The sequence below is a fragment of the Moschus berezovskii genome, chromosome 19, assembly GCF_049115385.1.
Source record: "Moschus berezovskii isolate FMDL1 chromosome 19, NW_MosBer_1.0, whole genome shotgun sequence".
In the NCBI taxonomy this organism is placed as follows: Eukaryota; Metazoa; Chordata; class Mammalia; order Artiodactyla; family Moschidae; genus Moschus; species Moschus berezovskii.
In genome coordinates, this window is record NC_142478.1 from 33,116,005 (window position 1) to 33,225,554 (window position 109,550).

The 109,550-nt window shown below is 37.5% G+C and overlaps 2 protein-coding genes and 1 long non-coding RNA gene across 9 annotated transcripts; 1 reads left to right on the top strand and 2 right to left on the bottom strand.

Annotated features, from left to right (window-relative positions):
* Window positions 1-1,807: 1,807 nt before the first annotated feature.
* PLK4 (polo like kinase 4) lies at window positions 1,808-19,623 on the bottom strand. Of its 3 annotated transcripts, none has more exons than XM_055404318.2 (16): window positions 19,363-19,623; window positions 18,611-18,706; window positions 17,767-17,862; window positions 17,571-17,685; window positions 14,206-15,229; window positions 13,382-13,482; window positions 11,114-11,250; window positions 10,245-10,349; window positions 9,791-9,893; window positions 8,099-8,248; window positions 7,218-7,351; window positions 7,030-7,121; window positions 6,741-6,885; window positions 5,866-6,000; window positions 4,525-4,631; window positions 1,808-3,348 (listed from the first exon to the last, which is right to left on the bottom strand). In XM_055404318.2, exons 1-16 carry the CDS (start codon window positions 19,390-19,392, stop codon window positions 3,246-3,248), a joined length of 2,673 nt encoding a protein of 890 aa, XP_055260293.2. In that variant the 5' UTR covers window positions 19,393-19,623; the 3' UTR covers window positions 1,808-3,245. The 3 variants fall into 3 exon arrangements, with proteins under 3 accessions (XP_055260293.2, XP_055260292.2, XP_055260294.2); XM_055404317.2 differs by having other exon boundaries at window positions 6,741-6,888; window positions 19,363-19,621; XM_055404319.2 differs by lacking the exon at window positions 19,363-19,623 and having other exon boundaries at window positions 6,741-6,888; window positions 17,767-17,858; window positions 18,611-18,691.
* A 54-nt stretch (window positions 19,624-19,677) lies between these two features.
* On the top strand, window positions 19,678-45,538 carry LOC148774852 (uncharacterized). Of its 4 annotated transcripts, none has more exons than XR_016035317.1 (3): window positions 19,680-19,806; window positions 38,252-38,283; window positions 45,403-45,536. It is a non-coding gene; the product is annotated as an uncharacterized LOC148774852 (long non-coding RNA). The 4 variants fall into 4 exon arrangements; XR_016035319.1 differs by lacking the exon at window positions 38,252-38,283 and adding an exon at window positions 20,917-21,102 and having other exon boundaries at window positions 19,699-19,806; window positions 45,403-45,537; XR_016035320.1 differs by lacking the exons at window positions 38,252-38,283; window positions 45,403-45,536 and adding exons at window positions 20,917-21,102; window positions 21,649-23,053 and having other exon boundaries at window positions 19,714-19,806.
* A 1,146-nt stretch (window positions 45,539-46,684) lies between these two features.
* Window positions 46,685-107,593, bottom strand: HSPA4L (heat shock protein family A (Hsp70) member 4 like). 2 transcript variants are annotated; one of them, XM_055404321.2, is made up of 20 exons: window positions 107,448-107,593; window positions 106,390-106,587; window positions 89,400-89,457; window positions 87,423-87,563; window positions 84,636-84,758; window positions 81,561-81,660; window positions 81,094-81,227; window positions 79,134-79,378; window positions 78,917-78,993; window positions 78,120-78,271; window positions 77,545-77,651; window positions 72,330-72,463; window positions 70,303-70,502; window positions 66,122-66,220; window positions 64,335-64,472; window positions 61,812-61,937; window positions 61,408-61,515; window positions 53,707-53,826; window positions 50,618-50,779; window positions 46,685-46,873 (listed from the first exon to the last, which is right to left on the bottom strand). In XM_055404321.2, the coding sequence occupies exons 2-20, from the start codon at window positions 106,494-106,496 to the stop codon at window positions 46,685-46,687; spliced, it is 2,520 nt and encodes an 839-aa protein (XP_055260296.1). In that variant the 5' UTR covers window positions 106,497-106,587; window positions 107,448-107,593. The 2 variants fall into 2 exon arrangements, with proteins under 2 accessions (XP_055260296.1, XP_055260297.1); XM_055404322.2 differs by lacking the exon at window positions 107,448-107,593 and having other exon boundaries at window positions 106,390-106,711.
* Window positions 107,594-109,550: the final 1,957 nt, after the last annotated feature.

Here is a 109,550-nt window from a genome sequence, read left to right on the forward strand (position 1 = left end):
TGTTCCTAGCCACAGCGCCAGAATCTGTGTCCCTCCTAGAGGGTCTGAGCTAATATCCTCTAATAAATACTCTATAGGTTAGATTATGTTTTAGTTTGTAACTAAAACCCCTGGCTGATATAGGAGGTAAGAGTAGATGTTTGAAGATGTGAAGGAAGCTGTTGTCATAGGAAAGATGAGTGATGCTGGTGACTTCAATTAGGGAACTGACAGTGGAATTGGGAATTAAAAGCATGTTGAATGCAGTTTAGAGGTAGAGTTAGCAGGATTAATTGGTGACTAGATTAAAGGTAAAATAAGGTGTTAAGGCCAAAGCCTTTGACCGTGTGGATCACTGCGGATGCTGTGTGGATCACTGTGGATGCTGTGTGGATCACTGCGGATGCTGATTGCAGCCATGAAATTAAAAGACGCTTACTCCTTGGAAGGAAAGTTATGACCAGCCTAGATAGCATATTAAAAAGCAGAGACATTACTTTGCCAACAAAGGTCCATCTAGTCAAGGTTATGGTTTTTCCCGTGGTCATGTATGGATGTGAGAGTTGGACTGTGAAGAAAGCTGATCGCCGAAGAATTGATGCTTTTGAACTGTGGTGCTGGAGAAGACTCTTGAGAGTCCCTTGGACTGCAAGGAGATCCAACCAGTCCATTCTAAAGGAGATCAATCTGATGCTACAGCTGAAACTCCAATACTTTGGCCACCTCATGCGACGAGTTGACTCACTGGGAAAGACTCTGATGCTGGGAGGGATTGGGGGTAGGAGGAGATGGGGACGACAGAGAATGAGATGGCTGGATGGCATCACCGACTCTATGGACATGAGATTGAGTGAACTCCGGGAGTTGGTGATGGACAGGGAGGCCTGCGTGGTGTGGTTCATGGGGTCGCAAAGAGTCGGACACAACTAAGCGACTGAACTGAACTGAAGGTGTTAAGAATGAGTGCCAGGATTTTGAAATGAAAAACTAGTGATGCAGATGCCATTTACTGGAATAATTACTGAGGAGAAGCAGGGAAAGTGTGCAGTTGACCAAATGTTCTGATAGATAACAAAAGCATGCCAGATAGACATGCCCATAAACAGATAAAAACAGAATGTATTATAAAATGAGCTGAAAGAAATTATGAAGTGAAGGAAAGGAAAAAAAATGACAAAATTGTATTTTGAAAAACTGAGAAATGGGAACATTTCCCAATGAACTAGGAAAATAAGATAATAAGGTATGAAAATATTGCTGGCAGAGCTCAGGAAATAAGAAACTTAAAAAAATAATTTCAGACATGAACAAATTAGAAGGAACACAAGAGTAATAAGATGCCATAGATAATTTTATAATGGAAATTAAAGATGGAGGAAAATTAAAATACTAAAGAGATAATATGCATACAAAAAGGAAATTCAACCTGAAAGAAGGGAGTAAAGGAAAAGAAAAGCAAACAAGTAGAAACACAGAATAAGCTGGAAAATAAAAGTTTTTAAAAAGTCGGAAAATAAATACAATAGAACTGTAATGACAGTGAAAATAAATCAGAAATGATAATGTAAACAAAGTAGACTACAGAGCTTATTACATTGGATGGAAAAAATTTAGCTATATAGTATATAAAAGAGAAATGCCTGAAACATAAAGACACATTAAGAATGAAAGAGATAATTAAAAAAATACTTAAATTCAGTCAAAAAAATATATTTGAGTCTTTAGCTTCAAAATTAAGCTAAGAACTCCTTTATTTCTAAGAGGAAATTCTTACATTTAATCATATTTTTATCCCTAAGAGAATGGTTTATATAATTTTCTTCCCCAAAGTTGGATTGCCAATGTATTAAAATGTTAATTCCAGATTGCTTTTTCATTTATACTCTAATCAACAACACCTGAGAACACCTTCCTCACAGTAGCACTATGACTTTTTTTTTAACCAATCTCTTTGATAAAAGGAAATTATTTTTGTTTTAGTCTTTTATTTCTCCAACTTCAGATGTGGTGAGTATGTTCTGATTCATTTTATGGATTTTCTCCTTTGTGAACTATCTGTTCATATCTTTTGTCCTTTTTATTGGGTTGTCTTTTTCTTAACTGTGCAATTTATGCCACAAATTATCTTCTCATCGCTTTAGACAGAAACCCCCAAATCAGTGTTGAATAACTGTGACAACAGGTATCCAATGGAATGGCTCCAATGTTCTCTGATTATAAAAATCAGCAGGAAAAAAAACACTGTGTAACAGTCTATTATATTTAAGTACTTTCATTTTATTCCTGTTTCACCTTGAGTATTTCATTAAGAATGGCTGTCCCATCATCGAATATTCTTTTTCCTCATGTCGCTCAGTCATATCTCTTTGTGACTCCATGGACAGTAGCCCGCCAGACTCCTCTGTCCATTGGGATTCTCCAGGCAAGAATACTGGAGTGGGTTGCCATACCCTTCTCCAGGGGATCTTCCCAACCTAGGGATCGAACCTAGGGATTGAACCCAGGTCTCACAGATTGCAGGCAGATTCTCTACTGTCCAAGCCACTATTCCTCATTTTAACTGCACTGTTGAATTCTTCATTGTTAAAATGTTTATCATTAAACATTTATACAGATATTTTCACATAAAGGTAGAGAAACAATGTACTTACCATTTAAAAAGTTAATTTTTAAAATTCAGTTGCCTCCTCTTAAACAGGCAATAAGTTTACTATTTTAAATTAAGTAAATAAATCAATAACTTAGCACTATTTATTATTTTTTAATAAAATGCATTTGCAGAAATGTTTCATTACAAACTAGTGCTACAAAAATAAATATAAAACAAATATACATGTTTACATATGTTACTTTAACATACATTATTTACATGTTCAAAATTCAGAAACTCCAGTATGTTTTGTCCATGATTCTTAACATGTCTAAAGTAGGGAAAACAATAAAAAAGCACAAATATACCACACACCATCTATATTTTTGCTTCAAAAGACTGTTCAATACAAACATATAAACACAGTAATTTCAAGGGTATATGTTCTAAGAGCAAAGTTAGGTGTCCTATTTTAGTCTATGATCACTACATTTTGTGACTCAAGTTCCATTCTGCTTTGTTCTCTCATTGGAAGACAGACATCCTTTATGGTACAGATTAAAATTCTCTTTCACAGAAAGGCTTTCTGAAGAAGTTTTTTAAAATAAAAATGTCACTTTACTTGAAAGCCAACAAAAAAGTTATTTATTAAACATATATCTAAAAGGAGCTTTAATCAATGAAAACTAGGAGTTGGATTAGAAAACATCAAAAGGATGGAAGAAAGACACTGTAATTTCTGTTTGATGTATTCTGGTAATTTTTCATCTTCTCCATACCTAAGTGGAGCAGAAGAGAAAAAGATAAAATCATAATCACTTGGTTTGTATGAATACCAAAAGGCACAGTATCTTTTTCAGTAATTCTTCAATGGCAAGAGGCAGTGCAGAAAGATTATACAAAATTATTTATTAAGACACTAAAACATACTCAATTTGTGTCCTTTTAAAATAGATCAATTTCTAAACATATTTAAATAATAAAATAGATCAAAAAACTTGAACAGATTTTACACAAGCTGAAAATCTAGATTCCTCATTAAGTGGAAGACCCTAAAGAAAATATAAGCTAAACACATTATAATAACATTTCCATTAAATATCAAAATTTTCCAAACTACCATATCAAGTAAAAATCTGAACTTTTATCTTTGAACATGGGTTCTACCCATTTTATACCTGTATCTTTTCACTTTCTAGAACATTTGGAAGATGTTTTAATAAGACCCGTCAACCTGTGAATTCTTTAAATGATGGTACTGCATATATACATACAAAAGCAGTTGGTAGAAACCCACAAACTATGTTTGTCCCAAGTATTTCCTCCACAATAAGCACTTTTCATAAAGTAGCGTGTTTTTACTGGCATCCTTGGCACCGTACCTCTTTTTAGTAAGTTATGGTTTGAACTGTGGAAACCAAACCACTGTTTTTTGTTGTTGTTGACAGATTTTTTTTGTTAGCATAAGTATTGTATTAGCCTGGCATATACCCTCATTCAGAATGAATATATACACTAAAAAAATTCTTTTAATCATTAATCACTTTACATTAGATCAGGGGATACAGCCTTTCATTTGGGAAAAATAGTCTGGTTATCTATTAAAATAAAGATTCCTTGTTTCTGTGTTCTTTTATATAAACTAAGTATTAATATATTACTTAGAACTTAGAAGTCCATTACTTTTGAAAAGGGTCAACTTAGACTAAAGGAACAGTAGGCTAAACCAATCTAACTAACTGGTGTGGATAATACATACCAGCTACCTTGCATTCCTGTAGATAATCATAAAATATGTATTAAAAAGACTATGAGCTGCTTTGAATATATAACAGTTTAAATAATAAGATAAACTTTGTCAATATGAAAAGAGTAACTTAAGTCATTTATTTCAACATATAGAGAAAAAAAATTATAGCAAAGGGCTGAAGCTCAACCAGTATATTAAAACTTACCTAGTTGTTTGACCATCTGGTGATGTATAACTAATAGAAGACACTCCTGCCTGCACGACCAACTGGGACCCATCATTAAACTGAACCCACACAGCTCCACTAGTTAACTAGAAAAATAGTAAGTATGCAAAATTACTATACAGTAGATCATAAATTCTTAAAAGGCACTCGTGTTTAACAGGTTTTTCACATAGTTAAAAAATAACAACAAAAACCACCCTTTAGGTAACTACAAATGTGGGGCTGTGATGGCAGCAACATTTGAGAATATCCATATTTTTTTAGGTGATTCCTTTAATAGATAGGACATCAGAAATTAAATTTATTCTACATAAATCCTGTTTTCCATTAATTTCTACTAGGATGTCTGAACAAGTGTTTTTCCTTTCTCGTAGTATTTCTAGCTAAGAACAGATTTAGAAAATTACCAAACAACACTTCCTTAGATTACAGTTTTCATCCATTCTTTGTTCTTAGGTCACAAGAATTTTTGTTCTGCCTGAGAACGTTACATCTTTGCTTTTGAAACTTGTTCCTTTAGTCACTAATACTTCCAATGTGCCTGCCACTCCAAACAGAGTACAGAAATCCAACACTTGGGTTTACATCCAGATTCTGTCAACTAACTAGTAGGAATGTGCAAGTCAACCTATCTGTCATAAGCCATAATTTTACTGTCTATGAAAGGAGGAGATGGCATCAACTTTACTAGGTTTTATTTTGGGAAATAATGTGACAATGTATGTGAAAAACATGGTACCACATAGGAGGCACTCGACAAATGGTGCGTTCCCTTCCCTTCATTTCCTACCTCCATAAAGGACTAAGCTGTATTTTACTTCACTGGTAAGTAAAAATTCCATGTGCTATACTCAAAAGTCTCCAAAATTCAAGTTTTCAGATAATATACATATATAGGTTTATACCTAAATAAATTCTTTAAGTTTGCAATTCAGTGTAGACCCAACCTTAAAATGCAAAAAGTATTTTCTGCCAAATCAAAGTTACTCTACTAATATAGATTACAAATACTTTCTAAAACTTAAAATGCCTGAACATTCTCAAGTCCTAACGTTTACCCACTATCATGACCTCTACTTTAAAGACAAATGGCAAAAACAGGTCACCTAGGCCCTAGCAAGCAATTTGCTATCAACTAGTATCTAGTTTTCCAAGTGTATACATATAAAAAAAATCTGAAAATTATTAATGACATACCCAATGCAAAAAAGGTGTAAAAACTTTCTTGCAAAGAGAAATCTTTATATTTTTTGGTCATTGTCAATCACCGTGGAAACCAAATTACTACATAGAAAATTCACTTGCCTAAAAGCGTCTCACCTGTGTAGCCCAACCCACATTTTTCACAAAAACAGACTTCAAAAGTTGTGCTGATTTAGGGAGACAATCTTTAAGACTTCTAGGAGAGCTGTTTGTTTCAGAAGCTGCACCCGTAAGTCCTTTATTTGTAACCACCTACAAACAGTAAAAGAAAGGAAGATATCATTCCTCAGCATTCCAATAAGTCAACTTTAGCAAAAGTTGATAATGACCAAATTTTCATTATCTTAACTTATAAAAAAGGTAAAAAAATATAATCACATTATAGAAAATAAATGCACAGGACAGGAAAAAAACATATTTTCATTTTGGTAGACTTCTTTTATTCATTTCCCCAAAGATATAATTTTTCATAGCTACAATTATAGATGTTTGTGAATACACACACACACACAGATCTATTTCTTTAATCTTGTATTTTACTACATTGCTATATCATCTTCATTGGCATGATAGTTCATTTGGTAAAAATGTAAGTTTATTTAACCATGACCGTATCATGGATATTAAGGAAGTTAATGATATTTTACTAGCAAAAATAAAACTATGTATATGTTAGTATATTTGGTGTTTTCCCTGAGGAGTCAGGTTAGGCCTTGCTGAGGTAATGCTTAAACTGAGAGCTGGAGGAGGAGAAAGAAAGCCAGTAAAGGGTTCAGGAAAAGAATTCCAGGTCAAGTGAATAGCATGTGAAAAGGCCCTGAGAGTTTGATATAATTAAGCCCAGAGAGTGCTGGGGTAAAGTAGTTCAGGATGAGGCTGGAAAAGTAGCTAGGTGATAGTAAGCCCACAGTCAGGTTGTTTTAATTTTATATCAAGGACATTAGGCAATCATTGAAGAGTTTAACATACATAAGGGACATATATTTACTTACAGGAGGATTAAATACTGGTGCCTGTTTTGGAGAAGCAGCACTATTTACGACCGTTCTATTCAGAAATGGTGTCTCTCTCACTGGGTAGTTTGGATCCACAGGAGGAGGGGGTGTTAAGGCCTTAGGTGAACTAGTACTACTAGGTCTTCTGAAGGAGAAAAACACGTCAAATACATTCCCTTAAAGCTCTCAATTTACAGAAAACAGAAGAATGCTCATAATGTAAACACTAAACCTAAAAAAATATTTACACATTTTAGTCATATTTAATAAATTTTCAAACATTTACCTTCCTACGATTATGGGGAAAAAGGAAGCACTTCCACTTTTCTTTTCCTCTTCTGCAATTATGGATTCCAGTGCTAAACAAATACGGTGGCCCTGTTTTAAAAGAGTGCTTTCTGTCATTACTTCACCTATGTCATTTGTAATGTTATTAACCGGTTAAGAAAAAACCTACTAAAAGTAGGTACATACCTCATTAGCATGGTTCATATACATTTGTACCTCCTCTTTTAAGCTATTAACTTCACTTTCACCTTTTAAGGTGTAAGATCTGCCAGTCTTTTCGATCACCTGAATTAAATCTTCTGTTTTGTGTATCTTTGCTCCTTAAAAAATAAGCAGAAAATGCTTTATCATTTCTATAAATATTCATTATATGTATATGAATATATGTATATATATATGAATATATGATATTATATTCATTATCATACTCCAGTATACAATAGCTCCTAGATCAAGGTATCATTTACATTTACTCATAGGCCATTAATAAAATGAGGCTCTCAAAGTAGTATTCCAATAAATATTTGCCATTTTTCTTTTCTGCATACATCTGGCTTAAGTTTGATACTTTTATATTTTTCAAAAACCACTACTCATACAAATATGTAAGTGAAGGACAGCTATAATTATGTGTACTGTGTGAGTAAATATTCTACATAAAGGAGGAAACTTTACAGATTAAAAAGTAAACATCTTTATAGATTTAGGAAATAAGATTCTCTGGTTCAACCTTATCCTTTTGCAATATTTATTATTTTAAAACTCTGGTATATGTCCATTTAAGTTCTAATAAGTAGAATATCAATCAGAATGTTGTTAAATACACACACACACACTCACTCACTCACTCGCTGTGCTAGGGAATTCCCTGGTTCTCTAGTGGTTAGGATTTTGAGCTTTCCTTCCTGTGGCCTGGGTTTAGTTCCTGTTCTGGGAACCGAGATCCCACAAATGCATGATGTGGGCCAAAAAAAAAAAAACAACTGTGCTGAATTAAAAAAACAAACCCACAATTACAAAGTTACAAGCTAAAGGGGAAAAACTAACCATTTCTAAATGGCACTTACCATCATAAAACCAAACCTCAAAATCAGCACCAGGGGAATTCTCCATCAAAACACATTTAGCATATCTTGTAAAATAAGTAATTTTGGGAGACTTAGATCTTACAAGCTGTACAAATCTGGAAGCATATTGATATTTTCGCCAGTACTTTTCTAGGCAGACAAAAGAAAGAAGTTACTTAATCTCAGGGAATGAAAATATTGACATAAATTCAATAACAGTCTTAATATTTATTTCTACTCTTTCTCAAAAATTTATGTCAAAAGTTAATAATTCCATTACCCATGGTTAATAATCCTATTACCAAAATAATATTTTAGAGATGGAAGTCTACTATTTTAATGAAAACTAAAGACACTAAAATAAAATTCCCAAGATGTATGTAACAAAATCTGATGGATTAGTATCATGACTATTAAAAACAAAACTCTCTTTGAATCACTGACTCCTTATTAAAAGTAAGATAATGACTCTAGAAAGTTTTTTATTTTTTTTTCTAGGAAAGTTTTAATAAATGAAATACAAAGAGTTCTATCTAAGATATCAGAACCAAATGACTTTGAGAAAAAGAAATGTAGCACTTTTTATATTAGTAAAGTACAGCATGTTAAATTTTTGCAGTTCCCTGTAACCGTGGTCATTTATGGGCTTCCCTGGTGGCTCATGGAGAAGGCAATGGCACCCCACTCCAGTACTCTTGCCTGGAAAATCCCATGGATGGAGGAGCCTGGTGGGCTGCAGTCCATGGGGATGCTAAGAGTCGGATACAACTGAGCGACTTCACTTTCACTTTTCGTGCATTGGAGAAGAAAATGGCAACCCACTCCAGTGTTCTTGCCTGGAGAATCCCAGGGATGGGGGAGCCTGGTGGGCTGCCGTCTATGAGGTCGCAGAGTCGGACACGACTAAAGCGACTTAGAAGCTGCAGCAGCAGCTGCTGGTGGCTCAGACAGTAAAGAATCTGCCTGCAATGTGGAAGACCTGGGTTCAATTCCTGGATCAGGAAGATCCCCTGGAGTAGGGCATGGCAACCCACTCCAGTGGCTCTTGCCTGGAGAATCCCCATGGACAGAGGAGCCTAGCAGGCTATAGTTCATGGGGTCACACAAAGTTGGACATGACCGAAGTGACTAAGCAGCAGTGGTCATTTATAGTATTTAATAATCTTGCCTACCTGCTTTAATTCTAATATGGTTAGGTGAGATAGGTTCTCTCATTTGCTTTTAAGTCACCTTAGGGAAATCTTACTACTCAGTGCTTAACTTTCTAATTCATAATATCCAGAAACTGAACTGGGAGTCAAATTTGGTTAACCACAATTACAAGGGATCATTATGTAGCACACAAAGATTTCAAAAGTCAAAAACCAGATACTTCATGTTGAATTTTTAACACTATTCTAGACAAATTGTAACTAAACAAATGTACAAAGTATATTTGTGGACACATGACTAATATTCCAGAGTTAGTTTTTCCTTAAATAAGATAAAATTCCATTTTAACACAGAACACGCCTGAACACTGAATTAGTAAGGTACAGCACATCTCACCAGATACAAAGTTATAAGAACATAACTTGTAGCCCAAATGAAGTCAGGATATTTACAATTTATGATATCCACATGTACAGAGTTTATGTCTGTGGATTTATCTAAATTCATCATCTAAATTTATTCCCTGGTAAATTTACATACCTGGTAAATTATCAAAACTGTACCTACTGATATTATCAGTAGGTGAGGGTGGTCTATCAGCAAGAGGAAAACCTCTTCCATCATTTGGATAATAAACAGTGATCTGTCAAAAAATTTTAAGAATTCTAATTATATGCCATTAAGTTAATTATATTTTGTCACTAAAATTATAAAAAGAGCTTACATGAATATTAAATTTTATCTTTATTGAAAACACTACTCTCTAAAAGTAATTTTTTCACTGTTTAATCTTAAGCCTAAAGTTTAGATTTTGTTACTAGTTATAATTATTTTTTAAGCCACACTATTTTAGTATGCTATTTTAGTTTTTGAATTCCAAATATACTATCATATCAGGAAAAGTAATTTAAAAAATTGTTTTGTAATAGAATGAATGGAATGGTAAATACTTAAGTGATGAAGCTGCAAGATAATAAAAGTGAATCCACATTACCATACTCCCATCACTAGATATCTGAAGAACTTCTTTCACATATTCTTGAGATGCATAATCCTTCAGAAGCTCCACACATACCTCCTCTGAATCAAGTATGCTCACCTAAAAAGAAAAAACAAAACAAAAACTAAAATCAATAACAATTATTTATCAGAACATTCTGACATATATATTAGTGAAGAGCAAAGTACTTAACCATGGCAGAAACAAAAATTAACATAAAAATAAAATAGCTGCTTCAGTGCAACAGTCTAGACCACAGGTGTATTTGAGCACAACTGCGAAACATAAGGAGTAAAGGTGAGATGGTATAATGAGGTGTGAAATAACCAGTGAGCAGAAAGGAAGCAGAAGGTAGGGTGGAGAATTTAAGGACTTTGGAAAGAATAGCACTCTAATTAAAGGCAAGACTGGGTGAAATGGAAAACAAAGGACCAACAGGATGAATAGGGAATTAAAAAATAAAAATCACTATTCCAAATCCTCTACTTATTTTTTATATTCCTGTTAAAACATCAATAGTTTGAGATGTTAAAAAGTTATATTTTCTAGTTTATCTTTTTGAGACTGGATTAATTTTAGTGATTAGGATTGTGAATAATATTTAACACAGCATTTAGCCAGTATTACTTCTAAATGTTTTTCATTATCAATAATTTAAAGTTCATATCAGTTCACCATTCTTAAAACAATAGCTATTTTTCCATAAACATATAAACATGCAATCTCTTTTCTCTTATGTGAGTTTATCAAGTACATATAAAAAATACAGGGAATTATAGGGAACTGAAAAGATACCATGTTTGATACTAGAAACCATATACTCAAGGAAATCATACAGTGATTTAGAAAAATAACAGACATACCACGGCCTTTTTGGTTTTCTGTCGGATTGGTTTCAACCTATAAGCAGTCAGAGGAGATGTAATGCTTCGTAATGTACGCTTCTGATAGACCAACGGTGGCTCCACACCCCTAGTCTTGCTTTGTTCAGAAGAAGGATCTAAGCCAAAAATAGATTCTTATTGAATTATTTCAGGTTTAGTGTGATATGCAGTCATATATTTCATGGTATTCAAATGTTTTACAGAACATGCATTATCAGAAGCATTGGGGCTCCTTTTGGCTCCTGTTTCAGCCTAGGCATTTCCTGATGTGTCCTGCAAATCTGGACGGCCCTGGAAATCTCTGTTTGGGCTAATACTGTTGTGCTCAGTAGTTTCTCTTAAATGAGCAACAATATACATCAAATAAAGCAACTTAGTGAATAATTAAAGTCAAGTCTACACAAAACAATGTCATGCTGGTTACAACAGCATACTTTTTTATAAAGAACAAAAGAAATCTAGTTAAAAAAAAAACTCATAATTTTTCAGTTTAAGATATGGCATAAAGGACTTCCTGGCAGTCCAGCCATTAGGAATTGGTGCTTTCACAGCTGAGGGCCCGGGCTCAACCCCTGGGCCCTCAACTAAGATCCCACAAGCCATGCAGTGTGGCCACGAAGAGAGAAAAAGATATGGCATAATAAAATAGTGACTTTAAAAAAAAGATAGTGACTTTAAAAGGATATTTTAAGCTAGCCTGCAAAGGAATACCTTTAAGTCTAAGACTAAGAAAGAAAAGATACCAATATGAAATTAATTTTTCAATCAAAGCAAAAACTAGTTACCTACTAAATGGGTCACCTACTAATACTAAACAAGCAACTGCCAATGCTGCAATAAATACAGATTTGAGAGGAGTTCCCAAATAATCATTCTACATAACATGTAAGCTAAGGACTATTTCATTTTTACTTACAAAATATGCAACTAAAGCCAAAACACACTAAAATATACAAAATAGCTTTAATATCATTAACAATATTACAAATGTTATTTGTAGCTACATTTCTAAAAGAGCTCTTGTTGAACTTATTTAAATTTTATATATCAACATTTCTAGAGTTCACATGGAGACATTCTTTTTTAAAAAGCCCTTAAAATGATTAGAGTATATAAAACTTTGTAAGGCAATTTTTCTAATGCTAAATCTAAAAATCTGTATCTCGGTTTTCCCCTTAAGTGACTTTTACATGCTTCCCCTCCTCACTACCATTATAATAGGAAATATATCAAATAATATACTTTAAAATTGCAGCAGCACTACTAGAGTATTATAAACAAGGTTACCCCAGACACGTCCATGTTACCAAATAAGAAGTATCTATAAACACAGTAGAAGGTTAAGTACAAGATTTAAGCACAGGGCAGTTTTATAGTTTAAAACACATAAGGTTGAATTATCAGCTTTAACAAGTACACATGAGAAGATTAATTATCTTTTGGGCTCTTGAAAATAATACACACACAAAAAAATAGACTTGTGGTGACAAAACAACTCTACTTAAATTACACCCATATATTATGTACTTTGTCTGAAGTAATATGATAACTTAGTAAAAAATTATCTTCTCCTCTCCATATGTTTCTTCCATATGTTTCTTTCTTATTCTCACTTTTTCCCATAATTATTTTCCAACCCACTTCTGTGAATCTAGCATGTTCATTAAAGAGAAATGTTTAACTTTTCAAACTCTGGGTCTATAAATGAAATGATGTAACGACAGCTGTTTAACAGTGTTTAGGTTTTAGTAGCTGTGTAGTGTATGCGAGGTCCCACTGGTATACTATGATATCCATACCCCCTTATACTTAAAAGTAAAATCAACCATCTTTTGATTATTTTATAGGCACTGATATAGGTATTTATTACAGAGAGACTGTGAGAGCAGAGGGGTTTAGAGATTAAAGTCTCTGAGCCAGACTGTGTGGGTTGGACTCATGCCTCTTCTATTTAGGACAGTGTGGCTTGGCAAATTAAGCTTTGTGCACTATAACTTCCTCATTTGTAAGACAGGACTAATAATAGTGTCTTCCTCGTATAGTTTTTGTGAGAATTTAAAAAGTTAATATGTTAAGCATTAAGGACAGTGGTTGATAAATACTCAAAATGTATTGTTATTACTATTATTATAACTAGGTTTATTCAAAATGCCATTATTTCCTTAAGAAAATCCAAAGAGAAAACTGCAATGCTTGCTAAGTGGCCAAATTATTAATATTTTATTAAATAGTCCATTAAAAACTCACCATTTATTTGCAGATTCCCAAACCACTGTTGCACCATTTCAGTCTGAGGTGTCTGGTCAGTAAATGGAAAGGGAGTTTTTCCTGGACAAAGATGATTGGAGCTAAAGAAAGAAAAAAAATTTTTCCATAAACTAATAAAAAATGATCTGATAATAACTTTGTAAGATAAAAATACTTTAAAAAGAGATTTCTCTTGATACGAACACCTAAAAACTTTTAGATTAATAGTAGAACCCAATATTTACATAACTGTCTCTACGAAGCTAAATTCCCCTGCCAAAATGCCCATGGCACTGTGACACTATTTCTATATGGCTACTATCCTTTTGTAATTTAAGAATAAAAATTAGAGGGAAAAAAAACAAACATTAGTCACTAAAAACCTAGTCTTCACGTGAGAAGCAGGTAACAGTATGATTACTCATCACTTAAGCTCAGCTACTCTATTTGTGTGTGTGTGTGTTTATGTATGGTTACTGTTAAGAGTACTTTAGGGATCACACATGTTTAAAATATGATATACTGCACTGGAGACCTGCTTCATGTAAAATTAAACATGACACTAAAAATTCCAAAGTATTGAACACATACTACAGATACATCCATGAGCACATACACTCATTTTAATTCTTAACCACAATTCAAAATTATCACTCTGATTTTTCTCCCTATTAAAATATAGAAATCATAGTTAAGAAGTGCCCCAGGAATATCTGATAGGGTTAGAAAAAAGGTACCCCCAACCTTAGTTACAAGCAGCTTCATGTTTGTGATAATACAATGCTTATCTAAAAGTAAAATGCTTTTGATAGAATTATTCTTACAGTGCTTGATTGTTATCAGGTCCTTCAAAAGATCCAGAACTATTGGATGTCTTTTCCTTAAAGAAGTGAAAAATATTAGCATCACTGTTTGTGGGTGAGTATCTTTCATTTTCCTCCACTCCTGATCGTTTGGATTTTGAAAGCATTTCTGCTGAGTAACATCGTTCCATTGTGTATGTTTTCACTCGAGACTGACTATGAGAAGTCTCAGATCTATCAGAGGAATGGGCTCTACGAAGGTATCGAGAATGTGGTCTTTCTTCTGCCTCTTGGATTACTCTTCCCCTTCCACTATTACTGGTTTCTTGTTCTTGATTGCCCCATGGAGTATAAAAGCTGCTTCCATCTCCTGAAGAAGAAAAATCACTTGGATTTTTATTCTTTGGAAATATAGTCATTTTATTTGGGAGTGGCTGTTCAATCAAAAGTCGTCTTCTGTCAAATAAACTACCACTTATACTGGTACTGGAAGAAGCTGTAATTGCTGTAGAAATTGTGGCATGTCCACTATCAATCGAGTCTTCTACAGTTCCTAAATCCTTACTTTTTTTTGAAGAATTTCGGGACATAAAAGGATGATCTAATACTGAAGACAGACTTAGACGATCTGCTGGATTTCTACGAAGTAACTGATGGATAAGGTCCTTGGCTTCTCTTGACAAAAAAGTTGGCATTTCATAATCTGCCAACACTACTTTATTTAATGTGTTCTTGACTGTGTCAGTGTCAAAAGGCGGTCTCCCAATAAGTAATGTATAAAACATACAGCCCAAGGACCAAATATCAGATTCAAGTCCATGTGCACTTCGAGTTGCAATTTCTGGAGAAATGTAATTAGGAGTTCCACATAATGTATAGTGCTTTTCATGTGGCATTTTCAACTGAGTTGCCAGCCCAAAATCAGCAATCTTGATGTTCATATTACGTGTAAGTAAGAGGTTAGAAAGTGTGAGGTCCCGGTGTAATATACCATGCGAATGGAGATATAACATTCCTGTGATGATTTGGTGCATGAAGTGTCGAGCTGTTAGAATGCAAAAAAAAAAAAGTTACAACTTAAAAAATCTGATGATTCAGTATTTCAGTTCAGTTCAGTAACCCAAGTACATAAGCTAATATTACAATTAGTGAACTGGTTTTTGGCTTAGTTTCACCAACCAAAATACCACTCTGATAATTTTCTAATATTCTTTAATATTTCCCTTTAAGACATCTAGGCACTCCTTTTAATCTTTGTCCTTTACAACGGATGAGTTTTCTAATACAGTTAAGGGATGCTTACTTTTATTAAGAACTGAGAGTGACTAGAGTTAACTAGGGTACCAGAAGTCCATAGAAATTAAGAAAAAAATATTTATAATTAAAAAATTCATAAATACACTCAAATTGTAAAAAAGAGAAAAGCAACCTAAAGTTCTTTGATGTCCCCATGTTCTGTGTGTATACTCAGTCATGTCTGACTCTGCGACCTCATGAGCCCACCAGGCTCTTCTGTCCATGGGATTTCCGAGGCAAAAACTGGAATGGGTTGCCATGTCCTTGTCTAGGAGATCTTCCTGACCCAGGGATTGAACCCGCATCACCTGCATCTCCTGGATTAGCAAGTGAATTCTTTACCACTTCACCACCTGGGAATTGGCCAACTATACTTTCTCTTCTGTGAATAGTTTTCTTATATCCCTCCATCCATTTTCCTATTCAATTGTCTTTTTCTTTTACGGCATGCCTTATTTTTCTTCTTTGGTTGCGCTGGGTCTTTGCTGCAGTGTTGGGCTTTCTCTAGTTGCAGCGAGCGGGGGCTACTCTTCATTGCATGGTGCATGGGCTTCTCACTGTGTGTGCAGAGCACAGGCTCTAGGCGCATGAGTTTCAGTAGTTGTGGCACATGTGGCTCAGTAGGTTCGGCTGGCTGGTTCTAGAGCACGAGCTTAGTCTCTCTGTGGCATGTGGAATCTTCTGGGTCAGGGATTGAACCTATGTCCCCTGCATTGGCAGGGGGATGCTTAACTACTGTACCACCAGGGAAGTCCAGGCATGCCTTATATTTTAAATATTAATTGTCCAGCCATTTATTTTATAAATATTTTCTTCTTATCTTTAACTTTGAAATTTGTTGACAGTATATTTTGTCATATACATTCTTGGTTTTAAATAAATTGGTAATTCGTTTCCTTCCTATTTTTTGTAAGTTATGTCTTATATAAGAAGACCCTACTATTACACAGTATTATGATAAAATACAGTATTCATCATCAATATGTATATAAATTTATTTTCAATTTGTATAATGTTCTTACTTTCAGTCTAAGGATATAAACATTTCCATGAATCTTAATATGTGTGACCAAATTGTTTTCTAAATGGGTTAAATATAGAATCAAATGGACAAAAAGCCTGTCAACAACCATCTTTCTTAGATTTCAATCTAGCCTGCAATCTCAGTTAGCAGGGTAGGATAATTTGAAAACAATCATTTCTGGAACTTCCCTGGTGGTCCAGTGGGGAAGACTCCAAGCTCCCAAATCAGGGGGCCCGGGGTTCAATCCCTGCTTGGGCAACTAGATCCTGCATGCATGCCACAACTGAATCTGCAAGCCTCAGTGAAGATTCTGGGAGCTGCAACTAAGATGCAGCACAGCCTAAATAGACAGAAAACAATTATTTGTGTGATGATACATGGACCTTACTTGATCCTGATCTGAAATATAAAAATGTTACTTCTAAGAAACTGTGGAAGCTGAAACTGACAATGTGTTTGATAGTAAAGAATTATTAGGTGTGATAGTGACTTTGTGCTTATGTCTTTTTAAGTCTGTCTCATTTAGAGATAAAAAGATGTCTATGATTTGCTTCAAAACACTCTGGGGCACTGGGGGAATAAAAAGAGTAAGATGAAACTATTTGACCATGAGTTGATAGTTTTGAAAGATGATTGTAAGTTCACAGGGGCTCATTATATTACTCTCTCAGTCTAAATGTTTCACATTTTCTACAGCAAATGGTTCAGCAGGTACTTGTGTTTGACTTAGAAACTACAGTCATCAATAGCATTTCTTCTAAAAACCTTTTTCTAGATGTCAAAGGATACACATTAAACTGTGACCAATGATTTAAAATGTTGTTTTAAAAGAAGGATAGTAAATTTCTCCTTCTACTTTATTTCTATAACACCTAAATTATTCACATGAACTAACAGCTGTTTCAAGTTTGGTGGGGGGGGAACACTCTCCTTTTGTAGCCTAAAGTAATAGTTGAAACAGTTTTACTAAATATTTCAAAATAGTACATTCTTCAAAACTACAAAAAGTAAAACTCGTATCTACCAAAAAAAATTTTTTAAAGGAAAAAAAAGAAGTATGGCCTACCTTCATTTTCTGAGAATGGTTTTCTTCTATTTTTTAAATACCTGTTCATTTCTCCATTATGGCACATTTCTAATACTAGGTACACATAATTGTTATCTTCAAAATAGTTATACAGCTGAAATGTAAAAGGGTGTAATAAATTATAATAGAAAAAAATTCAATGTCCTTGGCCACTTTTATAAAATGTGTATCTTACCTCCAAGATAGAAGGATGTTTCAATTGGCAATGTATTTTCACCTCATTTTGGACTCTCTGTACCATTCCAGCTTTGTACATGGCTTTCTTATCTATCTAAAAGAACATGAGTTTTAAACATTCATGATAAACTTTCAAATGTGAATTTGTCATATATTGACAAATGAATTCATTTCAAATGAATTTTACATTTGAAAAAGTAAAATATACTTTGAAATATTCTTTAGTCCTTTTATCTACTTTTTAGATCAATTTATTCTGTTGTCTGTTTCCCCCATGCACCCAGCAGAGTGCTTGGCAGAATGAACATTCAATAAGTTTCTCAAATGCATTCCAATATACTCTATCAACTTAAAGAATTTATAGCTCAATTATCATATCTATGATAACAACAACACAAATTTAGCAAAGTTTTAAAAGAAAACTTCCCTTCCCTTTTCCTACTGGTTTAGGTGTATCTTAATCTGCTTATGTTACTCCTGTTAGACTGACTCCTAACAATCAAGAATAGTATTTTAGCTTGTTACAGTGCAAAACAGAATTATGCACAAAGGTATTCTTCTTCTTATAAATAAATTATTGTTTCTTCTTTGATTTCTACCAATTACTCCAAGTATGCATAATTAGAACAGATACCAGATCTAATGAACATTAGTAAAGATAAAGCATTTATTTAAGATATCCTTAAATTCAGCTGTTGGAATTACCGTCTTTTGCTTAAGCAATGGGTTTTTTTACACCATAAAGAAAAGGCTGGCAGGTAAGGAGTTTCTAACATCTCAAGTAGCAAACCTCTCTAGTTATTTGCAAAGTAGAAGTGAGAAACTGATTAATATATTCTTACCATTTTGATTGCAACTTCCAAACCAGTGTGAATGGACTCAGCTCTATAAACACCAGCAAATGATCCTTTACCAAGCAGATTTCCAACTCTAAAATCCTTAAAAGTTAAAATTAAAGAATATGTGTGATGATTTACAAAAGTAGAAAGGAAGAGAAATAGGAAGGGGCTGGAAAGAGGATAAAAAGGATCAAAAGGAGAATTTGCATTTAAAATTCAAGCAGGTATTACACCTCGATACTGCTGGTGTCTGGGGTAGACAGCATGTTGACGCCTTGTGTGTCTGTGAGCTTCCAGGCTGGTTTCTAAATACAGCACCCTAATGATCTGGTTCCTTAGCCTCAGCAACCTCCTCCTTCCTCCCATCTCAGGCCAATCCCTGAGAGCTACGGGCTGGAACGGAATCCCGCCGCAGCTCCCGCCGGAGGTAACCGCCATCCCCTTGGAGAAGTGGGGAGACACCCTAGCCCTGCTCTAGCGCGGCAGCTCCGGCGGGATCGCTGCCCAGGGGAAGCGGTGTCTACGGACAGAAGGGCGGGGCCGCAAGGGACTCACCTGTCCCACCGCCGCCGCATCTCCGAGGGGCGGGCCGCTCCGCCCCCAAACAGCCGGGCCCGGGTGGTTGGGACCCTCCCCAGGCACTTCGGAGCCCGCCCTGCAGCTGTTAGCTTCGTCTTATCCCCTTCCTGCCAGGGTCTCGAGACCCGGCACTCCGACTCCCGCCCACCCTCCTGGGGACTGCCGAGTCTTTTCACCTCGATCTTTTCTCCGATGCAGGTCGCCATATTTCCAGGCCGCGGCCGGTGCTCCCCGGATCCGCTCCCTTCACGCAGTTCCTTCGAGGCAGCACTCCAAGCAGCCAGCGGGTCTTGGCGCCCATCAGGCTCGGCTCTCTAGGCCGCCGCTCTTGGCGACGACAGCACAGCCACCGAAAGGTCTACCGGGCACCTTCCGAGGCCTGGGCGGCGCCTCCGCGCTCCCATTTTGAAAAACTCCCGCCGGTGGCTGTCCTCAAAGGTTGGCGGTGACGTAAGGAGGCGGGTCGCCCCGAAGGGGCGGAGCCGGGCCGCGCATGCGTGGTAGGCGCCTCAGCCTGCCCGCCCCTGCACGAGGACCGGAAGTGTTTCGGCGTCCTGCAGCTAGGCCGGAAGTGTTGGCAGTTCGGCTTTTGGGAGACCAGCTCCAGAAGGATAAAAAAGGTAACTTCGAATATGGTCATTTACTCACTTCAGGGTGTGAAAAGGTCCTGCTTCCAATTCTGTAAAGGACTTAAAACAATTTTTAGATTCCAAATACTTAAAGCTGACGGAACATCTTGTTCATTGTTTTCCGACTCTTAAAACTCATTATCTAACTTAAGCAGCCCTTTACAGCTCAGTACTTAGTCCACTGTCTCTTAACTGAAATGAGTGGACGCGGTACTTCAAGAACATGAACTCCTTTATTTGTTTTGGTAAATTTCTATTAATTACAATGCTATTTGTGTAATAACTCCTGTTTGAGAGATCTTACACACGTGTGATAATGTATTTCGACTTAAATGCAAAACATATGAGTTACTAGTTTTACTTGAGGCAAAATGAGGTTAATAGGCGGGAATACAGCATTTCAGATAGCTCTGAGAAAATTACTACAGAGGCAGGAGGAGAAGGTTGGTATATATATATGTGATTTTGGTGAAGAGGGAGTACAGTGCAGTCAAGCACGTATTTTTTGCATAATGTTTCTGCTAGTCTCCTGCTACCTCGACAAGTATTTTAAGTCATGTGCTGCTGCAGCTGCTGATTTTCAACACTCGTGAAAGGAGTTTAGGGTGGAGGGCGGAAGTGAGGCACTCTGCTCTGTAAAAAGCTGGCAGAACAGGTCTTCAAATAGATATTTTCAGGAGCCGATTTTATGAGCCCAATTCTTATACCTCCTCATATCTAGAAAAATACTAGACTCCTCATGGTGAAAACTGTTTCTCCTGACTAGCAAAAAGCTTCTTTACAGTCTGAGCCACAGGGGAAGCCCCAAGAAGGAAATGGAAACCCACTCCAATATTCTTGCTTGGAGAATCCCATGGACAGAGGAGCCTGGTGGGCTACAGCCCATGCATGGCGTAGCCAAGACTCTGACACGACTGAAAGTGCCTTAGCATGCATGCATAATCATGCAAAATCCACCCTTCGCCTTAGAATTCTCTTTTGGTGTTGTATGCATTCTGTGGGTTTGAAAAAATGTATAATGACATATATCCATCATTATAGTACTTTCACTGCTCTAAAAATCCTCTGTACTCCTCCTGTTCACCTCTCTCCCACCCCCAGTGCTACCTGCTAAGTCGCTTCAGTCGTGTCAGACTCTGCGTTCCACTGGACTGCAGCTGGCCAAGTTCCTCTGACCATGGCATTCTCCAGGCAATAATACTGGAGTGGATTACTGTCCCCTCCTCCAGGGAATCTTCCCAACCCAGGGATCGAATCCATGTCTCTTAACGTCTCCTGCATTGGCAAGTGAGTTCTTTACCTATAGCGCCTGGGAAGCCCCACTGATCTTTTTGCTCTCTCCGTAGTTTTGAATTTTCCAAAATGTTGAATAGTTGGAATCATATGGAATGTAGCCATTAAAAGATTAGCTTTTAATTTAGGAAATATGCATTTAAGTTTCTTCCATACCTTTTCATGGTGTGTTAGCTCACTAGTTTCAGTGCTAAATAAGCCCACTGGGGCTTCTCTCATGGCTCAGCAGAAAAGAATCCGCCTGTGATGTGGGAGAGACAGAAGCGTGGTTTGATCCCTGGGTCTGAAAGAGTCCATCTAGAAGGAAATGGCAACCCACTCCAGTATTCTTCCATGGAAATCCCATGGACAGAGGAGCCTGGTGGGCTACAGTCCATGGGTCACAAAAAGAGTTGAACGTGACTTAGTGACTCAACAACAATAATGTTACATTGTCTGGGTATATTACAGTTTATTTATCCAGTTACCTTTGAAGGACATTTTAGTTGCTTCCCAGTTTTGGCAGTTATGTGTGAAACTGCTGTAAATGTCCTCTTGCAGAATTTTCTAGCTACACATTTTCAACTCCTTTCAGTAAACACCAAGGAAAGCAATTTCTGGAGCATATGGTAAGAATATGTTTTAATTTTCTAAGAAACTTCCAAACTGTCTTCCAAAGTGGTTGTACCACTTTTCATTCCCACCAGCAATGAATTAGGGTTCCTGTTGTCCCACATCCTCACCAGCATTTGACCTATTATCATTGTTCTGGATTGTGGCCGTTGTAATAGCTGTGTAGTTGTATCTTGTTTTCATTTGCATTTCCCTGATGCTGTATTTTGTAGGCATCTTTTCATATGGTTATTTGGTGTCTGTCTGTATATCTTTGGTGAGGTATCAGTTGAACTCAGACTTATTTTTTTAATTGGGTTGTTTGTTTTCTTATTGTTGAGTTTTAAGAGTTCTTTGTATTTTTTAAAATTCTTTATTTAATTTGCTTGGCTGCCCTGGGTCTTCATTGCTGTGTGTGTGCTTTCTCTAGTTGTGGCAAGTGGGAGCCTCTCTGGGTTGCAGTCCTCAAGTTTTCCTTGCAGTGGCTTCTTTTGTTGCAGAGCACAGGCTCTCAGCTCATGGGCTTCAGTAGTTGCAGCTCTCGGGCTCTAGAGTTTGGGCTCGATAGTTGTGGTGCGTGGGCTTAGTTGCCCCACAGCTTGTGGGATCTTCCTGGACCAGGGATCGAACCCACGTCCCCTGTAACAGCAGGCAGATTCTCATCCACTGTGTTACTAGGGAAGTCCCAAGAGTTCTTTGTATTTTGGATAACAGTCTTTTAGCAGTGTTGGGTTTGCAGTGTCTTCCCAGTCTATGGCTTATCTTACCATTCTTGATGATGTCTGTCTTTTTTTAAAAAAATAATTTTATTTATTTTTCGCTGTGTTGGGTCTTTGTTGAGGAATCAATCCTGGGTGTTCATTGGAAGGACTGATGCTAAAGCTGAAACTCCAATACTTTGGCCACCTCATGCGATGAGTTGACTCACTGGAAAAGACTCTGATGCTGGGAAGGATTGCGGGCAGGAGGAGAAGGGGACGACAGAGAATGAGATGGCTGGATGGCATCACCAACTCGATGGACATGAGTTTGCATGAACTCCGGAAGTTGGTGATGGACAGGGAGGCCTGGCGTGCTGTGATTCATGGGGTTGCAAAGAGTCGGACTGAGCGACTGAACTGAACTGGGTCTTTGTTGCTGCGAGTGGGGCTTCTCTCTAGTTTCAGTGCTCAGGTTTCTCGCTGCAGTGCCTTCTCTTGTGGCTGAATAAGGGCTCTAGGGGGCGCAGGCTTCGGTAGATGAGTCACATGGGCTCAACAGTGCTGGACTCTATAAAGGGTCAATAATTGTGGCACATGGGCTTAGTTGTTCCTTGCCAGGGATCTTCCTGGACCAGGAATCGAACCCATGTCTCCTGCATTGCCAGGCAGATTCTTTACCACTGAGCCACTAGGGAAACATGATGATGTTTTTTGAAGAGCAAGTTTTTCATTTCTTAAGTCCAGCTTCGGAGAAGGCAATGGCAAGCCACTCTAGTACTCTTGCCTGGAAAATCCCATGGACGGAGAAGCTTGGTAGGCTGCAGTCCATGGGGTCACTACGAGTCAGACATGACTGAGCGACTTCACTTTCACACATTGGAGAAGGAAATGGCAACCCACTCCAGTGTTCCTGCCTGGAGAATCCCAGGGACGGGCGAGCCTGGTGGGCTGCCGTCTATGGGGTCACGCAGAGTCGGACATGACTGAAGTGACCTAGCAGCAGCAGCAGCAAGTCCAGCTTATCAATTATTTTTTTCATGGATTGTGGCGTGGTGTCGTATTTAAAAAGTCATTGTGATTCCCAAGATAATCTTAAGTTTTTTCCTGTATTATCTTCTAGGAGTTTTATAGTTTTATTCTTAGGTTTATAATCCATTTTGAGTTAGTTTTTGCATGTGGACATCACAGAGACATGACTGAGCATGCGCAGGGACACACAGACACACAGACACACACACACCACATCACCCCCCCCCCCCGACACCCACCACCACCACCACCCCACCCCCCCTTTGCTTCATCCTATTGCCTTTGTTATCCTAATTATTGGCTGTATCTTTGGGTCTGTTTCCGTGCTCTCTGTTTTTTGTCATTGATCTACTTGTCTGTTTTTTAATGAATACCCCACTATTTCTAGATTGCTGTAGATTTATAGTAACCCTTAACTGTCGAGTAGTATTGGTCCTCCAACTTTGTTCTCCTTCAGTATTCCATTGACTATTCTGGATCTTTTGTCTCTGGTATACAGTTTGCTGCTGCTGCTAAGTCACTTCAGTCGTGTCTGACTGTGTGTGACCCCATAGACGGAAGCCCACCAGGCTCCCCCGTCCCTGGGATTCTCCAGGCAAGAACACTGGAGTGGGTTGCCATTTCCTTCTCCAATATGTGGAAGTGAAAAGTGAAAGTGAAGTCGCTCAGTCATGTCTGACTTGTAGCGACCCCATAGACTGTAGCCTACCAGGCTCCTCCATCCATGGGATTTTCTAGGCAAGAGTACTGGAGTGGCTTGCCATTGCCTTCTCTGGGTATACAGTTTAGAATCAGCTTATTGATAACCATAAAATAACTTGCTGGGATTTTGATTGGGATTGCACTGAATCTGTAGATCAAAGTTAGGAAAAAACTGACATCTTTTCAATATTGAGTCTTTCTATCTGTCATCATGGAATATCTCTCCATTTATCTAGTTCTTTGATTTCTTTCATGAGAGATTTGTTGTATTTGTCGTATGAATCTTGTACATATTTGTTAGATTTATACCTAAGTATTTCATTTTGGGGGTTGCTGCTGTAAATCACATTGTATTTTTTGTTTCAAATTGCACTTGTTCGTTGCTGGTATATCAGTTGACTTTGTGTATTAACCATGTATCCTGCAACCTTGCTATAATCACTTCCTAGTTTCAGGAACCTTTTTGTTGTTGTTGATTTGCTTGGTTTCCTAAATAGGTGATAGTATCATTTGCAAACAAAGACAGTTTTATGTCTTCTTTCCAAACTTGTACACCTTTTATTTCATTGTCTTGTTTTATAGTATTGTTAGTACTTCAAGCATGATGTTGAAAAGTCATGATGAGAGGAGATCATGGCATCTGGTCCCATCACTTCATGGGAAATAGATGGGGAAACAATGGAAACAGTGAGAGACTTTATTTTTTTGGGCTCCAAAATCACTGCAGATGCTGATTGCAGCCAGGAAATTAAAAGACGCTTACTCCTTGGAAGGAAAGTTATGACCAACCTTGATAGCATATTAAAAAGCAGAGACATTACTTTGCCAACAAAGGTCCGTCTAGTCAAGGCTATGGTTTTTCTCGTGGTCATGTATGGATGTGAGAGTTGGACTGTGAAGAAGGCTGAGCGCCAAAGAATTGATGCTTTTGAACTGTGGTGCTGGAGAAGACTCTTGAGAGTCCCTTGTACTGCAAGGAGATCCAACCAGTCCATTCTAAAGGAGATCAATCCTGGGTGTTCATTGGAAGGACTGATGCTGAAGCTGAAACTCCAATACTTTGGCCACCTCATGCGACGAGTTGACTTACTGGAGAAGACTCTGATGCTGGGAGGGATTAGGGGTGGGAGGAGACGGGACGACAGAGAATGAGATGGCTGGATGGCATCACCAACTCGATGGACGTGAGTTTGTGTGAACTCCGGGAATTGGTGATGGACAGGGAGGCCTGGCGTGCTGTGATTCATGGAGTTGCAAAGAATTGGACACGACTGAGCGACTGGACTGAACTGAACTGAACTGATTTACATATAATGATAATCTTACCTCTTCACTTCCAATTTGGATACTTTTTATTTCTTATTTTAGTTGCTGTGGCAAGGACTGTGTTAAATAGAACTGATGGGAATGGATATCCTTGTCTTGCTCTAGAATTTAGCAGGAAGGATTTCAGTTTTTCACCATTGAGTGTTATGCTGGCTGTGGGTTTGTCATTAATGATTTTTATTATGTTGAGATATGTTCCCACTGTACCCACTCTGGTAGGAATTTTTTTATCATGACTGGATGTTGAATTTTGTTAAGTGCTTTTTCTGCATCTGTTGAGGTGACTGGTTTTTGTCTTTTGATGTAGTATATCACACCGATGGATTTGCATGTATTGAACCACTTTGTGACTCTGGGATGAATCTTACTTGGTCATGGTGTGTAATCTTTTTTATGTGTATGTGTTGTTGGATTCAGTTTGCTAATATTTTGTTGTGAATTTTTGCATCTATATTCATCAAAGATACTGGCCTGTAATTTTCATTTTTGGTAGTGCCTTTGTCTGGTGTTAACTTCCCTGATGACTCATATGATAAAGTGTCTGCCTGCAATGTGGAGGACTTGAGTTTGATCCCTGGGTTGGGTAGATCCCCTGGAGAAGGAAGTGGCTACCCACTCCAGTATTCTTGCCTGGGAAATCCCTTGGACAGAGATCCTGGTGGGCTGCATTTCATGGGGTCACAAAGAGTTGGGTGCTGCTGAGTGACTAACATTTCCACTTTGTCTGGTGTTGGTATTAGGGTGATGGTAACTTTGTAGAATGACTTTGGGAGTCTTCCCTCCTTTTCTTTCTTTTGGAAGAGTTTGAGAAAGACTGGTATAAGTTCCTCTTTGATTGGTAGAATTGCCCAGTGAAGCCATCTGGTCCTGGACTTTTGTTTGCAGAAAGTTCTTTCTTTGTTATTTCAGTTGAGTTTGGCTCTCTCCTTAACTGATTTCTCCCTGCTGTCTGTGTTCATTTCTAAGAGAATGGTGTTTGCTGTCTCCAGCTGTGATAGTGGATTAATCTGTTTCTCCTTGCTGTTCTGTCAGTTTTTGTCTCACACAGTTTATGCTCTATTGTTACATTGTAGACATGTTATAAATTGTTACTTCTCAGAGTATTCACCCCTTTATTGTTATGTAATGTGTTATTTTTCCCTTTATCCTATAACTTCCCTTACTTTAAAGTCTGCTTTGTTGGAGATTAATATAACCTCTCCTGCTTTTTTTTGACTAGTGTTAGCCAGACTTCTCGTTTAATGGTCTTTACACCTTGGTTTTTCAAGGCAGACAGATGAAAGGGAGGAATACATAAGTGTAAATTAGTTTTTCATTGGGCAAGACCAAAACTGAGCAGAGCTGAGAATCAGTGGGAAATAACAGCTCAAAACATGTTTTCTTGGAGAGAAGGTTGGTAAGATGGCTGTAACTGAGAGGCAGAAGATGCTGGAATATTTATTTATCAGCCGTTAAGTATAGGATTACCATGGAATTATGAGAAATCCAAGATAAAATCTATCACTAAAAATATCCTTTGGTGGAGAAAGGTCTGTAATTATAAGTCCAAGAGTAATAAATGTCAGAGAAGTACTAGCAGAGTGTTATCAAAATTGAAGAGGTACTATTCTGTGCGCAAAAAGGATTTTGAGGAGGGGAGTCTTTGAGTTTTGTAGGCTAGATGGTTAGGATAGATACTCAGTGATGATGAGGGTATTAATTAAATATACTTATAGTATGTTGGAGAATATAAGCTCCATGAGAGCTGCTGCTGCTGCCAAGTCACTTCAGTCGTGTCTGACTCTGTGTGACCCCATAGACGGAAGCCCACCAGGCTCCCCCACCCCTGGGATTCTCCAGGCAAGAACACTGGAGTGGGTTGCCATTTCCTTCTCCACCATGAGAGCAGGAACTATGTTTTCTCCCTTGTGTTCTCAGCAAAGAGAGTCTGCTATAAAGACTTTTCATGATTATTTAATAAATGTGTGAATATTTATTTGAAGCTTGATGTTCTTTATTCTCAAGTGAAGTAGAGGGCCAGGTAAGTTTTAAGAGCCTGGGGAATGAATTGAGACCTGGACTAGGATCCTGTCTCTATCAGTACTCTGGTGGACTAAACCTTTTCTCATGCATCAAGTGTTGGTACTACCATCACCCTCAGGGGGTAAGTTAGAAAAATTCATGAACTAGTGCGTATAAAAAATTTAGCCTTCTGGTACAGAGTAGCTACTCCATAGTGTTCTCATATAGGAGGCTAGGCCGTCCTATATGAAAGGGGAGTGAGGCATTCGGTTGGGGTTTTGAGGAGTAAGGTCAAGCATGGAAATGGTGACTGAAGAAACTGACCAAAGACAAGTGCAGGGATTGGTGAGTGTGAAGAGCCCAACTTTGACTGGAAATCTTACATTTATAAGTGGTCATTCTTGGAATGAGAGAAACAGTAGAAGGTTATTTGAGTAGCGTAGACAATGTGTGGTGGATAAATGCCATCTCAAGATTGATGAAAAAGGATTGCTAATTTGAGAAAAGAAGAGATTTGATTGAATAACATTATTTCATAGTTCTGAAATATTTTATAGTTAACCTTAGCCAGAACATAGAAAAGAGATACATTTTTCCAGTGCTAGCGATTGACATTGAATTCTATTTGTTTGGAGAAAATGAATGGAATAAATGATAACTAGTATAGAGAAGAGCTTTAAAATAGCCAAAACCTGGTGGGCTACAGTCAGTCCATGGGGCCACAAAGAGTCAGACACGACTGAGCGCACATTAAAGAGAAGAGCTTGGAAATAGCAAAACTACGCAAACTAACGTAGAAAGTGACAATCAAAAACTGTAAAAATTAGAACAGAGGTGTGTTGAGGGTGATCAAGCATTTCAGAAACAGTGGTAGAAGAGGTGATGAATTAAGTTAGAAATGTTAGAGATGAGGTACTGGATAGAAGATGTTATAATTTTCAGGATAAAGAAGCTTTAAGGCTTGCGTTTTTGAAGAATCATCAATGTAGATGTTGGATTTGTAGAGGATGATAGTAGGAAGACGTGTTGAAAGATTTTTAGTGTATTAATAAGTAGGAGTTGTTTTCAAGAGGTAGATAGACTGAATTGGCCGACTGTAGCATGTGAACCCGGAGAAGGCAATGGCAAGCCACTCCAGTACTCTTGCCTAGAAAATCCCATGGATGGAGGAGCCTGGTGGGCTGCAGTCCGTGGGGTCGCTAATCAGTGGGGTCGCTAAGGGTGGGACACGACTGAGCAACTTCACTTTCACTTTTCACTTTCACATATTGGAGAAGGAAATGGCAACCCACTCCAGTGTTCTTGCCTGGAGAATCCCAGGGACAGGGGAGCCTGGTGGGCTTCTGTCTATGGGGTCACACAGAGTTGGACACAACTGAAGTGACTTAGCAGCAGCAGCAGCATGTTACATTTTTCTCAGTCCACTTACTTTTGGTCTGAGTCTTTGTATTTTAAGTGGGGTTTCTTGTAGTAAGTTTAGATAGTTTCATTCTGACAACCACTTACCTTTGAATTGGTGCATTTAGATCATTGAGCTGCAAAGTAATTATCGATATATTTGGATTAATATTTACCATATTTGATACTGCTTTCTGTTTGTTGTCTTTGTTCATCCATTTTTCTTCCACTCTTTTGCCTTTTAATTAACCATTTTATTCTATTTTCTCTCCTTTTTTAGTATATCAGTTAAACTTTTTTAAAAAAACATTTTTTAGTGGTTTTCAGTAGAGTTTGCAGTATGCATTGACACTAATCTAAGTACACTTTCAAGTACCACTACACCATTTTGCTGTAGACTGAATATTTGTGTCCCTCCAAATTCATATGTTGAAATGTTATGGTATTTGGAGGTGGCAGTTTTGTGTGAGGATTATGCAATGAAGGTGGAGACCTTCTGAATGGGACTAGTTCCCTTGTACAAGAGAACCTACAGTGCTTCCGTGCCTCTTCCACCATGTGGAGGCAGAGTGAGAAGACAGCTGGCTCTGAACCAGGAAGCGGTTTTTCACCAGCCACCAAATCTTCTGAATAACGTCTTTTAACATTTTTTGCAAGGCATTTTTTCCCAAACTTATTTTGAATAATTTCAAATTTACAAAAAAGTTACAAAAATAATAGAGAAAGTTCTCTACCAGTGACCCCACTGTGTGTCCCCAGGTGTGCTGTGTATCCTTCAGGACCTGTGAATAATAAACCTTGTTGGTTTTGTTTTGTTTTTTTCTCAGAGTTTCATGATGTTTACTGCTGAAGTCATCTTGCAATCATAAGAGCCACAAGGGCTGGTTCAACCACAACAGTGGTTCTGAAAAGGGAGGTGTCCTTGTGTGGGACTCACTCACTTCTAGCCCGTAGAAGAACTCTGTTGATATGCTGATGTTGGTGCAAGACACACACTTTTTCCTTTTCCTTTTTGCGTTGTTTGTTTTAACTGCACTGGATCGGCATTGCTGCACATGTGCGTTCTCTGTGGTGAGCGGGGCTGCTTTCTTGTTACGGTGCATGGGCTTCTCATTGGCAGATGGATTCTTTTTAAAAAAAAATCTTAACATGTATTACTGAAGTATAGACTTACAGAGTTTAAGGTGCATACAAGGTGATTCAGTTATACATATATGGTTATTACAAGATATTGATTATAGTTCCCTGTGCTATACAGTAGACCTTTGTTGCTTGCTGCATATCCGTAAGCATTCTTATTCGTACTAAGTCAAACAAGTGGAATCAAAATGTCATAAATTTTTTAGGCAAAAGTTCATAAGTTTTCTAAAATATATATATATTATTTATACTATTTATACATATGTATGCAAAAGCTTTTCTATTATGCTTGATAAAGACTTGAGAAAGAATATAAAAAAATAGAAATTGGAAAACAAATGAAATGGGAGCACTGAATATGAAATAGAAACAGTGAAACAATAGATAAAAGTAAAATATCATATAGTCCAGTTGTTTTTAAACACTGCTTCTCATTACAAATATATCTGAAGCTTTGGAGAAAAAAAAGCAATACCTGGGCATTTGTATTTTTCAAAAAAATTCAAGATTATTCTGATAAGATCTGGAGTTTAAAAAGTGATTACAGATTTTTCTGTTGAATATAGTTTTGGTGACATAGAATTATATTATTTTTCTGTTGACCCATCATGTAACAGTGGTATTAAGTCAGTAATAGTTACATAATCACAATAGTAAAAGATGTTTTATCGGTTTTCACAGTCAACAGCCAAACAAAAAATAAAGATAATTGCAAGCCATAATGAGAACATGATTAACCTAACAATATAAAATAATTGCATACAATTTGGGGGGTCTAGCCAAGTGATGTGGTAAGTGGCAGTGAATATATATGCACATGTTTTTGAAATATTTATGTTCATCCTAAATATTCCCTCTCTTACTCTCTCTGTTTTTAACCTCACAAGGGTTGGGTTCTCAGGATAAACGCTCACAGTTGAAATAAAAGTCCTCAAGTGACTCACATATGTGTGTCTGTCCATGGTGGGTATGAAGTGTGCATGGTTTTTCAATCAGGACTGTGGTGTAATTTATGAAACCTTTTTATTTGTGGTCTGTGACTTAGTAGCTACTTTTATTCTATAGCAAATGATGAATGAGGACAGGCAAAATGAGTTTTCGTGGCTGCTTGATTAAGGATGTGAATAGGCTGTCTTGGGCAGCTGGAATCATTTGTGTCCACACAACAGGCCACCAGGTGCTTCCTTGGTGGCTCCAGTGGTAAAGAATCTGCCAGCAGTGTAGGAGACATGGATTCCATCCCTAGGTCAGGAAGACCCCCTGGAGGAAGAAATGGCAACCCACTCTGGTATTCTTGCCTGGAGAATCTCATGGACAGAGAAGCCTGGTTGGCTACGGTCCGTGGGGTCACAAAGAGTCGGATACAACTGAAGTGACTTCACTTGCATGCACACACACATGCCACAGGCCATAAGGCCTGAGTGCCAAATTACCCTTACATGACGTTATTTGCCTCTGCTCAGGATACGTTTGATTCTTGTGGAGTGTTTGCTGTAGAAGACTAACATGGATAAACTAACTTACTCTACTGCTTATAGTAAAATATTCCAGTTGACTTTATGATATAAGAAAAGTTTTCATTTGGTGAATTAATCAGTTAACAGCTACAAGTAGTGTCTTTGTTGACAAGGATACAGAGAGCTCAGACAGTTTCAGTGGGAAAGAATGCTGTCGTTGATTAGTTACGTATATGCGTAGGTGTGTGGAGTATGTAGCATATGTGCTAAGTCTTACATAGCACCCTTATATAGCTCTTGTTATATTCTAAGTGCTTTGTTCAGTTGCTCAGATGTGTCTGACCCTTTGCGACCCCGTGGACTGCAGCGAGGCTTTCCTGTCCTTCACCATCTCTTGGAGTTTGCTCAAATTCATGTCCATTAAGTTGGTGATGCCGCCAACCATCTCATCCTCTGTCATCCCCTTCTCCTCCCACCTTCAATCTTTCCCAGCATCAGGGTCTTTTCCAACGAGTCATTTCTTTGAATCAGGTGGCCAGAGTTACTGGAGTTTCAGCATCAGTCCTTCCGATGAATATTCAGGGTTGATTTCCTTTAGGATTGACTGGTTTGATCTCCTTGCAGCCCAAGGGACTCACAAAAGTCTTCTCCAATGCCACAGTTCAAAAACAATTCTTCGGCTTTCAGCCTTCCTTATAGTACAATGCTCACATCCATACATGACTACTGGAAAAACTATAGCCTTGACTAGATGGGCCTTTGTCAGCAAAGTAATGTCTCTGCTTTTGACTACACTGTTTAGGTTTGTCATAGCTTTTCACCCGAGGAGCAAGTGTCTTTTAATTTCATGGCTGCGGTCACTGTCTGCAGTGATTTTGGAGCCCCAAAATATAAAGTCTGTCACTGTTTCCGTTGTTTCCCCAACTATTTGCCATGAAGTGATGGGACTGGATGCCATGATCTTCGTTTTTTGATGTTGAGTTTTAAGCCAGCTTTTTCACTATCCTCTTTCACCCTCATCAAGAGACCTTTGAGTTCCTCTTTACTTTCTGCCATAAGGGTGGTATCATCTGTGTATCTGAGGTTATTAATATTTCTCTCGGCAATCTTGATTACAGCTTCAGCCTGACATTTCGCATGATGTACTCTGCATGTAAATTAAATAAGCAGGGTGACAATATACAGCCTTGATGTACTCCTTTCTCAGTTTTGCACCAGTCCATGGTTCCATGTCTGGTTCTATTGCTTCTTAACCCTCATACAGATTTCTCAGGAGGCAGGTAACGTGGTCTGATATTCCCATTTCTTTAAGAATTTTCCAGTTTGTTGTGATCCCTACAGTCAAATGCATTAGCATAGTCAATGAAGCAGATGTTTTTTTCTGGAATTCCCTTGCTTTTTCTTGTGATCCAGTGGATGTTGATATTTTGATCTCTGCTTCCTTTGACTTTTTAAAATACAGTTTGTAACTCTGGAATTTCTCAGTTATTGTGTTGTTGAAGCTTAGCTTGAAAGATTTTGAGCATTATGTTGCTAGTATGTCAAATTAGTACAGTTGTGCAGTAGCTTGCACATATTTTGGCATTGCCCGTCACTGGGACTGACTTTTCCAGTCCAGTGGCTGTCGCTCATTTCCCCAAATTTGCTGGCATATTGAGTGCAGCACTTTAACAGCATCATCATTTAGGATTTGAAATAACTCACCTCCGCTAGCTTTGTTCATAGTAATGCTTTGTAAGGTCCACTTAACTTCACGCTCCAGGTGTCTGTAGGTGATTGGTTACACCATTGTGGTTATCCTGGTCATTAAGATCTATTTTGTATAGTTCTTCTGTGTATTCTTGCCTCCTCTTCTTAATAATCTCTTCTGTTTCTGTTAGGTCCATACCATCTCTGTCCTTTATTGAGTCCTGTCTTTGCATCAGATGTTCCTTTGGTATCTCTAATCTTCTCCTCTGTTTCTTTGCATTGTTCACTTGAGAATGCTTTCTTATCTCCTTGCTATTCTTTGCAACTCTGCATTCAAATGGGTATATCCTTCCTTTTCTCCTGCCTTTAGCCATCCTTCTTTTCTCAGGTATTTGTAAGGCCTCCTCAGACAACCATTTTGCCCTTTTGCATTTCTTTTTCTTGGGAATGACTTTGGTCACCACCTCCTGTAGAATGTTACAAACTTCTGTCCATAGTTCTTCAAACAGTCTATCAGATGTAGTTCCTTAAATCTATTTGTCACTTGCACTGTATAATCATAAGGGATTTGATTTAGGTCATACCTGAATGGCCTAGTGGTTTTCCCTACTTTTTTCAGTTTGTTCCTGAATTTTGCAATACAGAGCTGATGATCTGAGCCACAGTCAGCTCCTAGTCTTGTTTTTGCCGACTGTATTGAGCTTCTCCATCTTTGGCTACAAGGGGTATAATCAGTCTGATTTTATTATTGGCCATCTGGTGATTTTCCTGTGTAGAGTTGTCTCTTTGTTGTTGAAATAGGGTGTTGCTATGACCAGTGTGTTCTCTTGGCAAAACTGTTAGTCTTTGCCCTGCTTCATTTTGTACTCCAAGGCCAAACTTGCCTGTTACTCCAGTATGTCTTGACTTCTTGCATTCCAATTCCCCTGTGATGAAAAGGGCATCTTTTTTTGGTGTTAGTTCTAGGAGGTCTTGTAGGTTTTCATGGAACTTCATCTTCTTTGGCATTAGTGGTTGAGGCATAGACTAGGATTACTGTGATACTGAACGGTTTGCCTTGGAAACAGATGATTGTGTCGTTTTTGAGATTGCACCCATTTACTGCATTTTGAACTCTTTTGTTGACTATGAGGGCTACTTCATTTCTTCTAACACATTCTTGCCCACAGTAGATATATGATGGTCATCTAAATTAAATTTGCCCGTTCCTGTCCATTTTAGTTCACTGATTCCTAAAATGTCAGTGTTCTCTCTTGCCATCTCCTTTTTGACCGCTTCCAATTTACCGTGATTCGTTGACCTAACGTTCCGGGTTCCTGTGCAATACTGTTCTTACAGCATTGGACTTTACTTTCACCACCAGACACATGCGCAACTGGGCATCGTTTCCAGTTTGGCTCAGCCTATTCATGAACTATTTCTCTGCTCTTCTCCAGTAGGATGTTGAACACCTACTGACCTGGGGGGGTTCATCTTTCAGTCTCATATCTTTTTGCCTTTTCATACTGTTCATGACGTTCTCAAGGCAAGAAAACTGAAGTGGTTTGGCTGGACCCTTCTCCAGTGGACCACATTTTTCAGAACTCTCCACCATGACCCCTCTGTCTTGGGTGGCCCTACCTGGCATGGCTCATAGTTTCATTGAGTTTCACAAGTCCATGATCCATATGATCATTTTGGTTAGTTTTCTGTGATTGTGGTTTTCATTCTTTCTGCCCTCTGATGGATGAGGATAAGAGGCTTGTGGAAGCTTCCTGATGGGAGAGGGTGGCTGTGGGGAAAATTGGGTCTTGCTCTGGTGGGCAAGGCCATGCTCAGTAAATCTTTAACCCAACTTTCTGGTGATGGATGGGGCTGTACTCCCTTCCTGTAGTAAGGCATAGAGAGGTCAAGTAACTTTATCCAGTTCACATAATTAGTAAGTGGCCAAGGCAAGATTTGAATCTAGGGAGTCTACCTTCAGAGTTTAGATTCTGAACCACTGTGTCAGACTGCCTTTCTGTGTATTTATTATCCCATTTTGATCAAGAGAGTACCTGGATAAGCCTAGTTAGTAAAGGCCTCAGATTCTTTTCCTGGTCTAGGATGCAAGAAGTGGTCTTCACTGTGATGCTTACTAAACATGTTATTAAGGTGTCTATCACCCTTCTTTCTCTTCAGGCTAGTAAAAATTTAGGTTCTTGACTTTGCAAAATGAGATGACTTTTTCAAACAGAAGGGTAGGCCCCAGGGTGAATAGGTGCTCATTTTGATGACAGTTTACCTGAAGGCGACAGGGAAAGTTTAAGACAGTGGTATAGTGTAAAGCATTCCAAGCTCATTATTTGCTCTAAGTTACGTGACACTTTTTTCTTTCAAGCGATCATTAAGTGTCAGGGTTTCCTCGGTGGCTCAGCCAGTAAAGAATCTGCCTGCAATGTAGGAGATCTGGGTTAGATTCCTGGGTAGGGAAAATACCCTGGAAAAGGAAATGGCAAGCTATTCTTGCCTGGGAAATCCCACGAATAGAGGAGCCTGGTGGGCTATAGATCATGGGGTTGCAAAGAGTAGGTTATAACTGAGCAACTAACACTATTAAGTACTAAGTGCTTAACTGCATTATTTCATCACAACAGTCCTAGCAGGTAGGGGTTTATCTGCTTTACACAAATGAAGAAACTAAGACTAAGGGAGATTAAGTAAATTTTTTGTTTAACTCCAAAGTCTATTTCAGTGGTATCAGAAATTTTCAACTTCTTTTTTGTTGCTGCTGAATACTAAAAGTTTAATGAAAATCCCAAAAAGCAAAGCAGTGGTAGTGAGTTCCCAAAAGTTATCCTGTCAGGTTCATAACTGTCCTTTCCCAAAGCCATCCCTGACTCTTAATTCTTCACAGATCACATTTGGGAAACCACTGAACATCAACTGCACTTTTTCAGCTTAAAAATACCTGACTTGGTGTGGTTGACTGGTTGATGTCTCCTTTTATAGGAAGATTCCTAACCTGGGGACATTCCCTAGCCGCTTAAAGACAGACTCCCTTTTTAATTCAAGATACAGAAAGAAGTACACCTTCCTTGTCTGCAGGGTTTTCAGACTTCTTCAGCACCAGGTGGTTTCCCAAATTTCATTTGAATTTGTATGTAATACACTATTATTTTGAAAGTGTTTGTTATTCCCTCATAGGCAATCAGTGTTAACTTTGAAAGGGGTCCTTTCCCTACCTTCCTACTTCTGTACACTATTATGTGTGTGTGTGTGTGTGTGTGTATATATAGATTTTTTTTTCTTGTTAAATGGGATTATATGTACTGCAACTTGTATTTTTAACTCCCAGTGTATGAAAATTATTACTCAAGATAGCTACATATGAATTAAACTTACAATTTTACATACTATGGACATACCAAAAGCCTGAAATTTTCATATGAGAACTTGTCACATTGGCTACTGGAAGCCTAAGGCCTTTATTTTTGGTTACCCTCACCCACTTGTTTCTCCCTAGAGGATTCTGAGTGAGGCTTTTGAATATTCTTGGGGCTTAGCTAGCTGTTTGCAACACAAAACTGATGACCCCAGGATTGGGGGCGCTGACCTACCTTCTGTGGTCCAAAGTGCAGGATACCTTCCTTTCAGGCACTTTCCAGTGTTCCCTCCACTGGAGGGACCCACTGTCCCCTCCATACGTGTTTTTTTCTTTTTAAAAATTTTTATTTAACCTACTTAAATATATATTTATATATAAATTAGATTCTACATGCGACGAGTTGACTCACTGGAAAAGACTGTGATGCTGGGAAAGGTTGGGGGTGGGAGGAGAAGGGGACGACGGAGAATGAGATGGCTGGATGGCATCACCGACTCTGTGGACATGAATTTGAGTGTACTCCGGGGGTTGGTGATGGACAGGGAGGCCTGGCGTGCTGTGATTCATGGGGTCGCAGAGAGTCGGACATGACTGAGCGACTGAACTGAACTGAACATAGAATGTGGTTTTTTTTCTCTGACTTACTGACTTGCTTTACTTAGCATAATGCCGAGTCCATGTTATAAATTTGTGTAAGTTTTTTTCTTCTTTTTTATGCCTGGATAATATTATATATGCAAACCACATTTTCTTTAATTATCCATCAGTGGACACTTAGGTTGTTTCCATATCTTGACTATTTTTAAACAAACAGTACTGCAATGAATGATGATGTGCAGTTGCTCATTCGTGTCTAACTCTTTGTGACCCCATGAACTGCAGCACACCAGGCTTCCCTGTCCTTCACTATCTCCCAGAGCTTGCTCAAACTCAGTGATGCCATCCAACCATCTCATCCTCTGTCATCCCCTTCTCCTGCCTTCAACCTCTCTCAGCAGCAGGGTCTTTTCCAGTGAGTTGGCTCTTCGCATCAGGTGGCCAGAGAATTGGAGCTTCAGGTTTAGCACTGAGAAGGGTGAATGTATATTTTTGACTTAGTGTTTTTGTTTTATTTGGATAAATACCCTGAAATGGAATTGGTAGTGCCGTTTTTAATTTTTTTAAGGAAACTCCATACTATTTTCCATGGTAGTTGCACCAATATTTATTCCCAACAACACACAAGAGTCCTTTTTGTCTACATCCACACCAACACTTTATAAAAAAAATTTTAATTGGATAATTGCTTTAAGGATTTTTTCTATCAAACCTCAACATGAATCAGCCATAGGTATACATAGGTTCCCTCCCTCCTGAACCTCCCTCCCATCTCCCTCCAGGTTGATACAGAGCCCCTGTTTGAGTTCCCTGAGACATACTACAGAACCTGATGACAGCTGTTCTAAGAAGTATGATGAAGTGGTACCACATTCTGGGTGTTTGGTTTTTTTTAGGTTTCTTTTATATTTTTAAAAAAATGGAAATAGTTTTACAGGAATTATATTTGTGTTAGTTTATGTTTACACATTTCCCCTCCTTCTTGAGCCTCCCTCCCACCTCACGTTCCATCCCACCCCACCAGGTCATTCACAGAGCACTGAGCTGAGCTTCCTGTGCTATATACAGCAGCTTCCTACTAGCTAGCCATTTTACCCATGGCAGTGTATATATGTCAGAGCAACTCTAAATCCGTCCCACCCTCTCCTTCCCGTCTGTGTCCACAGGTCTGTTTTCTGTGTCTATTCCTGCCCTGCAGGTAAGTTCGTTGGTACTGTTTTTCTAGATTCTACATATATGCATTAATATACAGTGTTTGTTTTTCTTTGACTTACTTCACTCTGTAAGGTCCAGCCATGTCTTTGCTAATGGCACAATTTTATTTCTTTTTGTGGCTGAATAATATTCCACTGCATATATGTACCACATCTTTATCCATTCATCTGTCGATGGACATTTAGGTTGATTCCATCTCCTGGCTACTGTAAACAGTGCTGCAATAATGAACACTGGGGAACGTGTCTCTTCTTGAATTATGGTTTTCTCAAAGTATATGCCCAGTTGTGGGATTGCTGGGTCATAAGGTAGTATTGGGGCTTCCCTAGTGGCTCAGATGGTAAAGAATCTGCCTGCAGTACAGAAGATCTGGGTTTGATCCCTGGGTCAGGAAAATCCCCTGGAAAATGGAATGGCTACCCCCTCCAGTATTCTTGCCTGGAGAATTCCATGGACAGAAGGATCCATGGGGTAGCAAAGAGTCGGACATGACTGAGTGACTAAGCACATTACATCATTATGTTTAAGAAGTATCCTTATAAATACTACATATAGTTCTTAAACTGCTAAGTTTATGGTACTTGCATTCCCATAGTTGCTGATATTTGGATTTCTATTTTATAATTTCTCTTTGTTCTCTTTGCCTACAACAGGGTTGATTTTCTTTACTACAAATTCTTTACTCTTATTTTCTGTTTATTTTTAGCCATGCTGGGTCTTTGTTGCTGCATGGGTTTTTCTCCAGGTGGGGGCTACCCTCTAGTTGCGGTGTACAAGCTTCTCGTTGCGGAGCACGGGCTCTAGAGGCACACAGGCTCAGTAGTTGCAGCTCCTGGGTCCTGGAGCACAGGCTGCATAGTTGTGATGCACAGGCTTAGCTGCTCTGCAGCTTGTGGCATCTTCCTGGACCAGGGATCTAACCTGTGTCTCCTGCATCGGCAAGCAGAGTCTTCATAACTTAGCCACCAGGGAAGCCCTTTTTATTTACTCTTAATTTAACCTGAATCTTTTTATGTCTAAAACCAGTACACAAATCCTTTTCAGGGAGGTTAAACAGGAGATCAAATGCTGCTTGATACAAACTGGCTTAAAATTGCCTTTTGGCATTTGCAGGATGCATGAACCAACTTGAATCTATATTTCTTTAAGAGGGAGGGATTGAGGATAAAGTATTAGGAATTACAGTCGACAGACATTCCTTCTTCGCCTCTGGAAGGATATCAACTCTTCTGTTCATCACTAGGGATTGTGGGTTAAAAAAGCAAAATCCTCTCCAGTTCTCCTGAAAATCAGGATAAGATGAAGAGGTATAAACTGCTAGTTGTTCAGCCTTCTAAACTTTGAAAGTATTTATTTGCACTTATATTGGGAAGTTTAAAGTTTGGGGAGGTATACATATTTTCTGTGGATTGAGGATTTATTATCCTTTGTATTCTCACAAGTTGGTTCAAGCACTAGAAGGTTAAGCATCAAATGCTGTAATGTAGACCAGGAAACCCCAGCATGCTATTTGATACATTTTCATCTGGAATAGCAATTCTCAAAAAAAGGTTAAGAGAAACTCATGCAGGGAGCTCCTCTTTGTGTACTGAAAATCTTTATCAAGTTTTCTAGTTCATTTATTCCTAGATTTTATTTTCCAATACAAAGTTATTCTGTGACAACACTTCCAGTATTTGAAAACTACTATTGTAGTTTTCAGAATAAACATCATTGGAAGGTTTAAAAAGTTTGCCAATTTACTGAACCTTCATTGCCAAGCAAATGTATATAAATGGCTCTGAAAACCTGTCCCCAAACCACCATCAAGTTCAATATGTGAACATTAAGCCTCTGCTGTGCAAAACTCGTGGTTCAAAAGTAGATGTGTACTTATAATTACACTACGTCTTGACAATGTGCACTATTAGTGAACAAACAGCAACTGATAAATAAATGCATTTTGTCCGTTACTTGTTCACTAATATGATGATGCCATTTTACATACATAGAAAATGTTTTATATCCTCTGATTCTGTATATGTAGACATCTTATGGCTATGCTTTGTAAACAGAAATTATATACCACCTATATAGGGGTTACATATAAGAATGTTACCAACTTAACATCATAAACCATTCTCATGTTTGCTCATTGAAGCTAAAGGTCTGGTATATGCAAAACCCAGTTTGTTATGATTTTCGGCATTGCACTGGTCACTGTTTGTGCCAACAACAAACTGGGAATTTGAGAAATCAAATTAGTAGTTTGCTTTAAAAAAACAATTGTCAGCTAGTAGGAACTGAACTACCAGAAGGTATTTTATACTAATGATTGGAGTCGGAGTCACTATGTATATAAATTACTTTAATAATGGTTGGAGAAAAGAAAAATAACGTGGATACCATATTAGCACTAAACAACTCATTAGCTTCATTAAAAAACTGCTTCTGTATTAAACAACAGTGGCTTCATCCAGCCAAATACAATTTTTTTTTTTTTTTTACTTTTACTGTGAGTCTCCTTTCAAGACACTAAGCCAGAAAAGTATTATTTCAGGGGAAAAAAACACAATGCTTTAAAGCTTCCTTTACTTAGATCTCCATTTCTAATTACATTTTTACATCTACATTCTGTGTGGGTCCGTATGATTTCAAGAGCATGTTAAAACTCAAGTTCATGGAGGCAAAAAATTAAGAAATTCTAAAAAAACCCAAGGAAGATGCACAACACATGTATGTAATGAGAAAGCAGCAAAAAATTGAAGGTGTCTAACAACTATTTTGAATTTCTGACTCTTTTGTTACATTGATACTTGGATTAAAAATGAAGGACGCTGGTTATTTATAATACACAGTACTCAAAAAATTGACTTCTTTTGGTCCAGAACTACGTAAGTATTCAAGGCCAGAATATGATAAACCTATCAAGCCAATATTAAATTTTAGAGGTATTACATATGGGAACTTACAACATGGTTTTTTAAGTATGAATTTCAGAGTCAAAAAATTCTTAACAGTAAGATTTGGTTTTAAAGTAAAAAGACAATAAAATCCATTATCAAGCAAAATGATAGGAAAACTGTTTTTAAAATTACATGAAATAAAAGACTTGAATAACCCAAAATAAAGCAAAATGTAATTGAAATAAAATGATTATGTAATAGACTGAATGAGAGGATAAATAAAACAGGAAGGACTAAGGTAATTTCTACTTACTTTAGTTGTCTTATAGTATATAAACATATGCTACATGCTAAGATAACTAAAGTATGTAAAACATATTGAAGTTCACGAATCTCTCTATAGGATAAGTAATCAGTACATTTCCCTAATACTCATCATGTGACCTAGGACATGATAGTAAATTAGAGATCCCAAAGATCATGCCATTAATGTTTTTGTCGATATGCATTTTGACGTGCATGACAGACTAAATCAAATGTTCATGAATCAATTATTAGTTTTCTTTCTTTGACTTGAAAGCTCCAAGTTATTTAATAATGTATTTTTAACATGTGCTTTTTCCTTTTAATGCTTACTCTAACAATATGCTAGAGGTCTGGATGGTGACCAGATCCTAGAGATCTGAGCTATTATCACCTGCTGACCACGGGCATAGATATTTATTGTGGTTTTTTTTTTTCCTTCTAAGCAGTTAGTCCAGAAATTTCAGGTGCCCTGTTATTGTATGAAACAATTATCCTTGAATTTAGCAAGGGGAAAAAAAAAACTTAATCTGGTTATGTTATAAACCCAGAATAGTTTGTTTTCGGAAACATGAGTATATGGAAGAATGTTAATTTTAGTTTATATTAAGAGATGTGAAAGTAAAGCTTTTATTTGTTTTCGTTAAAGACTTGGTCGGTTTTGATCTGCATTAAAACTTACTTCTTTTTTTTAATCAAAAGAAAAGATTATGTGCTTCCTGGAAATTATTTTAAGATTATACTTTAAGTCAAACAAAACGTAATTTTAAAGCTTTTTTTGGTTTTTGATCAAAAACTCTGAATCTTCTAAAACTTAAGTTTACATATTTAGTTTGATAATAGTTAAGAGGATAATAAAACATTGGAATCAAACTTTATAAGCATTCCCTACACCTGTATGCAGGTCAGGAAGCAACAGTTAGAACTGGACATGGAACAACAGACTGGTTCCAAATAGGAAAAGGAGTACGTCAAGGTTGTATATTGTCACCCTGCTTATTTAACTTATATGCAGAGTACATCATGAGGAACGCTGGGCTGGATGAAGCACAAGCTGGAATCAAGATTGCTGGGAGAAATATCAATAACCTCATATATGCAGATGACACCACCCTTATGGCAGAAAGTGAAGAGGAACTAAAAAGACTCTTGATGAAAGTGAAAGAGGAGAGTGAAAAAGATGGCTTGAAGCTCAACATTCAGAAAACAAAGATCATGGCATCTGGTCCCATCACTTCATGGGAAATAGATGGAGAAACTGTGGAAACAGTGGCTGACTTTATTTTTCTGGGCTCCAAAATCACTGCAGATGCTGATTGCAGCCAAGAAATTAAAAGACGCTTACTCCTTGGAAGGAAGGTTATGACCAACCTAGATAGCATGTGAAAAAGCAGAGACATTACTTTGCCAACAAAGGTCCATCTAGTCAAGGCTATGGTTTTTCCAGTGGTCATGTATGGATGTGAGAGTTGGACTGTGAAGAAAGCTGAGTGCCGAAGAATTGATGCTTTTGAACTGTGGTTTTGGAGAAGACTCTTGAGAGTCCCTGGACTGCAAGGAGATGCAACCAGTCCATTCTAAAGATCAGTCCTGGGTGTTCATCGGAAGGACTGATGCTAAAGCTGAAACTCCAATACTTTGGTCACCTCATGCGAAGAGTTGACTCACTGGAAAAGACTCTGATGCTGGGAGGGATTGGGGGCAGGAGGAGAAGGGGACGACAGAGAATGAGATGTCTGGAAGGCATCACCGACTCGATGGACATGAGTTTGAATGAACTCCGGGAGTTGGTGATGGACAGGGAGGCCTGGCGTGCCTGTGATTCATGGGGTCGCAATGAGTCGGACACGACTGAGCGACTGAACTGACTAATTAACACCTGTGTCATTGGAAAAGTCATCAGTGGCTGACTGTAATCAATGTCATCAGATTTTAAATACTGATAAATCAATACAATTAGATATATGTCTCATTAAATTTTACAGAATCAAATATCACAAAACAAATTACACTTAAAACTTGGAAGTCTAACCACAAAATAACATTTCCTTTAGAAATGAACTTTTTTGTTGTAAACCTCTAAAAGTTGAGAAAGATGAAATTAGATTTTTCTGTCACTTGTAAATCTATGATATGCAGAATAACAAGGCTTTAATTGTTGTGGACTATCAATACCAGCTGTTAAAAATGAAATCCTAACGGTAATGTTTATATGCTTAGTATTACAGTTCAAATTTATGAAAATGGAGGGATGGTTGTTAAATCTATTTTGGGTTAGTTGATCTTAAATGTAATTTTTCAAACCAGTTGATGTACTAATTTGGATAAAATATTTTCACACTGTCACTTTATGATATTGATAACTGATTTCCCAAATTCACTTTAAAGACTTCTAGCTAGGAAATATAATCATAAATATACCAAAAATTACCCCCCCAAAGTCTAAGAAATCTGTATTTCTAAGTTTAATTTTTACCTTTTTAAAATTGAGATGATCTGTTATGCAGTAGCCTAATTCTTTGGTGTGTTGTTTGTAGTTATTTTAAAACGTAAGTATTCTGTACATCGTTCGTTCGTTCAGTTGCTCAGTCGTGTCCGACTCTTTGCAACCCCGTGGACTGTAGCCTACCAGGCTTCTCTGTCCATGGGATTCTCCAGGCAAGAATACTGGAGTGGGTTACCATTTACTTCTCCAGGGGATCTTCCCGACCCAGGGATTGAACCCGGGTCTCCCACATTGGAGGCATACGCTTTAACCTCTGAGCCACCAGGGAAGCCCATAGCTAAGGAATTAAAACATTCAAACTTTGATTATATTATTTAACAATCTTTTGTTTTAAAAATCACTATGATTGGTTATTAGGAGTTGATTTCTGAAACCACGTAACATATTTTTCCAGAGCTGAAGTATATTACTCTATTAATTATCCTAGATATTTCCTACATATTTAGTTCTTATTTGCATATTACTACAGGAAAATATCCTATTTTGCTATAGATCTTTAATTTTTTGTCTAGCACTGCATACTTCATACAGATTAAAATTAAACTGAGCCCATACCATCTACCCAAAACTAGATTAAGTAGAATATTTTCTCTTTTATTAATGTATTCAATAAGCAACTAATTATAAGGTTAAGGGCTTTTGAAAATCATTTAAGTTGAATAAATGGGTAAGAACAATATACACATTATGTTTGGATATATTTAACTTATAAAATGAAGTGGTACATAACTACAGGAACTGGAATATAATTCTGATTAAAACAGAAGTATATAAGCTAGTAAGGGAACTGAAAATGTCAGGATGTATTGGACAGTTCAGATGCAGAAAGGGTGGTTCTTAAATATTCCCAATTAGAGGTACAGCTCCTAACAAAGTGGGTGGAGATTTTCTTAAGAGAAAGCAGTAAACTCCTTACATGTACTTTATTCCCTTTCATAACTCTGATGCTGTTACTAAAGTGAACCTATATATACCAACATAGAAATGAAAAGTAACAATATGTGCTTAACAGATGTTTCCTCATTGCTAATGGATATGATTATTTTATTAGTTTGAAGACAAAAAATATATTGGGTCTATATGATTTTTTTAATGCAAAAAAGGGACATCTTCCTCTGAAAGGATGAATAAAAATCCCTGCAAAATGCACTGGTCTATACTCTCCTTTCAGTGCAGACTACATTGTAGAAACAAAATCTCTCTTAGAGAACTAGTTGTGAGTAATGACTATCCCTAAAGATATTGAACTCTCAATTTCTACTACTCAAGGAAAGTCAATATTAGTTCTTAATATAAAGATGTAGTTTTGGGAAAAACTGAGCTTCTCAAAATTTTAACATAGGTCTATCTAGGTGGTTGGCATTAAGACTATAAGTACCCATGCATTCTCTCTTTCTTTTCTTTGTAGGTTGAACAGTCTGCCTCGCATACTGAAAGTTTCAAGCTTTTGGACAGAACTGAACAATGTGAACAAGTCTGGTGATGAAGCGCGGACTAAATTCTTAAAGTATCTTAGTTTCACAGTCCCTCGTCCCATGTAACTTATATATGAAGCACCAAAACTGGAGCCAAGGTCTGAACATATTATATAACAGCAGGAACTATAATTTAATCACATCATATTACACTATGTAACATTCTATATTTTGCCTGTTGATATGTAACATTACAAGCATTATTTCCTAAGACTTATGTGGTATAAGTGCTTCTTTTCAAGTATTACCGCTTATAGTGTTTATATGTTAACAGTAAATCACTGATAAATGTATATAATGCAATACACATTGTGCCATTTCTCCCTACCCTATGTTAACATATTAACAAAATGAACTAAGAAAACAAAAACTATTTAAAACTAAAAACAAAGGCTATCAACATCACAGATGCGCATCTGAGTAAGTCAACAGCATTTCCCCCTTAACATGAAGGTATTTTCATCAAAAATGCTTCATTGTTTTTAGGCTAGCATTACTTTAGCAGCAGCTGGTCTTCAGGACAAGTATGTCAGAAGTTTTAAGTGCAAAAGACACTGAATTACTCTGAGAAACATCAATCCACATGACTAATGAAAAGAAGCAAACTGCTGGTGTCACCTTAACACAGAATTGTGCATTTTCCCCTTCAGGGTGTGTTTTAGTTCATTTATATCATAAACTTTTGGAGTTCTCATGGCACACCACTGATATGGACTAGTTTGTCAAGGAACCTGTTGGTTTTTAATGTTTAAATTAATACAATAACTACAAAAATGTCAGTGCCTTGGTGGCTTTAAACCACATCAGTTTCAATGTTTTTAAAAATAATGATGCAATTAAATCTATGCTTCTGCAACAATAGTGCAATACAGTATCCTTTCCTGAATAAAGGAGCTGAGGTTTATCCAAGTAGAAGCTTTAGGTAAGGTAGATTGTTGCCAACTACTTACAATCTTGCATGTTTGACATAAAATAGATTAGGAAAGCTTAAACTGATTTGTTAATCTATATTCAGCTAAAGCTTCACATAAGCAGCAATGGAAATGAACATAAGTGCGCTCAATATAAAACACTTTTCAAACTACTCCAAGAAACAAATGACAGAAAGTGGTTAAGAGCAACTAAACATCTGTTGTGTGTACCAGATGTAAAAGAAGCAGAATGGACTCTGTGGTTACTTGCACTATTTGAATTACGTGAGGGTAAAGTTAAGACTTAGTCCACTTCCATCTCTCCAGATTTAGTATGCTGTGAGTTGTCTTTTGTTGAATCTGGTTTAGTTTCAGCCCCACTCTGTCCATCCATTGGTCCGTTGTGTTCACTATTATCTTTTGCCTTGTCTTCAGCAACCTCTACTTTCGGTTTGGGCTTATAAATGATGGGGTTACAGAAATTATCCAGTTCCTAAAGACATGAAGAAAATTGATTATATTAAGAATGTTATGTTACAAATTACCACTAACATTCTGAAGTCCACATATACTTTCTAAATTTCCACATAATTCCACATTGCTGAATAGCTGTTAGCTCATTAAAATACCTTAATGAATTATTTATCTTTTTGGCTAGTGTATGTCAGTGGTTTAAGAAACTATTCAGTCTTTAATATAATAATACATTCTGTATTTATTGTTACTAAATTTCTTCCTCATAATTTATTTTGGCAGGAATAATCTTTATATATTTATTTTGGCCATGACACGTGGCAATCAGAATCCCCTGACCAGGGACTGAACTCGGGTCCTTGGCAGTGAGAGCACAGAGTTCTAACCACTGGAATGCCAGGGAATTCCTAGGAATAATTTTTAATTCATTCCTTTAAATTATGCCTAAAGCTCTGTTATGAGAATTATGTCACATAGCACCTATTTCATAAGTTAAAATTTCTCAAAATTACTTGAAAACTTTTAATAAATGGAATTATATAAATGTATACACTTTTACTTTTGGAAAACAGTAGCTTTTTCTGTTGAAGGAAAAATAAGCCATGGAAGTAAATTCAGTAATAATTTCAAAGATATTATTTTCTATATCCTTGTTTTTTCTGCACGGAAATAAAAGACCATTTCAGTAATGCTACTGAAACACTTTAAATTCTTTTAAGACCAGTGTCACAGAAATTGGGTGGGGTGGGAAAATAGGAGGTAACATCTTGGGGGAATGTTTTAGTGGCAAACTGTTCTTGTCACACTCTGCCTCTCATCAGATTAGGAGTAAATTATAATAGATTCTTTGTAAAACTTTCTCAAAAAGGAAAATACTCTTACTGCTTTATTATTTAAAAACAAAAAAACAGTTTGGCACAGAAGTTGCTCAACATCACTAATCATCAGAAAAATGCAAATCAGAATCACAATGATATGTCTCATAGTTGTCAGAATGACTGTCATCAAAAAGAACACAAATAACATTTTGGTAAGGATATGGAGAAAAGGGAACTCTACGTACATTTCTGATGGAAATGTAAATTGGTATAGCCATTATAGAAAACAGTATGGAGGTTACTAAAAAAGCTGAAAGTTGAATTACTATATGATCGATCCAGCAATTCTACTCCTCACTATCCAGAAATAAGTGAAAATACTAATTTGAAAACATACATGCACACCAGTGTTCCTAGCAGCAGCATTTACAATAGCCAACATGTGGAAGCAACGTAAGTGTCCACGAACAGATGAACGAAGATGTAGCATATGTACACAATGGAATAAAAAGAATGAAGAATGAAAACTTGCTGTGTGCAGCAACACTGATGTTCCTGGAGGGTATTATGCTTACAGAGAGACAAATACTGTATCTTATTACTTACATGTGTAATCTAAAAAATAAATGAATATAACAGAAAAAGACTCACAGATACAGAGAATAAACTAGAGGTTACCAGTGGGGAGAGGGAAGTGAGGGCTTGCAAGATAAGGGTACAGGATTAAGAGATACAAACTAATATGTATAAAAGAAGCTACAAGGAGATACTGTGTAATGGAATATAGCCAATATTTTAGAGGAACTTTAAATGAAGTAAAATCTGGAGAAATATTGAATCATTGTGTATACACTTATAATCCTGTCAATCAAATATACTCCAATAAAAAAATCCCAAATCTGTTTTTGTTTTTAAAATGAATCAAATACCTATGAGTATACTGAACCAAATTTTTAAAAATCACCTGATATTCCATCTCCTCTAGTGGTAGTGGTGTAGTTGCTAAGCTGTCTGACTCTTGCTACCCCATGGACTGTAGCCTGCTAGGCTCCTCTGTCCATGGGATTTCCAGGCAATGGAGTAGTTTAACTTTTCCTTCTCCAGGGGATTCTCCCAACCTAGCAATTGAACCCTGGTCTTTTGCACTGCAGGCAGATTCTTTACTCACTAAGTTACCATCTCCTCTCGATTAACATTATTAGCCTTTTGGTGAACATCCTTCTAGATATATGTCCATGCACACGTATATCCAAACATACAAATCTTAATGAACATGCTAATTTATAGTGAGATAAACTTTAGATTCTGTAATCCTTTTCATGCATCATGTATAAATCTTTGTATCTCAATAGATTTACTGGGCTTCCCTGATGGTCTCATAGCTAAGAATCCATTTGCCAGTGCAGGGGACGCGTCAGGTTCAATCCCTGGTCTGGGAGGATCCCACAGCTGTGAAGCATCTAAGCTTGTGTACCATGACTACTGAGCCTGTGCTCTAGAGCCCACAAGCCACAATAACTAAGCCCATACACTGCCACTACTGAAGCCTGTGCTCTGCAACAAGAGAAGCCATTGCAATGAGAAGGCCACACACCGTAAGAAGAGTTGCCCCTGCTCACCCCAACTAGAGAAAAGCCCACACACAGCAACAAAGACCCAATGCAGCCAAAATTAAATCTGCAAAAAAATACATTTATCTCTCTTATCTTAAATACTATGTTTAACTATTATAATGTGTTGTATATGCATCAGTTTATCTAATTTCTTATTGATAGGTGTTTAGGTTGCTGCCAGTTTTTTGGTATCATTCCGTTCCGTTCCATCGCTCAGTCGTGTCCGACTCTTTGCGACCCCATGGACTGTAGCCTACCAGGCTTCTCCATCCATGGGATTCTCCAGGCAAGAATACTGGAGTGGGTTACCGTTTCCTTCTCCAGGGGATCTTCCCGACCCAGGGATCGAACCCGGGTCTTCCGCATTGGAGGCAGACGCTTTAACCTCTGAGCCACCTAAGCAGGGGTTTATATACTTATGCTGCTGCTGCTGCTAAATCACTTCAGTCGTGTCCGACTCTGTGTGACCCCATAGACAGCAGCCCACCAGGCTCCCCCGTCCCTGGGATTCTCCAGGCAAGAACACTGGAGTGGGTTGCCATTTCCTTCTCCAATATACTTGTGCAGCAGTCAAATTAAGATGAATTCCTGGAATTGTTATTTCTGCATTAAAGGTAAACTCATTTTAAATTTCTATACATATTCTGAAATGATTTCCCAGAAAAAAGCAGTAACGAAATCAAATTGCTCAGAGAAAGGTGTCTATTTCTTCACACCTTTGGCAATTATGGCAAAGACTGTAAATGTAAACAAATAGCCAAATCAGAGAAAAGAGATTTGCATTTCTTCGATTAGTAACGAAGATGAATATCTTTTCATACGTTTATTAGACATCAGCTGTTTTTCCAATGTCTTATTTTTCTACTTAGATGCTGATCTTTAAAGTTTATTCCTATGTTTTTCATGGTGTTTTCTGTAACTTTTGACATTTTCAGTAGTAAGTTTTTAAAATGGAAAGTTTATCTCAGAAGTAAGATTTTACTATGAAATTTTATACATTTCAAACTGTGTCAAAAACAAGCACATACTGTGGTTTTAGAATGGAGATTCAAAAGTGTTATCTAGCCTAGAAAAATCAGACATAATCTCTAGTTGTTGAATTGTTTTATTTTATTGCTTTTACACTTAAAATCTAAAAGCTGTTTTGTGTTTAAGACTAATTAAATCAAGAAACATGATCCACCTAGAATCTCCCTCCCCCCCAAATTAAAGATTAACCTCAAATTCCTATTCTCTATGTTTTTCTGTAAGTTAATTACTTCTCAGTATGGCTCCCATTAAAAAATTTTAGTGACTGAATCCATTATAAGACAGAAGTTTATAGTTTCTTACCTTTGACTTTGCAACTATTTCTGAAACTTTCACCACAGGATCTTGAGTGAGACTTAGTTTGTTCTGTGCGTTCATCTTACTGTTCAGCCAACTCATGGCTTCACTGATATATTTTTCAACCTTTTCAATTTCAGCAGGATCCAAATGATCGTATCTTTCATCCTATTAGAGGGAAAAAAAACTTAATGAGAGGGTTTTTAATAAGCACCAATTTATTGATAATTTGACTTAAAAGATTTAGACTCTTATTGAGTGTGCATTTCACACATACTCATGTGAAGAAGCCATTTACAGATTAACGCAGAACTGAAGAGACTGGGAGAAAGAAAAATCAGTATGCCTTTTTAAGAGGAGAGGCCTCTGAAGAAGTCAGGTTTGGAAAGGAATGACGTGAAGAATATTAAAACTGCAAAGTAGTTTTTAGCCAAGAAAGAAGCTGCATGGAATTAAATCTGCCAAGGAGTAAAATGAAATAAGGTTTAAGTAGGCACAAGCAAGCTAGACAGAAAATTCTGACTCTACAGCAGACTCTGAGTAAGTTGTTGATAAGGAGAAATGAAAAATAAAATAGTCTGAAAAAGACACCTGCAGCTGTCACATGTAGAAGACAATCTAAGAAGTCATGATTTAGACTGGTAGTCTCAAAACCAGGAAGAAGTGACAATGCAGCATACAGAAAGAGGATCTCCTCCCCATTCATCTATCTACATACTTTAAAAAAAATCTCTAGCCTGAACATCTTCCCTGAAATCCCAACTCTATCCAACTTCCAACTTGAATTCTTATTGTAAAGTTTGAAACAACTTACTTGTGTTTCAAATTCACTATTACCTCCCTACCTACTCCTTCCAAGTTTTGCTCATCTCAGTAATTAACAACTATCCTTTCAGGCCAAAAATCCTTATTTTGACTTCTCTGTTTTATCTACATAAAAATGATCAGCTCTGCCTTCAAAATATATGTAGCAGAAATCCAGCCACTTCTTCCCCTTCCACTATCCAGGCTTAGGGTTCCGTCACTTCTTGCTCGTGCTATTTTAATGATTTAACTAGCCTCTGCTTCTTTAGTCTTAAATCATGCTGCTCAGAAGCCTCCAATGGACTCCTATCTCAGGGTAAAAACCAAGCTTTTGTAATGGCCCCTGGGCCCTGCATGATCTGGCAACTAATAACCCCACCCCTACTGTTTTGAGTCCCCTTGGCTTCCTTGCTGTTACTCCAGCACTTTCTCTCCTTGAGATTTTGCAATTGCTTCCTGCCCCCCCCCAACTTTTTTTAGAACATTTTTCTTATCATACATCTTGAACCCTCCCCTCAGCTCCTTTAATTCTCCCCTCAAATGATGTCATCTTACTACTCTGCCTTTCTGACAAATCTCCACATTTGGCAGTCCCTTACTTTTCCCACAGCTCTTAGCATCTTCTGACTTAACCGATTACTGTCTTATCTTTTCCCACAAGCATATCATAGAGTAAGTTCAATGTTTTGTTTGATGCTGTAGTTCCAGGACCTTGAAGAGAGCATAGAACATAATAAACTCAAAATTCTTGAGCATAAATGTCTTGCCTTGCTCTGAAGAATAGTTTAAAGCATATTCAGGAAGCTTTTGACAGCATGGCGAACACTAGGTTGTAATAATAATAAACAGACCCTCCAATACCAGATTTGAAATATTCTTGGTGTTTCTATTTGTCCGCTTGTTCCTTCTTACTTTTACATTATTCTTACATTCTATTTGTACCTGTATGGACACTGACATTGGCAGGCACATTCACAATTGGTACCTGAATTATTCCTTTAGGTTGGCTGGACTGCACTCTATCTTAAAAAATGTACAAATCTTTTATTTCTAAAATAAGTAACCACCTTTCCCACACTGTAGTGAAAAACAGTGCAGTTGTTAAGGGTTTGTATGTTGACTGTAGACTGCTTAGATTTTATCCTGACTACATCGCTACTTCACAAGTTGCTTAAGCACTGCTCTTTTCCTATAAAATAATATTCTTGTCAGAACTGAGATACTCCATGCAAAGTGCTCAAAATTTAGTAAGTGCTTGATAAATGTAAACTATGATAATGCCCTCCCTAAATCTTTGGTGCTGGTCTCTCCAGCCTACTGATGCAGTTTTAACATCAGTGATAAGATATGGGGGAATTACGGTGAATATTTAAAATTGGAATCGGCAAACTTGGGGGCTCCCTGGTGGCTCAGTGGTAAAGAATCTGCCTGCAGTGTAGAAGATGTAGGAGATGGGTTCGATCCCTGGGTCAGAAAGATCCCCTGGAGGAGGAAATGGCAACCTGCTCCAGTATTCTTGCTGGGGAAATCCCATGGACAGAGGAGCCTGGCAGGTCACAGTCCACAGGGTCACAAAGGGTCACATGACTAAGCATAAACAGAAAACTTGTCCTGAATGGGAAAATTAAACCTGCTGAGTTTAATAAAGTTATTTTGGAATACTACCATGCCCATTCATTTACAAACTGTTTATTTGCTCTTGCACTACAACAGCCAAGTTGAGTATATATAGTTGGCCTGCAGAACCTAAAATGTTATTTGTTCATTTAAAGGAAAAGTTTGCTAACTTCTCCTTTAGAGGAAAAAAAAATCAGGTTAATTTTGTCAAATCTTACTGTTATATCCAAATGAACGTAACTTTTATGCAACTAAATATTTGAGGCTAAAAAACAGTGGAAAGGCTAAGGGTCGTTAAGACAGATCTGGGCACAGACATAAAAGAATAAAGGACATGGGAGTTACAGATAAACAAAAAACTGGAAGACCAAGAACAACCAAAAGAAAGAGGCGCCAAGGGACAAAATGAATGCTAGCAGAGTCCGGTTTCAAAGATGCCAGTAAAAAAGTTCAACAAAACCTCTTTTTCACTGTATCAATAATGAAATCCCTAAGAAGAAAACAATGAATTTATTCACTGGATTAATTCAGGGAATTCTAAAAGATTAAAACCACATAACTGCACTTTGGTAGCAACAACTGCTATAGCTCTGCAGCTGAGAACTTTTAAGATTTACCCCATTCTATCTGCGAACCACACACATTACCATTACCACCAATTTGAGTTTCAATACCTTGTTTCTGTATGCTTCTATCACTTTCATGACAAGTTGGATCTTTTTTCCCAAGTCGTTTAAAGCTTTTGGTCTTTCTTCATGTTCCATGTACCTTATTTGAATAGGCTGGCCATATTTCTGTTAAGTTTTTTAAAAAGAAAAAGTTATTATCAGAAAACTTTTATTGTCCTCTGGAGGAGGAAATGGCAGCCCACTCTACTATTCTTGCCTTGAGAATCCCATGAACAGTATGAAAAGGCAAAAAGATATGACACTGAAAGATGAGTCCACCGTCCCCCCAGGTTGGAAGATATCCAGTATGCTACTGGGGAAGAGCGAGGGCAATTTTATTTATAGCTCGAGAAATAAAGAAGTTGCTGGGCCAAAGTGGAAACAATGCTTAGCTGTGGATGTGTCTGGTGGTGAAAGTCAAGACCAATGATGTAAAGGACAATACCGCATAGGAACCTGGCAATTGAAGTGAATTTGAGCAAACCCTGGGACATAGCAGAGGAGAGAGGAGCCTCAGTTCAGCTCAGTCATGTCTGGCTCTTTGCGACTCCATGGACTACAGCACGCCAGGCCTCCCTGTTCATTACCAACTCCCAGAGTTTACTCAAACTCATCTTCATTGAGTCAGTTATGCCATCCAGCCTTCTCATTCTCTGTCATCCCCTTCTCCTCCTGCCTTCAATCTTTCCCAGTATCAGGGTCTTTTCAAATGAGTCAGCTCTTCACATCAGGTGGCCAAAGTATTGGAGTTTCAGCTTTAGCATCAGTCCTTCCAGTGAACATTCTGATTTCCTTTAGGATGGACTGGATGATATCTTTGCAGTCCCAGGGACTCTCAAAAATCTTTTCCAACACCACAGTTCAAAACCATCAATTCTTTGGTGCTCAGCTTTCTTTATAGTCCAACTCTCACATCCATACATGACCACTGGAAAAACCATAGCCTTGACTAGATAGACCTTTGTTGGCAAAGTAATGTCTCTGCTTTTTAATATGCTGTCTAGGTTGGCTATAACTTTTCTTCTAAGGAGTAAGCATCTTTTAATTTCATGGCTGCAGTCACCATCTGCAGTGATTTGGGAACCCCCCAAAATAAAGTCTGTCACTGTTTCCACTGTTTCTCCATCTATGTGCCATGAAGTGATGGGGCCGGATGCCATGATCTTTGTTTTCTGAATGTTGAGTTTTAAGCCAACATTTTCACTCTCCTCTTTCACTTTCATCAAGAGGTCTTTAAGTTCTTTGCTTTCTGCCATAAGGGTGGTGTCATCTGCATATCTGAGGTTATTGATAATTCTCCTGGCAATCTAGATTCTAGCTTGTGCTTCCTCCAGCCCAGCATTTCTCATGATGTACTCTGCATATAAGTTAAATAAGCACAGCGACAATATACATACAGCCTTGATGTACTCCTTTTCCTATTTGGAACCAGTCTGTTGTTTCATGTCCAGTTCTAACTGTTGCTTCCTGATCTGCATACAGATTTCTCAAGAGGCAGGTCAGGTGGTCTGGTATTCCCATCTCTTTCAGAATTTTCCACAGTTTATTGTGATCCACAAAGTCAAAGGATTTGGTATAGTCAATGAAGCAGAAATAGATGTTTTTCTGGAACTCTCTTGCTTTTTTGATGATCCAGTGGATGTTGGAAATTTGATCTCTGGTTCCTCTGCCTTTTCTAAAACCTGCTTGAACATCTGGAAGTTCATGGTTCATATATTATTGAAGCTTGGCTTGGAGAATTTTGAGCATTACTTTGCTAGAGTGTGAGATGAGTGTAATTGTGCAGTAGTTTGAGCATTCTTTGGCATTGCCTTTATTAGGGATTGGAATGAAAACTGACCTTTTCCAGTCCTGTGGCCACTGCTGAGTTTTCCAAATTTGCTGGCATGTTGAGTGCAGCACCTTAACAGCATCATCTTTTAGGATTTGAAATAGCACAACTGGAATTCCATCACCTCCACTAGCTTTATTCCTAGTGATGCTTCCTAAGGCCCACTTGACTTCACATTCCAGGATGTCTGGCTCTAGGTGAGTGATCACACTATTGTGATTATCTGGGTCATGAAGATCTTTTTTGTACAGTTTTTCTGTGTATTCTTGCCACCTCTTAATATCTTCTGCTTCTGTTAGGTCCATACAATTTCTGTCCTTTATTGAGCCCATCTTTGCATGAAATGTTCCCTTGGTATCTCTAATTTTCTTGAAGAGATCTCTAGTCTTTCCCATTCTATTGCAGCACACTAGAGGAGCCTGGTGTGCTGCAATTCATGAGGTTACAAAGAGTCAGGCATAATTTAGCAACTGAATGACAACAAATACAGAAAGATGAATAGGAAAGAAAGGTGGTCAGATCAAAATCTGTCTCCTCTTATTTTCCTACATGGAAATGAGTTCCAGTGGTTATGTGCTTATTCAGTTCTACACAGGGATGTCTATACCTTATGTCCTCCTCTCATTCATTAAGATTACCTTTCGATTCCTCTCAAATCCAAAGAACATTAATTTCTTTAAAGTTGGATGTTAAAAGTTTAAAACTACTAAGAAAACCATAAGAACTATACTGCATCCAGAAATACTGTATTTGAAATTTGGTTTCAAATATTTATAATGCATATAACTCTGTACATGCAACAAACATGGTTATTGGGATTTCCTGGTATTTACTACCTATTAACTATTATTTATGCCATACTTATTTATTAGATTAGTATGTGTGTGTTAAGTATAGTGCTTAAAAACAAGAAAGCCCTTTGGCCCCTCACCCCAGGTGCACAGAAGCAGACAGTGTCTAAATTGTAAAACAGCCTCTGTAACTGTGAGGAGGGGATACATTAGAGAAAAGATAAATATTTTCTTTCCAATTCTTTACATACGTAAATATAAATCAGCTTAGAGTAATTTTAAGTTTTCAGAAAAGTTACAAAGGAAACAATGTCAAGCCAAGCACCTTTTATTGCTTTTCTCTAATGTTAGCATCTTATACCATTATGGAACATTTGTCAAAACCAAGAAATCAACACTGGTGTATTACTATTAAATATTGACTGAACTCCAGATTATTTGGATTTCATCTTTTTCTTTTCCAGGATACCATACTGCATTTAGTCTATTTACATTGTACTTGTAAATGTTTTTGAAAGGGGAGTAAGTTATAAAAGCCATCTTATAAAAATAGTAAAGCCCATGAAAACTTCTGTAACATTCATTTCTATGGTTATGTATATATTGGAAGCAAAATAATACATTCTTGGAGCTTATGGGCTTTTCAGTTACTTCTATTGGCCTCAGCTGTCTGGCTTGTTCCTCCAGCCCAATTTATATATATATATTCCTTTAAAGGAGATGGGAAGTAAAAAACACCAAGAGGATAAAATATGGTAAAGCTTAGTTTTGCTTTCATAAGCACAGGCTTTCAAGGTGCTTTTTAAATATTCCCTTTGGAAGTAATTTATTGGCAAGATATTAACCTTTAAACAAATTTTTTTACATGTACCCCAATATGCATTGCAGCACAATTTACAATAGCCAGTACGTGGAAACAACCTAGATTCCATCGACAGATAAATGGTAGAGAAGATTTGGTACATTTATTTTCTTTTGCTTTCAAGTTACAGAAATTCTTTTGCACTTCAACCTCTCCATCACTAAAGGGCTGCCTTTCCCCATACTCAGGGTCTTTATTAATGTCATCACTTAGCATACGTGTATTTACTCACTACTCAAAGAATGGTTTAGGGACCAACAGCATCAGAATCTCTCAGAAGCTTATTAAAAAATGCAGAATCATGGGCCCAACTCAGGTATACTGAATTTTTTGCATCTCAGTAAAGGCTATGGTTTTTCCCGTGGTCATGTATGGATGTGAGAGTTGGACTGTGAAGAAAGCTGGTCGCCGAAGAATTGATGCTTTTGAACTGTGGTGCTGGAGAAGACTCTTGAGAGTCCCTTGGACTGCAAGGAGATCCAACCAGTCCATTCTAAAGGAGATCAATCCTGGGTGTTCATTGGAAGGACTGATGCTAAAGCTGAAACTCCAATACTTTGGCCACCTCATGTGTCGAGTTGACTCACTGGAAAAGAGTCTGATGCTAGGAAGAATTGGGGGTGGGAGGAGATGGGGACGACAGAGAATGAGATGGCTGGATGGCATCACCGACTCGATGGACATGAGTTTGAGTGAACTCCGGGAGTTGGTGATGGACAGGGAGGCCTGGCGCGCTGTGATTCATGGGGTCGCAGAGTCGGACACGACTGAGCGACTGAACTGAACTGAAAGGCCCCAGGTTATTCATGTGCACATTAAAGCTATGATCCTCACTAAGATGGAAAGACTAAAATTTCCTGTCCTCCTTCCAATCTAAGCTTCTAAACTTTTGAAGTTTTTTTGTTTTTCCAGGATGGGGGGTGAGGGTTGGGTGGCGAGCAGGAGGAAAATAGTGTTTTTTTCTTAAATCAGACCACAGACCTAGAAAAAGGGGACCTGGTGGACACACCTCCTTATTTATTTTTTTAAAAGGACATTGAAGAGCAGGGGTACTATTTTTGAAGTTGTTTGCTGGCCTGGTGTCCCCAGTAGTGTGAACATACGAAAGGGCAGTGTGTTAACTGCTCAAAATCAGAGCAGTCAAGGGGGGGAGAGAGGAAGAGCAAAAGTGACTCCTCTAATGGATAAAGGTCAGGTTGACAAGTCACTTCTTAATGACATCTCAGAAATCATGGCTCATATAACAGTAATATTAACACTCTGATCATGTGCTAATTGGAAGAGGTCAAACGGGAGATGGCGAGAGTGAACATCAACATTTTAGGAACCAGTGAACTAAAAGACTGGAATGGGTGAATTTAATCAGATGACCAATGTATCTACTACTGTGGGCAAGAATCCCTTAGAAAAAATGGAGTAGCCAACATAGTCAACAAAAGAGTCCGGAATGCACTTCTTGAGTGCAATTTGAAAAACAACAGAACAATCTCTGTTCATTTCCAAGGCAAATCATTTAATATCACAGAAATCCAAGTCTATGCCCCAACCAGTAATGCTAAAGAAGCTGAAGTTGAATGGTTCTATGAAGACCTAAAAGACCTCCTAGAACGAACACCCAAAAACATGTCCTCTTCATTATAGCGGACTGGAATGCAAAAGTAAGAAGTCAAGAGATACCTGGAGTAATAGGCAAATTTGGCCTTGGAGTACAAAATGAAGCAGGGCAAAGGCTAATAGAGTTTTGCCAAGAGAACACACTGGTCATAGCAAACACCCTCCTTCCAACAACACAAGAGAAGACTCCACATGGACGTCACCAGATGGTCAATACCGAAATCAGATTGATTGTATTCTTTGCAGCCAAAGATGGAGAAGCTCTATACAGTCAGCAAAAATAAGACTGGGAGCTGACTGTGACTCAGATCATGAACTCCTTATTGCCAAATTCAGGTTTATATTGAAGAAAGTAGGGAAAACCACTAGACCATTCAGGTATGACCTAAATCAAATCCCTTAACGATTATAATAGATTCAAGGGATTAGATCTGATAAACAAAGTGCCTGAGGAACTATGGACGGAGGCTCATGACATTGTATAGGTGGTAGTGATCAGGACCATCCCCAAGGAAAAGAAATGCAAAAAGGCAAAATGGCTGTCTGAGGAGGCCTTACAAATAGCTGAGAAAGGAAGACAGGTGAAAAGCAAATGAGAAAAAGATATACCCATTTAAATGCACAGTTCCAAAGAATAGCAAGGAGAGATAAGAACGCCTTCCTCAGTGATCAATGCAAAGAAACAGAGGAAAACAACAGAATAGGAAAGTCTAGAGATCTCTTCAAGAAAATTAGAGCTACCAAGGGAACATTTCATGCAAAGATGGGCTCGATAAAGGACAGAAATGGTATGGACCTAACAGAAGCAGAAGATATTAAGAGGTGGCAAGAATACACAGGAGAACGATACAAAAAAGATTTTCATGACCCAGATAATCACAATGGTGTGATCACTCACCTAGAACCAAACATCCTGGAATGTGAAATCAAGTGGGCCTTAGGAAGCATCACTAGGAACAAAGCTAGTGGAGGTGATGGAATTCCAGTTGTGTTATTTCAAATCCTAAAAGATGATGTTGTTAAGGTGCTGCACTCAACATGCCAACAAATTTGGAAAACTCAGCAGTGGCCACAGGACTGGAAAAGGTCAGTTTTCATTCTAATCCCAAAGAAAGGCAATGTACTCATCTCACACGCTAGCAAAGTAATGCTCAAAATTCTCCAAGCCAGGCTTCAACAATATGTGAACCATGAACTTCCAGATGTTCAAGCTGGATGAAAAGCCAGACGAACTGGAGATCAAATTTCCAACATCCACTGGATCATCAAAAAAGCAAGAGAGTTCCAGAAAAACATCTATTTCTGCATTATTGACTATGCCAAAGCCTTTGACTGTGTGGATCACAACAAACTGTGGAAAATTCTGGAAGAGATGGGAATACCAGACCACCTGACCTACCTCCTGAGAAATCTGTATGCAGATCAGGAAGCAACAGCAGAACTGGACATGGAACAACAGACTGGTTCCAAATTGGGAAAGGAGTGCATCAAGGCTGTATATTATCACCGTGCTTATTTTACCTATATGCAGAGTATTTAACATATATGCAGAGTATATCTTCCGAAATGCTGGGCTATATAAAGCACAAGCTGGAATCAAGATTGCCGGGAGAATATCAATAACTTCAGATACGCAGATGGCACCAACCTTTTGGCAAAAAGTAAAAAAGAACTGAAGAGCCTCTTGATGAAAGAGGAGAGTGACAAAGTTGACTTAAAACTCAACATTCGAAAAACTATAATCACGGCATCCAGTCCCATCACTTCGTGGCAAATAGATGGGGAAAACAACGAAAACAGTGAGAGACTACTTTTTGGGGTCCAAAATCACTGCAGAGGGCAACTGCAGCCATGAAATTAGAAGACGCTTGTTCCTTGGAAGAAAAGCCATGACAAACCTAGGCAGTATATTAAAAAGCAGAGACATTACTTTGCCAACAATGGTCTGTCTAGTCAAAGCTTTGGTTTTTCCAGTAGTCACGTATGGATGTAACAGTTGGACCATAAAGAAAGCTGAGCACCGAAGAATTGATGCTTTTGAACTGTGGTGTTGGAGAAGACTCTTGAGAGTCCCTTGGTCTGCAAGAAGATCACACCAGTCAATATCCTGAATATTCATCAGAAGGACTGATTTTGAACCTGAAACTCCAATACTTTCACCACCTGATGCGAAGAACTGACTCATTGGAAAAGACCCTGATGCTGGGAAAGACTGAAGGCAGGAGAAGAAGGGGATGACAGAGGATGAGATGGTTGGATGGCATCACTGACTTGATAGACATGAGTTTGAGCAAGCTCCAGGAGTTGGTGATGGACAGGGAAGCCTCATGTGCTGCAGTCCATTGGGACACGACTGAACGACTGAACTGAACATCTGCTAGATTTTCATATCTGAGTATCATAATAGACAAGAATGATTATGCATTATTTATTTTCAATTATCATTAGCAATCCTCACCTTCTAAATGAAGAGAGAGTATTTCCTGTTAAACATATCTACCTTAGAAATTTCTTATGTATTAATTAAACACATACACTGTGTTCTTACCATAATTTTTAGGACAATTTAATGTCCTGTTCAACACTAATATGGACTTTAAGAAGTTTACCTTTAATTCTTGAAGCTTATCCATATATACTTGTTTAGGTTGGTCCTCTCCTTCTTCGTAAAGCCAATTTTCTGTGTCTTCCAATATTGCAGACAGTTTATTCAAGTCCTAGTTATATAGTTAAGAGATACTGATTGAAAATACTCTCCTTAGAAATAAAAGTCATCAAGCAAGGACAAAATGTTTCTCAAATATAAAAAATTAATTTTTTTCTGGTTTCTTATTTATAAACATGTTTTCACTAGACTTCTCAAATTTGGAAAAATAACTAAGAACCATTCCTAAATGTGCTCAAAGAGATTGACAACAAAAACACATTTGCAACATTTATTTATATATTTATATTAGCATGCTCAAGCAAATATTAAATAAGTCTAATAAAAACCTACAAAACTTAGACTTACTTCTTGAGTGATGAATTTTTCATAGACAGTGCCAAGCTTGTCTCTAAAATCATATACATATTCTTCAACAGCATTCTTTGCATCATTTCTTTCTTTCTCTAACTTATCCTGCATTATCATCTTCCCCTATTCAAAAAGTTTTACATTAGTTGCCATGAAAACACTAGGGAAATAAAAACCAAAACTATAATGAAATATCACTTCACACCTACTAGGATGAGTATAATCAAGAAATGGAAAATAAGTGTTGGTGATTATTTGTAGAATTTGAAACCCTTGTACATTGCTGTTGGGAACATACAATAATGTCCCTCTTAGGGAAAACTTTGGTGGCTCCTAAAGAAGCTAAACAAAGAATTACAATGTGACCCAGCAGTTTCACTCCTAGACATATAATTAAAGAAATGAAAGCAGGAACTCAGTTATTTGTCACCCATTATTCACTGCAGCATTATTTACAATAAGCAAAAGGTGGAAACAACTCATTTGTCCTTGAAAATGTGAATGGACAAATAAAATGTATATATACAAAATGGAACGTTATTCTACTATAAAAAGAAAGTTATGACACGTTACAAATTTGATGAACCTTGAAAACATTATGCTCAGTGAAATAATACAGACACAAAGAATAAATATTGTATGATTACATTTATATGAGTTATCTAATACAAATTCAAAGAGATAGAAAGTAGATTAGTTTCTTGGGGGTTGGGGAAGGGAGGAATGGTGAGTTTTTAGTGGTTAGAGTTTCTGTTTGGGGTGATGAAAAAGTTTTGGGAAAGACTGTCAATTAAAAAAATTATTTTTAAATAGACTAATGTACGTTAGTGTTCAAATCCTAGGTTTCCCATTTATTAGCTTTGAAATTGCAGCAAAATTGCCTAACCTAAGCCTCAGTTTTCTTATCCTAGAGAGCATACTTCTAGATATCTTGTATGGCTATTAATAAGATTGACATATTCACATAAAGTATTCAGGACAGTGCCTGACACATAACTGGTACTGAATAAATGTTAGCTTTGGTAAGTGATACATTATAGTGGTTGTGATCTTGAGCTTTGGAGACAGACTACTGGGCTCCAAAACAAAGGTTACTTGCTGAACTTGGGTGATTCAGTCTACTTCTGCCAGTTTCCTCATCTTTTAAATGCAGATCTCTAACAGTACTTAGATTTTATAGGTTTGAAGATTAAAGAGGATAGCAAAGTATTTAAAGATGTTAGCAAAAATCATTGTTAAATCAAAAGCCAAGAAAGAATCCATAATAAATATTTGTACTTTAACAAAAACATAATATTTTAAACATAATACAATGCACTGATATTTGTAAATTTGAAATAGCAAGACAATTAGCACAACATTGTAAACTACACTCCAATATGATTATTTTAAAAATAAAATGAGACATTTAAAAAATTTGTGAAAAAATCTTACACACAAAATTTTTGCACTTCCACACAATTAATTTCTTTGGGAAAGTTAGTCTCAAATAATACAAATTCAGAATTATTTGGGATCTCTAGAAATGCCTGCTTCATATAAAATGTAGCTTTTAACAATTCATGAATAGGTGACATAGGTAGGTACTAGAAAGAGAACACTGTAAAGTCAAAATCTCTTGAGGAAATTCCTAGAATAATGTGCAGCAGTTGGAGAATATGCAGCACTTCAAAGAAAACTGCTGGTCAAGCCTGTAGAAGTTAGGAACTACCACCTAAATGTAAATTAAAAAAAAACAAAACTTTTTACACAACTATTGGTAAAGAAACCAAACTCTTTTCCTCAAGAGAGTGTAAAATGAACATATAAACATGTGAAGAAAATTTCAAGAATGACAACAGTTTCTAAAAAAGTATCAAATGGAAGTAAGAAGACATTCTGAATTGAACCTTAATCTTTAAGGACCACACATTTGAAGAGGGGAGCTAGTAATACTTCCCTATACAATGTCTGCTGAGTGTGCTACTGTTAAGACACAATAAAAGGAGTAAGAATTATTAGTGTTGTAAAGGCATTTCTCTGTAGTGGAGACAAGCCATGTTTTTCATATAACTAAGGTGAAAGCTTGGAGAAGGCAATGGCAACCCACTCCAGTACTCTAGACTGGAAAATCCCATGGACGGAGGAGCCTGGTGGGCTGCAGTCCAATGGGGTCGTTAAGAGTTGGACACGAGTGAGCGACTTCACTTTCACTTTTCACTTTCATGCATTGGAGATGGAAATGGCAACCCACTCCAGTGTTGCCTGGAAAATCCCAGGGACGGGGGAGCCTGTTGGGCTGCCGTCTATGGGGTCACACAGAGTTGGACATAACTGAAGCAACTTAGCAGCAAGGTGAAAGCTACAACTGTCCATGACACTAATACGCTCAGCATTTTGTCCAAAATAAAGCAGTTCAATAATGTATTTAATAATTTCTTATGAGTTACAGACTAGTTCCCTAAATTTGAGGGATAATTATTCTACAAAAATTTCAGAATACACTACCACTGATTTCAACATCAATTCAGATTTATATACCTCATTTTCAATGTAGCTGTTGAGAAGATCTTGGCCCAGTTGTCTACACAGGCTACTCTGGATAGGTAGATCAATACTCTTGACTTTTCCTTTTTTAATGTTCTGGTTCAGTCGCTCTTGTTTCTCTGAGAGAGCAGACTGCAAAAGAAATGCAAGAGAAGCATAAGTTTCTCTAGCTTAAAAATAGACTTAAGAGACTGATTTCTGATGAAACAAAGTAAAATCAAAACTATTATCTACCATACCTTAAAAATATTACTTTAATACTGATAGTATTTTACACTCTTGTATACACTAAATCTTTCTACATAGAAAAATACTGGGCAGGGAAACAAACTGAAACCACAATGAAATACCATTTCCTACCCACTAGGATGACTTATAATGAAAAAAAAAAAAAAGAGGAAAATAAGAGATGGTGAAAATATAGAGAAATTGGAATTCTTATACATTGTTGACAAGATAGAAAAATATGACAGCCATTTTGGAAAACAGGCAGTTCCTAAAATTGTAAGCACAGAGATATTATATGACGCAGCAATTCCATTCCTGGGTATGAGCCCAAGAAAAATGAAAATATATATCCACATAAAACCTGTATATGGTTGTTCAAAACAGCATTACTCATAAAAGTCAAGATGTAGAAAAAAATTCAAGTGTCCATGAGTTGATGAATGAATAAATGTGGTATCCATCTGTATGATACAATATTACTCAACCATAAAAGGGAATGAAGTACTGATATATCCTACAACCTGGATAAACCTTGAAAATATGCTTAGCAAAAAGAAGCCAGTCATTAAAGGATCACATACTGTATTGCTGTGTTTATATGAAATGTCTAGAATAAGCAAGTTTATAATTCAAAAATATTAGTGGCTGGCTAGGGCTGGCAGGGGGAGTGTTGGGGGGGGAAATAAAGAGTTACTGCTAATGGGTACACGGCTTCTTTCTGGAGTGATGAAAATGTTGTAAAATTGTGATAATGATTACATAACCGAGTACATTAAAAACCTTTGAATTGCACTCTTAAATGGGAAAACTGCATGATATGTAAATTATGTCTCAATAGAGCCGTTGAATAAAGACAAAACAATGAATAAAAAAATTTAGAAAAACAGGTGTCAAGTTTTATATTACTTGAGAAACTAGGATTTAAAATCGAGTCTTTGCAGCCTTTGGAAAAAAAATCTATACAAACCATCCCAGATTAAATTCTGTTGAGGTTAGAAAAATATGTCAAAGAAGATAGTGTAGAGCTGTAGCCAGCCATATTCATCTGGGTGGGTGGTGCAGGGTATTTCTCCCTTCTCTTTTATCAGCACTCATTTTCTCAGTAAAATAATGACTCTTAATAATAGTCATTTATCCTTTAAAACTTTTACTTCCCAAAATATAATTTTTGTACTAAGAATGCTTTATGATATGCAGCATGCACCACAGAGTGGTTAATTTTGAGGTGCTGCATTATTGCTAATTTAAGTTTTCTTCATTTGTCCTATTCTAGTTTCTATTTTCTGAGATTGTATGATTTTTAATGAGAAAAAAAAGTTAAAAGACACAAAAGACACAAACACAATAACAGTATACTGGTTTCCCTAGTGGCTCAGATGGTAAAGAATCTGCTTGCAATGCAGGAGACTCGGGTTCAACCCCTGGGTCTGGAAGATCCCCTGGAGAAGGAAATGGCAACCCACTCCTATATTCTTGCCTAGAAAATCTACTATCCATGGGGTTGCAGAGTCAGACTTGACTGAGCAATTAAGCACAGTAATAGTAGAACAAACCTTTGTTTTGGTTCCTGTATGGTCAATTTCTTCCTCTGGAGTGTGTTCAGCATGACATTTTTGATGACCTCCTTCTTCTTGGTCAACCTGCATTTTATCCTGCAAAGAAAATGAGTAACTGACAATAGTCTCTTTTTCTTTCTTTTTTCTGTTTTTGGTAATGAACAGCATCTTAAGAGTTCAAGCCTGTTTTCACATTTGTGAAGATAGTAAAGTAGAAGCTCACTATTTCTGAAATGCGAGTAACTATTAATATACTCAGGTTGACAGTAAGTAAAATGAAATGATCTATTTGATGCTATGTGAATAAATCCTGTTTTTCACCTGTGACCAAATAACTGCAAATAAATGGAAAATTGTTCTTAAGTAACATTCACAACCAAGATTGACCAAAAAAAAGAATGTTAAACTTGACACAAAAAATGTTCATAAAGAACTTAATGTGGGAAAATAAATGGAAAAAGATACAAAATTTATGTATTACACATAAATTCAATTGTATTTTTAAAATCTAGGAAAATACTCAAATACATAAAAACTGTCAAAGTAGATGTCTCTGAATTATAAAAAATGTCAACTTTTATGATTTTTTTTTAACTCTAAAAGACAAATTTCCAACTCATAAGACTGCCAAAATGGACTCCCAACTTGGCAAAAAAAATCACAAGTATTAGGTTTTTCTGATCTTCCTTAATCTTACCTACCACTATCCTCCTAAAAGGAAGAAAGTTTGGCACTCAGGAATTGGGATAATTTAGGTGTTCAGATATACATGGAGTTAAAGCATTATTACATATAATGTCCATAAGGTTATCTTGCCTGATGCTTATTTGTGCCGAAGAGAAAAACATGTTGTTAGAAGACAACTTATAGCAGTGTTCTTTGTTAAGTCAAGAACTGAAATTCCATCCCTACTGCTCCCTGTCCTACCACCTTCCAACTCTGTAATTTTCCCAACCTTATGATGGAGAAGATGTGAAAAAATAGTGCCGGGTTGGGGTAATGTAGATAGAGGCAACAGATACATTATTAACTATTTCATGTACTACTAAGAAAACAATGTTGCTAGTTAAGGCCGAAATACTTTATCACTTGGCATTTTAAATTTAATACTTATATATATTCCTATCTCTAAAAATAATAAATCAATTAATATGGTTAAAGTATTTCTAAAACTTTTTCACGTGCATAACCCAACTCATCTAAATCACATAATTCAGTTAATGATGTCTGAATCGTTCTATACGTATTTGTCCTTTGTGCTATCAAGAGCATTAGCAGCCCAGCCATTTGTTTAAAAATTGCTCCAGTATCATCGCTAAGTTTTCTTACAAGCCACTGATACCTATTCTACAATTTTTTTGATTTTTTTTTCTCTGTTTTACCAGAAGGAATCAGTAGATTATTTTCAGACAACAACCAAGACTAATATTCCTTTCTTGAATGGTCCTTATACAATTTAATGTCAAGGGTTGCAACTATTAACTCATGCCATGAGGATTAATAATCAAGTTCATACATGTACAGATGATAACTTTTCATGATTACTGCCACAGGCAACAGTGAATGTAAAATATCATTTGCATGATCCATCCTAAATTCAGGTATATTAATAAGGGGGAACTTGTACATCTTAACAGTTGATCTGAGAGTAATTTGGTAATCTTTTAAAATACTTTGAAGAAGGTTCATAGGAATATTATGCCTAGTGGGGAAGTTAATGAAAGTGCCTCTAGAACTTGGCTTCTCTGATTTTAAGCTTCATGAGGGTTGAGACTGTTTTTCTATTCACTGCTATATCTAAACACAAAATTTAGGTACTTCTAGTTATCTGCCAAATAAAAAGCACTTAAAAATAAAATCCAGAATTATTACCTAATCTGCCCCGTGATCCGCCTTCTCAATCTCTCCTCCTCGTCGCCCTCCCCTTTCCTATATCTTACTATCAGCTACCTTTGAAACCAAAAAGGTTTCCTCCCTCAGGGCTTTTGTACTTGTTATTCCCTTTGTCTGGACGCCTGCCTGTGCCTGGCTCCTTACTCTGCCTTTTCATCTTTCATGCTAGCTTTCCTCTTCCCTCCTCACAGGTGGCTTAATTTAGACTATGCATCTCCTACTATTAATTTCCTTTTTATTTATATGATATCCTGTTACTTCTTGCCTGTCCTTTCCCATTAGAATGTAAGTGACAGACCTTTATCCTGCTTACCACTGTATCTTCAGTGCCTAGAACAGTACCTGGTACATATAAGTAATCAGACATTTTGAATTAAAAAATAGATAAAAAGATAACCTAAATGGTCAACAGTTGAGGAACAGTTAAATTATGATAGTCTCTTTGATCCTTCACTGTGCAATGAAGCCTAAGTTGTGATACCTTCCTAATATGTCCAGATAGTAATAAATACCTAGAAGAAAAGTGTTCATTTTCTGAGACATCTTTTTACTATTCTGAGGAAAAGCTGGCCATCTATGCTACGGTTTTTCAGGCAAATTGAAGATATCTTAATTTTTAATGAAAAAAATGAGGCCCATAAAGTAATCTCTCATAAACTAACTTGTGTGCAAAGAACAAAACCAAAAATCACCACTGCTGCTCACTTATACGTACCTAGGTTTCATCTGCCCGCGATGTCAGCAACTAGGGAACAGGAAAAATGATCGTACTGTCTTCTTATGTTCTCCTCTAAAGCTTAAATAATTAGCTTCCAGGGTCTACTTCGAATTTACTCACATTTTTGAAGAGGGGAAGGGAGAGACTGCTTAATAATAGTATTTAAACCTTAAGCTTTTAAACTTCTGGATATAGAATTAAAGAAAAATTCCTAGAGAGAACCACTAAGCAAGACAGTACACAGGATGTTTTCTACACAGTAGAAAACAAGAATAAGAAAATAAACTACAATTTATTCAACATGGGTTATATCAGCTAAGGTAGAGATTTAAAAGGAGATGATATATGTGAATGTGCTCTCCAACAATGCTAACTATATGACCCATAATGTCAGTAACCCTTTTTTTGTCCTTGATTATATAAATTACAGAAGATATGCTCAGGAACATCTCACTCAACTGGAAGAAATACTTTATATGGAACACCAAGTATCTGGAAATATTCTCTAGTAAGCCAAAAACACTCTTGTAAGCAAATCAATCTGAGTGCCCAAAGCAGATGCTATAAATTCATGTGGTTTATACACAAGTGAGTTTTTAAAGTACACATTCATCCTAAAGGGCTGGCTAACTGGATTTCAAGCCTACATACAAATAGAAGCAGCATATAAGAAATGCGAGAGGTAGAAAACGGATGCCACAATCTTCTTGTTTTTAGTGCCCAGGATTCACTAACATTACACAGAAAAAACTCAAGGTCTAAAACATTACACAGAGACTTTTTAGAAAAAGAGGTGAAGAAGTTAAACAGCTGTAAAAGAACTTATTCCAAAAAGCATACAGAATGCTTTCAATTTTAGTAAAACTAAATCTTAATGGATTAAATTTACATGTCTACCACAGTTGTCATAAACCATAATCAGGAAAATTAACGTTTCAAACTATTATTCTTACATTTATTTATGAAAATTGACTATCCTTACTAATATATTGGGACAGTATTTCCTTCTCCTTAATTCAAGGAAGGGAGGATATAACAGGAAAATAATACATGAGAAGAAAAATGAAAGAAAATGCCACGGTTCTTAAATGAAGTAGTGGTAGAATTCTGATCATTCTGAAAGAAAAGATTTTACAGTAATTTTTAGTAAAAACAGACAAAAAGACAACTTTTAAAAATGGGAGAAATTGTCTTGAAATTTAAAATGTTAAAATCCACTCTTAACGTGCACAAATATATGAAAAACCTAGGACAGACCTCCAATTATGGTTTGAAAAAAATCCAACCAAAGTCTTTAAAATAACTTACAAATACTATACATAAAAAGAAGAAAACTTTATGCAATGGAATACAATCACTTTCTCTTAAGATTCTTTCACTGACATTAACCCAACACAACATTACAGTCACATTAACTCACTCATAAAGAAATCAAGAATCTATTGTAATGTTACTGAATGTAACACATTTTTCTGTTCAGACACAACTGAGCGACTGAACACACACAGTTATAATTAAGACACTGTATATATTAGAAGAGCCTTTTAAAAATAGAATTTCTACATACCACATCATCTTTGCTTTCATTCTTAAAAGAAGTTTCTGTCTCCATAGGAACATCACTGTGATCCCCTTCTATATTTTGCTTCTCAATTACAGATGCACTAGCCACACTGAAGATTCCATGGATATTAATACGAACTTTAACCTTAACTTTGGAACTATCACCATCAGATTGTGGGAAAACATTTTGAATAGTAAAGTTCCCTTAAGGAAAAAAGAACTTTGATCAGAACATAGGCCTCAGATTAACTCATTCAATTCATTTATTCAATAATTTTACTATCATTTTCAGATGTCGGCAAAAAAAAATCTTTAAAACTATCATCATATTCTGATTAATTATTATAGGGCATGCATTTCCCCCAATCACCTTTTTTTATATAATAAACCTGGTATAAATAAAAACTCAAAGGCTGTAAAGCAATTGTCCTTCAACTAAAAATAAATTAAAAAAAAAAAAAGACTCAAAAGGTTAAACAACCTGCCCCAAGTCATCAGTGACAGGAAAAAGGAGAGTTAAGGATCTTAATCAAGGACAATCTGACTGAAGGCAATATCACTTTTAAGTTTCACAATATCGCCACACTAAAACCAAAATAGCAAAATTCAATTTCCAAACTTAAAAACCAAATACATATTACCTATTTGTTATAAACTGTGCGAATCATTATCATCTTGGTAATTCACAAAGCAATTTAAATTTTCTTTTCCTGGAACTTGCCTATAGCAAAATTGCTAAGCTATACAGTCACTACTACCTACCAAGTTTACATTAATTTTTTCAGGTTAAGAAATCTGGTGTTTTAGGGCTTCTTTGGTGGCTCAGTGGTAAAGAATCCACCTACCAATGCAGACGACACGGGTTTGATACCTGCTCTGGGGAGATCCCAGTAAGAAAAAAAGAAATCTAGTATTTTAATTTTTAGAATAAAATCTCAAATATATAATGTTATCCATGGTAAAGAGAGAATACTAGGCAGAAAAGTTGTATACAAAATTCCGGTTTTTATAAGTTCAACTGTGATGTTCCCTCTTGCCCCAATGCGTATGTTGAAGGCCTACTCTCCAGTAACCTCAGTAAGTGACCTTATTTGGAGACAGGGTCTTTACAAAGTAATCAAGTTAAAGTGAAGTTATTGGGTGGGCTCTAATTCAATGACTTGGTGTCCTTATTGGGAGATGGATATACACAAGAGGAGAAGGACACATGAGCATGATGATGGCCATCTATGAACCGAAGACAAATGTCTGGAATGGATCCTTCCCTCGCAGCCCTCAGAAGGAATCGATCCCACCAACACCTAATTTTGAATGTTCCAGCCTCCAGAACTGTTAGAAAGTACATTTCTATTGTTGAAATATCTAGTTTGTGGTGCTTTGTTACAGAAGCCCTAGAAAACTAATACCATTTTCAATAGTTACTTCTACTGTTTTAAATAGTGTACTTGAAATATTAATACTGTCCTCATTTTAATCAATAAAAGTAGCACATATAGAAAATTTTAAAATTTTATATTCTTTTAAATGATACAAATCATACTTTTTTTTGTATCTTCTAAAAAGATAACTCAGCTGAAATGGATATTAGTCTCCTAGTTCCACTTTCGTATTAATCCAGGAATACTCATTCTATCTGTTGCCCATGGGTTGAACTAGTAATACTCATTCTAGTTGTTGCAGTGTGTTGAACACGAGTTTAAAGTCACAATATGTAGCCAGTCTGATAGCACTGACTACATAGTCAAGTTTACTGATTAGTTTTTTCATTAAAAAATAACCCTAGTCATCTAACCTCTCAAGCCAACTACAGAGCATTTTAAATATAGATGTTAAAATGAATTAAAATAGTCAAACCTGCTGTTATCCAGAAATAAACTAAGCACCAAAAAGTACATGTTTAGAAAAAAGTATGACTGTCTTTGTTTAAAAATCCAGTGCTGGGTTAGCTGAAATATTAATTTGTTTCCTTGATTCAAATACTCTAAGAGGCTACATTTTATGGAAAAAAAAAAAATTGGGGAGTTTTCTTACCAATTCTTGGATCTGGATAAGGCACTTCATGTAAATTAGTATAAAATGCTTCTAGTTCAAATGGTTCTTTCTTGTGGAAAGTAATGACTTTTGAGAATGGGGCAGGATGGTTCTTACAGAATACTTCGCATTCCCTAAAATGGAGTGGGAAAACAGAGAGCTTCCTATGAACCTAATCACAGAATCCATCTCGTTTTTAATTCATAAGCAGCAACTTTAAATACCTCTGCACATATGTTAAGAAAAAGAATTACTGGTTTTGCTACAAATAAACATACAGTGAATTTTGACAGGTTTATGACTCAAAGTTTTAGAATGCCTGTCATAGTAACAGATAATTCTCGCCTACTAAATTGGGAAAAATTACCTGAGAGGAGGTATATTTTAAGGCCAATTTATGGGGATTTTTGTTGTTGTTGCTCACATCTGAGGACCAAATTCTGTCGATTAGTTTCCGAAACACTTATCATATGTAACCCTTTTATTCTAGCTCCCTTAAAAGTACTTTTAATTGGAAATAATTTCAAACTCATAGAAAGGTGCAAAAATAAAACAAGGATAAGGAATACCTGTATATCTTTTACCTAAATTTGTTACTGTTTTAACCCATTTATTTCATCATTTTGAGTATACACAACACTGCTGTATGTGTACATTTTTTTCTGAACAAGCTGTAGGCGTTACATACATGATGGCTTTTTACCCCCCAAATTTTAAAGGCATTCTTCCTAACAGGGACATTCTCTAATATAACCATAGTACAGCTATCAATTTTATAAACTTTAATACTTTAATCTATAAGCCAAATTCCAAGTTTTTCAGTTGATGTAACAATGCCCTTTATAGTATTTTCTCTTACAGGAAGCTTTAAAAGCTACAAAAGCAATTCCTATTTTTTAAACAGTGTAACAAAAATGACTTATAACTACTGTTTACAGTGACCCAGAAACTCACTATTATTATGTATATCATCATCCGGAGAAGGCATGGCAACCCACTCCAGTAGTCTTGCCTGGAAAATCCCATGGATAGAGGAGCCTGGTAGGCTGCAGTGCATGGGATCGCTACGAGTTGGGCACGACTGAGCGACTTCACTTTCACTTTTCATTTGCATGCATTGGAGAAGGAAATGGCAACCCACTCCAGTGTTCTTGCCTGGAGAATGCCAGGGACGGGGGAGCTTGGTAGGCTGCCGTCTATGGGGTCGCACAGAGTCGGACACGACTGAAGCGACTTAGCAGCAGCAGCAGCGCATGCCATCATCATATTAATTATGCAGGGTTTGACAATGTCACTTTTATGGACCTTTTCCTCTATCCTACCACTACCTTCTGCTTTCTTATTGTAGTCACTAGAATATATTTAAACTTCCAATGTGTTTTCTTATAAATTTTTTTGGATCACTTATACACTTAACTGAAATTAACTTTAAAAAATAATATTCCTTGCCTCAAAGTTGACATTAACACATGTCCTGCAAAACCTTCCAATTAGGCTGATAATCCATATTTTTGAAATTTGCACAAAATTTCAACTTCTAGGGGGTGTGCAGAACACAGAACAAAATCTTAAAAGCAACTTCAAAACCTAAATACAGGTTTACTTTATTATACAAACTATACTTCTAAAAAGTCAAATATAGTATCAAATACAGATTTTTATTTTGGAAAGAAAGTAAACAATTTAAATGCGGGGTAGTTCATGGAAAAGGAAATGCTAATGTCAAAGCACAGAAAGACTAGCTTATAACAGTCAGAAATGAAAATAACAAAGTGCGAACTGTCTTTACTATTAGAATGTTACATTTAAATATACAGGAGAAAATGAGCTAAAATACATTATTTCATGCAATGTTATTAGGAATATAGCTTAGTATATTCTTTTTAGTGGATAATTTGGCAGTATTAGTTAAAATAATGTTCATAACCCTCTGGCTCAATTTCAGTCCTAGATATATCAAACACAACCAAATAAGGAGATATGTACAAAGATAGTCCTAATAGCACTTGCTTAAAACAGGAAAAACATAACTTTACAATATACCGGTTAAATTACGGCACCTACAATTGTCTGAAAAGTTATTGTCTGTTGATATGGAAAGGTGATATATATTTGAAAAAGCAGTTTTTATGGATATATACACATGATCATGTAAATATTTTAAAAGTACATATTTTTATTTGGATATTGAAAGAAAATGACTGGATAGATACATGTGTGTGCGCTCAGTCATGTCCAACTCTTTGTGACACTATGGACTGCAGCCTGCCAAGCTCCTCTCTCCATGGAATTTTCCTAGCAAGAATACTAGAGTGGGTTACCATTTCCTCCTCCAAGAGGATAAATATATACACAGCTGTTAACAATAATTAGTTACCTCCACAAAATGGGCTAAGAGAGTTGGAGTACAGCAAATACAGGTTTTTTTAAGTTTTTGTATTTCTGTACTGTGATTTATATTGGAAAATGAGAATGTTTTACTTTTATAATAAAATATTAACTAAAAACATGCCATTCATGCTTTATAGATATATCATGTTTTTATATTCTCCTTGTTTCTAAAATACTATTTTAAAGTGTTTGACAAGTTTAAGGAGTAGAAATTCCTCTAATTTAGAAAAGTAGGTTCAATTTCTTATTTTGATAAGCTCTATAATCCAGGCCTATGCCCCAACCAGTAACGCTGAAGAAGCCGAAGTTGAACGGTTCTATGAAGACCTACAAGACCTTTTAGAACTAACACCCCAAAAAGATGTCCTTTTCATTATAGGGGACTGGAATGCAAAAGTAGGAAGTCAAGAAACACCTGGAGTAATAGGCAAATTTGGTCTTGGAGCACGGAAAGAAGCAGGGCAAAGGCTAATAGAGTTTTGTCAACGCACTGGTCATAGCAAACACCCTCTTCCAACAACACAAGAGAAGACTCTACACATGGACATCACCAGATGGTCAACACAGAAATCAGATTGATTATATTCTTTGCAGCCAAAGATGGAGAAGCTCTATACAGTTAGCAAAAACAAGACCAGGAGCTGACTGTGGCTCAGATCATGAACTCCTTATTGCCAAATTCAGACTTAAATTGAAGAAAGTAGGGAAAACCACTAGACCATTCAGATATGACCTAAATCAAATCCCTTATGATTATACAGCAGAAATGAGAAATAGATTTAAGGGACTAGATCTGATAGATAAGAGTGCCTGATGAACTCTGGACGGAGGTTTGTGACATTGTACAGGAGACAGGGACCAAGACCATCCCCATGGAAAAGAAATGCAAAAAAGCGAAATGGCTGTCTGAGGAGGCCTTACAAATAGCTGTGAAAAGAAAGAAGAGAAGCGAAAAGCAAAGGAGAAAAGGAAAGATATAAGCATCTGAATGCAGAGTTCCAAAGAATAGCAAGGAGAGATAAAAAAGCCTTCCTCAGTGATCAATGCAAAGAAATAGAGGAAAACAGCAGAATGGGAAAGACAAGAGATCTCTTCAAGAAACTTAGAGATTCCAAGGGAACATTTCATGCAAAGATGGGCTCGATAAAGGACAGAAATGATATGGACCTAACAGAAGCAGAAGTTATTAAGAAGATGTGGCAAGAATACACAGAAGAACTGTACAAAAAAGATATTCATGACCAAGATAGTCACGATAACATGATCACTGACCTAGAGCCAGACATCTTGGAATGTGAAGTCAAGTGGGCCTTAGAAAGCATCACTACGAACAAAGCTAGTGGAGGTGATGGAATTCCAGTTGAGCTATTTCAAATCCTGAAAGATGATGCTGTGAAAGTGCTGCACTCAATATGCCAGCAAATTTGGAAAACTCAGCAGTGGCCACAGGACTGGAAAAGGTCAGTCTTCATTCCAATCCCAAAGAAAGGCAATGCCAAAGAATGCTCAAACTACCGCACAATTGCACTCATCTCACACGCTAGTAAAGTCATGCTCAAAATTCTCCAATCGAGGCTTCAGCAATATGTGAACCGTGAACTCCCAGATGTTCAGGCAGGTTTTAGAAAAGGCAGAGGAACGAGAGATCAAATTGCCAACATCTGCTGGATCATGGAGAAAGCAAGAGAGTTCCAGAAAAACATCTATTTCTGCTTCATTGACTATGCCAAAGCCTTTGACTGTGTCGATCACAATAAACTGTGGAACATTCTGAAAGAGATGGGAATACCAGACCACCTGACCTGCCTGCTGAGAAACCTGTATGCAGGTCAGGAAGCAACAGTTAGAACTTGACATGGAACAACAGACTGGTTCCAAATAAAAAAAGAAGTACGTCAAGGCTATATATTGTCACCTTCTTTATTTAACTTATATGCAGAGTACATCATGAGGAACACTGGGCTGGAAGAAGCACAAGCTGGAATCCAGATTGCCGGGAGAAATATCAATAACCTCAGATATGCAGATGACACTACCCTTATGGCAGAAAGTGAAGAGGAACTCAAAAACCTCTTGATGAAAGTGAAAGAGGAGAGTGAAAAGGTTGGCTTGAAGCTCAACATTCAGAAAACAAAGATCATGGCATCTGGTCCCATCACTTCATGGGAAATAGATGGAAAAACAGTGGAAACAGTGTCAGACTTCATTTTTTTGGGCTCCAAAATCACTGTGGATGCTGATTGCAGCCATGAAATTAAAAGACGCTTACTCCTTGGAAGGAAAGTTATGACCAACCTTGATAGCATATTAAAAAGCAGAGACATTACTTTGCCAACTAAGGTCCGTCTAGTCAAGGCTATGGTTTTTCGTGTGGTCATGTATGGATGTGAGAGTTGGACTGTGAAGAAAGCTGAGTGCCGAAGAATTGATGCTTTTGAACTGTGGTGTTGGAGAAGACTCTTGAGAGTCCCTTTTACTTCAAGGAGATCCAACCAGTCCATTTTAAAGGAGCTCAATCCTGGGTGTTCATTGAAAGGACTGATGCTAAAGCTGAAACTGCAATACTTTGGCCACCTCATGCGACGAGTTGACTCATTGGAAAAGACTCTGATGCTGGGAAAGGTTGGGGGCGGGAGGAAAAGGGGACGACAGAGAATGAGATGGCTGGATGGCATCACCGACTCTGTGGACATGAGTTTGAGTGAACTCCGGGAGTTGGTGATGGACAGGGAGGCCTGGCGTGCTGTGATTCATGGGGTCGCAGAGAGTCGGACACGACTTAGCGACTGAACTGAACTGAACCAAGGCTTTAAAAGTAACTTACCCAGTTCCATCTTCAAAAGAGGTCTTCCATCTTAATGTGATTGAATAGGGAACAATGTCTGTTATGGAAAATTCACGGACTTTAAATGCTGGTGAGAGAATTGCACACTGAAAATAAGATGGATAGCATATTTAATTCAAAAAACACCAAACATATCCCATGTTACCATGATTGCTTAACAAAGTTGTTATAATAAAACTGTTCCATTTTAAAAATTTCTGGCTTTTTGGTAATAACTAGGTAAAATTTTAAAGTGTCAGAGCACTCTTTCTGTGACTTTACAAAAATTGATGTAAAATATTTTTTAATCTCAAAAAAATAATTTTAAATAGGAATAATCATAAGAATTCATAAAATAGATGTCTTTCAGTGTAGTTACTGACATACAGTCCTATGATAGCTTAAAAACAAATGGGATAGACATAACCTTTATTTATCAGGAATAATTTCAATTTAATTTTAGCTTATTGTTGAGTGGTTGGACCAGATAATAAATTAAAAAGTTCTTTGAGGCCTATCACCATATTTCTGGCAAAATATACATTCTAAAATTTCAAAAAGACTAATAATCATACCTGTAATGCACATCCTCTTGCAACAGCTTCATCAGCATTTAATGTGGTACTTATGTCTTTAAGAAAGAATTTAGTGATTTGCTCTTTCACAGCAGGGATTCGTGTTGCTCCCCCTACAATTTCTATACTACTTATGTCTTCACGCTGTAAGTCTGGAAAACAAAATGTTTCAAAAATTAAGACAGTCTATAAAAAATGTGAACAGTAGACTCTGGAAAGTACTTTTTTTAAAAAATGAATTTTTTAATTTACTCAAAACAAGGTGGAACAAAAAGAAAATAAAAATAAATTCGGAAAAAAGCAAAATTTAATAGATATTAATTATCCACACATCAGGCACTGTACTTGGTCCAGATGATGAAGTGACCATAAAACAGACAAGCACTTCATGGACTTCAAAGAAACTGTTCAGAGTCCTTAATTTTTTCTAACTTCTACCTCACAAATCCCCATAGGAACTAGTTTTTAATTGGTCATGAAAAACCTTAACAAAAAAGCAGTCATGTTCTCACTTCTACTTCCGATCAATCTTTAAAACCTTACTTATAAAAATACCCTCAAATATAACTAGCCTTAGTTTTATGATGTAAACAGTATGGGCCAGGATGAGTTCTCATAAACTCTGATGTCCAGTGGCCCTTGTCTTATGAATAAAGAATGAGTTATAAAGTCCTTCTCTAAAATAAGAAGTACTAATCTTAAAAAAAAAGACTTTTTTATTGCTTTTACAATTTTCTACCCCATTAAAGTAACACCATGGTACAGTTTTGATGGTTAGTTCAGGAACTTTCACTTACTAGCTTGTTCCATTACTGCTTTTAATGGTGGTTCAACTCTGGCTAAGAGGGAAGCACATAACTGTTCAAATTGAGCCCTGTGGGAAAATGAAATAAAAGTCATTATTTGGGGGTATAAAAATTGAGTATATCTTCTGAAATAACAGAATGAAAAAAATTAGACACGATCCAAACATAAAATGAGGAAACACTTTTCAATTGAAAACATACATGGTACCTGTTCATTTTACTAGAAACATCAAGGTCATTCATGAAACACTCAATGTTCAGTGGAAGATCTGATGCATTTGCACTCATTAGCTTCTTTAGTTTTTCACATTCCTGATATAAACGCAACAAGGCCCGAGAGTTTTCTTTCACATTTATCTTATATTTTGTCTTGAACTCTTCACAGAAGTAGTCTACTAAAACCTCATCAAAGTTCCTGCCACCCAAATATGGATCAAAGGTAGTAGCCAAGACCTGTTTAATTGAAAAACCAGAACTGAATTTTCAGAAATATTACATGCTTTCAAAAACTAAACCTCCCTAAAAAAACCTTTTAAAATTAAAACCAAAGAACTTGTCAAAAATCATAGGCGTGCCAAATTTGGAATCACTTATATTACCATATTTAACCAATATATTTATCCATTCTGAATTATCTGCTTTATAGATCTATATACCTATGTGAGAGAGTAACTTTAATTCTGAAGTAGTTGAGTTGCAATGACTCAAAGTTCATTATCTCACATCCTTTGGTTCTACAACAGCACTGAACAGATGGGCCAAAAACCAAGTTTAAGAGAGCAAAGAAAGAGTCCTAAGTATGTAACCAAAGACAAACAGCCAAGAGGAGCCAATACAAAGATTAAATATAAAATATTTTAATTGATCAAACATGGAACTCTGCTCAGTGTTTGTTATGTGGTAGCCTGGATGGGACGGGAGTTTGAGAAATGATAAATGTTTATGTACGGCTGAATCCCTTCAGTGTTCACCCAAAACTATTACAATATTGTTAATTGGTTATATTCCAATACAAAATAAAAAGTGCTATTAAAAAAGTTTTAAAAAAATGTTTTACAAATTTACAAATAAGAATTACTGCCCCCATTCCCCTAAAAAGCCAGACTATTTTATAAACATATAGAAGGAACAAAAGGGCATGTTAGGAACCAAAAAAAGAAAATTTTAAAAAAAAATGAAGAGGAGAGACAAGAATTTAATAAGCTTGTTGAACAACTGGCCTCAGCTAAGCAGTCTAATAGAAAAGGGGCAGAAAAGTCACACATTTCAATGATATAGCTCTTGAAACCACAGAACCAAGACATCTAGTTTATCTCCCTGTGGCAGAGGGTAAAAATAACTAGTTATAATAGTCACTGCCGGAAAGTAGAGTTCCACGTTGGTGTGATTCAGACTTCTTCATAAGGATGGGTAGTGGAATAGTGGTAAACATCACAGTAGGATGTGAGCATAGTCTGAGTGGGATGTCATCCCACAGATTAACATGGAGAATCAATGGACAGACTCCTATATTCACTATGAGTAATTTCCCTTTAATTTTCTGATTACAAGGATGTTAATATAATAATATAAACTTCAACACAAAAGGCTCTAAAAGGTTCTGGGTAACCCAAAGCATTTAATCTTCTGAGCAAATTCTATACATGTGTCTAATAGGGACAGAAGAGTGCATAAGTATGGGTAAGATAATTAATGTAGAAATGAATATAAAACCAAAGGCTATAAAAAGGTAAGCACGGAGAGGTAAACAACACCACGTTATAGAAAATTTTGGTTAGGATTCCTGGACAGAAAGGATTCTAAAGACAATGGGAATCATTTTAGAAAATGTTTCCTATGCACATTTATAAATATGTAATTTATGCTCCCTGATAGGTGACAAACACCTCAACACTAATAAAAAATAGCTAACACATAATAACTGCAATATGGTATTCCAAGCATCTTATAAACTTTAATTCATTTCATCCTTCAAAATTCTATGAGATACTTACTGATAATATCCTCAGGTGAAGAGCCTGAGATTTGGGGAGGTTACATAACTTGCTCAAGGTCACAGTTTTTAAGTGGCAGAACCAGGGTTTGAATCCATGCATTACAGTTCTCAATTTAGTCTTATATGTTCTTAACCATTAAGATTAAATATAGCAAATCATTTATTTACTTACTTTAAGTTTTCCTTTGTTAAAAGCACAAACCGAGACCTGATAGGCAGAATGTCCCATATCAATAAATATTACATTTCTTGGTTTTTCATCTAATGGAGGAAGATCCTGTTTATAAATTCCATATGCTAGTGCAACTATGCAAGAACAAAGAATGAGATTAACTCCAGCAAAGCAATCGCTTGGAAAACAATCAATAAGTCATGTTGATACTACATTTTAGTTAGCTTCAAAGTAAAATAGCTTTTCACAATTTGGTTAATGTTTTATTTTTTCTATCCTATAATGTTAATGACTCAAGAGTCAATGTAAGACATGTTTAATCTCTGCCAAAATGCTGTACTTCAAAATGATAAGCTTATAAGATATCAGGACCTAACAGTTATTAAAAAATAAATGCCTTGTACTAATTAGAAAAAAATTATAATAATATTTTAATGACAGTGATTTTCAAATTGCAAACTGCTCACCTGCAGTAGTTTCATTCATTAACCTTAAACAATTTAAACCTGCAACCTGGGCTGCAGCCATCACAGATCTTCTCTCAGCATCAGTGAAAAAGCTAGGAATCTGGTATTGCAAAACAATAATCAAGTGTATTAGTTCATTGTAATACATTCTACTTAAACATTTCATCAACTGAAAATGAAAATAATTACACCAAAACTTACGTAAAGCAATAAACGGTGTTCTAATAAAATAAATGAGAAAAAATACTGTTTTTTTTAAGGTTGTGCTTAGTCACTCAGTTGTATCCGATTCTCTGTGACCCCATGCACTGTTCCCTGCCAGGCTCCTCTGACCATGGGTACTCTCCAGGCAAGAATACTGGAGTGGGTTGCCATGCCCTCCTCCAGGGGATCTTCCCAACACAGGGATCGAACCCAGATCTTCCGCATTGCAAGCAGATTCTTTACTATCTGAGCCAGCAAGGATGCCCTTTTTTTTTTTGTTAAGGTTGGCTATTGCTATAGCAAAAGTTTTGACCTAAAGTATGAACACAAATTTAAAGCAATTAGCGAAATAGAGTAATACTGTAGAATTTCAAAAATATGTTAATCTAAATCCGTCTCATGTTGGTCTATTCTATAAAAATACATATTTGTTTATATTTAATAATGAAACATTAACAACCCAAGAGTCTGTTAAAATGAGATTGGTTAAATATGTTATATCCATATAAAGAAATTTGATGTGGATGTTAGAACAGATCGATCTGAACTGTGATGGAATAATATCTTTATTAAAAAAAAAGGGGCGCACGCATAGCATGATTTCATTTTTGTGTGTGTATGTACTACTAGAAGAATACACTACTAAATGTTTACAATGGTTATATTCCAAAGGGAGGGGAAACTATATTGCAGGGGACTTACAATGAGCATGTGCTTCTTCATAAATCACCAAAAAACATTAGGTTATTTTTCTATTAAAAATAAACTCATAATTTAAAACATAATTAAGATTACGTAACTTAGTATTATCAAAGTAAGAAGCACTTTCCTTTGGTCTACAGATTTATAAAAACCTGAGTATCAGTTCAGTTCAGTCGCTCAGTCGTGTCCGACTCTTTGCGACCCCATGTTCATTGGAAGGACTGATGCTAAAGCTGAAACTCCAATACTCTGGCCACCTCATGCGACGAGTTGACGCACTGGAAAAGACTCTGATGCTAGGAGGGATTGGGGGTGGGAGGAGATGGGGACAACAGAGAATGAGATGGCTGGATGGCATCACCGACTCGATGGACATGAGTTTGAGTGAACTCCGGGAGCTGGTGATGGACAGGGAGGCCTGGCGTGCTGTGATTCATGGGGTCGCAAAGAGTCGGACATGTACAAAATGACTTGGGACTCTTCCAATTTCAAATTAACTGCTTTCTGAATTTAGAAATTTCATTTAATAGATAAAAACACTAAAAGAACTTGAATTTTGACAAGTCTGTATATCCTGATTTTGGTACTATCCTTCTGATAAAAATGTACATTATAAGCTATGGTTCATTTAATATTCACTGAGAACTTATGTACCAGGTACTTTTTTAGCCATTAGAGATATGACAGTACATAAAACAGAAAAAAATTCCCCTTGTATAGCTCACATGGGCTTATTGCACTAATTACAAAGTTAATAATGGCCAAGAAATTCACAATGCCATATTCTGATACTAATTTTTGACATAATTACTAAATTCACTGAAGAGTTCATAATATTCTATTCTTCTGATGACGTGAGGCTTGAACTTCTGTAGCCAAGTTTAACAGAACTAAGAATATATTCACATTTAGGTGACAACATATAACTTAAAACCTAGTTATCAATATATAGCGGGATTTCAAGAGATAAGAGACAGGGTAAATGATTAAATGTTTTGTTAAAAATCCTTAAAAGACAGATCTTTTCTTTCTGAAAAATATTGCATGATCTAACCTATGTGTGGAATCTGAAGAAGTCAAATTCACAGGATAGAATAAAATGGTGGTTATCAGGGATAGGGAAGTGGGGGAAATCAGCAGTCAATGGTCAAAGTGTATAAAACTTTATTTATGTAGAATAAGTTTTAGAAATCTAATGTATAGCATGGTTACATTTAATAATACTGTATTATATGCTGAAATTTACTAAGAAAGTAGATTTCAGGTACTCTTGCCACACCAACACAAAAAAGGTAACTATAGGAGATAGATACATTAATTTGTTTGACTATAGTGATCATTTTCATCATGTATATCAAAGCACCATATTTTTCACCTTATATACAAACTATTTTTACCTTAAAATCTTAAGTTGATTTTTGAGGGGTGAGAAACATGTTTATTATACTGACTGTGATGATGTTTCACGGGTATACGCATATGTCAAAACTGGTATACATATGCATATGTATAGAAGTATACATGTTCAGTTCAGTTCAGTTCAGTTCAGTCGCTCAGTCGTGTCCGACTCTCCGCGACCCCATGAATCACAGCACGCCAGGCCTCCCTGTCCATCACCAACTCCTGGAGTACACTCAAACTCATGTCCACAGAGTCGGTGATGCCATCCAGCCATCTCATTCTCCGTCGTCCCCTTCTCCTCCCGCCCCCAACCTTTCCCAGCATCAGAGTCTTTTCCAGTGAGTCAACTCGTCGCATGAATACATCTAATTTATTATTTTTAAAAAAGGATCTTTTCTTCCAGATACAGAATATACACAATCTCAAATTTCCAACTGGGCATTTTCAACCTTTGATGTGAGTGTTAAGGTTCCCTGGACCTGGGATGTTTAAGTGTCACCTAGAAAGATTCTTAAGGGTAAGTGGCAGGTACAGCAATCACCAACTAATCACATATATTAGTTTTTTTTTTTTTTAAAAGATTAGCTGATTATCACAATTAACTTTATGGGAAACTCAATCCTGAACTTCACCAAATGAAAAAAATTTTTAACATAAAAGAAAAAATTGGAGGTTATTTACTAGACAAGGGAAGAAAAACATTTCCATATAACATTACTACACTGGAAAATATGATTCAAGAGTGTTTAGTACTGAGGTAGAACTTACTGAAATCACACAGTCAGCCACTGGCTTCTTCAAAGCATTTTCTGAAGTCTCTTTAAGCTTAGCCAACAGCATCCCAGTAACCTGCTCAATTGCAAAAGGTCTTTCTTCTTCTAGGTATCGCACCTGAAGCCCAAGTGGAGATATTTAATAAGAGTCATTTATTCATCTACTATTTAATGAAAAAGGCAGAGTCCTTACTCAATGAACTTACATACCAAAAATATTGCTCTAGTATCATCATATCTCATTTCTGAAGTTCCAGTGCCTTACCCATAGTATTACAACCAAAAAATCTTCAAGAGTGTCTTTACCTGCTCCAGATCCCCTTCTCCCACAAAAGCAAGTTTTATCATTTACTATTCTTGTAAACAAGTAAGGGGAAAAAGATCAAATTATCTTTCTTTTGGAAGTTAGAACTCTCCTTGGGTTTAAAATGAAAGCTTTAGTAATACAGTTTTGTGAAAAGAAAATAAGAACACAGGAAAAAAAATTGTGATTTAAAAAAAGAAATTTTATATACATTACTCCAAGGCTTCAGGGGATAAATAAACACTAGAGATGCATACATGGAAGTTTTAAATTTTAAAAAATAACTTTCATACACAGGTTTGACTAGTTTGAATTTAAGCACATAAAATGAAACTACAGTGCTTGACCAAGGAATACTATGCTTTATTCAAATAAGCAAACTCTTTCATAATGACTACCACAATATTTATAAGCAATAGAAAATTAACTTAGAACCCATACAATAACTACAACTAATTTACAGAAGAAAAGGCTATGTCTTTCATCTCTGTATCCCCTAGAGCAAATAATTTTATAATAAAACACTAAACTTTGGAAGAGCTTTAAAGAACTTCTTAGGCAGTACAATGTATGTATGTATTTAACTGTGTAAATATGAGTAAAAATATAAAATTTACTATGAAACAGACCTAAACTTGATATCCATTTGTTTCCAAATCAATTTACAGGTAAGTTTAAAACCAAGTATTACATGAAATTATATGAAATTTAAACACAGGAAGAAATCAAGCACACCAAAATAAGGGAAAATGAATCAAGTACCATGTGAATTAGTCTGATTATAGGAGGCACAATACAGAATTTTTTTGAAGAATACAAAAGTTAGATGAAATAAACATCAAAGCATATTCAAACAAATGTCAGAAAAAATAAACGGATAAAATGCTTGAGGCATTGAATGCTAAAGATCTTCGGTCTTCAAAGGATGAAGAAACTTAGTTCAATGCATGGTTGATTGATGTTTTCAAAGCCTCTTTAACTAGCTTACATGCACTCACTATAACTGCATAAAAATTATATCACTTAAAAATTAGGTTTTGACTTTCTGTAAAAATTATTTTGCTTTTAATCAAACAAAGAGTAATTTTTAATGTTCTTTTCAAAGAATAAAACACTTAAGTAGTTTAGAATAAAACTGTTCCACATAGTCATTAACTGGAAGTTATCATATCTACAGGACACGTGAACATTACTCTTTATCACATTTATTGCTATCATAACCCATCAGCTTCCTAGTCAGCACCTCCTGATCCACAAATTTCACCTAAAATATGACTTCCTAATTTTCAATTTGTCCTTAATCTCTTATCATGTCTTCTTTGAAACACTGTTAAGTCTCATGTCTCCTTACTACAATTCATCATCCATCCTGTAGTCAGAACCCTCTTCTAAATAAGGAAATATGTGCACTTTAAAACATATATATCAATTTGAAAATCAGCTATTAAAATTTTTAGCTCTGAGATATAAATTTTAGCTCTGAGATAAAGTTTATCCTTCTGAAGTGTACAATTAAGTGGTTTTAGTATGTTCATACTTGTACATTGATGACCACTAATTGTAGTACATTTTCATCACCTTAAAAAGAGTGTCCCATTAGTAGCAGCAGCAGTAGAGATACCCATTCCTAACAATTAAGAAGAGATACCCTTAATTCCTAACAACCGTAAGTCTATTTTCTGTGTCTACTGATTTGCATTGATTCTGGAGAGTCACACAAACGAAATCACAAAATATGTGGCCTTTTATATCTGTTTTTTTCCCCCCAGTTAGCATGTTTTCTAGGTACTTTCTTTTTATGGCCAAATAATACATGTCACTGGATAACTATACCACATTTTGTTCATACACTCATCAGCTGGTAGTCACTTGGGTTGTTCCCACTTCTTGGCTATTATAAATAATGTTATTATGAACATTAGTGTACAAATTTTTGTGTGCACAAGTGGTTCAATTCTCTTATGTATACATACCTAATAGTAGAACTGTTAAGTCATATAATCTATCTGTTTTGGGGTATTTTGTTAGTTTTTGTTAACCAATCTAAAACTCTCTGTCTCAGGATATAGAAGTAAAAACCTAGAATCCATCTCTTACTTGGAAGAAGAGTTTGCTTTAATACTCCGAATACAAGATTCTTCTAAATTAGAGCAAACTCACTGTAGCAGTTAACATACTTTTGGACCCGTTTTTCTAAATCACATATGCCTCTGCCTTTGTCCCTTAAAAATGGTTCACCTCTAAAAGTTCTCCAAATAGTAAAAAAAGTATTTGGATTAAAATTATTATTCTAAATCAGATTTTTTTTGTGCATTCACTAAAACACACTACAAAAACTGCCTCTTTCTTGGTATGTTATACATTTCACCGAAAGGAAAAAAGTTATAATTTTTTTAAAGTATTTAAAAATAAGCAATATTACTGCATTTGGTTTCTTTAATTTGAACAACTGCTTGCATTCTGGGAATATAAACTTACCTTAACCCCTGCACTTCCATTCGGCATCTTCTGCAGCTCATAGGGAAGCCTGATCCTTTCAGTTTGCACAATAGGATCATCAAAAGATCGCCCATGAAGTTTTTTGAAACCGTGAATTGTATTTCTTACATTTGTGACTATCTGTTGGCAGTAAACACTTTTATCAATTACTGAATTAATGCAAAGTAAACTATGCTAGTATGTGAGAATCACCAAGTCTCCTTATCCTATACATCTGTGTAAGTTCAGAATTACATACACTATCATTTAATTTTCTGGTTTCTAATTGATAGAATTCCCCTTGGACAGCAAGGATATCAAACCAGTAAATCCTAAAGGAAATCAACCCTGAATATTCATTGGAAGGACTCATGCTAAAGCTGAAGCTCCAATACTTTAGCCACCTGATGTGAAGAGCAAACTCACTGGAAAAGACACTGATACTGGGAAAGACTGAGGGCAGGAGGAGAAGTGGGAGACAGAGGATAAGATGGTTGGATGGCACCTACTCAATGGACATGCGCTTAAGCAAACTCCAGGAGACAAATAAGGACAGGTAAGCCTGGCGTGCTGCAGTCCATGGGGTCACAAAGAGTCAGACACAACAGAGCAACTGAACAAATTGATAGAAACCACTATCTCCTACCCTTGGAATGTTAAAACCAAAATTGTCTTTTAAAAAGAACAAAACTTCAAAACTTCTCAAATACAATGAAAATCTATCTACAACTCATTTATCTGGCTTTCTTCAAGACTTTCAGGCTAATGAATTAGTATCTTTGATTTCTTTCCACTTTCATCTGTGTTTTTAATATTTACACTATGTCTTTTATCACCCTGTTTTTTACACTAAATATCTTCTGTGAACTTTATCATGTATTACTACATTGCTTCCACTGCTGAAAACTTCTCCTAGGCTAGTAAATTAAAAATCCTTCCATATAGCATGGTGCTAAGTTAATGTGTCTTCATTTGTAAATAGCTTGTATTTTGGCAAAGTAGTTTTTTCTTTAATTAGAACATGTAGTACAAACTACAGAATATCACTGAGATCCAGCTGTTGTCCTCTTAGTGACCTTCAATTATAAGATGAAAACTACAGGGATGCTGAATTACTATGTTGATCTCTTTAGCTTTTTAGGAAAAATAACTTATACTTTGCTTCCTTCAGAGACTCTAAGTCCTACTATACCTTGGGAGATCAGCCAGAATACGAGAAGTAACTTTTAGTGAAGGGGTCATTTTTGGCGCAAACATTTGGTTATGTGCAGTACGAAAATGGAAAAGGAGGAAAAAAACATATTCACACTCAGGCCGATTGTAAGACAATTTGATAAAAAAAATCTTAACAAAAATTCCTGGATAAATGAGTCAATTATGTCTACAAAGTCACGAAAAAAAATAGCTCCATTAAACAGTTATTTTGTAATAAAGAAACGACCCAGGTATATATTAAAATGTAAAAAATAATTAAGGGCATTTGGTTCATGGCAATAAACAAAGTCTAAGAAAAATGAACCTGTAGCATGGAATGTTAAAGTGAATGTTTTATGCAAAAGGATTTTAGAAGCCTAGAAATATGAATACTTAAACAGATTCCATGTAAAGTGGCAGCCACAGAGAATTAACTGGAAACCAGTTCCTCCAATTTTTTCCACCTTCTTTAACAAAGACATCATTCACTTGTTGTAGAAGTATGTATTCTAGATAGCATATCCCTCATTAAAAGTGACCATACAAGGAAAACTTGATGCCATTTGACAGCATAACCTAACCTCACAAATAAGATTTTTAAAAAAATAAAATTCAAGAAATATTTTACAATCCAAAGCAAAATATATTTAGTAAGATACAAGATATTAGGATCTGTCAACTTCTTTATTCTTTTTTCACTTTTAATTATATAAACTGGGAGCTTAGCTGCCATTATGAAGTTAATTCTTCCTGTAAGTCAAAATATCTACATTAACAACTCACCTGGCTCTTAGCTGCATTTCCAATGGCTCGTGTTCTTGATCCCAAAGATATACACGCTCTGAACAGGGAAAAAAGAAAAAGTGTTCCCAAGGTATTTTTATATAAATGTACTACTACTGTGCTTTTCTTTATACAAAAATGAATTTAAGGATGAATATAATCATGTAGTATTCAAAAAATAGGTTATTGAAATCAGAATTTTACATATTTTTAAACTTTCCTAAGTAATAGAAAACATCTATTTCTGCTTCATTGACTATGCCAAAGCCTTTGACTGTGTGGATCACAATAAACTGTGGAAAATTCTGAAAGAGATGGGAATACCAGACCACCTGACCTGCCTCTTGAGAAACCTGTATGCAGGTCAGGAAGCAACAGTCAGAACTGGACATGGAACAACAGACTGGTTCCAAATAGGAAAAGGAGTGCGTCAAGGCTGTATATTGTCACCTTGCTTATTTAACTTATATGCAGAGTACATCATGAGGAACGCTGGGCTGGAAGAAGCACAAGCTGGAATCAAGATTGCCAGGAGAAATATCAATAACCTCAGATATGCAGATGACACTACCCTTATGGCAGAAAGTGAAGAGGAACTCAAGCGCCTCTTGATGAAAGTAAAAGAGGAGAGTGAAAAGGTTGGCTTGAAGCTCAACATTCAGAAAACAAAGATCATGGCATCTGGCCCCATCACTTCATGGGAAATAGATGGAAAAACAGTGGAAACAGTGTCAGACTTTATTTTTTTGGGCTCCAAAATCACTGCAGATGCTGATTGCAGCCATGAAATTAAAAGACGCTTACTCCTTGGAAGGAAAGTTATGATCAACCTTGATAATATTTTAAAAAGCAGAGACATTACTTTGCCAACAAAGGTCCGTCTAGTCAAGGCTATGGTTTTTCCAGTGGTCATGTATGGATGTGAGAGTTGGACTGTGAAGAAAGCTGACTGCCGAAGAATTGATGCTTTTGAACTGTGGTGTTGGAGAAGACTCTTCAGAGTCCCTTGTACCGCAAGGAGATCCAACCAGTCCATTTTAAGGGAGATCGATCCTGGGTGTTCATTGGAGGGACTGATGCTAAAGCTGAAACTGCAATACTTTGGCCACCTCATGCGACGAGTTGACTCACTGGAAAAGACTCTGATCCTGGGAAGGGTTGGGGGCGGGAGGAGAAGGGGACAACCGAGAATGAGATGGCTGGATGGCATCACCGACTCTGTGGACATGAGTTTTAATGAACTCCGGGAGTTGGTGATGGACAGGGAGGCCTGGCGTGCTGTGATTCATGGGGTCGCGGAGAGTCGGACATGACTGAGCGACTGAACTGAACTGAACTGAATTGAAGTAATAGAATAGCTGTCAGAATAAATGTTAGAATTTTTTTAAATGTGCTAATAGTTGGCAACACTATGTTGGTCCCCAAATTATTTTATTGGTCCCCAAATTATTTTTCAAAATTTTCAGTAAGTCTATGACTTGGATCTAGATCCTGGCTCTGCCACTTAGAGCTGAGTGACCCTGTAGGAATTACCTAACCATTATTTGCCTCAGCTTCCCATCTGGAAGACAGTGTTGATAATAATACCTACTCAGAGAGGTGTGTGAGGGTTTAGTGAGTGACTATAGGTAAATTGCCAACATCTGTTGGATCATCGAAAAAGCAAGAGAGTTCCAGAAAAACATCTACTTCTGCTTTTTTGACTATGCCAAAGCCTTTGACTGTGTGGAAAATTCTTAAAGAGATGGGAATACCAGATCACCTGACCTGCCTCTTGAGAAATCTATATGCAGGTCAGGAAGCAACAGTTAGAACTGGACATGGAACAACAGACTGGTTCCAAATAGGAAAAGGAGTATATCAAGGCTGTATATTGTCACCCTGCTTATTTAATTTATATGCAGAGTACATCATGAGAAATGCTGGGCTGGAAGAAGCACAAGCTGGAACCAAGATTGCTGGGAGAAATATCAATAACCTCAGATACGCAGATGACACACTTGTGGCAGGAAGCGAAGAACTGAAGAGCCTCTTGATGAAAGTGAAAGAGGAGAGTTAAAAAGTTGGCTTAAAGCTCAACATTCAGAAAACTAAGATCATGGCATCCGGTCCCATCAATCCATGGCAAACAGATGGGGAAACAGTGAGACACTTTATTTTCTTTGGCTCCAAAATCACTGCAGATGGTGACTGCAGCCATGAAATTAAAAGACGCTTGCTCCTTGGAAGAAAAGTTATGACCAACTCAGACAGCATATTAAAAAGCAGAGACATTGTGTTGCCAACAAAGGTCCGTCTAGTCAAAGCTATGGTTTTTCCAGTAGTCATGTATGGAAGTGAGAGTTGGACTATAAAGAAAGCTGAGCACTGAAGAATTGATGCTTTTGAACTGTGGTGCTGGAGATCCAATCAGTCCATTCTAAAGGAAATCAGTCCTGAACATTCATTGGAAGGACTGATGCTGAAACTCCAATATTTTAGCCACCTGATGTGAAAAACTGACTCCTTTGAAGAGACCCTGATGCTGGGAAAGATTGAAGGCAGGAGAAGGGGACGACAGAGGACGAGATGGTTAGATGGCATCACCGACTCAATGGACATGAGTTTGAGTAAACTCCAGGAGTTGGTGATGGACAGAGAGGCCTGGAGTATTGCAGTCCATGGATTGCAAAGAGTCAGACATGACTGAGCAACTGAACTGAACTGATAGGTAAATGAACAATATGTTGATTTTATTACTGCATTTAAATGTATTAATAATTCTGCTTATAAAAGTGTAGAGTACCATTTTTATCAAAAAACCATTTCATGCTGTGATTCAAGAAAATGTTTCCATGGTTTCAATGTTAATTACAATTGTAATTCAGTTGTAATTCATTCAATCAACAAATACTTACAGGCATTATGTTTATACTAGCTACAATCCAATGTACTTGGAGAATTTAGTCTATCAAAAAAATCAACATATAAAATTATGAATGATACTAGCAAAAAAAGAGAATAATCACTTGTAGATCATAAGGCTTAGGAAAAGCAAGTAGAAGATGTGATTTATTAATTAAGACTTGAAAGAAAAGAAAGCATTTTAATATGTATCTGGTTTTATGGAAAAGGACATTACCAGTATAGAGGTATACTGTCTATTCTCAACGTAACAGCCTGAGTGATCCTTTTAAAGACAGAAAGTCCTCTGCTAAAAACCCTGCAGTGGTGTCCTGTCTCCCCAATAGCCAATAAAGCCCATGGTATGCTTTGTAGCTGCTCTACCCTGTAACTTCAATCCAGGCACAGAAGTCTCCTTGCTATTTCTACAGTAGGGCAAGCACATTTCTGCCTCAGGGCCTTTGTACATGCTATTCTCTCTGGAACACAGGCCTTGAGCTCTCATTTCATGTCTCTGCCTCAAATATCAGCTTATTAGAAATACCTTTTCTACATTACATAAACAACATTCTTGCTCCTCCCCAGCGCACACATCTTCTGTTTTCTCAATTGTATTTTTCATAAATGTATCACCATCTGATAATTTTTTTTTTTTTTACTAACTATATCTCCACATTAGGGTGTTAACTCTGTGTGGGTAGATAATGTATGTCTCATTGCCTTGATCTGCAGTATCCAGTATGGTAGCCACTAACTAGTAAAATTTAAACTGACTAAAATTAAAAATCAGTCACATTTCAAGGGCTCAACAGCCAATTTTTGAGTGTTTCAAAGCTTCATGTGGCTACTGGATATGCAAAAAACAGAAAGTACATAGAACATATACTGTAGAATAGGAAGTTCTACTGGATAGCACTGCTTTACGTGTCTGGTACATAACCAAGGTACTTACTGAATGAATGGAAAAATGGCTCCTAAGGGTAATGCTCATTTGGAGACTAGGAAGAATGCAACTTCACTAGTTTCATAGGACATTTTGGTAGATCTATCGGGGCCAGATTATAGAGTGTCTGAAATGATATATTATAAATGTGAAATATAATTAGGTTTTAAGAGATCACTAAAAGCTTTTGAATAGCAGAAAGAATACTCCATGCTTTTATATATATGTGTGTGTATTTATATACGTATGTGTATATGTATTACATAAACTGAAAAGGAAAGATCCCAGAACAGTGCTTTTCAAGGGCTGAACAAGATACTATTACACTGCAGACACTGGATTCTCAGTAAAGGCAAGCAGTTAAGTTTGTCAATTTAACAGATGAATGCTGAGTAACTACTACATGTCTGGCACTCTGTTGGGTAGCAGAGCTATAATAATGAGGGGGGAAAAGTCAGACATCATATTGGCTCCCTTGGAATTTGCATTGCAGTGCTGCTGCTAAGTTGCTTCAGTTGTGTCCGACTCTGTGCAACCCCATAGACGGCAGCCCACCAGGCTCCCCTGTCCCTGGGATTCTCCAGGCAAGAACACTGGAGTGGGTTGCCGTTTCCTTCTCCAGTGCAGTGCATGAAAGTGAAAAGTGAAAGTGAAGTCACTCAGTCGTGTTAGACTCTTAGCGACCCCATGGACTGCAGCCCACCAGGCTCCTCCGTCCATGGGATTTTCCAGGCGAGAGTACTGGAGTGGGGTGCCATGGCCTTCTCTGTACATTGCTACAGACTCACCCAAATGTACAAAGTAAACTAGGTGGTACACAAATGGGTACACATGGCAATGAAGAGCTGATAATAACAGGAACTGACCTAAAAGAGGAGGATCAGGAATGGCCTACCTGAGAAAATTGAAAGAAAAGTAAACGATGAAAGATTCAGCTAGGGGAATGTTTGGTGGAGGTCATTTAGACTACAGGAATGGGAGTAGGGCTAGAAGTCATCAATAATTTTCTTATCAGGATAGTGGCAGCTGAGATAAAAGGAAAAGGAATTAAGAGATTTTAGGAGCTAAAACTCAAAGGATCTGGTGATGAACTAGATCTTCAGAGTGCAACAGGCGGCCACCAGACACACATGGCTATTACACACATGAAATGCAGCTAGTCTGTATAAGTAATGCACGCTAACCGACTGTACCACTGGGGCCCCAGTGCGGCTAGTCTGAATTGAGATGTACTTACTTTAAGTATGAAACAAACAATATCTTATTAATTTAAAAACACTGATTACATGCTGAAATAAGATTTTGAATATACTGAGTTAAATCAAGTATATTAAAATTAATTGTATTTTTATTGAAACTATTAGAATATATTAAATTATGTATGTGGCTCACATACATTATTTTTACTGAACAGTGCTGGAAGAGGTAAGTAACAAGAATAACGTTCAGGTTTCCAGTTTGCATTGGAGGGTAGATACTTGTGCCATGCAATAGGACAGAAAATGCTGTAAGAGGGACCTGTTTGAGGATGGACCATCACAAGTTCTATTTTGGCTATGTTGAGATTGAAGTGCCTTTGATACATCCAAGGAGGTATTTATTTAGAACTAAATGTTAAATGCGATGAACACTGATATACAACAGAATCAAAGTTACTTTTCTTTAATTGTGATCTGGTAAAAATAGGTAAATACTATTTATTAAGAATCAGTGGTTCAGGTGACACCTTCATTTTTCTTGCAAATAATTCCTTGATTCAACATAGTCTCTGCCAGAGTAGATTTTGCATGCCTGATACAGAAATCCACGTAGATGGTTGGCATTCCATTCTAAACTCATCAGAGAAAATATGGACTTGCCATCTCTTGGCCAGCTTTATAACACATTTTGCTTTCAACTCCATTATCTGGATACACTTTGAAAAACTTTTAATTTTTCAATACAAGGCTATCATTACTTTAAGGTACAGAAAATCTTAGGTTGATTCTCAAGAGTTAAACTTGTCTTAAAACTCTTAGATCCAAGTAAGATTGATTCAACTATCATTTATTATTGTATTCACTGTATTTGCTGTATTCAGTGCTGTATTCACTGAAATACGTTTTATGCCTGTATCTTTTCATGAAGAAAGCTACAGTTATCATTATCAGACAGTCTCTTTAGGTTAAAAGCAGGCAACTTGTAAAGTTCAAAAATTTAATGTTATAACTTGGAAATACCCAGTTTCAATACAGAGAAAACTCTCCTCACATACTGCATGCGTGCTGCCTCTCTGCGACCCTATGATCTGTAGCCCACAAGACTCCTCTGTCCATGGCATTCTCTAAGGAAGAATAATAAAGTGGGTTGCCATTTCCTTCTCCAGCTAAAGGTTCTTCTCACGTACTAAAGGTCTTCAAATTCCCTCTAATTTTTTTTCCCCCAGAAGATTCTAGAGCACAGCCATTAAATAAATATCTGTCAAGGATTTTCAGAAAAATCAAACTAATTTAAATACTTATTCTCTTTCAAAGCTTTTACCTAACTTTCAGTAATACCAAGGAAAACAGACACACTATACTATATATTAGGTTGATACAAAAGTTTTTCTAAAAAAGGATATTCAACAGTTTATCCAACTATATATCACAAAATCCAATTACACTTTTTATAGATTATTTCAACTACTATTTAGAAAATCCATTTTACACCTAAAAGAAAAAAAAAAAGTTTACAATGCAGCCTAAACCCATTATATTTAGGCTGATGTTGCCACCCTAACAGTGGTCCTAGACTCTCAAAGAATGCCACAAAATTAAACAAATAAGCAGAACTTCTAAATGTTCTATATAACTTTTAGTAGAGGAGGGGCATAAAAATCAAAAGAGAGGAAGCTACTTAAGAAAGCTGTATTTGTATTTTCCCCTAAAATCTAAAATTAACTGTCTCTCTTATAAAGCCAAGCATGGTTAGGTTGGAGAAAACACACACTGCCAACAGACTATGAAACTTCTCACCTAAGAGGTCAACACTCCAGATTTGTTTAAGGTAAGGTAAGGTCGCTCAGTCGTGTCTGACTCTTTGCGACCCCATGGACTGTAGCCTACCAGGCTTTTCCATCCATGGGATTTTCCAGGCAAGAGTATTGGAGTGGGTTGCCATTTCCTTCTCCAGAGGATCTTCCCGACCCAGGGATCGAACCCAGGTCTCGCGCATTATAGGCAGACGCTTTACCATCTGAGCCACCAGGGAAGTCCTAGATTTGTTTGCTTCTTTGTAAATCTCCACTAAGGAATCAAAACCTCTTGATCTTATCAGTTCAGTTCAGTTCAGTCGCTCAGTCATGTCTGACTCTCCGCGACCCCATGAATCACAGCACGCCAGGCCTCCCTGTCCATCACCAACTCCCAGAGTTCACTCAAACTCATGTCCACTTTAAAAATAGCCCTATTTTTAGAAATGTCCGCTTTCCCTTGCCAGTTCCATAAGATCACAATTACTATTTATAGTCTCTTCTGCTATTACTGAGTAGATGCAAAGAAATACAATAGCTGAAATAATGATATAACAGGACAATCAATTTGTTTAAATAAGGGGTTTGTTCCTTAAATGGCCAATTTGGCTGTGAATCAAATTGTCAACCGCTGAGGAACTCCTTTCAATTATAGTTGCCAAGATGTCTATGGAGCAGGATTTCTCAATCATGGTACTACTGACATTTGGGGTTAATTTTTTGTTGAGGGACCGGGGCAATTTTGCGCACTGTAGGATTTTAGGAGCATCTCTGGCCTCTACCTGCTAGATATCATTAGCTCTCTTCCCTTCCCTCTTCCCGTGTGACAACTGAAAGTATCTTCAGATGTTGACAGATGCACCCTAGGGTACAAAATCTCCTCCAGCTGAAAACCACTGCATCATTTCCCAAAAAGTGTTTTGTACGAAGTAATCCCTTAGTGGTTCAAATAAGCTGAGGAAAACATTCTTTTCTATTTCAATGCCTCTAAACAAATTAAGGATTTGAGACTTTGACAATAAAGAAAACGTGATTATTATTTCTCAAACTTAACTATCTGGAAAAAAAGTAAAGGAATGATTGTTACCATTTCTTTTTTAGTTTGCTACTTAGAAATATTAGAGTAGGAAACAGCAACCCACTCCAATATTCTTGCCTGCAGAATCCCAAGGACAGAGGAGACTGGTGGTCTACAGTCCCTGGGGTCTCAAAGTCCGACACAATTGAGCGAATAATGCTTAGAAATATAAAATTTTTAGGCACATATGATTTAGTAATAATATAAAAACTTTACAATCTTTCAATATGAACAATAAAATATTTTAACATATAAAAACGAATATTCCTTTCAGTTCAGTTCAGTCGTTCAGTCGTGTCCGACTCTCCGTGACCCCATGAACCACAGCACGCCAGTCTCCAAATGCTTCTATTAAGCATAATTCCCAAATTAAATTTGTTCATAACTTAAAACCATTAACAGAAATCTGCTGCATGTGTGTCTGTGCTCAGTTATGTCCGACTCTCTGTGACCCCCCTGATTGTAGCCTTCTGGACATCTTTCTCCATGGGGTTTCCCAGGCAAGAATACTGGAATGGGTTGCCATTTCCTACTCCAGGGGATGTTCCCGACCCAGGGATTGAACCCACATTTTCCGCATTGGCAGGCAGATTCTATACCACTGTCCCACCTGGAAAGCGCCTACAGAAATCACACACATATTTACATACTGATTTAATTTTTATTTAAAAAGCTGATTAGGTACTTTAAATTCAGTTCAGTTCAGTCGCTCAGTCGTGTCCGACTCTCCGCGACCCCATGAATCACAGCACGCCAGGCCTCCCTGTCCATCACCAACTCCCGGAGTTCACTCAAACTCATGTCCACAGAGTCGGTGATGCCATCCAGCCATTTCATTCTCGGTCGTCCCCTTCTCCTCCCACCCTCAATCTCTCCCAGCATCAGAGTCTTTTCCAGTGAGTCAACTCGTCGCATGAGGTGGCCAAACTATTGGAGTTTCAGATTTAGCATCAGTCCTTCCAATGAACACCCAGGATTGATCTCCTTTAGAATGGACTGGTTGGATCTCCTTGCAGTCCAAGGGACTCTCAAGAGTCTTTTCCAACACCACAGTTCAAAAGCATCAATTCTTCAGCGATCAGCCTTCTTCATAGTCCAACTCTCACATCCATACATGACCATAGGACAAACCATAGCCTTGACTAGACGGACCTTTGTTGGCAAAGTAATGTTTCTGCTTTTTAATATACTATCTAGGTTGGTAATAACTTTCCTTCCAAGGAGTAAGCGTCTTTTAATTTCATGGCTGCAATCAGCATCTGCAGTGATTTTGGAGACCCAAAAAATAAAGTCTGACACTGTTTCCACTGTTTTTCCATCTATTTCCCATGAAGTGATGGGACCAGATGCCATGATCTTCGTTTTCTGAATGTTGAGCTTCAAGCCAACGTTTTCACTCTCCTCTTTCACTTTCATCAAGAGGCCTTTGAGTTCCTCTTCACTTTCTGCCATAAGTGAGGTTATTGATATTTCTCATCTGAGGTTATTGATATTTCTCCCGGCAATCTTGATTCCAGCTTGTGCTTCTTCCAGCCCAGCATTCCTCATGCATATAAGTTAAATAAGCAGGGTGACAATATACAACCTTGACGTACTCCTTTTCCTATTTAGAACCAGTCTGTTGTTCCATGTCCAGTTCTAACTGTTGCTTCCTGAGCTGCATACAGGTTTCTCAAGAGGCAGGTCAGGTGGTCTGGTATTCCCATCTCTTTCAGAATTTTCCACAGTTTATTGTGATCCACACAGTCAAAGGCTTTGGCATAGTCAATGAAGCAGAAAGAGATGTTTTTCTGAAACTCTCTTGCTTTCCCCATGATCCAGCGGATGTTGGCAATTTGATCTCCGGTTCCTCTGCCTTTTCTAAAACCTGCTTGAACATCTGGAAGTATTTTGAAAACTGATCATCTTACTCAAAATTCATCAGTTCAAAGACAAATAACAATGCACAATAATTTTGTTATTTTTATTATGACTGCCTAGAACAAAGATTTGCAAATTACCACTTGCCACCTATTTTTGTAAATAAATTTAATTAGAACATAGCTAAGCTCATTAATATAAGTTAAATAAGCAAGGTGACAATATACAGCCTTGACGCACTCCTTTTCCTATTTGGAACCAGTCTGTTGTTCCATGTCCAGTTCTGACTGCTGCTTCCTGACCTGCATACAGGTTTCTCAAGAGGCAGGTCAGGTGGTCTGGGATTCCCATCTCTTTCAGAATGTTCCACAGTTTATTGTGATCCACACAGTCAAAGGCTTTGGCATAGTCAATGAAGCAGAAATAGACGTTTTTCTGGAACTCTCTTGCTTTCTCCATGACCTAGCAGATGTTGGCAATTTGATCTCTGGTGCCTCTGCCTTTTCTAAAACCTGCTTGAACATATGGAAGTTCACGATTCACATATTGCTGAAGACTAGCTTGGAGAATTTTGAGCATGAATTTACTAGCATGTGAGATGAGTGCAATTGTGCGGTAGTTTGAGCATTCTTTGGCATTGCCTTTCTTTGGGATTGGAATGAAGACTGACCTCTTCCAGTCCTGTGGCCACTGCTGAGTTTTCCAAATTTGCTGGCATATTGAGTGCAGCACTTTCACAGTATCATCTTTGAAGACTTGAAATAGCTCAACTGGAATTCCATCACCTCCACTAGCTTTGTTCGTAGTGATGCTTTCTAAGGCCCACTTGACTTCACATTCCAAGATGTCTGGCTCTAGGTCAGTGATCACGTTATCATGACTATCTTGGTCGTGAAGATCTTTTTTGTACAGTTCTTCTGTGTATTCTTGCCATCTCTTCTTAATATCTTCTGCTTCTGTTATCAAGATTGCCGGGAGAAATATCAATAACCTCAGATATGCAGATGACACTACCCTTATGGCAGAAAGTGAAGAGGAACTCAAAAGCCTCTTGATGAAAGTGAAAGAGGAGAGTGAAAAGGTTGGCTTGAAGCTCAACATTCAGAAAACAAAGATCATGGCATCTGGTCCCATCACTTCACGGGAAATAGATGGAAAAACAGTGAAAACAGTGTCAGACTTTATTTTTTTGGGCTCCAAGATCACTGCAGATGGTGATTGCAGCCAGGAAATTAAAAGACGCTTACTCCTTGGAAGGAAAGTTATGACCAACCTTGATAGTATATTAAAAAGCAGAAACATTACTTTGCCAACAAAGGTCCGTCTAGTCAAGGCTATGGTTTTTCCCGTGGTCATGTATGGATGTGAGAGCTGGACTGTGAAGAAAGCTGATCGCTGAAGAATTGATGCTTTTGAACTGTGGTGTTGGAGAAGACTCTTGAGAGTCCCTTGGACTTCAAGGAGATCCAACCAGTCCATTCTAAAGGAGATAATCCTGAGTGTTCATTGGAAGGACTGATGCTAAAGCTGAAACTGCAATACTTTGGCCACCTCATGCGACGAGTTGACTCACTGGAAAAGACTCTGATGCTGGGAAAGGTTGGGGGTGGGAGGAGAAGGGGACGACCGAGAATGAGATGGCTGGATGGCATCACCGACTCTGTGGACATGAGTTTGAGTGAACTCCGGGAGTTGGTGATGGACAGGGAGGCCTGGCGTGCTGTGATTCATGGGGTCGCGGAGAGTCGGACACGACTGAACAACTGAACTGAACTGATGCTCATTAATTTGTATTATAATGACCACACACTAAGTGAAGTGAAAGTCGCTCAGCTGTGTCTGACTCTTTGTGACCTCATGGACTGTAGAGTCCATGGAATTCTCCAGGCCAGAATACTGGAGTGGGTATCCTTTCCCTTCTCCAGGGGATCCTCCCAACCCAGGGACTAAGCCCAGGTCTCCTGCATTGCAAACAGATTCTTTACCAGCTGAGCCACAAGGGAAGCCCAAGAATACTGGAGTGGGTAGCCTATCCCTTTCTCCAGCAGATCTTCCCGGCCCAGGAATTGAATCAGGGTCTTCTGCGCTGCAGGCAGATTCTTTACCAACTGAGCTATCAGGGAAACCCAACCACATACTAACCACATACTAAAAGGCATGTTAAACATCTTAAACTCATAATGTATACTATGTAATTTGTACCTATCATTCCTGCCTTCTAAAATTTTTTCAGAATTTTTCAGCTACAAATTCAAGGCAATGACTAGAGATTCATTTTGTTCTGTGGATAATATTCATACTAACAGATTTTATAGTACTAGCTTTGGCCACGCTAAAGTGTGGGACGTCTGCCCATCCACTCATCTAGGCACAATTTCATTAAAAAAAAAATTCACTGAATTTTTGTTTGTCAACAGCAAAATACTTTGAAACATACACTAATAGACATGTACAGATAAATGGAATACTGTACATACATTAAGAAGAATGAGGTTGAGTCATATGAGCAAATTTGAGATGTTCACATTACATTTTGAAAAAGCCAACTGCAGAATGTATATAAATGTAATTCTACTTTTGCTAAAATAATCCCCGTTTAATACATATACTCACTATGTATAGAAACACACACATTAAAGTTTAGGAGGTAGTTGGGAAGAGACAGAGGAGATACACTTTATGTAATTCTTCAGTATTTAAAATAGTTTAAAATTAATGTAATCTCATAGTAAAACATACAAACAAAACCACTTCATATGATACAAAGAGTAAATAATTTTTAAAATGTAAAAATTTTCTAACCTAACTGCTATTACCATTAAAAAGTCCTCCTACCCAGCACGTCACTGTTAATGTCTGGAGTTTCTCATTTTCCGTGTAGAAAAATTTTTTATTTTCAGTATCTCAAGGTAAGTGATTTCTACTTTTGTGCATTGAACAGTACATCTCACATAGCTGAGATGTGGTGTATAAAGAATATTTTCCCATATTTTCAGATTATACATACGTTGATAAGGACAGAAAACCAGAGACCTGTTTAGTCTTCTAGGTTGGATCCTGCAGAATTTTAATAGTAAAATAAATATATACATCTAACAAAAATGTCTTGAAATAAGTTTGATTAAAAGATCCATTTTCTTTATTGTAAAGTAAGTTCATAAAAATTCAAAACATTACAGACTATGTATTAAAAGCACACTTCCATAATCTACTTCCAAGAAATATCCACTATTAATAAGTTTATAGTTTTTCCACACTGCTTTCCTCATAGGTTTGCACTAACATATTTTGTGTGCCTACTTTTATATCAATTTCTAAATTGAAACAAGATTTTTACATGTTCTTAAAATAACTTAAAACCATACAAAAATAACATTTTAAAACAAGATAATATTTCTTAGAAACTAGGCAGTAACAGATGACTTTACTGATTAAAGATGCTTCTCTATACAGTCACTGCCCAGATAATTTGTCCTAATACAGCCCATTACCCAATATGTAGATACCAGCTGTATGCCAACGGATAATGTAAGGACACTGGGGTTCTGGGGTCAAAGAAGTGAAAGTGAAAGTGAAGTGGCTGAGTCGTGTCCTACTCTTTGCGACCCCGTGGACTGTAGCCTACCAGGCTTCTCTGTCCATGGGATTCTCCAGGCAAGAATACTGGAGTGGGTTACCATTTCCTTCTCCAGGGGGATCTTCCCAACCCAGGGATCGAACCCGGGTCTCCCACACTGGAGGCAGACGCTTTAACCTCTGAGCCACCAGGGTCAAAGAAACCTGAAACTAAATCCATTTCACTGCTATTTCTTGGCCAAGATATTTAACTTTGCTTAAGGCTTCTTATGAAAAAAGATAGCTAGTATTATCAAACTCATAGAATTGATGTGATACACATGCCAGTGCAAACAATGCTACACCCATAAAAATCATCACTAAATATAAATTTAAAATGCAGGGAGCATGTTTTAGCTGTGAGAATTGGACCATAAAGAAAGCTGAGTACTGAAGAACTAGTGCTTTTGTTGGAGAAGACTGTTGAGAGTCCTTTGGACAGCAAGGAGATCCAACCAATCCATCCTAAAGGAGATCAGTCCTAAATATTCATTGGAAGGACTGGTGCTGAAGCTCTTTGGCCACATGGTGCTGGGAAAGATTGAAGGCAGGAGGAGAAGGGGATGACAGAGGATGAGATGGTTGGATGTTATCACTGACTCATTAGACATGAGTTTGAGGTAAGCTCCAGGAGTTGGTGATGGACAGAGAAGGCTGGTGTGCTGCAGTCCATGGCGTCGCAAAGAGTCAAGACACAACTGAGTGACTGAACTAATGTTTTATCTGACTACATGCTTTAATTTGATATTGAATGAGGATTTCTGGCTCCAGTTTTCTTTTCCCATGTGTGAAACTAACCACTTTGAAATAACTGTGTCTGAGATGGAAATTCCAATCCCTACATCTATACTTAATTGAACAATATAAACATATATAAGGCCTTAAAAATGTGCACATTCAGTAATTCTAATTCTAGAAAATTACTTGAAGGAATTAAGGGTCAAAAATTTAGTTACAAAGATAGTTATTGCAGCACTGCTTATAAAAAAGAAAATATAAACAACCTGAATACCAATAAGAGAGATAATTTAAGGAAATTCAGTGTTTGATTATACAAACACTGAAATTAATTGGGTGCTATGTGCTAAGATGCTTCAGCCGTGTCTGACTCTTTGCAACTCCATGGACTGTAGCCCACTATAGGCCAAAACTTAAGCAATTATCTTTTTCATTAAATTGTCCTTGGTTTACACATAGGATTCTCCCATGCATACATAATCATGTATATTAAAGAATGAAATGTGAAAAAGTATGGATGCTGAAACCAACTAAATCAAACATTTTCTACTTTTTTCCCCACACGATCTTTCTAAAATGTATTTGCATCTTAGCAATGCCTTTGTCATATTACATTGATGCTAGCAAAAAGACATACAAAGAATTTTCTTTTGAAAAGCTAGTTTATGTGTATTATTAAATACTGTGGTGTATTAGAAAAGTTTCAAGTCCTCTAATAGTTACGCTTCTTGCAAGATAGGCATTAAATGAATAAACATTTAGGAATCAGGAAGGGCTATGTTTTCGTTCAATAATGTAAGCCCCACAAAGTAAATACACACTGTAAGAGCACCAGACTACAATGAAGTACTAGTTCAGTAACAATAAAAGGTATAGTCCTGAAATACATGACAGTACACAACTCCAGAAAGAAGGGCAGAGTTGCTGATACAAGCTAGGAATACAATCCTTCCACTTTTAGAACGTTCTACTTTGGTTTAGCCTCATTAAATCTAGATATTAGAAGTGACTCTCTTACATACTTATCAGAAAGATAACCTCAGCCACACAGAATTTGCCAATGTGCTTAAGAATATTAACAGAGACTTTAGAAGACTTAAATGAGCAGCCCAATTTCTAAAGAACTCTCTTTGAAAGTGTGGCCAGGCTCTTTAAATTTAAAGAGTCGGAACCACTAATAAGATTTTTGAGCCTAGAAATGCAGTATCTGTTTTACAATTTTGGTTTCTGATCTTTTCGGATAAGGCTTTAAAGGTAAGGGGAACATCCATCGGACCTCTCATTTTTTCGCTATAGGCTAAGTTCCTGAAGCCAAAGACTGCCCCCATTAACCTTTACTCTGATGAAAGAGGAGAGTGGAATTTCCTAGTCCTTTTCTGGCAGAAGCCCATATCTGCTGTGACTTAAAACGCTGTAGAGATGAAGTCATCAATAGTTCACAATTTACACTTCACTGTCTCCTTGTGCATAAAGCCAGAGGAAGATGTAAAAAGAAGCAAGAGTTCTAACAGTACTATGAACACTAACTGACCTATGCTCCTCACATTTGAGACTGTAAGTATACAGGAATTTCACCAAAAGAAATATAATGCATATATCTAGAAAAAGGTGGTATAAACCTTCTAGGATATTCTTTAAAAGAAACCAAAGCATAAACTGCTCCATGTAAAGTATCGTCAAAACCTCCTTGACAAAATTTATTCCTAAAAGCTTAGCAATATAATCATTTAAAGGCTTAGCTTAACACTGATCTTGGACAAGATAAGTCTTATGTTTAAAGTATTAGAGTTTGGACCATTCAGAAGGGTCAAATCAACATGTTTGGTTGCTTAACCATAGAAAATAAGACATTGGCAGTTAGCTACCTCATAAAATTACTGGTGACAGGAATCTACAATAAGAAGCTAGCTTTTCATAACCCTGTCTTAATTATATTATTTGCTAACTTCCCAGACAACAGAAACAATGAAACATGTGAATACATGTTTCCATGACACAATGCCACTCCTTCTAATTCTTTCATCAAGTGTTCATAATAGAATCACTTCACAATCATGTTTATACAGGACAGATGCCTCTGACTCTCCAACAATTCATTCTGTAGAATTACGCTTTCGATAGGTTCTAACTCCACTACTTTCCTTTAATGGATGAACATTACCGACACGTGGCCAACGACTCCCATCCCTGATTCTCTCCCTATTAATGCACCACTAACCTACACCCCTGGAAACCCGTCCGATTACCCCCAATTCTCAAGGACACTGAGGTAAAGTCCCTTCTTTTAAAAAACAAAAGGAGGCTTTCTGGGCCAGATGAACCTGCAACTCATATTCTGACATTTGCATTCCAAGCTTTCCTTTCTTACTTTTCTGAGAGAAAGCTGTCGCGTTGACAGATGGGCAAAGGAGGAAGGGGAGAAACAATAAAGGATTTTTTTTACTGAGCGAGCGCGGATGCCCGCCCTCGGCCAATAATCCCAAACAAGCCAGGCGAGGGGGGAACTAAAGATCTTTCTCTAATGTTCAGAACATCTTGGTGGTCCCGCACCAATCCTTTTCCTGAAAACTAAAGCACGGCCGCCGGGGGACCGAGGCGTGGTGGTGGGAGCGCGCGGGGGGTGGGGCTGGGGCGGAGGAGGGGTGCGAGGGTACACAGATGCGCCAACTATCCGAGTTAAGTCCCTTGTCCTTGAAGGAAAAGCAGCTTTGCGGAGCGAGGAAGTCCGACTCCCACCTGGGCCCGCCACCCCGCGGACTGCAATTGATGGGCTGCACCTGTCATCTCAGAGTTAGGCGCATCAGAAGAAACCAACAGGCGGGACAAATGTGAGGGTCGGGAGGAAACGTTTCCCAGGATTACCACCAGACCGGGCACTTACGGGGTACACCTGTCGCTGTACTCATTGGCGATGGTTTCGATGCCGCCGCTCCTCGCTACTGCGATGTAGCAGTTGAGAAAGCCTAGGTCAATGCCGACCACAGACATCCCGCCGCCTAATGGTAGGGGTGATGGTGCAGAAGCCCTCGGTGCGGGGACCGCGTCCTCTTCTGGGCTGTTGCTCCTGGAACTACGACTCCTACGAGAAGCAAAGGAGAGATGACCCCAAGCCGCTGCGCATTAAATCTAGGGCAGCGCGTCGGGGAACCTTGGAGGAGGGGGAGGCCGCCCGCGCCGCAGCCTCCGCCGCCCGGGTCTCTCTCCACTGCGGTTCGGCAGCCTCCAACCGGCAGTTACTGGGGTCTGCGCCTGCGCGCTCCACCGCCGGGGCGGCGCGCGAGCTGCCCCTTCGTGCCCGAGGCTGCTCCTGGCCCCGACTTCGGCCGCTTCCGTCAGCGCTCGGGCAACGGCTGCCCGAGGAGCTGCGGGTTCGAGAAAGATCTGGAAAATGGAGGCAGCTGAGCCAGCAGGAGTGGGAGGGAGGAAAAGGGGGAGCGGGGAGGATCAGGCAGGAGAGGAGGAGGGGAAGCGGAGCCGTTTGGGCCGCCACCGCGCGGCTGCGGGGCGCACTGCGGCTGGACGAGGTGCGAGCCCCGGCCCGGCCAACGGTTTGCCCATGTGTTTGGAAGAGCCCCTTTGGGTTGTTTTGGCAACTGGGCACCGGCCTGCTGCAGCGGCAGGGCACTGCCCGGGCCTGCCCGGCGTCGGGCGCGCAGCCTGGCGGTTGCTGGCCCGGCGCCGCCGCCGCCGCCTCGGTCTTTCTCTCCGAGGGGCCCGCCCGCAACTCCAGCACCCACCCGACGGCCTCGCCGCCCCGAGGGGCCCATGTGCTGCCAGCCAGCGCGCCTGCAGTCCCGCTGCGCGGCCCCGCCGCCCGCCAGCCGCGCCCAGCACTGTGAGGTGGCGCCCATTGTGCGGCCGCCAGTGGCCTCGCCTCTTCCCCAGGGGCGCGCGGATCCCGAGGGAAAGGGGTCCTTTTCTCCCCACGAACAACAGTACCTTGTGTGATAGCCGACTGAACAATTTCCCCCAGCCTAACAAAGGTTTGAAACACCAAAAAACAAACATGTCAAGAAACAACACGCATGTAATTCTCCTTTGGTTTAACTTCCGTCACTTTATCCTAAAAGGAGCAGCATCCTCCACTAACCCTTACCTCTGAAAACCAGTTTGACAGGACAGTAACATTAAGTCTGTGTGTCCTGTGACACCAGGCAAGCCTGTGCATAGCCGCCACCCTTTGGTGCCCAAAGAAGCCCTCAGTGGTTCAACTGGCTTTCTTCCTTTGATCAGGATAGGTGGTGGTGTCTGAAATTTAACCACGTTACAGTTTACACTTACAAAGTTTGGGTGCCCTGTTCCTTTTCATTCAATTCTTCCTGAGTTTCTTCTTCCTTCTTGTTCAGTTCTTTGTGGGTTTCCTGTTCCTTGTCATTTGGTTCCTGGTGGTCCTGATGGTCGTCGTTCAGTTCTTCGTCGGTTTCCCGTTCTTCGTCATTCGGTTCTTCATAGTTCTGTTCCCTGTCACTCAATTCTTCCGGGATTTCCTTTTCTTTCTTGCCCAATTCCTTGTGTGATTCCTGTTGCTTCTTCCTTGATTCTTCATGTGTTTCCTGTTTCCCGTTTGTTGGTATCATGAGAAAGACTTTTTTACGAGGTTTTTTCATATTCTCACTGTCCTTATTTGTCCACTTCTTAAAAGAACTGAGACTTTTTACCACAAGCAGTGCTGCAATAGCAGCAGCAGCAAGGGTGGCTATAGCTCCTGCTGCTGTTGCTATGAGGAACATGAAATCCATTTTCAAGGGCGGTACTGGGGAAACTGTGATGTACTGTAATGTTCAGCAATGTTTTGGCTCCGGTCTGTCTTCATTAAAGAATTACATCTCTCTTCCATCTCACGAGCACACAGGAAACATGGTATCTCCCGACGACGACGCCATCCTCTGTCCGCTCTGCGGCACGTGTCGCGGTCGCGTCTCCCAGCAGGCAGTGCGTGAGCAGGGCAGGGATTGGGTGCTGCTGCTCGCACCAGAACCCGGGCCCCAGTGCTGCTGGGCGGCCCCCGGCTTGTACCCATTCTCAGTTCCCCTTGTAGCCACCGTCCCGTTAGACCTGCCACCATCTATTTATTCTAAAATATCCTGAAATTCTCCTAGGACCATTTAGTTCTCCATTTTGCTCTCCGTACAACTTGAGAGTGTGAGAATATTTTCCTATTAAAAAACACTTAAAAGATCAGAGTGAAAAACGACAGCTGGGGTCAGGAGCAAGAGATTACTGTTATTACATTCTTTCCAATTTCTGGGAGGAAATGAGAGCACCTCCTGTCTGAAAGTATGACAGGTTTGGTGGGTCACAAGGATTGGGTTGTGGTCCAAGCTTGGTCTAACTTACTAGCTGTAGGACCTCTGGCAAGTTACTTAACTACCAAGCCCTAGGTTTAAAACCCGTTAAAACGAAGACGATACATGTAACTATGAGACTGTTGTTTATTATTGTATAATGTGAGCATAGTCACAGTGCCTGGCACCAAAAAGGCCAATACATGGTAGATATGCCCAGCCGCTGCTGCTGCAATGTAGGAATTTTGTGTTATGTATATTGATCAGTGTATCCCACAATCCTTCTGTATTCTTATAAATTCTAGTATTCTTAGAGATTCCTGGATTTTCTGTATACAGAACCATATGGCCTGGAAAATAACTATTTTTTTCATTTTTAATCTTCTTGTTTTCTCTTATGTTGCCTATGGTCACCAGTAGTACAATGAAGAGTACAAGCTGTAATGGCAAGCATCCTTGTTTTGTGCTTAACATTAAATACATCCCTGTTGACATTAAAGAACCTGAATTTATCCTCTTTTCCTTGCTAAGAGGTTTCTCCTAAAATTTAACAAATGCCATGCATCATCTATATTTTGAAATGATCTTTTTTTCTCATCAGTTAATGTGGAGAATAATAATGAAAACAGATTTTCTAATTCATATTTCCGAATAGATTTCTAATTGCTGCACTCCTAGGATAAACCTGTTAGGCCATCCATGATGGTTCTGTTTTAGATACATTTGATTTAGCTTGTGATTATTTTATTTAGAATGC

Excerpts from the sequence above, each read along its gene's own strand:
- PLK4 (XM_055404317.2), bottom strand. The coding sequence starts at position 19,392 with ATGGCGACCTGCATCGGAGAAAAGATCGAG. Across the intron at positions 7,352-8,098 it reads TGAGGTTTGGTTTTATGATG|GAGCAAAGATACACAAAACA; the intron begins GTAAGTGCCATT and ends TTATTTTTTAAG. Across the intron at positions 7,122-7,217 it reads ATATGAACCATGCTAATGAG|GGCCACCGTATTTGTTTAGC; the intron begins GTATGTACCTAC and ends CTTTTAAAACAG.
- HSPA4L (XM_055404321.2), bottom strand. The coding sequence starts at position 106,496 with ATGTCTGTGGTCGGCATTGACCTAGGCTTTCTCAACTGCTACATCGCA. Across the intron at positions 87,564-89,399 it reads GAAATGCAGCTAAGAGCCAG|ATAGTCACAAATGTAAGAAA; the intron begins GTGAGTTGTTAA and ends TACTGCCAACAG. Across the intron at positions 61,516-61,811 it reads AAAAATTCATCACTCAAGAA|GACTTGAATAAACTGTCTGC; the intron begins GTAAGTCTAAGT and ends CTATATAACTAG.